Source organism: Ursus arctos, unplaced genomic scaffold (assembly GCF_023065955.2).
Source record: "Ursus arctos isolate Adak ecotype North America unplaced genomic scaffold, UrsArc2.0 scaffold_3, whole genome shotgun sequence".
NCBI lineage: Eukaryota > Metazoa > Chordata > Mammalia > Carnivora > Ursidae > Ursus > Ursus arctos.
In genome coordinates, this window is record NW_026622985.1 from 58403582 (window position 1) to 58547369 (window position 143788).

A 143788-nucleotide genomic window follows, 5' to 3' on the forward strand; every position below is an offset into this window, starting at 1 on the left:
TAGGCTTTGGCTCCACTACTGACTGGCTGCATGACCTTGGCCAGTTCAGTTCCCCTCATTAAGCCTCATTTATCCACCTGTACTAGGAAGAGGCTGAGTAGGACTACAATAACAGTAGCAATAGTAATCTGAAAACCTATTATGGGGTACACGTACCATTCTTGTTTAATGCTGCTGTCAAGTTGTGGGGGTAGGTATTCCCCTGTACAGGTGAAGAAGCTGAGGCTCAGAGAGGTCAGGTCACCAGCCCAAGCTCACAGAGCACAGGCACTCTGACTCCAGAGCAGTATCATTTTTAAGTTGTTGTAAGCCCCCTGCCCCTTCCTATCCATAGAGATGTTCTCCAGGGGGTCACACATGAGTTCACCCAGGCAGGCCAAAGCTAGCTGACCTTCCCAGGCCTGGGCTGTGGGGGAAAGAGTAACTCAAGCAGAGTCTGGGACTTGCCGCTCAAGGAAGGCTTCCCGGAGGAGGAAGCAGAGGATCAGACAGATGGACAGACAGGGGCTCAGAGGACGCAGAAGGGAGAAGGAAGAGGGCTTTCTCGCTCTGTGTACCTTGGGGCGGGTGGAAAGGAGGGCAGTGAGCCCCAGCGAAGACCGGACTCTGAGATGCGGAAGCCCAGCCACAGAGGGGGTCGTCGCCTCCGCACCGTCCGCCCAGGGGTCTCCACCGCAGCTTTTTGCTGGTGTCAGCCGAGAGGCCTGGCGAACGCGGCGGGCGGGGTCCCACTCCCCCGCACAACCCCGGCCTAACCCCTCCCCCGGGCGCCCATTGGTCTACACCCGCCCCCAACCCTGCGAAGTGCGCGGCGGAGGCGGTGGTCGGTCGCCTCCCTCCGTCCCCCGGCCTGGCTTCGCGGCGGAGGCGGCGCCTCTCCCGCAGGGCAGAGCCGGCTGGGCGGTGCGCGGCGCGGGGCGGGCGAGGGCAGGCGGGGGGCGCCACACTCGGGCCCCAGGCGGTGACTGGCGGCGGCGGCGGCGGCGGTGGCGGCTCTAGACGAGCGCGGTCCCCGCGTGCGCACACGCACACGCCGCCGCGCAGAGACCGCGGACACCGGCCGCCGGCGGACACACGGACGCGGAGACCAGGGCTTGGCGCGCGCTCCTCGGCGCACACGCTCCCCATCCCCGGGCGGCTCGGGGCGCGGACTCCCGCTGTGCGCCCTCCCCGCGGAGTCTGCCCCGGGCCGACCCGCAGCCCGCAGCCCCGCGGCGAGGCCCGGCTGTGAGCAGGTAAGGGCCGCCCAGCCGCCCCTGACCCTCCACGGCCAACCCGCACCCCCCCTCCCGATCCAGAACCCTCGCCCCCCGCCCCCTCCCCGGGGGACCGCGGACCTCTTCCTCCAGCTCGGTGATCCCGGCGAGCCGCGTCCTCCACCGGGACCAGCGCGGGCCAACCTGCGGAGATCGAAATGAAGCCCCCTCCCGCTGCTGCTCCCTTCCTGCGCGACATCTGACAACGCCCCCCTTCCCCCACCCCTCAATATCTGGCATAGTACTTGGGGCAGCCGATCCTTGCAGCCCCCGGGGGGCTACCTCTCGCCACTCCGTGTGCTAGAGGGAGGACCAGGGGCAGGAAAGGCACTGCGGCCAGAGGGACCCAGAGGGACCTGTCTCCCTACTCCCAAGGCAGACGGACGCGCCTACGCGGATCGGGAAGGCGACGCTGGAGGGTCTCTGGGTGCTGGCTACCGCGGTCCTCACGGGGTCTGAGAGGTGGGCAAGCGATGTCCTGAGTGGGTGGGGGTAGGGGCCAGCCTAGAATGTCCGCCTATAGCGACACATTCGGGATTGTTCAAAAGAGCGTCGTCTCTCGGTTTCCCGCGGCGCAGAGGGGATGGGGTCTTGATGCCTGGGCTTAGGTGGTCTCGCAGAAAACGCCCTGAGGGGGCCTGTGGGAGAAAAGCTCCGGCCCAGGGAGGCCGAAGTGGGCCAGCCCGAGACCCCTGCCGGCCGCCTTAAAGGCACAGGCTCCTGCTGCAGCTGCGGGAGGCGGGGGCCACATCCTGGGCGGGACTTTGGAGCTTTGAGCGGGTCGGAAGGGGCCAGGGCTCCAGTGGATGAAGCTAGCTTCTCTGGAGGGAGCCCGGCCAGAAGCTGATTGCATTTTACCCAGAGCTGGGGAATGGAACCTCACCACTGGAAGGAGTTCAGGCCCCCTTAGGAAGCTGCTGGGGGAGGGGTGGTGGACCCCTGCGACTTCTCCAGACCATTAATACGCTTTTAGTGCAGTCCGTTTCCCCGACTTTACCCCGGCCTTACAGTGCCCCACAAAGCATTCCCTCTCCCCCTTAAAAAAAGAATAGACACAGCATTCAGCTTTTCTGGTGAACAGCCCTGTGTAGGGGGTGGTTGGGGGATGGGATGGGGCTACACAAGGTCTCTGAGGGCCACTTGCCTTGGGATTGCTGTTGGGCAGAGAGAGACAAGCATCAGGTCAGGCTAGGTCCAGGCTTTTGAGTGGATGTGAACTAATGAAGGGGATGAAAAACTATGAGCTTGGGAAGGGGGTGGGCAGCAGCAGTACCCAGATTTTCTCAGGAGGCTCCAATCTCATTCTGGTGCTGGCTGCAGGTGGGGTTGGCAGATCCCCCAGTGCCCAGCTGAATCTGGGGCTCCTGCTCCCCACTGACCTTGGGGAGGGCAAGCAGAGGTGCCAGACTGGATACAAACCAAAATTGGAACACATGGATTAGAGGCAGAACACATTGAGGTAGGCCCGTGGCCAAATATTCCAACCAATCCATCAACAGGTGTGTGGGGTGACCAGGGATGTGGACCTGGTTCCTTCCTCTATGGATGATTCATTGGTGGGTCTGTATCTGGGCCAGGCTCCCTCTGGTCTGTTTGCCCCTGTGTGCAATGAGGACAGGTGTCTGTGGGGAGTCTCTGGAGGGACCCTTCTCTGCATTCTGAGGACTAATCAGGCTAGAGCGTCCATTAAAGTCCCTTTTTGTGTAAAGTTCAGGCTGACAGGGAGTTGATTGGAGAAACACTTTGGGACCCCCCCCCTTTTTTTTTCATGTGGCCACCCCTCCCTGCCATGCTCCTACTTGGGGACACTCCCTCAATTTGTGTTGAATAAACAAACACATAAAGTGGGTGTTTACAGATCAGTATGTGCAACTAAGAGGCTAGGAAGAACAAGAGCTCAGGCCACAAGGTGGCTTTCTTCCTGGGGATGTGGCCTTAGATTGAGTGTCCCGGGTCTCTGGCCTCCCAGCGACGAAGTCTTCACTGACCGAGGGCTGGCACCGAGTAAGTGGAGGACACTTTGTGCTGTCTGCCAGAGGGCAGAACCAAGGTGTGCCAAGCACAGAGCCGGGGCTTTGCTCAGTGCCAGGAAGGCCTCCTTCCCTGAGAGCCACCCAGCGTGGAGCCCACACCGGGGGTGACAGTGGGTTTCCTGTCTCGGGAGGTATGCGAGCAGAAGTCTGATACCCCAGACAGGGATACCCGGGGGCTTTCTACACTGGTAGGGCCAAAGGCCCTGGAAACCTTGGCTGCCCCTGAACGGAGGAATCTGAGTCCAGAGACTGAACGTGCTGGGCCTAGTGGTCCAGCTGCCTGGCAACATACAGGCTTGGAAACTCCTCAGCGGCGACATTTGTACTGAGCCCTGGATGCCGTCAGAGGCACATGGTGACAGCCACCCCCACGGTGACACACAAAGAGGGAGTGACACACCGCCAAGAAGACATGTAGGTTTCCAATGACACCTGCCAGAGAGCTGGGGCAGGAGACACACCAGCAGAAAGACATACGGACGTTGGGACACACTGTTTCACCCAGATCTGGGCACACCTGGGCACTCAGACTTGCCCGAGGAAGATCACTAAAGTCTTCCGCAATGAAAGTCCAGATGCATGCAGAATTGAATAGAGAAAGTGCATATGTGGCATGAGATTCGACAGAGGGTTGACACACTTTTCCTGTAAAGGGCTAGATAGTAAATACTTTGGCTCTGCTGGCCGTGCACCCTGTGGCAGCCACTCTGTTCTGCGGTTGTAGCGGGAAAGCCACCATAGATGATACGTAAACAAATGAGCCTGGATGGGGTCTGATAAACTCTGCTTAGGGATGCTGACGTTTGAATTTCATACAATTTTTATGTGTCATGAAATATGAGTCTTTTAATTTTTTTCTGACCATTTAAAAAATGTAAAAAACCATTCTTAGCTGACTGGCTGGGTCTGACCTGCTAGAAGTGTTTGCCAACCTCTGGGCCGGAAGGTTAGAGCAGAAAAGTGGTTTAAAAGATTAGAGGAGGGAGGGCTTGGTCTTGGGAGCCTGAGCTGCCCTAGGGGCCTTGGATGCTTCCTTTCACTCTGCCTGGAGCTCAGAGTGCCCATCTGCTTAATGGGTCGGTGCCGGGAGAGGCTCCCTGCCTGGCCTCAGCATTCCAGCCCAGACAGGCCTTCGCTGTGTCTGTGTGATAAATCTACTCTAAGGACACCCTGAGACAGCATTCATGAACGTGAAATGACATCGTGTCACTTCAACTCACCAAATAGGTCCGGAGTCCCCTTTCCCATTCAGCCTCTGGTGTCCAGGTCCATGCCCACCTCCACCAGGAGGGAGATGCAGAGACACCTGGACATGCCCCATGTTTCCAGAAAGATTTGAAACTCACAGTGAGCAGGGTAGGACCCGAAACGGCCCAGGCAGGAGAGAGGATCTTCTTATCTAGGGCTGGTGGTTCAGACAAGGGTGAGATCAGTGGAGGCAGGTGCAGCCAGGGTGGGCTTCCTAGAGATGTGGTGGGAGGTGGCTTTGACCTTGAGGACTACCTGGATGCTCTCCTCCCAGTGTCATGCCCATGCATTGCCTTCACTGTCCTCAAACTTACCCCCTGACAAATGGGCACCGCAGAGGCTTGGCCGAGAAAAAAAAAAAATTCATAGCTCCCTTGTAGGCCCCTCCACATTTCCCAGGTTCTGATTTAAGGCTGCGTGTTGAACCAGGTCTTGCCTTCGGTTTCTTCCCCTTTCCTGTTCCCTTTTGACATTTCCTTCCTGCCATCTTCCCTGAAGTGGGCCAGGGAGACTTTCCTTTCCCATTTTCCCTGTGTCTCTAGATTCTGTTCCCTTCTTTCCATTCCAGCTGCCCTTCCCTGCCCAAGCCACAATCACCTCTATCCTGAATCCAGAAAATGGCCTCAGTGTGGGATTTTCCCCTTCTGCTAGCTTGCCAGCATTTTGAGGAGTATTGCTTCAGTGGGAAGCTTATCACTTCACTCCCCAGCTTAGGGCTCTTCAGTGCTCCCGTCCTACTCCAGGGACCAAGGCTGCAGTGTCCCTGGCACCTGCAGACTGGCAGCTACCTCCCACCCTCTCGTCCACCCCCACCTCCTGACATTTTGCTGAGCCCCCTCAGCACCCCCAAGTCACCTTCCCAAGCCCATCCACCAGGCACTCGGCAGAGATCTCTGGGCCCCCACTGGATGCTGGGGGCCCATGCGAATCCGAGCTAGCCCTCCCTTCCAGGGGCTCATACCCACTGGTTAACAAGCGTCAGCAGATAGAGAGGCTGCCTTTGAGGTGCTCACTAGACTGTCGACAGACAAGGGTCTGCTCCTGACTTCCCGTCCCCTTCCTCCCACCCTCTCACTCCACGCCTCCCACTGCCTTCCACCAGGTCCCTCCCCGCTATACAGAATCCCCGCTTCTGTTATCTTCTGCTTCCTCCTCCCCACCTTCTCCCCCTCTTGCCCTTGCTCGGTGGGGGGTGGCGGGTCTCTCCCTGGCAGAGAACTCCCAGCACCCCTTCCAGGACAGCAGAGGTGCCTGGACTAGTCAGTGTGAAAGGGCTTTGCAGCATGACCTTGGGAAATTATCCTGGTTTCTCGGGGCCTCAGACCCTCACAAGTGAGATGGGGTAACAGTGCTAACGTTCACATGTGCGTTCCAGCCCAGCCCTTCCCTACCCTGAGCCCTGGTTTCCCACATGTCCCAGTGGAGGGTGTGGGTGGAATCGTAAGGGATCCTTCCAGGGACCTGGGTTCTGTCACCTGCTGTGCACAGGACCCCAGTGGCCAGGCTCTGAAAGGGGAAGGTTTGAACACCCACAGGAGCATCAGCATGAATGATTAATCCTGCGATTGACCGGAGGCCCTTTACCCAGCGTTGGGCTCTGTCCTTCATCAGCTCTGACCCTACCGAGGAGGAAAGGGGTTCTAGAGGTTCCCTGTTCCTTCCCAGAAGCAAGTGTGGTTCCATCCCTTTGAGGGGTGAACTTGGGGGGAGGTAACGTTTTATCTTTCGGTCTTCCCTCCCTGGTTTCCTGCCCTGGGAGGGAGCGGAGGAAGTGGGGGGGCAGGCCCTGCTCCGGTGCATTAAAAAAGAGTATGTGGTGAACAAGGGAGGCCAGTGATCCACTTCTCTTGGGTCATGTGTGGCATGTCAGGCTTGGCACTGCCCAGTGACAGGGAGGGATGCTGAGCAGCCAGAGGAGTTCAAAGGGGGTAGCCTGGATGGCCCCAGCCCCATGAGGACAGAAGAAGCACCTAGATCTATGTGGCCCAATGGAGGGGGAGGGGGAGGTGCTGCCCTCCCACTGTGGGGGTGTCCAGAAGACAAAGGCTGGCCTGGAAGGACATGGTGGAAAGATATCAGAGCTTTCCCCTGAGGACCCTGGAGCAGCCGCTGGAGGGGGGTGAGCACCCCATCCCAGGAGCTGAGCCATCCTTAGCTGGGGTACAGCAGAAAGGGTCCTGCAGGTTGTGGGGCAGAGGGGAGTGGCTGGAGGGTCTCAGAGTCCCCTCCCACTCCATGGGGAAAGTTGGGAGCCCAGTGAGTCACAGCTGGCTCCGGTGTGCTGACTGATGATGCTGTCTTCCTGTGTGCTTGGCGCAGTGGCTCATCGGAGGACACGGCTGCTCTTGTCTGTTCCCGCTGCCATCAGTCACCGGGCTGGTGGGGCCTGAAGAGGGCCTCCGGAGTGTGGACGGGGGAGCCGACTCCCCTCTAGACCACGTATCTGTCACACATCCATTCCTGCCAGGCAGGGCTCCAGTACTCTCTGCTGTGTGACCTTGAAAAGTATCTCCCCTTCTCTGGGCTCAGTTTCCCCACAGGGAACTCAGTAGTAATAATGGAAGGTGGTCTTTAAGACGGAAGGTGTCCATCTCAGGTGTGAAATGGTGTGTCTATAATGAACTCTTCCAAAGGAAGTTATTTCAGCTGTAGAAATATGGGCAGGGGGTAGCAGAAGGTCTGACCAATCCCCAAAGGTGTAAGAAGGATCACTAATAACATACAGTGAGTTCTGAGCTGATCTTCCTCGTGCTGGAGACAGAGAATGGCAGGAGTGTAAGGATAGAGTGTACAAGTTTTGGAGCCAGGCTGCTTGGGTTCCCTTCCCAGCTCTACCACGTATTTGCTGTGTGACCTTGGAGAAGTTACTTAGTCTCTCTGTGCCTTAGTCACCTTAGCTATAGAATGAGGATAATGCTAGTAACTGCTTCAAGTTTGGGGGCAGGTGAAAGGAGTTAATGCAAACTGCTTGGAAGAGTGCTTGGCACATACTGTTTGATAAATATTAGTCATTAGCAAATAAAGGTGCAGAGGTCCTGCTGCTCCCGTTCTGAAAGTGATGCGAGGCTATGGGGTGGTGTCACAAAGGTGACAGCAAGAGGTGCAAAGACCTGAACACAGCTGAAAGAAATTAATAACATTTAATGCCTGTATGCCCTCCTGGGAACCAGGCTATGCTATCTACTCTGTAGTTTACTTACATGAATTTGTTGGTGTCTCACAGTAGTATCTATGAGATACGCATTACTATTATTTCCATTTTACAGACAGTCAAATTAAGGCACAGGAAAAACTGGCTTGCCTGAAGTCCTAAGGCTTAAAACTCTAGCAGAATGGTCCCCATGTCCCCCACCATAAATGCCAGGGAGCCAGATTTAATTGTTCTCAGATTAGTTGCAAACGCCAATTGCCCCAGCAGAGCCTGGACCTAAGAGAGCGAGCCTAGGAATATTGGTGACCAGGTGGTCCTGAGCCAGCTACATGGCTGGGCCGAAAGAACCCATGTTCATCATCAGGGAGGGGAGAGTCCAACCCCAAACTGCAGTGGCCAGGCCCAGCCTTGTCCTGTGTGAGGGTCACTGGCAGGCTGAGGGAGGGTAGAGGAGGGAGGCAGCCAGGACAAGGGGGAGGAGGAGCAGCTGACGGCGCTGCAGGTGGCCGGCCCAGGGGACACACCCAGGGGCACCATGCCCGTGGCCCACAAGAGGAGCAGGTTTGGAGCAGGTGGTCTCCAGCTGTAAACTCTGAGCACGGTCCATCAAGGATGGGGCATGGAGGTGTCAGAGCGTGGATGGCGGGGCGGGCAGAAGCGCCAGAAGGGGCTGAGGAGACTGTCATCTTGGAGAAGCTAGAGAAGGTGATCCCTGAGGTCCCCAGCTAGGGTGGGGGCGTGGGAAGATCCGGCCGGGGAGCTCCCACACTCTCTCTTGTGGGTGAGTCTAGTGGGCAGGGGAGTGGTGGGGAGAGTGAACAAGAGACACTCGTGGGCTAAGGGAGTGGATCTTAAAAGTTCTCATCAGGAGAAAAATGTTGTAACCTGTGGTGACGATGTTAACTCGACTTCCTGTGGTGCCAATATAGACAAATATCCAATCGTTACGTTGTGTTCCTGGAACTAATAGAATGTTATATGTCAGTTACATCTCAATTAAAAAAAAAAGAGGGCAACCGTGGGAATGGGGAACCCGGGTCTAGTTCCAAACGAGGCCGTGCGTGCAGCTTACCCCAGCCCCTCCACCCTGCGTCCCTGGGCTGCTTCCCATCATTGCCTCAGCAGCCTAGCGACAAAGCAGAGCCGGGGCACGGCTGGGCTGGGGCCCCTGCTCCAGCTTGTTTTCAATCAGGGCAGCTGCAGCTGAGCAGCGGGCCTGCCGGGAGCGGGCAGGAGCAGCCCGCGAGGCTGGCGTCCCCGTGTGAGTGCGTGAGCGCGTGCGTGCTCGCGTGGGGCCGTGCGTCTGTCTGTGTGCGCGCCTGTGCCTGAATCCAGATACGTCTAATTGCCTCTGTGTGTCTGAGTGCCTTTGCAGAATCGGTGTGTGGGACCACCTAGATCGAGAGTCTGGTAGACACACGTGAGTCCCTGCGCTGCTCTCCGATGGCCTCTGTGCGTGCGTTCTCCGGTGGTCTGCATGCGCTTCTGCATTTCTGTGGAGGGGAGCGTGTGGGAGTGCGTGTGGAGTTGTCTGTCAGCCCCTGAAGGAATCTCCACCTTTGCGAATTCCATGCGTGGCGGTATGCCAATGCCTCAGGTGGGTGCCGTGGGGATAAACGTCTCTCTTTGTCTCTGTGGGGTTGACATGTGTTTATGCTCTTCTCTGTGGACCTGTTTCTGTGTATTTGTGTGTGTGTGTGTGTGTGTGTGTGTCGGGGGGGGGAGGGAGAGAGAGGGAGGAGATAATCAGAAATCAGCCAGCTCTCAAACACAGATTCATTCTCCGCTTGCTTGCTGCCCCCCACTTGCCCCGAGAGCAGCCAGAGTCGTGGAAATTGCTCGCTTTTCCGGGCCAGCTCTCTGTGTTCTCATGAAGGTCAAAACAGGGACTTTAAAATCCTACTCTCCCTGAGAGTTACCTGGAGAGCCGAAACCAGCACTGATGTCTGCCCCCCCCCCCCCCCGAGAGACTGACTCAGTGGGGCAGGGGTATTTTTAAATGCTCCTCAGTGGTTCTGATGGGTGGTCTGGGCTGCATGTGCACTAAGAGGTCAGAATGCATCTTCAGACCGGGACTGGGGCTCGGGGAGGGGGTGGCAAGTCTCTCTTTGTGGGATCCCTGTCCTGAAGGAGGCAGGGAGTGCTGTTGCCATCTTGGGGTGTCACTGAGAAAGGGAGCCCTGATTTCATGTCTGAGTGCTCTTGCCTCACTCAGAAGGACTCAGTGCCCTTTTCCAGGAACCTTGCTCTGTGCCCCAGGGCAGAGGTCTCCCCCAAGGGACAGAAACAACCGCTGGCCCCTGTTTCTGGTGGCACCTTGCTGGGAGTACAAGGGAGGTGGCCCCTGAGGAAGGAGCGCTGTGTCTGCTTAGTGACACAGGCTGTGCACCCATTTCCCTTCTCTGGCTCTGGTCTGGGCCCTGCTGGCCAGGGGGGAGCTGAGATGAGGAGTCACCTTCCTCCTGGCTAAGACAGCTGAGACCCACAGAAGCTGAGGGTCTAGATTGTGGCTGGGTGCGGAGGCCAGAGCCCAGGCACAGGCTGCAGGCTGAGGCTGCTGGCACCCCTGCTGGAGGGGCTGATGGAGGTGCCAGGGCCACCTGGCGTGGTCCTGGGTGGGGGCCCACCTGACTTCACATCTCGCCAGCCTTTGGCCTGACATTGTCCTGGGTGCAGAAGAGTCAGCTGTGGCTCTCAGACATTTTCTGCCTTGCGATGGCTTCTCTAAGCCCTCCGCTGGCCTGGCCGAGAGAGAGAGAGAGACAGCCTGCAGTTTCTGGTGCGGGGCAGGGGCCAGGCATTCTTCTGCTGCAGCCACGCAGGTCAGAGTGTCAGCTCCTGCCTCAGCAGACAGGGCTTTAGGCTCCCCAGGGAGAGTGGAGGTGACCGAGCCCACTGGGGACCAGCAGTGCCATGTCATGCCAGAAGCAGCCTGTGACCAGTAGAGGTGTGGAGGGCCTGGGAGTGGGTACAGAAACCCAGGCCTGAGAGTCCAGCACAGCCCAGGGATGCTGGCACCGGTGCTTCCCCAGCCTGCCCACCCCTTCCTGACCCACAAGGGACAGCCTGCACCAGCATCCTCAGGGCCCCCTGGGCTTCTGAGAGCATTTCTTGGGGACACCTGAGGCCTCCCTCCCATCTCTGAGTGGGCCCTGAGTGCATAGAGCAACAGGTGGGTAAGACAGGGCTCTCTTCTGTGGAGCTATCCTGTGGCTCGTTTTCTTTCTCCTTTTTGGGTACTTGCTGGTCACCAGAGGGAGCTTGGAGAAGCTTGGAGAGAGGGGAGGACACATGGGTCGGCAGAAAGCCAGGGGGACCGAAGGAGCCAGGGGCACCAAAGAACCAGGGGCATGGCAGCTCTGCCTAGTGGGGCCTGTTGACACCCTGTCGGGTGCTGTGTGGCTTCATTTTCTGCTGTGGATGCTATTTTCGGTGATGCTGCAGTGACTATTATTGCACATGCTTTTATTTGGACAAGTGCAAATATTTCTCGATAAATACCCAGATGCGAAATTGCTGGGTTGAAGGGGATGTGCGCTAACGATCGATTTTAGAAGCAGATGGGGCTCTCCCCTCTGGGAATGTGCCAGGGCTGCCACATCCTCCCCACTGGACTCCTGGTGCCCTGTCCGTTCCCCACCGGCAGCCCCCATCCTCAGCGACCCTCCCCCCTCGGAGCACGCTCTTCAGCAGTCACTGTCTGGCATGTCACGGGGGTAAGGCTTTCTCCTGGAGGCCGAGTGGGCCGAGGCAGGGTGAAAGGAGGTTACATCTATTAGCGTGCCGGCTTGGCAGCTGGAACGAAGGGACTCTCTGTGGTGAGTGCGTGAGTCGAAGTGCAGTTCTTTCTCACCTAGCAGTCTGGAGCTAGGGAGGCCTTCCAGGCTGGTGGGGTGCTCGTGTCTGTGGCTCCCCACGCCCCAGGGGTTAGCTCCAGCGTTTGGGCAGGGCTAAAGAGCAGAAGTGGAGAGCAGGTGCTCTGTTGTGGACAAAAGGTCACTCCCACCCATATTCCGTAGGTGGGACCCTCGTCACAGGCCCACACCTGTGATCGGAAAGGACCAAGGAATGTCCTCTCTAGGTGGGCACGCATGTGCCAGCTAAAACTCTGTCGCAGCGGAGGGAGATATGGGGAGACAGTTGTCTGCCACAGAGGGGAAAGCCATGCAGACCCTTCTGGTGGCCCGATGGGGGCCGCGGCCGTGTGTTCTGCACTGCGTCCCCAGTGCCTAGCACTGCGTAGGTGCTCAGCAGATGTTTGTTTGATAGAAGAATGAAGAACGCATAGGCAAGGTCAGGGAGGGGCTTACCCCTGTAGACTGAGAGCCTTGCTGCAGGTAAGGGGGTGTCAGGAGGAAGGGCTGTCCCCGCCCCTCCTCTGCCACTGGACGCACAGGACTCATGCCTTCCTTTCTCTCTAGCCCATAGACACCGTGGGGCTGACCAGCGGCTGCTCTGTGTGGGAGGCGAGCCGTGCTGGCCTGAGTCTCCTTCGGGATTGAGAAACGTCATGGCCAGCATCTTGCAGGCCTCCCTGGCTGCTTTCCTCCTGCTGCCTATGGTAAGGGCCCAGGACCCTCCCCTCCATGACTAGCTGGAGCCCCAGGCCCCCCAGAGCCCACACCCCAGAGAACCTGTGTCTTGTGTGTGTCCTCAGCCAAGCTCAGTTCAGCTGGCTGGTATTTCTGCCTGAACCCCCACCGGGCCAGTCAGTGCCTTTGGGTGAATTACAAAGGGTTCCCCTTCCTCAAGATCCTGTACTGATTTGACTAGAAATTGGGACACAATTTACAAATTTATTATGATGGTGCATGTGTGGCAACCTTTAGAGTTGTGCAGTGTACAACCTGTTCAACTGTATTCAGGGGCCCTAGTCACAGCTGCAGAAAGCCTTTTGATCCCAGGCCCTAGCCCATAAGTCTCTGCCAGGTTAGAGCTCAGAAGCCTGCTCTTTACTTATGCCTCTTCCCTAACAAGGGAAGGGCGGGGGAGGAGGGTTCCTCCGCATTGGCCTCTGTCCCTCAACCTGGGAATTTAGACCAGCGGTCGATGCGGCTGTCTTCAGAGGCCTGGGTGACAGTCCTGTCTCTGTTCTGCCTTACTGTGTGACCACAGAGAAGCTCGCCCCTCTCCCTGGAAGCCTGCATGGCTGTGGATAGTGAAAACTAGAGGGGATCCCTCAGCACTGACCTTGGCGTCTCAGATGCCTGAGCCTGCCTCCATGCTTGCAGACATCCTCTTGAGAAACCATCCCTGCCCCAGGGTTTTACATTAAAGTGACAGCATGAGGACACAGCTGTCATGGACTTTGAAGTTACCTGGTCCTATGCTTAAATCCAGTGCCTGCCACTAACTAGCTGTGTGACCTTGGGCAGGAACATTGCGATTTTCTGAGTCTTGGTATCCGCTTCCTTAAAATGGGGGCAACAGTGAATGAGAGCGGCCAGTAGGTCCCTCTGAATGCAACCAGCGCTCCTTTGCCCGCAGCACCTCCTCCTGAGCCCCGAGGGGAGAGAGAGGATGCGCTCCCTTAGCCCCTTCTCTCTCCCACCCCCTGCTTGCTCCCCTGAAGTACAGCAATAGCCTCGTGGTCTCTACAGCCAGAGACCTAGGTTCGGGTCCTTGCTGTACAGTGCACTGTGACTCAAAGCTATGTGACTTTGAGAAAGTTACTGAATGTCTCTGTGCTTAGGTTCACGTCTGTGGAATGGGGAAGGATGAAAATAGTACCTACGTTGTAGTGCTCTTGAGCGATGCGTGTACAAGATGGAATAATGCACGCACATAGTACAGTGCTGTATACGCGTTTGCTAATGCTGTTTAACACATGGAAACTCAGCCCCAAGGAGGGCTGGAATGCACTGAAGGCCACATGTTGAATTGGAGAGGGAGAAGAGCCCTCATGGTATCTGTGGCCCCTGCTGGCCCTGAAATCTCTCTGGCATTCTCCTCTCCCTGCTTCTGCCCCCGTCTCCCCCACACACTGCCCCGGGGCTTAGGTATTAGGGCTTGTAGGTGAGCCTCCTGCTCGTTCCCCCCATCTATCCCGTGTGTCCCTCGCAGGCCACCGCCATGCACTCTGACTGCATCTTCAAGAAGGAGCAAGCTATGTGCCTGGAGAAGATCCAGAGGGCCAATGACCTGATGGGCTTGAACGACTCCTCCCCAGGTGAGTGGGATGGTGAGGAGGTCACGGCGTCCCCAGCATATCCAGGCCAGCCTTTAGAAACTGGCGTCTCAGCCTTTGGCCATTTTGTAGAGAGTGGTGGAGGATACAGTACCTGGCTCCTTCTGAAAACCCTCTTGGGCGATGGAGTCCTGGATCTGCTCTGGGCAGTGACCCTGGGGTTGCCCTCCTCGGGGACAGCCTGCCCTACATGCCTCCCGTTCTGGAGGAGGCTGTTCTGGCTGGCTGGATGTAGCTGCCTCTGATCCCATGGGGGCTGGGATCGGGCTGGTGTCTGGGCTGGGGAGCGGACGTTAGAGAGCTTATTAGCAAGCAGACTGGGCCTGGTGGCAGCAGGGACACAGCTGTTGCCAGCGGCCGAACTGGAGAACACCTGGTCAACCCAGGGTAGGCAGTGCGGGGTCATTTCCCTCTTTCTGTGCTCACTCCACCAGAAGCCAGAGAACAAGCCTGCGGCAGGACCGCACTCCTAAGCCTGCTGGGTACAATGCTTCTCCTGGGGCTGCGGTTAGCATTCGAGGTGGGGGGTACTGCTTCCTGGTGCTGGATGAGGCCATGCTCTGCAGGACACGAAGCAATCATAGCTCTCCCCATTAGATGCCCAGAACACCCCCAATCCCAGTGATAACCCCAAATTCCTCGCACCTTTTCCAAGTGTCCTGAAGATGTGGCATGGCCCCTGGCTGAGAACCAGAGATCTGTGTAGGGCCTCTCCTGCTGACTGACTCCTTACTGTGCAGATGGGATGCTGAGGCCCACGGGGCAGAAGAGGGTGTGTGTGGGAGCTTGGGGTTTTGGGGCTGGGGGCATCCCTGGCAGCCTTGCCAACCTCGCCTGTGCCTAAGTTGCTGGAGGGTGGGGCTCCCTTCCCCGACTAGAGGGCTCTACTTTTCCCTCTGGATCCTCCCCATTTCTGAGGAGCTCTTCTGAGCACCATCTGTTTAAATACTTGATTAATCGGCAGCCCAGTTAAATGTAATGGTCCCTGTGGGCTGAGCTCCCTGTACAGTCAGTGAACATTAACTGGTAATGAAGCCGCTCCTGGCCATGCTGGTCTTTCCCTCCGGGCCGAGGTCTGGCTCAGCCCTAACCGAGGCCGAAAGTGGATTCTAGGCCCCACCACCCAGGGAAGCCAAAGCAGGAGGCACACAGTTGCAGGACATCAAAAGAATATCTGGTCCAAGCCTCTAGTCGAGGGGATGGGAAGAGGGGAGCCTGGGGGGCAGTGACTCGTTAAACCACACAGGGGTGGGAGTGGGCGGCAGGCTGAGGTGTCCTGCCTCCCAGCCTAGGGACGTTGCTCCTGCACTGCAGGTCTCAGACACACTTGGAGTTGAGCAATGAGAAACATCCAGAAGGGAAAGTAGAGGTGGGGTGGGGACCAGGCCTGGTGAGTGTGTGCAGGTTAATTGCACAGTATTTGGGGAGCCCTGGGTTGGGAGAAGACGTGAGGGCGTGGCCACAGGGGTGTCCACGCAGAAGCATGAGCAAGATGGATGGACACCCTCCCAGGAGGGGGCAGGCCAGTGCTGGGTAGGGGTGCTGCTCAGGAGAGGAAGAAAGGCGTTCTTTGTGGGGAAAGTGGGCAAGGATTCACGGAAAAGGTGGTATTTAATCTAGATCCTTGGTTCTCAAACCTGGCTGCACATCAGAATCACCAGGAGCTTTTAGAAAAATGTACCCAAGTCACAATCCAAACCAATTAAATCAGAACCGCAGTCCGTTGTAGTCAGGATGTTTAAAGGCTCCCCAGGCTATTCTAACGAGAAGCTAGGCTGAAGCCCCTGAGCGAGGCTTAGGGACAAGCAGGCACTTACTTGATGGCAGGTGAGAGCTGAGGGATGGATGAGTGGGGAGAACATTCTAGGCAGAGGGAACCCCAGCAGTAAGAGGTGGGGGAGGGGAATGGGTACCTCCCTGTATCTGGAACCCTGAATTGGGGGGGGTGGAGGTGGGCTATAGGGAGGGTCTGGCTGAGGATCCCAGGGGCCCTGTGAGTCAGGGCTGACCACAGGTCACCCTCAAACCTGGACTTGGATGAGGGACCCCAGGCCTATGGAACAAATTCACTCATCCACTGACCCACTCACTCATTCATTCATTCACTCATTCATTCACACTCATTCATTCACTCACCCATTCATTCATTTACTCATTCATTCATTCACCCATTCACGCATCTACTTATTCACTCATTCATTCACTCATTCACTCACTCCTTCACTCACTCACCCACTCATTCACTCACTCACCCATTCATTCACTTTCAGTCACTTTATTCATTCTCTCACCCTTCATTCACTCATTCACTCATATGACAAGTTGGAATCTTAGTGTCTGGCCTGGGGGAATGGGGCAAGGCCACAGGTAGGGGACTATAGAGACAGAGGTTTGCGCCCTGATAGCCCTGGCTGCAGTTCAGAGAGGTCATGCCAGTGGGGAGAGGTGGAGCTGATGCTGTGGGAATTCAGTGGGAGAAGGAAGTACTTTGTGGTGGGCAGGGTGAATGGAGATAGTGGGGTCAGGGAGGACTTCAAGGAGGAAGGAGCATTCAGGCTGGGCATGCAAAAGGCAGGGTGTGGAGAGGTCTCCTGGAAGCAAGTTTTCCTCTAACTCTGAGTGCCCATAGGAGAGAGGAGTCTATACCCTTCCATGGTCTGCCTAAAGAGAGGTTCTCCCACCTCTCATTTCCCTATCCTGTTTCGAGTCACAGGGTGAGGCTCTATAGGACAATGCTGAGATGTTATTAAGCAGAGTCAAAAGGCAGCCATCAGGTGGAAAAGAAGAGGAGACTGAGGGCCTAGCTGGATCACTACCTCCATGGCCCTTTTTTTCTCTGTGCCTCAGAACCTTCTCTATTAAAATGAGCAGGTGGGATGGATCATGTTAATGGTCAATACTTATAGACTTACCATGTGCCAGGCACTGTGCTAGTGCTTTTTTTCTCCCACTGCAGCAACTTAGGGGGTAGGGTCTGTTATCATCCCTGTTTTATAGATAAGGAAATTGAGGCCCAAAGAGGTTATGTACTTTGCTTAGAGACAGTTCAATAAGATGCAGAGGTGAAGCTTGTATTCAGGCACTCTGTGCCCTCAACCACTGGGATACACCACCTTGGAAGAAGGATACAATACACTGAGGCCCTAGCCCTCCTCACCAGCCATGTGACCTTGCGAAGGGCACTTAAAACCTTCATTTTTCTGTTTGCAAAATAGAGGAAAAAATAATATCTATCACATAGGATCATTGAATTAAATGCCAATCGTGGGAAATGCTAAGGGTGATAGTGGCATTTGCTAAGTACTCAAAAAAGACGTTATAGTTACTTAGAGTTGTCATCTTAGGGCGTGGAGTGCCTCCAGGATCTCCATCTTCTCCTAGATCGGAGTTCTGGGGAAGTGTGGAGATCTCTGCAGGAAACGGGTCAGTGCAGTTTGGGACAATCTGGAAGGACCTTCTGGAAGACCAGAGGAGGGGCTGGGAACTGGATCCAGGCTGCAGAGGGCCAATGGAGAAGCATGGGAAGGGGAGAGAGAGCTCCAGGTGGGAGAAGACCTGATAGAGGGAGGAAGGGAGCGGTGAGTATGGTGGGCGGGACGGTAAGAGCTTGCACTTCAACACCTGGGACAGCTTCTGAATCTTCCCCTACACAGAGTTGCCCAGAGTAGCTCACGTAACCTCACCGACTTATGGGCTGGGCAGAGTTCCCCCTCCCATTTTACAGCTGCGGCTGCGCAGCCTTACAGAAGTTAGGTTGCGAGCCTGTTACCTGGTAAGTCACACAGCCAGGGAGGGAGGAGCCAGGATGTGCGTTTGGTGGATCCCCAGCCCTTGCTGCTGACCACTGCAGTGCGTTGTAGCTCAGAGGGGGAGCACAGAGAGCCCACCCGCCGCACCCTCCCCCCTTGTGCAGTGAAATGTCACTTGGCAGAGGAAGTTGTGATGAGGCTGGAGAGAGAAGTGGAATGGGGGGGGCCTTCAATGTGCCCCCCGAAGCCTGCACTTCACTTGGCTACGAAAAGGCTAAAGGGCATCTGTGTTTCTAAGGGCCAGGAGAGCAGGAGGTCCCGGCTCCAGGGCTGTGGAAGGAGACGGGGCCGGGCAAGGGGGAGGTCTGGGTGTCCAGCCTGGCTCACTTCAGGCCTGTGGTCAGCAGGGGCTTTTCTGTACAAGCCAAGGTTGGAAGAACCCCTCGGGGGCTTCAGAGTAGGTGGCCTCTAGGCATCGTTCCAGTGCTGAAGTTCTGGGGGAGCATTGATCTCGCGGTCAGCAGAACAGGGGAGAGTTTGCTGGGGCCTTAATTTTCCCCACACGCTCCGTACGAGCCTCAGGTCCTCGGGGGCTCCTTGTCATTGCAGTTGAGCCAGGCTTCTTGGCTTCGTATTAAACCGGCTTGTGAAATCCAGGCAGCAGGTGATCTCCTTGCTCTGTGCAGTGCATAGAATCCCCAGGAGCACTTTTAAAGATGCTGATAGCCAGGCCCTTCCCAGACCAACGCAATCAGCATTTGGTGGTGGGGGAGCAATAGTTGAAGGCATCTGTTAAAAGCCTTCAGATGATTCTAAAGCATATCCAAGTTTGAGAGCCATTCTTGTGGCCAGAGGATAGCCTCTGCTGGCTGCTTATGGCATCGTGGACCAGAGAGCAGCCCCCAGGGCCCAGGTAAGCCAGGCTGGGAGCTCATTCCTAGCCAAGAATCAAATGGGAACAACAGGGAGAATTGGCAGGTGGCGTGGTGTTGCCAGTCTGTACTGGGGTGACCTGAGAGGCCAGCCCTCCCCCTGCACCCTGTCTTTGCACCTCCCCTGCCCCTTCTGTCCCTAAGCACATACACCATGCACAGAACTCTGGCCAGAGGTTGGCTGATGCCCCGGGCATGCACTTGAAATTGAAAAAAGAAAATCTATCCGCTTACTCTAGTAACCGTGAGTTGTGAACTCACAGTCATGCTTTGCTATATTTGAAAAATGTATTTCTATGTATTTCGCATATTTCCCCATAATATTTTAAATCCAAGGAAGTGAGTGCATTGGAACGAGGACACTCATCTGCTGGGCGTGTATCTATGCTACAGTGTGTGCGGCCGGGGGGTGGGGTGGGGGGGACGCTCCCAGGAAGGCACCTGCTTCCTCTCAAACTCTTGTCTGTCACTGGGACACCCCAAACAGAACATGGGATGCTCAGAGTGGCCTTCGGAGTGGAAGCCAAGGGACAGAGAGATGCGGGGGTGCGGGTGGAGGGTGGGACCGGAGCTTCGCAGGCAGCTGAAGAGGGTGGAAAAGCCAGGTGAGGCTGGCAGGGTGAAAACGAGCTTGCTGACTGCGTGGCTTTGTTCACAACATCCTTGGTGTGTTTTAAAGATGTTTGTTGGGGCCGTTATGGAGGCAATCTGTTTAGTGGTTTGGTACCTCATCCCAAACCCCTGAAAGCTAAGTGGGACTTGAGACAACACCGAGTCCAGCTCTGTCATGTGACCCAGAGAGAGGGTGAGGCAAGAGATGGCAGTCACTGGCTCCGTCACACAGAGGGTCGGAGCCAGCTCTGGGACAGGACCCAGGTCTTCCATACTAGCGGTGGGGGAGGGGGGGTGCCCTTTGTGTGACGATGCTCTTGTGCCCAGAGAGAAGGAGAAAGGAGTCCTGTGCGTGGGAACGGGGTCTCCCCTCTGAAGAGTTGCCAGGCCCACACAGGTCACAGGCACGGCCTGCTTTGTTCTCTCTGCTCAGCCCAAGTGGCCTGCCTGTGTGGGGTGGGTCCGGCCAGCGCCTCCTCTTTGTACGGCTGCGGGCTTCCGTCAGCCTGGAGGCCTTCCCTGCATTTAAGTGGGGCTGCTTGGGTGTGGTCCTCCTTGGGGTCGCCCTACTCTGGAGAAGATGAAAGAGGCCTGCAGCGGCTTTGGCTGGGGCAGGAGGGAGAAGATGAGGAAGCCTGCTCATTGCTATTCTGCCGCAGCCTCTGAGGCCTGTCCGGGGTGCAGAGTGCTTCGGCCCAGCCCCCACCTCCACTCTCACCACATGAGGAGAGGCCTGGAGGAGGGGGCCACCTCAGGGCTGGGCCCAGGCTCCCCAGCCCTGGAGCAAGATCGGCTGCTTCTTTTTTTTTTTTTTTTAGGGCTAGCCACTGTTTTTTTTTTCTTCCCTTTTTAATATTTTATTTATTTGACAGAGAGACATCCAGCGAGAGAGGGAACACAAGTAGGGGGAGTGGGAGAGGAAGAAGCAGGCTCATAGTGGAAGAGCCTGATGTGGGGCTCGATCCCATAACGCCAGGATCACGCCCTGAGCCAAAGGCAGATGCTTAACCGCTGTGCCACCCAGGCACTCCGCAAGATCGGCTTCTTGACTGCACCTCCCAGCCACTCTGAGACGGAACAGGCACTCAGCCTGGGCCAGCAGGGACCCTCACTTCTGACAAAGGGTTCCATTTGTGTTCCAACTGGTTTTCCTTTAGTCCCGTAGTTCTCAGACTCAAGCCTGCATCAGAACCTCCTGGAAGGCTGTTAAAACACAGAATTCCTGGACCCAGCCCCAGAGTTTCTGACTCAGTGGGTCTGGGTGGGGCCCGAACATCTGCAGTTCTGGCAAGTTCCCTGTGGTGTTCCTGGTCTAGGGTCCCCATTTTGAGGAACACTGACTTCCAGAGGGGAGGACTGCATCTTTATTCCTTCCCCACTGACCCCCTCCCAATCCGAGCACTGAACTCACAGCTGGTCCCCATTTTATGGATCAAAAATATTGGCTGGAAAGTAAATTTCAGTAAATGGAATCATTTTTTTTTTTTTTTTTTTTTTTACCCTTGAATTGTGGTGCTGAAATGAGGGGCTTGTTCTGACAATACCCGCGCATCTTCAAAGGGAGGACTACATCTTTGTCTGAGTCCCTTTGGTGCCCCTGGTCTCATGGGTTTTGAACACTGTGTGGAACTGGACAAAATCATCACCATGACAACCTGCGATTAGCTCCTTATTTTGTTCCAGTCGAGGCTAATGGTCCTTGTGTTCTCTCTGTTCAGCATGTCCAAGTGGTCTTTTCCCCTCCTGCTGTCGCAAGGCACTGCGTCTCGTCTCCTTGGCTGCTTTGTGTCTAGTGTCTTAGTGCGAGCAACCCCTCCTCCACCCCCCAGATTGTGCACAACGCTCTCCCCTGAGCTGGATCCCTTCTGCGCCTGGATTCTTCGGACCAGGTTCCATAGAGGCTTGCAGGCTTTCGGGGGGGGGGGGTGGGGAACAGACTGAGCCAGGAGGGCAGAGACAGGCTTTGTGTAGAATTGGGGAACCAGGGGAGAGGTGAATAGGGAGACTTGGGGGTGTCAAAGCAGAGAGCTCTCCAGGGGAGAGGAGCCATTCTGATTTTCAACCTGTTTTGCAGTTAGAGGAGAGGAAGGGAACAGGGACTGATGCACTTGACCATGTCCTCCTTGAAGCATGCTTTCCTGGCTGCTCTGTTGCTAAACTCTCCTGGTTTTGCCCAGGATTCTGGCCACCACTCCTCAGTCTTCTTTGCCAGTCCCTCTTCTGAATGCTGCTTTCCTTCTGCTGGGACGAGGCCTTATCCTCTTCTCTTCTCTAGTGCACACCCTCTCTCTAGACTCATCGTCCAGGTCTGCGGCCCTACCTAGCATCCCTGTGCTGACCACTCCTTGTTCTCTCCCCCAGTCCCGACTCCACATCCACATTCTGGACTTTTATCTAACCGCCAGTTGGAAATCCACCTCCACTTGGCTCTTGGCACCATCTCCAACTGAACGCACTCCAAACGAAACTCTTGGGCTCCAGCCTGCCTCGTGCCCTCCACCATTTGCTTCTCATCCGATTTCTCTCCACTGTGGGGAATGGCTCACCCCTCCAGCCATAGAGACGCTCAAGCTAGCAACCCCGGTGCCGTATTTGGTACCTGTCTCCCTTTCACGGCATTAGTCAGGGTAGCCTAGATTTCGCTGCAGTAACCAGAAAAAAAGACCTTGACATTTTAGAGACATAGCATGGCAGCCTTTGTTGCTTGCACACACAGGTCACAGGCCGACGTGGTTGGCAGAGGTGGGAGGCGGAGCTTGACGTGGCACCATCATTCAGAGCCCCAGGCTCTTCCATCTTAGAACACTGCCACCCTCAACCTGTGGCCTCCAAGGATGCTGCGGAGAGGGGAGAGGGAGCAGAAGGGTGTGGAGCCTGTGGGGGACGCCTCTGAGAGCAGCCCATCACCTCCACTTATGTACCATTGGTGCGAACTCAGTCGCGTGATATGGGGGAGCCCCAACAGTCACTGGGAGGCTTGCCAGCTATGGCTGGTCGGTCACTAGGCCCTTCAGTTCTGCCTCCAGACTCCCCTACACAGCACACCTTTCCGTCTGGGCTGCCCTGGCTCCAAATCAAGCCCCTCCACCCTTCCTAACAGATATGGCTCCAGGTTTGATCTGCTGCTCTTGAAATGTATTCCCTTCCCACACAGCTGAATCAGATCATGGGACTCCTTGTCTTAAAACGCATCTGTGGGAGGCAAAACAGTGGTGTTCACATCCTAAATCCCCAAAGCCCATGAAGGTGTTAACTTACATGGCAAAAAGGTACTTGGCAGGTGTAATTAGGTTAAGGATCTTAAGATGGGGAGAGTACCCTGGATTATTCAGGTGGACCCAATATAACCACAAGGGTCCTTATAAGGGAGGGAAGGAGGCAGGAGGGTCGGAGAAGGAGAGTTGAGGATGCTATGCTGTTGGCTTTGAAGATGGGGGAGGGGGCCACTGGGCAAGGGATGTCTTGAATCTGGAAGAGATAAGGAAATGGATTTGCGCTAGAGCCTCCGGAAGAAACGCAGCCCTGTAACAATTTTAGCCCAGGGAGGTCAATTTTGGACTTTCTGACCTCTAGAACTGCAAGATAAGAAATTGTGGCATTTAAGCCACTGAATTGGCTTTGTTTCAGTAACAATTTTCTCATCTAAAGGCTTCTCTTAGCATTTAGCCTAAAATGCAAGACCTTTCACTTGACCACAGACTGTAAGCTCTGTGCAGGCAGAGACTGGGGCTGTTTTATTCACTCCGGTATTTCTCTGCAGCCTCTGACCCAGAATTGACACAGAATATGAGGGAGGGGAAGGGAGAGTGAGAAGAAAAGTAGAGTCAAAGGAGGAAGGGGAGGAGAAGGAGAAAAGGCATCTTGAAATCCTTCAGTCCCAACAAAACTAAGCTTTGTTGGGACTGGAGTCTGGAACAGATGGGGTTAGGGAAGCTGGATGTATTCTGTGGGGGTGGAAGGAAAATGAGTTGCTGTCTTCAGTCAGAGAAACCCAAGGCTCTTTCCTGTCCTTCTCATCTCTCCAGAAGGGGTTTCCAGGGGGACTCAGAGCAGGCCCCATTGAGAGGGGCGAGGAGATAGAGCCCATACCACCTTCATCAGGGATGGGCTGAGAGGTGAGGACTGTGGATGTGTATGTGGGGCATTCTGGGAAGCCCCAAGGTGGCCATCTGGGTCTTCTGTGACCCCAGTGATGCAGCCTAGAGGGGTGGGTGGAGGGCTGTAAGCTCCCGATGGGGTAAGGGACACTGTCCCCTAAAGGAAAACTACTTTTCTACCTACAGCCTTTCTGACATTGAATGTGTGGGTTTTCCACACCAAGAAATTCTCCAGTTTTCTGTGGACAATGACTGGTGTCCCTACAATTTAATTCACTTCGGACGCTAACTACCTGGAGTTAGCAGAGACCCTGCTGGCCAAGAGCTTGGTCTGAAGATTGTCCCCTTCCCGACTTCAGACGCCAATTGCAAATCATGGGTCCCCATGTTATCCACACTTCTGTCTGACTTGATGACAAATTGGGGGTTCCCATGACCTACTTCCTTCTCAGTTTCAATAATTTGCAGTAATGGCTCACAGAACTCAGGGAAACACACTTACCGGTTTACTATAAAGGATATACAAGAACAGCCAGATGAAGGGGTTCATAGAGTGAGGTCCAGAAGGATCCCAAGTGCAGGAGCTTCTGTCCCTGTGCAGTTTGGGGTGCACCAAACTGCTAGTATGTGGATGTGTTCACCAACCCAGAAGCTCTTTGAACCCCATTGTTTAGGGTGTGTATGGAAGTTCTGTTAGGTAGGTATGATTGACTAAATCGTTAGCAGTTGGCGATTAGCCCAATTTCTAGCTCCTCCCCCCTCCCCTGAGGTGGGTGGGTGGGGCTAAAAGCTCCCACCCTCTTATCACAGGGTTGGTTCCCCCTGGCAACCAGCCACCATCACTCCAGAGTCACCTCATTAGCATAAATTCAGGTGTGGTTGAAAGAGGCTTATGAATAACTAAAGACACTCCCCTCACCCTTATCAGGAAATTTTACAGGTTTAGGAGATTTGCCTGGAAGCTGGGACTAAGACCAAATACATAATTCTTACTATATCATGATATTGCAGTCCCCTAAACCCAGACACTGGGATTGGGCCCTCGAGTTATAGATTTCAGTTCTAGTCTTTCCACCTGCCCTGGTGCTGTAGGAATTGCCCCTAGGAACCTTAGTCAGTGGAGGGGAACCAGGCTGGGAACCTAAGGAGAGCACCAGGAAGCTTTCCATAGTGTGGCAGGCCAGGGGGTAGGGTGGGGCACCTTCTCAGGTACCCCTTGGGAGATGTTGGTCCTGGCAGCAGGGCAGGAAGGGCAGCCCCAGTCTCCCCAGCCGCCCTTCTGGGCACCAGCAGGTCCTGAGTGAATCTCTGCTCCAAATTTGAGCTCTGTCACCCAGAGTTGGGCATACGCTCAGAGACAGTCCACCTTTGCAGTGCACACAGGGAAATTGAGTCAGGGTGGAGTGGGTAGAGACTTGCTGGAGTCACGAAGTGAGCCCTTGGTAGAAGGCAACCAAATTCAAGTCTTAAGGCTACCTTGCAGGTGTTGAAGGGATATGCAGGGGCCTTTCTGCTTCCTCTGTCCTCACATGCAAACTTCTCAACTTTGTTTTCTACAGCACTGTGGCCCTGGGCCGGAGGGGTGTGGGAGGTGGCGCAGGTGTCCAGTAAGTAGTTGTTGAGAGAACCAACTCCCCACCATGCCTCTACATCTCTGGCCTCCAACCTGGGAGCCCATGTCTCCCCTCACGGCATCTCTGCCTGGGGCCTGCCTCTTTCCCTGCGCCTCAGCCCTCAGGCCCATGCTCCCTCTATCTAAAGTGCCCTGAGACATCAGGAACATCAGTGGGCCGTAGCAGCTGGCTGTGCCAGGACCTAAGGTTCCACATTAAGGGAACATCTGTTGGCTGGGCCTTCGAGGGCATGGTCATTCCAGGAGCCAGGAGACCATAGGCCAATGTGACTGGGTGTGAATTCCAAAACAGCCAGGTCTGAATTCTGAAAGACCAGGTTTTCTGCATTTGGAAGCTTTGGGTGCCTTCTTGTCCAAATGCTACCCGTAAGTCAGTCATAGACCCCAACAGAGAGGCTGGGAGCCCCTGAGTCCTGCCCTAGGCCCCCTTGCCCTGCCTAGCGCCTGTCCAGGCATCCTCTGTGAGCGGTTGGTGGCACTCCACTGGAATTTTTCCTCACCTTGCAGGGCTCTGCTTCATCTCCTTGCCTGGGCCTCTCTCAGGGGAATGCTTCTCAGGGACACCTAATTGAAATAATGAAATTAATGCCAGTAACAGCAGTGAACATGCATTGAGTGAGCCTGGAGTTCCAAGAGCTTTACATGTATGAATTCATTCATCCTCACGACAGCTCTCTCGGTCCACTCTTTCACGTCCACTCTCGGTCACTTGCTGACTGTCCTTTATCTGGTAAAGAAGCCCTCTCCAAAGCCCATATTTTTAGACCCCTCAGCAGGATGTGGGTCCCTTCCTGAAACTACTCTTCTGTCAAACCCTCCATGTGGCCGCCTCCCTCCTCTTCGTTTGCCCTCCCCGTAGGAATTACATCACCGCATGCACCCTGACAAGTGTGGGGTTCCCTGGGGCTCCCTTCTCCATGCCCTTCTCACTTCATGCACTTTTCCTGGGTGAATTGCTCTCCCAGGGCCTCATCCCCTCCCCATGTGCTGAAGGGGGAAGCAGGGCTGGGCCTTGGGGGGCCACGTTAAGGACTTGAGGTCGTAGGTCCTCTGAAAGGTGTGCACTGCTGGGGGTGGGCTGTATGTCCTGACCAGATCTTCCTTTTGAAAAGATCACTGTCACATCCTTGTGGGGTCGAGCGAGGAGACCATGGTGCTAGTGAAAGGTAGCTTACCCCTTAACTCGGTGGGGGTGTGGGGGGATGGGGAATAGGGCATGGATCTCACAAACATCTGGAGGTCAGACCACCAGAACATGGTGACCAAGTGATTATGGGACGAGAAGGAGACATAGCAAGGGTGGTCTGTTACCGAAACCCAACTTTGGCTGCCGTTTGTTCGAAAAACCAATACTCAGGAGATGAGTTTTGATTGGAAAGGAATATGAGCTTTATTCAGGACACCGGCCACTTGGGGAGAAGGCAGGCTTGTCCAAAGGCCAACTCCGAGGTTTCTGCCTGGCCCCGAGATTTTTAAAAGGGGTTTAGGGCAGTTGATCAGTTAAGGGAGTGCAGTGGTCTGTAACATTCTCGATTATGTGCTCACGGCAGACGCCAGCTACAGATGTTATGGGGGCGCTCAGAGGTCGTACAGGAGGGTCTGGTGACTGGTGCAGAAGGCCTGTGTTCTTTTTTAGGAAAGAAGGTGTCATCTATGGATATACAAAGAAAGGCTCAGTTAATCACATGGGTTAAGGGTGCTTGCTAAAGCCCGAAGACTACTGGGTTGGCCGGGGGGCCGAAGTGGCTTCAAGTCTGTCTAGCTGGCACTGAGACAGAAGATGGGGTTGTAGTGGGAGATGCTGAGTTGAGTCTTGGACAGGCTGGGTTTGGATTACCTCCAGCCCCGGGAGGCTGTTTTCAGGGAGTGCAGGTCTCAGGATCGGGGATTGTCTGTGTGTAGCTCTGTCCCTAAGTCCATGAGCCGATGATCTTGTCCAAGGTGAGAGGGGTGAAGCACCAAGGGCAGGGCAGCCACCAGTACCTGCTTTCAGTCAGGGTGGGCAAGGCGGGCCCCATCAGGGAGGGTGAAGATGTGGGCAGCTGGTGGCCAGAGGCATTTCAGCGGAGAGGAGGGATAGAGAAGGAGGAAGGGGTGGAGCATGAAGGGAGGTGAAGAAGTGACCCTGGGGAGTGCAGAGAACTCCCAGGAGAGGCTGGCAGGGGCTGGAAGGAGAGAGAGAGAGAGAGCACGAGCACGGTAGGCAGAGGGGCAGAAGGGTTAATTAATTAATTAATTAATACTGGCTCATCAAGCTTGTCATCTGTCTCTTGCTCCCAGCAGTGCATGTCCAGCAAGGTACCAAGTCTTGATGATTCCTAAACACCCCTTAGTCTGTCCTTGCTCCCCCTCCAGCCCTCAGCGTCACCTGAGCTGGGCCTGTGCCACCACTGCACTGGCCTCTTCTGTCTCTGGGCTCTGCGTCCCTTCACAGTCCCCAGCCTTGGCCACACAGGCCTCTGCCCAGACAGCTTTCCCCTCTTCCCCCCCCCCCCCCCCCCCGGGCCGGTTGCTGCTTCCCTCCAAGTCTCAGAGCTTCGCCATCTGGAAGGCCGGCGTGGGCCTGGGGCAGCACCCTTAGGCCACCAGTTCCTGGCCCTCCTCTAGGGGTAGGGAGGGCCCACCGAGGAGGCCGAGCTGAAGCTGGACCCCATAGTGATGGCAGAGGCTGGGAGGACTAGGGGGAACCGGTGTGAGATGATAGTGGGGTGCTCCAAAGACCCCCAGCATCTCATGCTTAGGGATCCTGCCCTGGCCTGGTATGGGCCTGCTTCTCCCTTCCCCACAGTCCTCCCAACACCTTGGGGCTGTGAGAGATATAAAATCAGGTGAGCACTCCCTCTCCACCCCAGGAGCTCCTGAAATGTCCCAGCTCCTGTTTGAGGGGGTCTTCCCAGGATGAGGCTGAGCCCTGCCTCCCACTGTGAGCCTCACCTTCTCTCCCTGAAACTGTTCCCTCCCCCTGCAAGGGCCTGGCTCACCAGGGTGTGTGTGTGTGCCTGCCTGCATGTGGGTGGTGTGTGTAGTGTCTGTGCATGTGTGGGTCTGGGCCCCCTCTCACCGTGGTTCTCTCCTGCACAGGCTGCCCTGGGATGTGGGACAACCTCACGTGTTGGAAGCCTGCCCGCGTGGGTGAGATGGTGCTGGTCAGCTGCCCTGAACTCTTCCGAATCTTCAATCCGGACCAAGGTGAGTTTCCCCCTGGGCCTTCCCTAGGTCATGATTGGTCTAGCCTGCTCCCCACACTTCAGCTCCAGGCCTTCTAAGTACCAGGGACTTGGGGCCCCCTGCAGGCCAATATTCCCTGTTCCAGAGCTCCCATGCTAGTGGGAGCCTGAAACTACGACCCTGCTCTGCAGGCAGATGGAAGCACCCGCAGACATGGCTCCCAGGGTGACGTGGAGATGCGCCCTTGTGCGTGAGGCCAGGCTCTGCTCTTGGGTGTGGGTTCCATCACTTACCCATTTCGGACCTTGAGCGAGGCAATTCACCCCTCTGTCCCCCGCCCGCCTTTCCCTGGTCTGTCAAATGGCAATGTGGCATAGTGACTGGGGAATCCATTCTCTTTTACTTCTGGAACTCTAGCAACGGTGACTCTGCCTGGAGGGCAGGTGCTTGTGGGAGGTGGCAGAGGGGATAGTGGCAGTATGTTGGGGTGCAGCACCCCATCTGAAGTCTAGGGAAGACAGAGTTTAGCGATGATGCCTCCCCTCCCCTCCCCCTACTTCCCCTTCTGGGGCGTTTAGCCACACCTCCCACCTCCAGACCTGCCAGCCCAGAAGGAGGGTGGCTTTAGGCTCTCTCATCCTGACATCTGGGGGACTGGGCGTGCCCCAGAGCCAGACAGGAAGTGAATTTGGAATCAGAGACAAACTCAGGCAGTGCTGGAGTGCGGGGTGCAGTGGGCCAGGTGGGGGGGCATCCATGCGGTGGCAGCCGGTGACTCAGCCACAGGGCTGCTGCGTTCCTATGGAACCCGCCTCCCTCGCTTCCTCTATTCATGTCCTCCTCTCATTCATCCTTTACCTGAGGTTTCTTGAACGTGTACTTTGGGTCAGGTACTGTGGCAAGACTGCTTCTTTTCAACAACAGAAAAGGCAAAATGAATCAGCAGTAAACTAAGATTTTAAGAAAAACTCTCCTTCACACTGTCCCTCCCTCTGGCAATTGCACGGTGAATGTGTTATTTACACGTGAGCCTTAATGGCTCATTAAGGCAGGGCCCTTTAGCGTCTCTGTTCACAAAGCTGGATTAGTGAGACTTGCTTTACATGCTTAGAAAGGGGAGAATGGCATTTCTCATTCTATTTCATGGCGCCCGGGGCTGAATCTGTTCGCTGTAGTAGTTGTTACTTTGAAGGCTACTGACGATGCGGGGGGCACCGATCTCCCTCCTCCTCTCAAATGCCTCGGCTCATCTCTCCTTCACTGGGTCCCATTCTGGAGGGAGAGGTAGAAGTCTCCCGTGTCTGGCCCACCCCCAGCCTATAGTCCTCATGCCCCTGGGTCCCCAGCAGAGTTTGGGCGTGGGAAGTGGGGGAGGGAGGAAATCAGCAGGACCCAGTGAGAGCAGACCCAACTTCAGCTCCCTCGTTCACCTCTGGGTTCTCTCTCTTTCTTTCTTTCAGTGTGGAAGCTAGAAACCATTGGTAAGAGGAACCTTGGAGAGGACAGGCTGCTGATCATCTGTCCATCTGTCCATCCAGCGGGAGCCCAGTTCTGACTGCTGGGAACGGGTGGGGGTGGAATGAAAGGCTCCTCAGGGACCAGATTCTCCCTCCACCCCCTGCCCTTAGCCATCCGGGGAGGTGGGGGACACAGGCAGATGGAAGACACAGCCCTTGGCCTCAGGGTGCTTATGGGCTGATTCGGGAGGATAAGACACACTCGTGGAAGGGATAGAAAATGGGCATTATACAGGCCTGAATGTGTGTGTGAGCCCATGTAGATACTGACATCCTCAGTGGCCTTGACGTTGGAATGGAGGGCAAGCTTGAGAGCAGGGTAGACCTAACTATGCGGCATGCAGGCAGGATAATGAAAAGGTCAGGAAAGGCTTCCTGGAGGGGGTGGCATGTCAGCTGTGTTGGAAATAGGATTTTGAGAAGTGGAAAGGAAATGAGGGTTCACTGCTAGCAGGGGGTTCATGATAAGAAAAGGATGGAGGTGGAATAAAGAGTCAGGAGAGAGAGAGAAAAAATGTCCATGGATGAAGTCCCAGGCTCCCTTGGATGGGACAGGTTTGGGGCTGAGATGGAGGCTTGTGGACCCAAGAAAAAACCGAAGTCCAGGACCTGTGTTGCTGTTCCTGCCTTTTTCTGGAAAAGGCCCAGTCATCCTTTTCCATTCCTCTCCCAGTCCAGAGGCCCTCCCACCTTCCTGACAGTATCCCATTTCCACTTCCTGTGGCCCGGTGGGGAGAACTGAGTCATGGGCCATCATTAGCATCACAGAAGTACTAAGCAAATGGAATTGATGCCGGAAGGCACGGCGTGTGTGTGTCAGAAAGGTGTGTGGCTGCCATGTGTGCTGCAACCTTTTGACTGAGACCCCACCCCTGTCCTTCACACCAGGGCCAGCCTTGGCCTTGGTAGAGAGTTCACCACGCACAGCTCTGGCACGCTGATGGCCGTGCGCGCTGACTCATGCCCATTTCTGTGCTTTGCAGGAGAGTTTGATTTCCCTGACAGTAACTCCTTGGATCTCTCAGGTGAGGGGATAAACGGGCCCACCATGGGCTGGTTGGAGGGAGGCCATGTGCTGACACGGGAACTTGGGGGCCCGGTTCTGGGGCAGGCAGGGCCTTTCTGTGGCTGTGTGATCTTTGGTGGGGAGCACAGATCTTTCTGGGAGCATAGATCTCTAGAAGCCATACTGTGGACTCCAACTACAGATCCCCTAGATTCGATGACCCCTGATAGTTTGGAACTCCCACAGGTGCAACGGTTGTTCTCCAACTTTCACCGTGACCACAGTCACCTAGGGGGCTCCTTAAGACTCGGATTCCTCCCCGCCCCTCAGAGTCTCTGTTTTAGCGGGCTTGGGGTGGGGCCTGAGAATGTGCATTTCCAGCCAGTCTTCCCAGTGATGCTGATGGGCCCGTCTGGGAAGGGTGCCCAATTTGGGAACCAGTGCCCTAAAATCCTGTGCTCCTACGAAATTGCTGGGGCAAAATAGTCTAGTGAAGTGGGCGCAGTCACAGCAAGGTTTTGACAATCTAGAGAGTACTCCATCTTCTGGAGATTTCCATCAGAACAATAGAACGGCAAATTCGTGGAATAGTTCTGAACAAAAAGATTTATACGTTTCTGTGCCCACACTGTCTTATAAAAAGAAACGGAGAAAGGAGGAAAATAAAAGAAAGGAAATGGCTTCTACCTCTGGGACACTTTTAAATAATTGCTTTTCAAAGCTAACTTCCCTTTCCTCTTCCCACCACCCTGCTGTGGGCAAAGCAGAGAGGAGAGGAGGCCCAGCAATGGGAAGGGACTTGGCCAAGGCCATGACTTCTCCGGGACATGCAGACCTTCAGAGGACTTGGAAGGAGGTTGCCAGTAATAGCCTGACATGGATTTGCTGGAAGAAGGAGGAATTTGGCATCAAAATGGGTGGTGGAAGCCATTCCTCTTCTCCCTGGGCCTGCCAGGCATCCTCCTTGTCCTACGTCACAGGACTCTGAATTCGAGAAACGATGGAGACCAGTAGTCTCCCTACTCTGGGCAGAGCTGTCTTCTGTGGCAGGGTCACCCACCCTCTGCTTCTTCCCAGAGTCCAGGAAGCATGTTTCTGGCTCTCTTGGCAAAAAAGGATTACCGTCAGCTCTTCCAACTCAACTGGCAAGGACGTGGGATTGGAAAAGTAGAGGGGTTTCCTGTCTTGGGTCTGCCCTTGCCTCCTTCCTGACCTCCCCAGAGGTGGCCTTGGCCACAGCAGGGGAAACTTCCCAGCAACATGGGTGCTGGAGCCCCTTCTCTGTGGAAGTGTCTTGTTGTACACAAGTTCCTGGCCCCTGAATCCTGTGAAAGAGAGAATCATTGCCATGGGTCCTAACATACCAGGTAAACTCCCAGGAAGCCAGTCTGGGAACAGGGTTCCATCTGGGGCCACAGTCCAGGGCTGGAGGCAGAGGGGGCTGCTTGCCTTCTCCCCTCCATGGGACATCTGTGGTTCACCCCTACAGACCATCAGGAGAGGGGAAGATGAAATGAACAATCATGAAAGGCTAAAAGGCCTCAGGCGGGGCAAAAACGAACCCAGATTCCACCCTGCAGACAGTAAATGACTCCTTCCCCTTTGGTGTCCTACAAAATGGCCTTTAAAGTCAATCAAAAGGAAATTAAAGTCCATTAGTGACAGGAAACAGACCTCTAAACCTGGGAAGACAAAAGTTTTTTTTTGTCTTTTTTTTTTAAACCTAAATACATATCTTAATAAGATCTGGCGCTAGGTTAATGGAGGTCTGGTCCTGGTTAATCAAACCAGCCATGTATCCCCTTAGTGCGGGTTCTTGCAGCTGCTGCGAGGCTCAGAGCTCCTGATGTATGAGGGGCACTCCTGCTCCACAGTCACCTGACTGGATTCCTGGACCAGAATCCGGGGATCAGAGTGCTGGTGGCTGGAGTCTGCAATGGTGATCTCACATCATTCTTTTCTGTTCACTGACGTTTGACAAGTGCTGACCCAGGGCCTAGGGAAGGGACTCAGGCCTTTCCTCGGCAAGCATTTGCCAGTTCCAGAAGAGAGGGAGACTTGGTCCTCTCAGCCCTTGTTAAGAGATCAGCTGTGCCTTGTCCTCCCCAGTGTCCTTCATGTAAAGGCTAAGCTTGAGGTCACCAGCAATCACTGTGTTCCCTCCAACAGTGGAAAATTTCACGAACCTTCAATCACCATGGTTCCCCGATGCGCATATGGGTTTCTAGAAGTTCCCACTTAAGAAGTAATTTTCAAGTAAGAATTGCAGGGTCTTCTTAAATTGTTCCCGTGCCTCACTGAGTTTTTGTTCTATTGCAGACATGAAGGTGGTGAGCCGGAACTGCACTGAGGATGGGTGGTCAGAGCCGTTCCCTCATTACGTAGACGCTTGTGGGTTTGATGACTATGATGAGTACGAGCCCGGGGACCAGGTGAGTGGCTGTCCCCACGAGCAGGTGGTGGGGGTGGGGCTGAGGAGGCTGGTGACAGGGTGCCCCGCCGAAGGCCTTGGCTCCTGTTGGGCCTATAGGTCCCTAGGCAGCGCGTGAGCCCCTGCTGTGTACCCAAGCCAGACACACGAAGGCCACGGCCTTCATTCGCTCATTCTGGGCCAAGAAGCATCTGCTCTGCTTCCTGAGTTCCTCTAGCCCCCACCACATGTCCCCTACCTTCCTGGCTACCCTTCCAGGACACTCGTCCTTCCTGTGGCCCAGCAACTGAAGGGTTGAGGCTGGGCCCAGCAGGGGGCCTCCTGGACACTTCTCCGGGCTCAGGCTGATGCCTGTTCTGATTGGTCAGTGCCCCCGCATTCACCAAGCATTTACTGGGCATCGGCAGAGTACAGACACTGTGGAAGGGAGTAAGAAGCTCATGGGGGATGGGGTGGGGGGGGAGGGTAGTAGAGGCACTGAGACGGGACAGGAGGCGGTGAGATCAGCAAGAGGAGAAGAAAGGAAGGAGAAGCTGGGTGGTGGGCCCCCGGGGTGGGCAGGCCCTGGCCCGAGGGAGCTGGGGGCTGGAGCGAGCCCCACACAGAGCCCTGGACATTTTGTGCTTTGTTCCAGGATTATTACTACCTGTCAGTCAAGGCCCTGTACACAGTGGGCTACAGCACATCCCTCGTCACCCTTACCACTGCCATGGTCATCCTGTGTCGTTTCCGGTAAGGCCCCCCCGCCCCCTAACACCAGCAGCTTTTGAGCTAGTGCAGCCCCTCTGCCCCCCAGCTCAGAGCCCTTGCTCTTCCCACCCACCCCACCCTTTTCCCTGGATGTCAGCCCTGGAGGTCCCTTAAAAGGCATTTCCCCCACCCCTACGATAACAGATGGGAAATTTCTGAGAGATCAGAGAGGACAATTGCCATGTCCAGGGCCATGCAGCAGGATGGACCCTGGGGGCAGGAGACCTCCGTGCCTCACTTTTATCTTCCTGGTCTGGATGGACAGAGGTCACAGGAGGGGAAAGTCTGCTCTCTTGGAGTCGTGGAGTCAGGCAACAAAGGCCTGGCAGTGAAGGAAGATTTAGGGAGGTGGGAAGGAGATGGGGAGGTGGGGACCCCCTGAGACAGAGCTGTGGAGTTGGCCCAGAGCAGACCTCGAAGTGGAGGAGGGGATGCTGTGGGGTTCCTGGCTTCAAGGCCTCTTCTCCCCCCGGCCTGCTGGATAGGAAGCTACATTGCACCCGCAATTTCATCCACATGAACCTGTTCGCGTCCTTCATGCTGAGGGCCGTCTCCGTCTTCATCAAAGACTGGATCCTCTACGCGGAGCAGGACAGCAACCACTGCTTCGTCTCCACTGTGAGTGCTCTGGGACCCTGGCGGCAAGGCCCTTCCAGGGCGCCCGTCCCTGTGACCCCCGCCATCCAGGTGTTTTCCTGCAGGTGAAGCCATTGTCCCCAGGGAATGCAGACATCCAGGAATGACTCTGAGTTGCTGGTAACCAGTGAGACCCCTGCTCAATGTCATTTCCTGTCCCTCAGCCTGTGTGTGTACTTGGCAGAGCAGACGTGGAGGGTCGGGGGGAAACGCCAAGTGTCGCTTGCCCAAGAAGGAAACTAGGCTTAGAGAGAGGGTTTGTCTGGCCCCTGGTCATTTAACCAACCAGTGACAGAGCCGAGGGGCTGCTTGGCTTGGGTCTCTCCACACCGTCTCCCCAGTTCTCATACCTTTGGAGGTAAGCAGAAAGGATAGGTTTTGATGGAATAAGATGGAAAGAACAGCCCAGAGCACAGGGTCTTGACCCAAGAGGCACATTTGGGTCAGGAGGGCAGGGAGGGGTCTCTCTGAGATTTCTGGGGACCAGGACTCTCCCCCTTGATTTCTAAAACCTTCATCTGGCTAAGAAACCTCATGCGGGATCCTCTGTACTCCCCTTATCTGGAGGGGCTGGAGAAGGAGGAGGAAAGTTGGGGGAGAATGAGCCTGGGGAGGGGAGTGGGCCCCCCGTTCGCCCTTCCCCCATCCTTCTCTGACATGTGTAAGTTGACTCCATGAGCAGCTTTGGCTCAAAATCACAAGATGCTGTCATGTTTAACTCTTTGAATCCGGGAATGTTGAGTCTTACAGATCCTTGGGGTGTTTGAGCCCAAGCAGGCCGAGCTGAAGGGCCCTCAGAGTTCTTCCTGCTCCTGCTGGGCTGGATTTTCAGGGCTGAGTGGGGGCCAGCGGAGGGGGCTTCATGCCTCCCTCACCCTCCCCGCCCTCTTTGCAGGTGGAATGCAAGGCCATCATGGTTTTCTTCCACTACTGTGTCGTGTCGAACTACTTCTGGCTGTTCATCGAGGGTCTGTACCTCTTCACCCTGTTAGTGGAGACATTCTTTCCGGAGAGGAGATACTTCTACTGGTACACCATTATAGGCTGGGGTAGGTCACTGGCTGTGGCCTGGACAGGCCCAGGCCTCCCGGCCAGGTATGTCCTTGGTCCCACTGTCAGGTCAGAGGAGGGAGGCACGGTCCTGTCCCGCAGCTGATGGCACACTCCTGGGACCCTTTCTTGCTCTTTCTGCCCATAGAAAGCCCACTGTCTGAAGACGTGATATGCTCAGGAGTCCTTCTGAGAAGTGAGATAGCCAAGGGTCTGGGGGATATATGGACCCCCAGGAGGCCTGGGTGTGAGGGCCATGAAGGGTCCTCAAGACTCCAGGTCTGAAAGGGAGACCTGCCCCATGGGTCAGAACCCCCTGTTTGATTGGGGGACAGTGGCCCCTGGGGAGCCCCAAATCTGAGGGGACCCCAGGGCCTGTTGGTTTTCCTGTTATCACCAGGCTCCTTTTCTTGTTCTCCCAGGGACCCCAACTGTGTGCGTGTCTGTGTGGGCTATGCTGAGGCTGTACTTCGATGACACAGGGTGAGTACGTACTCGAGACCAGACTGCACCCCCAGCCCCAGCCCCTGACCGCACCCTGCTCGCACCGTGGCTGGACGCACCCAGCCAGCCACATCTCAGCCGGAACCTCGTGAGAATGTGCAAGGTTTCAGAGTCCCTCTCCACTTCTGCGCCCAGCTCTGAGTGTCTGTTTTCCTTTTAGGGAGGGGAGGAAGGGTGTTGAGGGTGAGGTGACACCCTCACAGTCCTGAAGGGGGAACATGGCCCTTGCCCAGGAGCCCATTGGTGATTCTAACTATTGGGCTCTACTCCCTGCTTTGACAGGGAGCAGAGAAGGAAGGACCAAGGCACTAGAAGAACCAGAATGAGGCTTGGGTCTGCAGCATGCCTGAAAACTCTCCAGCCAGCTCCTCCTCAGAGAGCTGCAGCCGAAAAGCGCCACAGTGGGGCCGGGGCAATTGACTTGCTGGCATCCCAGCCCTGAGCTTAATCTCTCTTCTGTCTGTCTGTCTTTCAGCTGCTGGGATATGAATGACAACACAGCTCTGTGGTGGGTGATCAAAGGCCCTGTGGTTGGCTCCATAATGGTGAGTATCTTTGGGACAAGGACGGGGAAGAGACAGGGGCTTGGGCAGAAAACAGGGGAAGGGGGCAAAAACAGAGATCACTGCACAAGCCAGCCTTCTCCTTTTTCCTGGCTACATTATATTTGGCAAGATGCATGCACGAGTTACTTAGCTAGTCCACTAGTATTGGACATTTATATTTTCTCATTTTTCCTCATAATGAAAAATGCTACTCGGAGCAATTATGTACGTCATTTTGAGCATGAGTATTTCTTTAGACTAAATCTCTAGAAATGAAATTGCTGGGTCGGAAAGAGTACCTCTTATCATTGTCTGTGTTTATAATATCAATCATTTAAAGTTTTGTGCAGGCTCCTGAGGGATAATGGTAGCTCATTGTTTTAATGTGAATTTCTCCATATTGCTGGTGCAGCGAGGTACTTTTTCCCAAACCTTTATTGACAATTTGTTTTTATTCTGGTCATTACCTGTTTATTTCTCTTACTCATTTCTCTTTTGCTTGCTTTGCTCAGTTGTCTTTCTAATTGTTTGAAAGATAGTAATGCTTTATCTGTTAAGCATGTTGTAAGTATATTTCCAAGTCTGCATAATTTTATACAAACTGTCAGGCTTTGTCTTCGTAAATTCTGAAACTTATTTCTTATTATGGAAGCCTTTTCCCATCCTAAGACAGAAAAGTATTCTTAGTTGTTTTATAACATTTTTATGGGTTGGATTTTTGTATGTATGTCCTGAATCTAGCTAAATTTTTATTTCTTTGTCTGATCTGACATGATATCTAATCTCCTTTAGTTGTATTTTTTTTCTCCCAGTGGATAGACATTCTACCCTCTCAATTCTTTTTATTAAATAGACCATTATTTCTCAATTATGTCAAAATGTCACTTTATCAGGAACATTCGGTATACTCTACCTGTATCCTATGCTATGTTACTAAACTATTTGCTGTTTCCCCGGTGAATGCCCCCTGTGCTAGTTGTTATAACCTGGTAGCAGGTTTTGATATCTGGTATGTTAATACCCCCTTCTTTATTCTTTTTTCCTTCAAAATTTTCTTGTATATTCACTCTTTCAAGTGAACTGTCAAATATCCTTGTCAATTTGCAAAAAAGAGTGTGGTTGAGATTTTAAGAGAAATTGCATTAAATTTATAAATTAATTTGGGGAAGTGATTTTCTTAAAACATGGAGTCTTCCTCTCCAAGACGTGTCCTGATTCTCCATTTATTCCGTCTTTCCCATAGAGTCATTTTGTACAGCTTTTCCATTGTCTTGTTCAGTTTACCTTTAAAGTGTTTTCCAGTTTGATTTTGGATTGTGTCTGGGACGCATTCTGTCATCGTATGTTCTAGTGGGTTACAGCTGGTGCATAGGGAAGCTGTTCATCTTTGTCTATTTTTTCTTTTCTTGTGTACTTTTCTAAACTCTTAGTCATTCTTGTCCCTTTTCAGTTGGTTCTGATGGGTTTTCTAGGTAGAAAATGACACAATCTGTATATGAAAATAGCTTTACTCTTTCTAGTATTTATACCACTTATTCCTGTTTTATTTTATTTTTTTTTTTTATAAAGATTTTTTTATTTATTTGTCAGAGAGAGAGAGAGAGAGCTCACACAAGTAAGGGGGAGCAGCAGGCAGAGGGAGAAGCAGGCTCTCCACTGAGCAAGGAGCCCGGTGCAGGGCTCCATCCCAGGACCCTGGGATCATGACCTGAGCCGAAGGCAGATGCTTAACCGACTGAGCCACCCAGGCGCCCCTATTCCTTGGTTTTGATGAGGATGGTGCTTGCTATATAGTTTTGAGCAGTTATTCTTCATTGAATTAAGAAAGTTTCTATTCCTTGCTCTTTTTAGTGCATATTTTTTAAAAATCAGGAAATCAAATGTGTTTTGGAAACATTTACTGGAGTTATCCCTTCCCTTGGTGATGGCCTTTGACAATATTCTGATTTTTCTTCTTATGAACAATGCTACGATGGATATATCCATGCATATCTTTGAGTATGTGTGAACGTGTCTTTAGAATAAATCTCTAGGAGTGGAATTTCCAGGACAAAGGGTATGTACATTGAACATTTTCATAGATATCGAATGAGCAGAATACAAGAGTGTTCATTTCTCACGTCTTTGTTGATGTTTTGGTTATTTAACTATTCACCGATCTACAGGGGTAAGGGTAGCTTATTGTTTTAATCTGTTCATGTAAGAAATATTAGTAGATTTGGGTTTTTTGGTTTTGTTTTTTCGAGTTTTTTTGCATTTCTGGTATAAAACCTTTATGGCCATGATCTGTTTGTTCTTTTAACGCACTGCTAAATTCTATTTGTTAATATTTTGTTTATAGTTTTTGCATCGCCCTTTGTAAGTTTTCTGGTTTTGTGTGTGTGTGTGTGTGTGTGTGTGTGTGTGTGTGTGTCTATTTGTATGCTTTCTTTGTTGTCTGGAATTTGTAGTGGAGTTTTGTTAGCCTAATGAGCAATTTGTGAGGTTGTCTTTTTATTTGCTTTTTTATTTGCATCAAACAAGGAAGTAGTCTGTAAATGACATCTTTCCTAAAGGTGTTATGAAACTGATCTATAAAGGTATCTGGGCCTGATGCCTTTTAATGCATGTCTTTGATTACTTTTTAAATTTCTCCTAAGGTCATTTCTCTACTCAGATTTCCTACATCTTCTGGATTTGATTTTGTTAGTTTCTATCTTCCCATTTTGTTTAATTTTTTTTTTTATGATTTAAAATACTCTCTACATCTGTTGTCTTGTCCTCCTTCTCATCCCTAAATTTGTTTAATTCTACTTTCTCCTTTTGGATCGACTAACCTACGCAGGGAACAGCAGGTATGGTGTGGAATTCCCGGGACTGTTCGGGCACTGGGCTTGTAGTGGGAAAGAAGACTGAGAGAACTGCCTTTGTGGAGACTGCGGAAACAAACCAACAAAGCCAGACCCCAAAATAAAGTTTTTATTGATCAAGTCTACTTTTTCCCCCTATTTTTTATAATGAATTTTTATCTTTATTAATTTCCTTCTTGTGAAAGTAAAATGTGTGGCCCTTTCCCCCTAGCTTTCGATTTGAATGCTTAATTATTGTATCTTCAGTATTTATTATTTTTTCATAAGTTAGTGTCAAACTCTACATTTTTTTTCTCCAGCTGTAGCTGCTTTGGCTACATTCGGAGACTGTTGCTGTGTGGTCCTCTCCTTGTGCCTTGTTTCTATTTATTTGCACCCCCGTCCTTCCCCCTTTCTCGCTGTTTGGAGAGATTTTTGACCCTGATCTTTCTCTGAAGGTAAATGCTGTTATCGCCATTCCCAGGCAGTCCTTTAATTAGTAATGTTTACGGTTGTCCATTCTGGTTCCCCATGTTCCATTACTCTGAACTTGGAGTTTCTCCAGAGGACAGTTCCCACCTCTGCAGGAACCTCTTCTCTCTCTGTTTGGCGTTGTTTTCCATCACCCCTGATCCTGTTTGCTCTTTCTCTTCCAGAAATTGCCTCCTTTTCCAGCTCACTCATGATAATCTCTCCTATTCTTCAGTACTCCTATGAAATTCTTTTTCTTCGATCTTTTCTGTCATTTTAGCAACAGTTAAGTGGTGAGGTAAATGAGTGTTCTCAGGCCGCCATCTTGGATTTTAAGTCTAGATGGGATTTTGACTGGATTGGGGAGGGTCCTGTCGGGACAATAACAGTCCGTGCAGAGGCAGCGGTGTGGACAGTCTTTGCCCGGAACCGTCTCTATCTACATAACAGTCCATGCAGAGGCAGCGGTGTGGAAAGTCTGCCCGGAACCGTCTCTATCTACTTTGTCTTTGCTCTTCAGGTTAACTTTGTGCTCTTCATCGGCATCATCGTTATCCTTGTGCAGAAACTTCAGTCTCCAGACATGGGAGGCAATGAGTCCAGCATCTACTTGTAAGTATCATTATGTGAATGCCATTGTCACTTCCAACAGCTCTGTGGGCCCTGCACTCAGGTCACAGGAAAAGGCCTAGGTTTTGCTGACAGGGTAGACTAGCAGGGGCATTTGCAAGATTCTCTTCTGACGGAAGTGCCTTTAAAATGTAGTTGCCTGCCTACCCCTCAGCCAACCCAGTTGCTAATCTGCATGGTGATTACGTGGAAGGAAAGAGAGAGGGGATGAAATGGTCAGATCCTGTGTCACACTAGGAAAATCAAGATGGAAAACACCAGATTCCTGAGGGTAATTAGGGTCTTAGTTGGTTAGCAGTTGGATTTCCTTTGGGGCTCTTGGTTCTGTGGGGAGTTCATGAATGCTGCTGGATGCACTGTTGCCTGCTGTCCCCACCACCGGCCAGGTGTGTGCAAGTTGGTCAGCCCCCACTGGCGAGCCGGGTGGACATTCTTGCTGGTCTGGGTATTGGAAGTGGGGAGTCCTTTCTCTTCTCCACCTTCTTTCTTCAACTTTATCTCTGGGTCTGGTCTTCCTGCAACTCCCTCCTTCCTGAGCAGAGGGACAGCTGATACGTTTGAGATCGATGGGGTTTGCGGGCAAACTTTACCATTGAGCTTAGGGTTGTCTCCACTTCCATGGCCATTTGGCTTGTTTCCTACAAATATTTTTGCAGTCACATCCCTAACAGCTTGTCCCATTTGCTGTGTCAGCCCTCCACTTGTTCTGAATCACACTAAGCACCTTCTACTTCACCCATCTTGCCTCATGATCAGAAGAATGACCAGCTGGGTGTGTGGGGAGTGGGGATACTTCTCATGCCAGGGAGGAAGATCGATCCCCTGTGGTTGGCTGGAAGCATCAGATGGGTGCAGAACATCGGAGGGCAGTTTGGGGGTCTGTCCGTGGGCAAGGTAGAAGCCAGATGTGTTGCCTCCTCAGTTTTTTAAGAAGAGGGCAAGTTAGAAGGAGCCCAGGTCTTATGGCATTGGTGGGGAGCTGGTCCTGCCTTCATCAGAGGCCCCAGCCTGGGGCTCAGAACCCTGATGGCTGCCAGTGGACAAGTGGAACAGCAGAAAGTCCCCAGCAGAGGGTTCTCCCCAGCTGACCGCTGTCCTGGATAGAAGGGAGGCAGGAACTACCCAGAGACCAGTCCCAGATCCTTCCTCTCCTTGGGGCTTCCCCAGCAAGGCGGAGCTTGCCCTTGGTCTGCAGGTTCAACCTGGGCATCTCCCCTTGTGGGAGTCCTTCCTGTGGGGGTGGAGGATTGGTCAGCCTTGTTTTCCCTGCATTTAGGGTGATTACATTACATTGGAAAAAAGCCTCCACCTTTTTTTTGCTATCCATTTACTGTCTTTTTTTTTTTCATGTGTTTGCAAGTTTTTACCAACTCTCGCTTATATGTATGTGTTATGTCGCCGAAAATTGTTGATGCATATAAGTCATAAAGTCTCTGAGACCTTGCACTGGGGGGCCCATGGGGCTGGCTCCCTGCAACTAACTGCCCCTGAGGGATCATCCCTGCCTTAGTCTCCAGGACCCACAAAACAGGGCCCCCCTGCTCCCTTCACCTCCCCATCTGGCATCAGTCCTCATGCCCTTGTGTCTGCTCAAGGGCCGATGGCTCCCACACGGCTATTTCAGACATCTGAAGCTAGCAGTAGCAAAGGTGACCTCTTCTGTCCTTTGAGCCCTAGCCTTGGGTCCCCCACCCTCTGCTTCCTGGTAGGAAGGGTTTCTTCTTCTGCAATTCCTGGGATCTCTTCTCTGGGAGGCTCTCCCCGCTTCCCCTCACCCTGCCTGTGCAGGGACGCACACAGGGGCCCAGCTGCAGCCTAAATAAGGACACGCCACCGCTCCCAACACACACTTCAGCTCAGACACCTTGTCCCAGGCAGCAAGAAGCCCCAGGCTCTGGTGGAGAGAAGGGCGGGGCCAGGGCCTTTCAAGTTACCACAGGCTGGGAGCTGTAGAGTCTTCTGGCCTTCCTGATGCGTAGACGACCATTTGTCAAAGTGGTTTATACATTGAAGTGCCAATGTTTAAAGAACTAGCTAGTTGGTTTGCTTCCATTGTATAAAAAAAAAATCCCCTTGTGGTCTGCAAGCCAGAGGGGAGGGCTGACGCGGGATGAGGGACCAACTTGATGCTATGAAACTTAGCCACATATTTGAGCGTTTGCAGGGTCAGGGAGACCCAGTGAGGGGTAATCAATGTGACGGTGCCGCTGGAGACTGCAGAGCTCCTAGCAACAGTGGCCGCTCAGTCCATGCACGTTTCGGGCTCACAAACACCCAGTGAATCTGGTGGGCCGAGTCACCGACTGGTGAGGATAATCCCCATTTTACAGCTGAGGGAACTAGTTGTCGGTGAAGTGAGATGAATCCAGTAGGAGCGAGGGAAGCCGTAGCTCTGGTATAGCAGGGCGCTTGGCACTCAGCTCCACGGCACCGTCTTTCCTGTCCTCCAGGAAGTTACAGACAAGAGGTGGTGCTAACTAAGTGTACGAACAGGGCTTCCTGGAAGAAGAGGCCCTGATGGGATCCAGCCTTATAGACAACTGCCCCACCTGGAGTGCTTTGGGCCCGGGAGGTGTCTGCTGAGGGGGAGGGGAGACTATGGGGGAATGGGAAGGGGCAGGACCTGGTGGGAGAGGAGATTTCACGGCTGTGCCCAAGTCCCCTTGGGCCACCAGAGGTATGTGTGGGACTGAGAAGCCCCTTCAGATCTGCCCACAACAGCTTTCCGATTTTTTCCTCTGTTTCCAGAACAAATTTAAGCCTGGGAGTCCCCAAGAAAGCCCGAGAGGACCCCCTGCCTGTGCCCTCAGACCAGCATTCACTCCCTTTCCTGTAGGTTGGTTCCAGCTGCTCAGATGATGAGGGTTTGAGACATCGCTTCTACTGGGGGCTTGGACCCCTGCAGGGGGTGGTGGCACTGAGCCACCCACACTCTCACCTGATGCTCCTGACAGAATGAGGGGCTGGCCTCTGGACTTGGGCAGTGGCCAGGCGTGGAGTGTGGGCCTGGGTCAGGGCTTGGCATGTGCCCTGGCTCCCTTTGGTCTGGGGTGGGGGTTAGGGCTCAGCCTGAGGCTGGGGTCAGGGTTAGTCTGCCCTCTCCTGCCCTTAGCTCTGTGAGAAGCCAGCTGGCTCAGAAAGCGGAGGGTGAAGTTCCCGCGTGGGCGCTGATTGTTCTGGCTTTCCTCCCAGCGGTCTCCCCATTGCAGGATGGGCGTTGGAAGCTGCCTCTTGGGTCTGAGGTGGGGGAGGGAAACTCCACACGTATTTCCCTTGGGGACCTCATAGAGCAGGTCTGCCTGGCCCCTTGGGGTAAAGGAAGGAGAAGAGAAGAGACACTGTGATGTCGATAGTTGGCAGGGTTGTTTCAGACCCGGTGTCTGAAGGGTAGCACTGACTCTAAAGACAGGCTCTGTTGTGGCAGAAATGCAGCCAGGAAGCTGTCAGTCCAGGAACTCAGCCCACTGCTTAAGGCTTCCAGGTCACATGGGGCTCCATTTTCCACTGCCAAAGCACCCCTCCCCTGTCTCGGAGCACCCCATCCTCACAACTCCTGTTAAGGGTCAACAGCAGGGAATGGTTACTCCTATTTTGCAGATGGAGAAACTGAGGCCCAGAGAAGGAAAGTGGTACCACCTGAGACCACCCAGCAAGTCAGTGTCTAGACAAAGCCTTGAACTCAGGAGCCTTGACTAGCTCCCACCTCCCAGGTTGGGGATTGGGCACAGAGCCTGAGCTTGTCCTCAGTGGTGGGGGAGGAGGTAGGAGTGGGCAGGGAAGATCCAAGATCTGCGGAGGTGAGCTTCTGGCTGGAGTTCCAGTGTGGTGTGCAGTGCTATCCCTGGGATACAGCATCTTAGCACCATGAGGGACCCTATGGAGAGTGTTCAGTTCAGACTGAGACCTTCTGCAGTCCTGCCGAGTGACCCAATGCTACACTGATCACTAGGAGTGGGGCGGAACAGACGGGTGCTGCCCTCCAAGGGCTCCCCTACGAGGGTCTCTGTCTAGCATTCCGTTGGTGTTCCCTGGGGCTACATACAGCCCAGGCAGCTCTGCACATGAAAGGTACCAAAGCATCCATGCAGGTTAGCCTGTGACCAAAGCAGGAGTCGAAGAAACCATGTGCTGCCTCCCTGGGTTACAGACCAGGGCTCCCTGGTTTCCAGATGGAGGCATGGGCCCTGAACCTTCTGTGGGGATCTCCAGCCTTCTGCTCCTTTCCCACCCAGCACCCTTGCCCGTTTCTTATCTTCCCTTTCATCCAAATCAGAACTGAGCTCACCAGCCAGTCTGGGGTTATGTCTTCCTCTTGATTAAATTCCTTTCCCCCTTTTCCCTAATTGTAGTAACTTTAGAGGTTGCGACATCTCTTCCTTTCTCATGCTTGTCTCTGGCTTTTCTACCACACTTTTGTATTCTTTTCAGTGGGTCCTTCTGCACAGAGCCGTTGAAGTTCTGGGAGAAGTGGAGGGTTTAGGAAGAAGGGCACTTACCTTTGTTCCAAGATCCTTCTCCCGAGAGCCCTCCCAGGCAACGCCCCCCCCCCCCCGCCCACCACTTTGTTCTGCCCCTCCCATCAGAGACCCACATCTTTACCAGGGGTCTGATCTCCCAGCTAACTTGCCACTAAATGGCTTTAGCGTACTCAGAGGAGTCTGTATTTTCTGTGCAGGGCCCAGGAGGGGCAGGGATGACCCTTAGGGAGCTCCAGGAGGAGCGGTCCCAGAGGAGAGCAGCTGAAGCTTTAGAATTAAGGGTGAGGGCCTAAACCTGGAACGTAGGGGGCCGCATCTGAGGTTTGGGCTCTCAGGCTCCTGGGTGCCAACCAGGCCACTGGCTGTAGGAGCAAGTAGCCAACCTTTCAGTCTGGGCCAAGCAGAGATAAATCTGGAGACGAGAATGGCTCCCATTCCTGAATATCCAATTAAGCTCTTTTAAGTTGTGAGAAAAACATACTTCTATGTGTCCATCCGTCTCTTCATATGTCTATGAAACAGACCTTTGACATTCACTGAGGACACCTGAAGAAACTTCTCAAATACATGACTTCCTCTCGACTGTGCTTCTCAAGCTTTGAGCTGTCTGTGGATCACCTCGGGATCTTGTTAAAAGGCGGATCTGAGTCAGCAGGGCTGGGGTGGCACCTAAGATTCTGCGTCTCTAAGAAGCCCTCGGGCGGTGCTGATGCCGCTGGTCCGGGCAGCAGAGCATCCTGCCATCCCTCACATCCCACGTCTGTCCAGGGGGCCAGTAGTGCCCACCCCACTGTGCAGTGTGAGGGGAGAGGTGCTGGTTATTAAATGAGAACCACGCACCTGACAGAGGCAAGGGTCCTAGTGGTGGGGGGCAGGGACCTCAGCTTGCCTCATCTTTGAAGTGTGTGACTCCGATTCTTGCCTCTGCAAAATGACGTGTGTCCACATGTCAAGGACCTTCAGACTTACTCTCAAAGAGCTGGAATCACAAATGACAAATCGGTGAACGCCCAAGGTCTGGTCTCTTCATGTGTCTCTGTTCTCATGTGCATCAGATCCCCTCAGCTCAGGTCACCGGCAGGTACTAGGGGCTCGGTGCCACCTGGTGCCTGAGGAGGGTTTGTGGAGGACACTGCTCTTTGGCCCTCTGGCAACGTGATGCAGCTCTCGATCCAGGTCTTACATCTTTATCAGAGAAGGAAAAGAAGTGTCTGTGGCTTGTTCCCACCCAAGCGTAAGCAGGGCCATGAAGAGCTCGAACAGATGGAAATGCTGCCTGACCTCTCTGAGGAGGTGGAAGCCCTGTGCCTCACCCAGTGGAACATAGAGCAAGCCTGGCAGCCGGGGCTCCTCTTTAAGATAGGGAGGGGACGCCACCTTTAAGATGACTTGTTTCTGCAGGCAGTGGGCCAGCGCCCGAAAGGTACCCTTCTCAGCCTTCAGCCCCCGCCTGCTGAACTTTGACCAGGAAATCGAGCCCAGAGCTGTGCCTCAGAACTCTCGGCAGGGATGGACAGGCTCTAGACCGTGCTGTCCAATATGGGAGCCAGTAGCTACGTGTGGCCATTGAGCCCTTGTGATGTGGCTAGGGTAACTGAGGAAAGTGGAGTTCTAATTTGATTTGGTTTTAACTCACATAGCTGCAGGTGGGTCATGGCTGTCCTACTGGATTTAGATTAATGAGCCATCTCTTCCACCCATCCCACCTCTGTGGCCCCTGTATGCCCCCGCTGAGCTGCCTGGGAGCTCAGAGAGGAGGAGGTTCAGGCACAAGAGTGAGAGGTGTAGTGGGCCCCCAAGCCCAGGACGGGCCTGATTCAGGCTGGTCGGCCAGGCTAGGCGGCACGAGGTCCATGGCATGCGTTTCCAGCTGCCCATCTTGCTGCGCGACCTCCGGCGAGCCACGCCCTGAGCCTGGCGCTGACTCAGCAGACAGCTTCCAGGCCCCTGCTTGAGACCCAGGCCCGCTCCCACCTTCAGAGCCCGCGTGCCCTCCAGCTCCCCTTACCTGCTGTGGAGCCAGTGTGAGTGCTCGCTGTGTGCGTACGTATCCATGCACACACCTGTACACGTCTGGGCATGCGTTTCTCTGTCCAGAGCTGACCATGTCTTGGCCCCTGGCTTCCTCCTTCTCTTCTGTGTCACCGCCCCCGCCCTGTCTCCACACCTGGGCTCCTCTGCCCTCCCCCGAGCCACGCGTCGCTCTAGGTCCTCCTCAGTTCCTCCATTGCCCGATGCCCCCAGCTGACAGAAGTGCTGATCTTGTCACACCCAGCAGCTGCGTGCAGAAATGCTACTGCAAGCCACAGCGGGCTCAGCAGCACTCCTGCAAGATGTCAGAACTGTCCACCATAACTCTGTAAGTGTGCGTGGCGTGGCTGTGGCCGGGAGTCCTGGAGGGGAGGGGGCCGCATGCCGCCCCGAGCTTGCACCTGCCGGCTGGATGAGGGCCGAGAGCGAGCCCGTGCCTCTGGCCCAGCGCTTTCTGCGCTGTTGCATGTTGATGTCTGTGTGTCTTGTGCGTTCTCTGCAACCTCAAGCCATCGGGGCGGGATGGGGGGCGTGGGTTGGGCAGATGGAGCTGTGGGCCCTGTGGGAACAGCGGGAGCTTGCCTGGAGCTGAGACGTGGAAGGCTTCTTGCTGCTGCCATGATGTGTGGTTTCCCCTGAATGCCCCACTTCTCTGGGCTTCAGTCTTTGCAACTGCTGAATTATTAATAAGAGCCTTAGAGCTTGAGTTCCTATAGACTGTTCCCCTGCGTGGGACAGGACCCTCACCCCAAGGAACCTCACTCACACTTCATGTGCCAAGTGGCTTAATCCCCACAATGACCCTTTGAAGTGGGTCCTTGTAATAACCTCATTTTACAGATGAGAAAACTGAACACAGAGAGGGCAAGTACTCGCTCAAGGTCACATCACCTGGCAGGGTGAGGATTTGAACCCAGGGAGTCCTAAGCACTAAGGCCCCAGGGCATCTCTAACTGAAGACCAGTCTTCGTTTGGAAATCCCTTGAAGTGGGGGAGCCCACCGTAATTTGGGCAGCTCTGAACGCTGGAAGCTCTTCCTTGTGTTTTTTAGGGCTCTTCTGCCCATTGATGCCTCCTTGGGGTGGAAGGACAGAGGCCGATGCCCGTGTCACCATCTCTGTGGCTTAATCAGATCGTAGGGTGATTCTGTGACTGTATTCAAAGGGGTCCCAGGGCTCACACCATGTGGCTCCATTCCAAGGCCTCTGGTCAGCTCTGAAGTATAGAGGCCCCAGAACTTCGGGCTCCTGTGGCCTCCTTGTCTGCCCCCCTCCCCCGCCCTATCTACCAGAGGGGTGTCCGGGATGCCCTGGGTCCCTGGCACAAGTCCCCAACCATTCCAGGGCTGCTGCAGGGCCACCAGGGAAGGAAAGTTTTGCCCTTGCTTCCATTTGCCACCTGGCCAGGGACAGGGAAGGGCCTGAGCTCATGTCTCGAAGGTCCCTGCTTCTCACACACTGAACCCATCCATCCACTGCCCCATGAAAGCTAGAGAAGTTTGGCCTTTTGGTTTCTAAGAATTTCAAACTGCAGGGACGAATCCCTGTAAACAGGCCCATGGAGGGAGAGAGGGAGGAGGGCAAGGACCACAGGTGTGTCCCAGGGTCATCTTTCCTCTCCAGCCCCTTCACTTAAACTTTGCTTGTTAGGTACCCTGCTTTGGGCAGGGTCATAGAGGGGCCCCCAGGTACCCACGCGCCTGTATTTCCAGGCCACTGGCCCACTTCTGTTTGGGCTTTCGTTCTTCAGCCATCACCCCCTGCTGCCTCTGGTGCCGGCCACGGGGGACACAGAGATGAGAAGGACCTGAGGCTTTCCCATGGCCTGCGTGTTCGTTTATCCCTTCCTGGGCAGGCCCCTTCTGAGTGTGAGCCCCCAGCCTGGCACAAGCTGGCTGGGGAAGGTAACTGGTAAGGGAAGCACTGTGCCCACTTTCAAGGAGCCACAGTCTGAGAGGACAGACCACTCGAGGACCACACCTGGGCTCAGAGTGGGATGTACTTCCATCCTGTTGGTGCCAGCTCTGGTCCAGGGCACCCGGGTCCTGCAGAACTAGCTGCCGGTGGGCAGGGGCAGAAGGGGTGGGCGCCGGCACGCATGGGGCTTCTTGCTTCCAGGGCCGAGCCTTGGTCCACCTGAAGGTTTTCTCAGGCTACTCCTCCCCCTTCCTCTGTGTCTCCTTCTCTGCTTTTCTTACTTCCCTTCCCCCTCTCTCCTTCCTTCCCTCTCAGTCGAAACTGGGAAGTGAAGGGCCTCACATGGACCCCATGGATTCACCTTCTCTGAAATCTGGAGGCCCCACATGCAACAGAACATTGACTCCTAGAAAGGCTGGGATGGGAAAAGAGCAGGGCACACGTGTCACTGCCCCAAATCAAAGGGCCATTCCCCCCACCCCCCACTGTCCACCCCCATGGACAGAACTGAGAGGGAGGGGAGTGGAACCTCCCACTTACCACCCCCACTCCGATGGCCCAGGGGGCAGACCTCCCCTGCAGGGGCAGGCTAGCTCTTCCAGGAGATCCAGAGGGAGCCGGTACCCTGCAGTGGGCAAAGATGGGGTCCTACTCTTGGAGACCCTCTGGGAACACCCTTTCTGACAGAAACAAATCCATGCCATGTGGACCCTTTGGACGTCATACCACGGGTTCTGTGCCCCCTCCGCTCAGAGTGGAGCCCCACCTCACTGGGCCTAGTAGCCAGAGGCAAGCAGAGGAATCCCAGAAGGGCAGCCAGCATGCATGGTGGCCCCTTTGGCTCGATCTCTCCCTTCCTCCTCAAGCTCCAAGCAGACAGCCGCCTCTCCCTTGACTATTTCCCAGGCGGTAGTTTCCTCTGGCTTAGTTGGTGTTTGTTTATTCCCAGGGTCAGTAAATCCTTCCTTGGATCCCTCCAGAACCTCTCCTTCTGTAGCCAACCCCTGTGCCCCCCACCCCCTCCCTCATCAGCACTTCCCCATTACTCTCCATGAGTGTGGCAACCCCAGACTCAGAAAAGCCCACTGCCTCTGCGGCCCCCCAGGGGCTGCTCTTTTTGGCACGTGGAACTTCCATCCAGAGCAGGAGACGGTTTGCTTTGTTTGAGGGTCCATGATGTCTCTTAAACCTTCCCAATTCCATCCCTCTATGGGTCCTGATTTCACTTTTCCCAAGGGTTTTGTACCTCCCACGGGAGTGTCTGTAAACCACATACTCACATGTGCATTTTTAGTGGTTCTACAGGATACTGACATGGCCTAGAGAGATGGGATGTCTGCCCAAACCTGTGAGGGGGTTCTGGAAGCCGTGCTGTGTTGGCCACGATCTCCCCCAGGCCCCATGCACTGGGAGAGAATCCTGAGACAGTCTGTGGACAGGAGCCCTGGCTCTGGGGGATAACGGGGGGCTGGGACTAGTGTCTCTGCCTTCCCTGGCTCCCGTATCAAGACCTGGCAGCCCCAACAGCGGTTACCTTGCTCTCTCCTGACAGACGGCTAGCCCGGTCCACCCTGCTGCTCATTCCGCTTTTTGGAATCCACTACACGGTTTTCGCCTTCTCCCCGGAGAATGTCAGCAAGAGGGAGAGACTTGTGTTTGAGCTGGGGCTGGGCTCCTTCCAGGTAGGTGTAGTGGGTGTGACAGGTGGGAGGGGGGGCTTGTGGGGAACCAGGGCCCTGACCCCTAACCTGCCAGTGGCTCTAACTTCTTTCACCTAGATTCAGCCTTGTGTTCTGTCCCTGAAATAGGAGCCCTAGAAGAGAAGGGAGCTGGGAGAGCCCCTTCTGCTGTCAACCCTGTGGGCTCCTATGAGAACACACACTGATCTCTTCCTGTGGCTGCTTCTGGGTGTTGTGAGCAAGGCCTCCCTTGGGCCCCCCACCCCTCACCTTCAGCCTGGGGTGTGAGCAGGGTGCTGTCCTGAGACCTCCGTGTCCACATCCTGACTCCAGCCTGTAGACCAGGCCTCTTATGAGTGCTGGAGCTCTGTCTTACCCACGTTGGGGTCCCCAGCACAGTACCTGGCCACAGAGGGCCAAACAGGTGGATGAGCAAAGAGAGGTATAAATGACCCAGGGAAGAGCGAGTGGGGGGACGATGAGTCCATGCCTGAAAGCGTAAGTAGATGGGGTTGTCAACGTGTGCGTGAAGGAGTGAGCGAGTTGGTGTGAGGATGCGTAGTGAGTAAATAAACAGATGTCTGCACAAGTGGGTCAGTGAAGGTAGCAGCGGCAACCCTGAGTGTCCCCAGGTAGAGCACCTCTCCCTAAGCCGGCTCTCTGACCCAGCTTCTTGATGGTCAGAAGCTTACTCTGTGTATCTGACGTTATCTCTCCGTCCCTCAGTTTTAATTCAAGGCCATTTTACCTGTTAAGTTTCTTAGTCTGGCGTGGCTGGGAGTTGTGTGGACGCAGCCCCGGCCTGGGAGTCAGAGCCCGGGGTTCCTGTCTTAGCACAGGAATTCTAAATGCAAAGACTAAAGACCGTATGCAGAGCAGCTAGCTGCTTACTCTGTGTCAAGCAGTTACTCATGGTGCTCTGTGTGCTGTGGTTAAGAGTATCTGGCCGAGAAAGAGTGGGATGGGGAGGGAATGGGGATAAATTCACAGGTATGTCCTGTCCTGGAGTGGTACCACCCTCAGGGTCCTGCAATCTGGTTAGGGAGCCCAGAGAACATCCTGGGGATAGAGCTGGGCCTTGGGGATGGGAAGGATCTGACGTAGGGAATGTGGGACCCAAAGCCGGGGTGTAGCCACTTGGGTTCCTGGGCGTGGCCATCTTGGTGCAGCAGAACTTTTCCCATCTCCCAGATTCCTGGGCACGGGGCCCCCCATCCAGGTCATTGGATGTTTCTGCTTCCTGGTGTCATTCCCCATTTCCACTGCCTCCTATGCTCCCTGTGCACAAGGTCCCTTGCTAGCATTCTCAGGTTATTTTTTCTGTCTCTCCCTAGGGCTTTGTGGTGGCTGTTCTCTACTGTTTTCTGAATGGGGAGGTAAGATTCTGGCCCTCTGGCTCCTTAGCAGTGGAGGTGGGAATTGCTGGGGAGCAGACAGGGGCATAGCCTGCTGCCCACCAGAGCTGATTCTCCCGACCAGGGCACTGCCAGGCTCCCAGCACCTGGAGGTGGGGAGGGCAGCGGTGCTAGGGTCTCCTGGCAGCCTCCGCCCTGTGCCAGAATCTCTCCCACCTTGCCTGCTGTGCAAGGCATCAGCTGGACTTGTAAGGCGTTACCTGTCTGGCAGGGCTCACACTGTAAGATACACCTTAGAAAAAAGAAATGGAAAGAGAAGAAGAACGAGGCACAGAAAATGGTACCTGTAGTTCATGAGGCTGTGCCGGGCAGGGGTGCCAAGTGGGGAGCTGCCCAAAGTTCAGCACTGCCCCCCGCAGGCCCACCTGCCTGCCCAAACCCATCCTCTGTAGAGTGGGGATTCTGGGGACTTGGGAGAGACCCCGGGAAAGGCCTGGAACTTCTCGCAGGGTTCCATTTCCAGAGCTATGGTCTTAGGGCCTCCTGCTCCAGTCTGTTACGGTGATGTTTTTGAATAGAGTCCAGAACAGAGTTGGTAGGACAGGAGTGGGGTCTGAATGGGCGGGACGGGTGTGGAGAGTCACCAGGAGTCATTGCACCTGTGTCTGGGTCATGGCTACGTGACTTCAGCAGGCTCTTCCCCTTTTTGCATCTGAGAAACAAGAAGATTGGGTTCAGAGATGGCCAAGACAACCTACAGAAAGGCCAGATAAGGAGAGGCGGCAGAGCCCCTCAGGGAGTGGCTGGGTGGGGGGCAGGGAGTGGGAGCATGTGGAGCTTGCCAGGAGACCCGTGGGGGAGGTGGGAGCTGGAACTGGAGGGCCGGGTGCTGGAACCACTCACTTGCAGTCATGCAGTCCATGCTCCACACAGAGGTGCTGGACTGGGGGAACGGGCGTATGGAGGCGGAAGCTGGCCATGCCCTGTCCATACCATGCTAAGAACAACATGGGGGTGTGTTCACCTAGACAGCACCCTAGTTAGTGGTCCTCAAGCCTGACTGCATATTGGGACCCTCGGGGAAGCTTTACAACAGACGGATGCCCTACCCCAGAGACTGTGATGTCATTGTTCTGGGATGTGGTCAGGGCATCTGGATTTGCAAAGCTCTCCGGGTAATTCTGATGTGCAGCCCACTGTTAATGGTCTGAGAGAGGGGGGCTCCTTCCCTGATCTGTCTACCCCAAGCGCCTGCTTTTTAAGATTCCTCGAAAGGCCCTGTGAGCTAGTCACTGCCTGTGGAGCGCCAAGGCCTAGGACCAGAGGCCCGCAGAGAACAAGAAGCCATTCGAGGGCCTTGCTCAGACAGTGACTTGGGAAAAGGGCCTGAGGTCAGCTTCTCAGAGGCATTCCTTTCCCATTGGTGGCCTTGAGGGCTGCGAGCTGCCACTTGGGTCGGTGGGTATTGCAGGAGGTGGCAGTGGCAACCTGGGAGGGGCCCCGGCAGAGCAGTCAGGTAGAAGAGGCTGGAGATGCTGTGTGTCCGGAAGTGACCGCTGTCTGTCCAGAAGTGACCGTCCAAGTTGCTCCCTGCAGGTGCAGGCGGAGATCAAGCGTAAATGGCGGAGCTGGAAGGTGAACCGCTACTTCGCCGTGGACTTCAAGCACCGGCACCCGTCCCTGGCCAGCAGCGGGGTGAACGGGGGCACCCAGCTCTCCATCCTGAGCAAGAGCAGCTCCCAGATCCGCATGTCCGGCCTCCCGGCTGACAACCTGGCCACCTGAGCCCACCGTCCTTTCCTCCTCTCCTCCGTACACAGGCTGGGGCTGCAGGCAGGCGCTGGCCCACGCATGTTGTGCTTCTTTTCTCACTTCGGGCAGGCCCTGGGCTGGAGGCCGGGCTCCCCGAGGTGGGAGAAGGATGCAGGGCGCACTCGGGAATCGCCCCTCCCCGTTTGGCGCTGGCCCCACCCACCATGGGCCCCCGGGCCCTGAACACAGACCTGTAAATACTCCACCAATCTTGAAAAATTGTCTCATCCCTACCCCTTGACCCCACTGTCCTTGCTCACCTCAAGCAAGTCCCCAGCTTCACCCTACCCTGTTTCCACCAGCCTTAGTGATTTCCTTGACCCTGTGAATGAGGCCTTGTGAGCTGAGGCTGACGACCTTGCTTTGGGGGGTTGGGGTGGGGCCTGCCCGACAGCCCCCACAGTGTCTGACTTCCAGTGTGGACTCCTTGAGTCTGCTTGCCACCTGAGGCCCTTCTCAGGCCTGGCCCCGTCCCTGAGGCCTGCCAGAGGTCGGGCTTAGATGCCCAGAGCATCCTTTAGTGGAGGCGAGACCTGAGCCGAGACTCCCTCGTCTTCCGCACCCAGCATCTCGGTGTCCAGGTGCCCAGCTCTTGGGTATCAGGGCAGTGGACAGCTGCAGGGTTCTTCCAATCAGAGACTTCATTTTGGGTGTGGGGCTAAGGGTCCCGGAACGTTCTGGTGCTCTTCATTTGGTAGAAGTTGCCAAGATCCAGAAATGTGGATGTGATTGGAAAGGAGATGGAAAGAGTTTGGGGGCCCATGGAAGAAGACCTTCACTGGCTCCATTATTTTACTCCCGACTCAAGGTGGGCGGGGGTTCTCTGGTAGCCTCCCTTCTACCCTCCCATCCCCAGGCATCAGCTGCGGGAGATGAGAGACACATGCCTCAGAGAGACTGCTCCCCACCCATACCTACCACAAGGAACCCCTAAGCCCTCCCCCTCCTCATTCCTTCTTAAGTCAAAGCCATGAATAGGACAAACCAGCCGCCTTCCTGTGATGTCAGTGAATCCCGAAGCACCTTACCTCCTTGTGCCCGAGTCAGGGCCCTCAGAACTCCCCTTCCCCCCACCCTCATGGACAATGAGGAGCCCCAGCCACCAGCTCCTTGGGCTTGGGCTCAGCTACGGAACTATCTGTGAGACCTTTGCGAAGACTTCCCTCTGTGTATTCTTGACATTGACTCGCCACAGACGCTCGAGTGGCCTAGGGCACTGGGAGGGGAACCACACCCACCATGCCTGTTAGAAGAAGCCGCAGATGGAAGGCATGGCAGCTCCCCAGCTCCCGTTGTGGTTCTCCAGTTGCAAGTTGATTGGCCACAGCCTAAAAATTCAAAATGGGGCAGAACCAGGTGGGGGGAAGGTGGAAGAAAGTGCTAGAGTGCCGTGGCCCATGTGGGGGGCCCATTTCATTCCATGTCAACTTTTGGTGTTGTTCCTGTCCAAGTGCGTTTGTTGACTTGTTTCGTGATCATGTTCTGGAATGCTTGGGGAACTTGGGTGGAGAGGGAATGCTGCTTAGCTTGGTTTTATAAAGAGGACAGGGCCTGGGGAATTTGGGGGTCCGTGTTTGGAGAGAGCCTCGAGATGACTGGAGAAGGACTTAGTGGCATGGTTTAGAGAAGAGCCCTCTGTCTTTGGCCAGTGAAGCACTGTGGACCCCTGGGTCTTTAGCAAACCTAGAATCTGCCCCAGTTGGGCTCATACTGCTGAGACTGTGGACGCAGGGCTCCCTGTTTGGGGCCTCAGTTGCTCCATTTGTGAGATGCAGTGACTTCGAAAACTTCTCCAACTTCTGCACTTCAGTAATTCTCCCGTTCAAAACTAAGTAGGTAAAAGGACATGCATCATTGCTATGCATATCATCTGAGGTTTGGAAGTGTACGTGTTTGTGTATACGGGGAGGGAGGGAAGAATGCCCTTCATTTTCCCTTTCTTAGAAAGGAAACATCTATCTCTTCCATTGGGACACCACAGTGGAAGCTGGTGGGCTGGAGGGAGGGATCACGCCAGGGACAATTGGACAGGGGCCTTGGGCGTGATGTGCAGATCCAGCCGTGTCCCTTGCCTGGGCAGGTTGCCACGGCTGCTTGGACAGTAGCCACCTCCAGATCCTAGGAGCAGTGCCCTGAGTGGACCTCATTTCTTCGTCCCTGTCCCCACCAGCAGCACTGCTTCACTGTGGAAAAAGAGACTTTGATTTTATACATATATCATCCCAAAACAGCAAAACCATCAGCAGCCCTGAATCCCATGTGCCGTGCTGCCGCCTGAGCCCTGGGTTGCATCCTTGTAGAGGTTCCAGGTTCCTGTTGGTTTATTGGTTTGTTTTTCTGTCTGAACGAATTATTGCCCGTCTTGTGAACAGATGTACCCAATGTATTTTGAATGTTCCAGAAGGTTAGGCAGCTGGCCTGCAGGGTCATAGGCAGTGGGGGGATAGCATAAGGTCTGGACAAAACCCTGCCCTCTCTGAGTCTTTGTTTTCAAATCTGTAAAATGGGCAGTAGGACTAGCTGTTTTGTATAGCCCGTTGCATTCCCGGAATTCTCTGTCTAAATACCAGCCATCTACTTACTGGGAATGGGCCCAGGCAAAGATTGTATTTGCCTGCCTGGGAAAGGGTAAGAAGTGGCGGTGAGCGGGGAGGGGTTTGAGGGCTTTGGGAATGGTTAGGCTGGAGAGGAGCAGAGTTATCCGACTCCATAACTCTAGAAGGTCATTACCAGGAGGGTTTTTTTTCTGGTTTTATGCAATCCTAAAGGGCAACAGTCACCCAGGGGAGGCTGAGTTCTTCTTGGAATGAAGAGATTTTTCAACAACTTTTATGAATATTCTGCCATGGGACAGGCCATGTTTGGAGAGAGTCTCCAACCCTGGGGGAAATGGGATTCCAAGTTAGGGATGCTGAGACTGTCAAGGAACATGTGAGAGGACAGAGTGTGTGATTCGGGGGTTGGGGGGGGGTTCAGTAGCTTCTTGGTGGTCCCCAGCACTGGGGGCTTCTTAACCCCCTATGATACCCGAAGCCAAGCCACATTTTCTCTCTCAGTGGGTGGCTCTGTGACCCTCCTTGACCCATCCAGTGGTCTGCAGTGATTCCTTTTCTTACCTTCACCCCTCCCCAAACCATCTTCTTCAGAGAACAGGGCCAGGGAGCTGGAGCTGGGCCCAAGGCTTGAAATACACGTCATCACCCACCAAGTGTGCTGACTCACCTCCTCCATCTGACCCTTTCCCTTCCTGGAAGGAAAGCTAGAAGAGGCTTTCTTTGTGATTCTGTGAGTACCCTCAACCCCCTCAAGGCCACTCCAAAGTGAAAGTAGTGAGCGCTTTGTCATCATAAATTCATCCTTGAGCCCAGTGACCATGGAAGCCTGCCAGAAGAGTTCTGAGCAGGGAGTGGGGAACCTGGGCTTCTCCCAGCTTTGCCAGCGACCTGCTGTTTGGCCTTGACCCCTTCCCCTTGTATCTTTAGGGAGACTCACAAAGCACTAGAGGTGGGAAGAAAAACTGATCTGCAGGTCAAATGTCCCCATTGGACTGATGAGAAATCACTTACCGGCAGGCTTAGCACGGTGCCTGTACTGTGTTGGGATCTAATACGCTTTATGAGCCTGAATGAGGCAATAGGCCCACCAGCGTGGGCCCAGCCCTGCCCATGAGCCAGAATAAAGCATCCATACAGAAAACATTCAGTCTTGCGCAAGCAAGGGGCTCTGGCTACAGAAGTTGTTAGGACTCCAAATTGCAGGAAGAGCAATGGAGTCAGTGTGGCTTGGGGAGAACTGTGTTCTAGCCTTGGGTTCTCCACCTGCTCTGTCCTCCAAGGCTCAGCCTCTCTGAGCCACTGCTTCCTAATCCGAGAAATGGGAGGACATGATTTGCAGTCTGCTCCCCAGTCCAGGGATGAGGTTGAAGTGAGACATCCTTGTGTGTAAAGGGCTTTGGAAACTACACAGGTATGGGCTGGTTACTGGGGCGAAGATCCCTGAAAGGGACCCCATGCTGTTTGTCAACTGCTTTGAGCCATCCTGGGTTAACCTTGGCCCCATTTGTAAAACCACCAGCACTGGGGGCAAGGGGAAGGCCAGTTGGCTGTGATGGACACAGAACTCCAGACTTATTTCTGTCAACTGATTCAATTGCTCTTGGGGTTAGAATGGGGAGAATTTCATGTGGGTGGTGATTTCCTTGTCACCTCCGTGGGAATCCTTCAAGGATCTGGGGCGTTCCTCAAGTGGGCTATGTGCTCCTTTCTTCTTTCCCTTAATGTGAGGTCCTGGGATGTGTCTGTGCTTGGCCATTTGTGTCTTGTCTCATGTCCGTGTTCTGTGGTTTGCCCTTGCGAGGGCTGAAGTGGGGCAGTCCCCAGCATCCCAGACGTGGCTCCAGGCTGGCTTGTGGAACCAGGCGCCCCTGTGTTTCATCTCCCACAATAAAGATAAGCCCCGAGGACCTCACTGCTACCGCTGCCGCCATTAATGCTGTGCTCACAACCTTATCTGGGATTTTAAGGATGTCAACCTGCTGTAGATGACTCAATAAATGTCTTATCATTTTTCCTGGTGGCTGTAACTTGGCAGAAGTGGCGGGCAGGGAGGAGAGGGGGTGGGAGGGGAGGAAATCTGACCACCCAGAGTAATCCAGTCTACACAGTCCTGTGGTCTTCTGGATTCCAAGGGGAGGTGCGAGAACAAGCATGGATGAGCTTAGAACTACGGGCTTGGAAGAGCCAAGTCATGGCCACAAAAGGACCTGCAAGGACCATGCAGACTGAATGGGATCAAGGTCTGCTGGATGTTTTGAGTTCCTAGAAAGGGAAGTAACTCACCCTACGGTTTTTGACACCCTATAGCCTTGTGTTGTTTTGGGAGCATGGCTACCAGATACCTCAAAGCTTGCCTACAGGGAGCACTTCATTTCAGGTAAGCACAGGGCGTCATTGGCTGCCAGTGGATATTCAGAGCCGTCAGCCCGTGCCAGACCAGTTAACTAGTTCCAGGGAGCCTCCATTTCCTCGAGTGGCTACTGATTGTCATAACCTCCAGGGCTCACTTTTATATTATTCAGAATGTACAGTCGCTAGCAACGGAAGATAGTTTTGTCTGACAAATCAGAAAAGGAGTTTAGGGGAAAGATATTTGGCATCTCCTAGAACTCTCTCGAGGCTGCAGAAACCAGCAAGTTGTCTCAAGCCTGAACATGCCACAGATGTGGTGACAGAGCTGTTTGCTGCTGCCCCCAGCCCAGCGAGGTCTCCTCTATGCCAGGGACCCACCCTTACAGTTACCGGCATTGAGAGCAGATAGTTTGGCTGCCGAACTCACGAGCAAATCAGACTCCACATGCAGCCTCTTTCCTCAAGTCTCTCACCTCTGAGTCAGAGCCTCACAGGAGTCCATTAGGTTGGCTGTGTTCTGGCTGGAAATTTGATGTTTCTGGATTCTACCTTGGGGAAGTCAGTCTCCTAAATCCGGAAATTTTCTAAACTTAACAATAGTATTAAAAAGTCTTAAAATAACAAATGCCCATTAGAGCAGGCCTGAGGTCTACGGCTGTTGCAGAGCCAGCTCCCTCCAGTGATCAGGTGGGCCGAGATGAAGAAGTCAAGCCAATGGAAAGAGAAATCCCAACCAGATAACATGCAAGTCCTACAATTAGGCCACTTGCCAAATGCACCAGGTGTCTAGTGGGGCTGTTCCCCAGCTGTTTCTGCTTCCTAAGATTGCCCCTGCTCTTTCCTCTCCAGGTCTGCCTCTTCTTTGAACCCCAAAGGATATTCCCAGGCTATATCATATGACTCACTTAGCAGATATCTTGAGCTGCTTCCAAAATGGAACCCACCCTCAGTGGGTGAAAATCAATCTCTTTGCGTGTGGGACTGCTGACCGCTCAGGCTGAAGACTTCTCTAGTGTCTAGAAAAACATCCTCACTGGCTTGACCATGATAAATTGAGCTTCCATAGGTTTCAGTCTTAGAGGGAGGTCTCATTCAAGAAGCAAAGATAAGGAGCCAAAAGTAAGCTGAAAGCCTTGAATTCTGTATAGACTTGAATTTCTTGGCAACTCTGAAGATCATCAGACTACTCAGTCTACAAACTTATTAAATCCTGTCTTATCCCTTCCACCACATCTGTCAACTATGCCAGCCCTCGTTTCTTCCAAGCCTCTTAAAAGAATGTCTTCAACCCTGGTTATTCCTGATGATGCTGTTTGCTACTGGTAGTGTGAGCAATTCCTCTCGAGTACCCAGTGGTTCTCAAGCATTAGCATGTATCAGAATCACCTGAGGGGTTGTTAAAACACGGATCACTGGACCCAAATTTCTGATCCAGTAGGTCTGAGGTAGGGCCTGCCTGATAATCTGCATTTTTAAAAAGTTCCCAGGTGCTGCCACTGCGGCTGCTTTGGTCTGGAGACAATACTTTAGGAACCATTGTTCTGGACATTCTACCAAGGACACTGGCTGGACATCACAGTCCCTTTTTGTGAACCTTGGACCTGGACAATGATTAACTTCCTAAGAGGAGGAGGACAAGCACAGACATCAGCACCATAATTTTAATCGACTTTTCTTCCCAGGTCCCTGTCTTTTCTTCCCAGGCCACTGTAATAAATGTGCATCAGTGTTGGCTCTCCCAGCCCTGGTCTGGTCCTTTGTTGAGCATTTCTCATGTTTCCCATGGAAATTGGCTGGCTTCTAAGATTCCACTGCCTTCCAGATCACAACTCCCACAGCAGCATCCAAATGCTTAGGGGGCCCAGTCTCAGCAGGTGAAGCTGGATGAAATCCATTCAGGAAGGCTAGACACTGACTTTCTCTCATTGTCCAAATAAGCCCAGCTTGCAAAGAAACTGAGTGCCCATTCCAAAGCAAAAGCAAAGGCAAACTGAAAAAATATTCTGATAGTCAGCTACACATACTCACGGATGCCAGAAGACTGGTACAAAATCATCATTTACTTCTATTCCAACTCATAGGGATTTGAAGTCCCACCAGCTCAATGGAAAGGGTCTTTGTTCTGGCCCTCCGGGCTTTCTCTCAGGTCACCCATTCTCTCTTGTTCCCCTTCCAGACAGTCCCTCCCCCCAGTTTATTCTATTCTCTTTACTTGCTTTCCTCCACCCGGGGTCCCTCCAACTCTGCCCTTAATCTAGATTCAGGCATGGCTTGGTGCTGTTTTCCTTGAACTGATACCTTTTTGGTGTCCCTATCCTTTGGTCCTTTGGGTTTCCCTGACACTAGAGAATCACCTGTGGTTTTCTCCTCAACCCTCTTCTTTTTAGACACTCTCTCCATGGGCAAAAGCACTCATTCGTATTCATTAACCATGACCTCAGCTGATAATCCCAACTCTTCATCTCCAGGCACAGTCTATTGGCATAGGTGTGTGTGTGTGGGGGGGGGGGGGGTGTACAATAAGAACCATGGAGAGAGCTGAGGGACCCTCAAGTCCAGCACCACAGACAGTTCCAAGATACTACACCTACTTGAGAGTCAAATCTTTGTGTGGCCGACTTATCCGACTTGAACAAAGGCAGATCCAGGATTTATAGGATCTCAAACACATATAATTTTGGGGAGGGGGTCCTCTTTAATTAAAAAATCCAAAGACTTGACTTAAAACAGTTATAAAATGACTTTCTTTTTAGAATGAGAAAAGGTGATAACTATAACAAATATTTCAAAATCAAAAAATATATAATATTTGTATTAATTATGACATTTTGGTCTATTTTTGGGCTATTCACTCTTGGATTATATCTTTATTGGATAATAATTTTTCTATCATTCTCTATACAGATAATTGAAATACAGTTCTGTCACATGATTCATCAAAATATGTGTTTTATTATTAATAATTTGGACTCAGTACCAATGAGAACAGAATCCCCCACTTAAAATTTTACATATCTGATGATTGGAAGATTATTTTCACAGACTAGTGCCTGACTCCATATACATCAAACTTTATTTCTCCACAACTAATCACAATGCCAGACACTTTCATATTATGATGTGATCTCTAGTCCTCTGTTTTTGCATGTAATGTTGAATGAAACATAAAAGCATTCCTAGATGACTTAGTAATAATCGAACTATATAATGAAGCAACGGTACACTACTTAATTGTAACCCAAACTGAATGTATCTCTAACTTAACTTTTCTTTAGCTAGATCCCCAAAATGCTCATGGTCAGTTCAACATTACCCAACATGTGAGATGGTGTCTGGTTTTCAGTCTTTTGTAACATATAGTATTTTGACTGTTAGAGGCACCTGATAATAGCTGGAGGAGGGGTTTGGTAAGCACACTTTTCCAAGACAATTGCTCTTGAGCCCAAGTAATGAACAAATGGCTCTGAAGAGAGAAAAAAGATGCCATTAGAAACAGAGAAAGTAGTATTAGCAAATACTTCTTCACTTTCTTCTGAAAAGCTTCCTGTGATCCCAAATCTGGTTAAATATCTCTCTAATGTTTTCTCATAGAATTTTGTACTGAAGTCACACTGAGTTTGAGCACTCGTGCAAGAAATATTAATAGCATGTCTATTAAGTTCTATGTGCTTCAGATGCCTGGGATAAAACCGTGAGTGAAGGATAAGATTTTTTTTTTCTTGTAGGGAATACATTCTAATCAGGAAAGCAGAAAGTATATGGGCAAATAAATAAGATAATTTCAGGTAGTGCTATATATTAAACAAAACAGAGTAATGGGATAGAGAAGATTTTAATAGGGTGCTCCAGACAGATCTCTCAAGAAGGTGACATTTGAGTTGAGACCTAAAAGACAAGGATATGGTTATTCAAAGATCAAAAGGGTAATGATCTGGAAAGAGCAAGGATGTAGGCACAGACTTAGTGGTGTTTCTAGAAACAGAAAAAAGACCAGTGTGGCTAGAATGTCTGGTAAAAAGACTGACAAGCAAACTTCAATTTCAAATACATAGAAATTCTGGATGAATTCAAACACATATGTATATGTTTAGAAATCTAGCAGAACTAATGCAAGAAAGGGAAATCTCCAGGTGATGGAAATCAGGAGAGATTTAAAAGATAGAGCAATGAGTGCAACAAGTCAGGAAGAGGGTCATGAGGTTTGGGAAGCAGGCAGTGACCAGGTCAAGTATCATCTTGTAGGCCATGATAAAAAAATCTGGAATATTCCTCAAGCGCAGTGGGAAGTCTTGGGAGAGTTTTATTCTGGAGAGTTAGGTCGTGCAGTTTATATGTTCAAATGACTCTGGCTGTGTTACAGAGAATGGACTGGAGGCTGCTCTGGAGGCTGCTGCCATTGTCCAGATGAGAAGGACGATTTTTAGATTGGGGTGCAGCTGTAGCTGTGGACATAGTGAGAAACGACTGGATTGGGGGCATTTGGAGCTCAAACCAACAGGAGTTGCTCTTGGGTTGGGCATGATAAGGGAAAGACAATGATCAGGTTCTTGGCTTGAGCAATGGCTGGGGTGGGGGCGCCTTTCATGGAGATGAGGAGGACAGGTGGGCAGACTGGGGAGGAGACTCAAAGAGTTCTGTTACAGAAGGGTCAACTTTTGACGTCACTGAATTTATCAGTCGGGAGTCAGGAAAAGAGAAGCTACTGTGGGAATTTCAAGTATGAGGAGTTTTAACAGGGGCATTAGAGGCTCACAGAACCATTGGAAAGGCTGAAGAAGTGAGACCCAGGCTGCACTGAGTCCCCCAGCAACACCAGGATCCAAGACTGGCCCACAAAGCAGGCAACATGGAAGCGGAGAGAGTGCGGAAAATTGGTGTCCTGGGCTCTGCAAATGGCCTGGTGGTTTGCTCTGCCTCTTCATTCTTCTACATCTCGAGAAATACTTACAACAGGTCATGACTCAACCTGTCATTTAACCCGAATGAGCAGGTGAGGCAGCAGCAAATATAAAAAGCCCAGGCACTGAGAACCAATTCTCCCAGCCAAAATGTCTAGAGGCAAGCGCCCTGATCTTGGTTTCAGTGGGAGGAAAATCAGTGCGTGGGTCTGCACTGCCCCCTGCTGGTCACTCGGTTATCAACACGGCAGAGCAGTGCTGCCTTCTGGAAATTGCAGGAGCCCTTCCCAGCGCGGATTTCTCAGCCAACCGGGCTTGTTTCCACACAATGACTCATAAATGAGATAATGAGGGGCAAGAGCAAGCTAAAATATTTACCATAATTAACATCGGGAGGAAAAACTTATATCTTAAATCGCCTGTGAAGAGAATGTGACCCAGAGAGGATTTGGCAGTGGGTTTTACCCTTTGCGTTTTCGGTTGTGAAACATAAGCTCACTTCCCCCACCCCGATCATACAGAAAGTTTATTTCTGAAGCCCACATAAATATAAGAAACATATGTTTGGTGTCATTTAGGAAGAAAATATGGGCGTGAGGATTTTCACACTCAGTCGTAAACATGAATATACTCATTTACTCGTTCATTTGTTCCTCAGATTTCCACTGAGGGGTTTGCTATGTCCTCCCTCATGGACACGAAGGTGAAAGAGATAAGGACTCTGATCCTGAGGGCCTTGCTGTTTGTGAGGAAGTGAATAAATCGGCTGAAGGAAGGCACACAGGGAGATGTGCCCTGGAAGATGCTATTGCTGCCCACCCAGGTCCAGTTGCTGCAGGTGTGGGCTGCTAATGGTGTCCACCTGCCCCCTTCTCCAGAAAATCGCTGAAGGACGCCCAAGGGGTAACACCATCCTCCCTCCACACTTCCGTTTGGCGTGGCCTGTGGCCAGCGACCAACTGACAGAGGGGTGTGACAGCCCAGCCCCTTGCCTCTGGGTGGGACAAGCTCTGTGGTGCAGTGCACATGCCGAGCTCCCTGCAGGGGCGGGAGGGGGCTCATTCAGCTGAGATGACATCTCTGCCCAGCCCCTTCCTCTGCTGCTCCCTGCTGTCCTCATTCCCCAACAGGTTCTCCGGAGGGCACCCCCTCGATCAGTTACCTGCTCCAGATTCTCCACTTCAGGCTCAGCTTCTATAGAATCCAAGCAATGGTCTATTCTCAGGATGAGGAAAACATGCCTGGAAGTTGTTAGATTTGAGCCCGTTAGAGATGACCGTTCATTCCACAGACACATACTGACTGAGGGCCTCCTCTGAACTGGGCACTCCCCCAGGCCTCGGGGACACAGCAGCAGATATGGCAAAGTCTGTGATCCCTAGCACATGCATTCTAGCAGGAGGGAAAGAGATGAGAAAACAGATGATGGACGATGAGATAAAATCAGGTAGGTTCTGTAGTGAAAATAAAACATGCCAGCTAGTTAATGTCACCAACTTTCTTTCCTACAATTTTCCCAAAACTTGGACCTTCTAATTCTTTACATCCAATGGTTCAGGTCCAGTCAGTGTCAACTCGTGCTCTGGATAGTTATTTGAAACCATGGCATTGACCACCAAGTGTTTTTCAAAGACTTCCCGACAAGTGCTGTGTTTGGGATCTTGGAACATTCTCTAGGCTTTCCTCTTTAAGGCACTGAAGTATTTCATTTACTCTCTGGATTCAGAGCCAAGAGTCCCTCTAGAGGACCAGGGATGGTGGAAACCAGTAGGAGGCAAGTCTCTGCCATCGCTGGTAGTGAATGCCAGTGGTCACCTGACAAATGGCGCAAAGGCAAGTGGGAACCCAGGCTTTACTCGTCCTGCATGACTATCAGTTCATTCTCCATGCCAATGTCCTGGGGCTGCACTGTCCTTTGATCTAGTGAGCCTTCCTAAGACCTGTAGCCTTAGGAGCTAAAATCTCCTACTGACCTGGAATCTCTCCCAGGCAGGGGTGGGTTTTAATCATCTTTCTGTGCCTGATGGGCACAAAACAAATTTTACTGCACAGGAGTTAACCAGTGACATTTGTGGACATAGTGACTTCCTTTTTAATTCCTATTTGCTTGCCTTAGTTATGATCCTCAAAGGCCAGGCTACAGTCCTCTCTCCATTAGACAAGCCCCATGCCCTTTCTAGCACGGTGCCGTTGCTCAGCTTCTTTTCCTGTTCAGTGGCTGCCTGGGGAATTTAAAGAACCCCCCGGGGCTTTCGAGATAGCCAGGCCTGATCCCAAAGTATGTGACTTAGTGCAAGTCGCTTCTACACAGAAATCTCACATCTAGTTTCCCCCTCTTGCCTGCATAGATTAGATGTTCAACATATTTCTTTCTCCAGCTCCCATCTTCCACCAAGTCTGCTTTTGAAATATTCTCCTCTGTTCCCAATAACCAAAAGGGACCCACCTTTCACATCTCACCTCTTCCACAAAGGCTCTCATGATCACTGGGTTGGCAGACCGACTTTAGAGACAATGTTTCTTTCTTCCTCTATAATTTGCATGGGATACGATCTTCCTAAAGCAGCAGTTACCAATCCTATGAAATCCAGCATTCTTTTCTCATCACACTTTGGGTGGCTATTAGGGCTTTCCTAAATATTTTGATCCTTCTCTTTATGGGGGAAGAAATTGGATGGCTTTCCCCCCAGTCCTCAAAGTCAGGCATGGCCACATGGCGTGCACTAGCCAATGAACCATGAACAGAAGTGAGCCAGGCCACTTTGCTACTGAAGCATTCAAGAGTCATGGAGGATTTGCCATGTTCCTGTTCCCTCTGCGGGAGCAAAGACCAATGTAGACATGCCATTTGTGCCAGAAACAAACCTTGGTTGTTTTAAATCACAGAGATTAACACAGCATTGTTGATTTCTGTGGTGTAATTAGTACATTATGATTGATGCACTCATTTTACTTTCCTAAAATGAAATTCATAGTATATATGTTTGTGTATATATATGCATATATATTTACTTAAATTTTTAAGAAGCAATAGAATGGTCTAACTGTATAAAGGAGAAAGAAAGGGGCATTAAAGTGTATGATATATATTCAATAAGTAAATGCCCTCAGCCGACAACACGAGCAGACATTCAGAAGTAGATCCTTGTCCCCGTGCATCTTATCACCACAAATACAGCCTTTGCAAGATTATCTAAGATTAGCAACACATCTTGGTAGTTTTGTTTGTTGGTTGGTTTGTTTTGTTTCTAGAGAGAGAGATTGTGTGCTTGACACGCACAAGTGGGGGGTGGGGCAGAGGGAGAGAAAGAATCCTCAAGCAGTCCCAGCTGAGCACGGAGCCTGACTTGGGGCTCCAACCCAGGATGCTGAGATCATGATCTGAGCTGAAACCAAGAGCCAGACGCTTAACTGACTGAGCCACCCAGGCGCCCCAATCTTGGTAGAGTTTTTGACAAGGGTTTAATCCTCCCTTGATTAACAAAGCAGTTGGTTTCCTGCGATATGCAACATATTTTAAAACTCTGTCCCTTATACTTTTCATCTAAGTATAAACAGGAGTTATGTTCTCGGTCCAGGTTTAAATGTCAACCTCTTCTGGCCCAGGTTTTAAGTAAAAACCTGCATGTTTTGCTTACTCAAGGGCCTGTTAGGATGCTGGAAAGCTGTGCAGGGTGTGGAGCTGTTGTTCAGCGTGCAGACCTGCCCTGTATATCGCAGGATGTCCACTGTTCTCGGCCCCTGCTGGATAGATGCCCGTTGCACTCCAGCTCTCATCGTGATGATCAAAAACGCCTTGAAAGTTCCAAAGCGGACTTCGAGACTGGGTTTTTCTTTCCTTGGAAGCTCTTCAGTCTTTCTGAAGAAGGAGACTGCTCTGCACTTCTTCATTTACCTAATACCGCCCAGCACTGAGATATAGCAAGAGTCGCTTCCTGGCTCTGTTGAGTTGATTTTCTAAAGCTGATTTTGTTAAGCTGAGTTTTTTCTTATTAGCACAGGCTGAAGGATTGCTCCTAGGCCCAGATCCTCCAGGACTCTGTCTCTGATGGCGGCACTAGGCCTGGGACACAGGCAGCACAGTGCGGTCCAGAGGGGTGGATGTCAAATGCCGGGGATGTTTCTGGAACATCTGGAACTTTTCCTCATTTGGTTGTTAGAGTTCATCATACAAGTCCTTTCCCCACCTCCCAGGAGGTTCTTTGGGGGTGTTCACCCCATTCCAGTGCCTTCCCAGTATTCCCAGTGTTGAATGGCCCAGACCTGGTTCAGGAGATAGTGGTACTTGGGCGGGGCTGGCTGTCCACATCCACTGCAGGCAGCACATGTTCTCAGCTCTTCTGGAGAGGATGGTGTTCCCAGATCCTTGTGGTTCTCTGTGCCCTCCTCTCCCGACCCGCCATTCACCATTCCCAGCTGCCCTCGGCTTCACCTGGAGGGATTTCCCTCATGCCTTGCCCTCCAGAGCTACCTTGGAGAGCGAGTTCTGGGAGGAGTCTCCTCCTCCAGGTGCTGCTCTGTGTCAGCAGCTTACTTCCTGTGGGCATCGTTTTGGGAACGCGCAGATGGTCTTGGGGATTAGTAATCCCTGGCCCCCATTGATCAGTTTTTGGGATTCACTAGAAGGCTGATTGACAATCTGATTCTTGAAAACGCTGTGCTCTGCTCTCCGATGTCATAGATCAGGTATGGTGGTCCCAGACTCGGCTCCTGCCCTTACGGTTCCTGTCTCCTAGCACAGGCTCTCGCTCTAGCTTAGGTCTCAGCTAAGTGGCTACTTTCCTGACCTCTGCCTCTGAAGGTTAGGAAATATGTTTGTGTTTTGTGGGAGAGGGTAGAACCCATCTGTTCCAGCCTCCAGACCCCATTTCCAGCTGGTGATCCCGGATGGCAATGGGCATTACCTCAGGCTGACGGCAGGGGGCAGGAGGGGACTGAGGATCGCATGTCCCCCATTTCTTTGATTCTTCTCTGGCCTGAATCTTTCCTTCCTGCCCCATTTTGACTTTCTGCCTCTGTTCAAACACGATTTAGTATGCACGTGGCAGACATTTAGCTTTTGCGGTCCTGCAAGATGTTCGATTCTTGACTTCCTAGACGTTCTTAACAAGACTGAATCCTGTTTCCATACTCATCTCAGGTTGGCCAGCTTAAGCCAAACCATATAGCTTTCAAGAAGAAACTTACCAGGTAAAAAGAAAAAGGAGAGGCTAAACTATAGTATCTATGGATATACACTGGTGTAATAAAACTTCAGAGAAGTCAGGGAAACGATTACTATAAAAGTCAGGATAGTCATTAATTTGGGGGGCAGGTACAAGACTGTGAATGGAATGCCACATGAGGGGGCTTCTGAAGCAGTAAAGAAAGTTCTGAGTGCTAGCAATGAGGGTTTTTACCTTATAATTTATACATTTTTGTATCATTTCTGTATCTGTGTTTATCTTACAATAAAAAAGTTAGAATAAACAATTGCATCAAAAGGCAGAGATTATCAGGTTGGATTAAAAAACATGATTCAGCTCTATTCTGCCTCCAGGAGACACACTTTAGATTCTAGGCAACAGGTAGATGGAAGGTGAAAGGATGAGCAAAGGGACGTCACGTGAACAGCTGCCACAGGAGAGCTGGAGTGGCTATACCGATATCAGACCACACAGACAAAGATCTTATGCTGATACAAGGGTCCATCAGGGAGGAAGATGTGCATCTAACAGTAGAGCACTAAGGTGCATGAAGTAAAACTGACCGAATCGCAGAGAGAAATAGTTCAATAGCAATAGCTGGAGACATCAGTGCCCCTACTTTCAATAATGGACAGATCAACTAGACAGAAAATCAACATGGAAATGGAAGCCTTGCACCACACAATAAATCAAACTAGACCTAACATGTATAGAACCCTCCACCCCACTAGAGAATATACATTCTTTTCAAGTGCACAGGACAGACCATCTGCTAGGCCATAAAATAAACCTGAATGAATGTAAAAGGATAGAAATAATATGAAGTGTGCTCTCCAGCCACGGTGGCATGAAATCAGAATTCAATAGCAGGAAAACAACTGGGAAACTCACAAATTTATGGAAATTAGACAGCATACTCCCAAATAACCTGTGGGTCAAAGAAGAAATCAAAAGAAGTCGGAAACTACTTTGAGATGAATGAAAACGAAGATACAACATACCAAAAACTTATATTACGCAGCTAAAGCAGGGCTTAGAGGAGAATATTTATAGCCATAAATTTCTATATTGAGAAAGAATAAAGATTTAAAAAACCTTATATATGATCGTTTCTAGCAGCATTATTTACAATAGCCAAAAGGTGGAAACCACCCAAATGTCCATCAACCGATGAATAGATAAAATGTGGTATAGCCATACAACGGGATATTGTCTGGCCTTATAAAGGAATGAAGTTCTGACACGTGTTACAATGTGGATAGACCTTAAAATATTATGCTGAGTGAAAGAAGCCAATCACAAAAGGCCCAGGATCACCTGGCTCTATCCGTATGAATTGTCCAGAACAGGGGAATCTGTGGAGTGATAAAGGAGGTTATGCTTACTTAGGGCTGGGGGAGGATTGTGAGCACGGAGGGATGAGAGTGAAAATGCTTGGAGGTATTTGTTTGTTTATTTGAAATGATGAAAATGTTCTAAAATTGTGATGATAGTTGCAAATATCTGTGAGTACACAAAAAAATCATTGAATGGTACACTTTAAATAGGTGAATTGCTTAGTATGTGCGTGGCATCTCAATAAAACTCTTTTTTTAAAAGGCTAAAAAATGAAACATCACTAGAAAAGAGAAACATTGTTGTAACTAGCTTTGAATACATTTGATCATACTTGGGAGGATCTATAAATTCAGGCTTTACTACTACAACTAATAAATGTAAATAGTAGAAGTTCAGCTTTTCTTAACTTTATCCAACTTAAGCTGTATTTGTTTTATGTAAATAAACACTATCATAGATTCTATCTTTTATACTTAACTTGTCCTTAGCATTTTTAAAAATATTTCACTTTAGCTTTTGTGATTAGCTATTTTAAAAGGCTGTGTATAATTTTAAGTTGCAAATATGCTGAAGGGTAGGTCATAACTCTCCCTACCATTTGTAAGAAATCATCAAACTTTTTCCCAAAGGCTCTGTGCCATTTCGCACAGCTGGCAGGAGCACATGAGCGTTCCAGTTGCTCTGAATCCTCACCAGCACCTGATATTGATAATTTTTTAAAAAGCCCTTCTAATAGGCATATAGTGCTATTTCTTGCAGTTTTCATCTGTATTTTCCTAATGAATTATGCTGATGAATATTTTTTTCACGTGTTTACTTGCCACTCATATCATTCCTTTGGTTAAATGTCTGCTCATATAACCCCTTTTAAAAAATAATTGGGTTATTTGTTTCCTTACTATTGAGTTCTGAGAGTTTTTTGAAAAAAACTCTTCATACAAGTTCTTCACCAGTTACGTGTTTTATAAATATGTTCTCCTAGTCTGTGGCTTGTCTTCATTTTCTTCACAGGATCATTAGAAAAACAGACTTTTAAAAATTTTTATGAAGTCCAATTTATCAGTTTTTTCAATTTTTAAAATTTTTCAGAGACCTTTTTATGCAATAGGAAACAAAGATTCTGAAGAATTTTGAGCAGGGGAGCAGCATATAGAAAAAGACATAAAAAAAGACACTTGGTCTTTTGTAGACAACAACATAAATTGGAGTAGAAATAAATTTAGAGGAAGAAAAATCAGCTGTTACAATAAATTAGGTGGGAAATAAATGAGGACTTAGGAAAGTGTGGTAACAACAGGAATCGCAGTTTATTAAAATTTCATCTCTGCTTAACTAGAATGTACTAATGATGGAATAGAGTTAGTTTCAATCGGGATTAGATAGTCCAGAAAGAAATCAAGAGTCCTCTGACTGGCAACACGAGAAGGACCAACGTCCTTAATTCCATCTGGCTTATCCTTCAACTGTACTCCCCCACCCCCCCCTTTTTTTTGGTATCGTGATTTCCTATGCAGTCAGGAAATATACATTTTCTATATGCAATTTAGCCATAATGTTTATATCAGTTATCTATTGCTGTATCACACACCACCCCAAAACTTAGATTTTATTTAGCTCATGATTCTGAAGACCGACAATTTGGGCTGGGATCAGCTGGGTGGTTCTTGTGGTTTCTGCTGGGTCCTCTCATGCATCTGTGGATGACTTTGCTCACCTTGGTTGGCTCTCCCCCCATGTCTCAGTGCCTTGCTACAATGGTGTCTCTGCTCCATATGCTCTTGCATGTTCCACTAGGCTGATTTGGGGTTGTTTGCTTGGGGTTGTGGGCAGCTGGCAGGGTTCTAAGAGACTGAGCTGAAGTATGCAAGGCCTCTTGAGTTCCGGACTCAGAATTGGTAAGTGTTTTCCACTGCATTTTATTAGAACAAACAAGGCAAATCCAGCCCAGATTCAAGGAGTAAATGCAGGGAGGGGAGTAATTGTGGCCATTTTTACAAGCTATTTCAGGGTCTATCTTATGACCTGATCTAAGGTCATTTTGTGAAAATTTTTTGGGAAGAAAAGCATTTTTAGAAACCCTTCTTCCGAGAGTTGATGGTGAAGGGATTATTTCTAAGACGAACTTTCACTGGATTCATTATTGCAAAATCTGGGGCCCTTAAAAATGAGCCAGAATTACAATCTAAAGTGGAAATCCCAATTCTTGTTATTTGCCTCCCATAAGGATAAGAAACAGCCACATTATTAAGTGCTATACTTTGCTACAAATATTAACTAACAACAATTGACCCTCTCTGGGATTTTCCATTTAGTTATTTACTGGAAGCTGTTCCTGTAATTTTCAATAGTGCTGTTATCTATGAGATTGTCTTTCTTTTAACTGTGCTGGGTTTTCAGATGCATTAATACAGCTTAATATCTCTTCCTGTTGCTTCTCTAATTAAAAGCTTGTTGTATTTCCAAATAAATACTACATCCAAGCACTAGAAAAAAGACTGCTAATAATTAGGAAAAAAACATCAGCAAGGGACAACATCAACCACACGTGAGGGATCTTCTGGTCAGGCAAAGAAAAGGGGCCAGGGATCTGGAGAGGATTGTAGGGGAATGATGTGGCTCTGAGAAGCCAGCCTCCCAGAAGAGGGGCTGCTGCAAATGGAGGACCGCCAACAGGCAGCCTGAATGTAGTTCAGGTGCCCTGTTCCGAGCTGGGGTTTATGATTCCTGGGTTCCAGAAGAACAGCTTGTAGGTGCCTTTTCTATCATTACCTCTCTCCTTCCCTTGCTTCCCTAACTCCCTCACTCCTCCGCTCTGGCGGCCTTTGCTGGGCTTGGGTCCTCACAGCCGATCTTAGGGCCATTCGTTATAAGAATCAGCCACTAGATGGCGTCAGCTGCTCAGATTACAGTACTTTCCTTAGCTAGCTCCACAGGCCCTAGTCGAGAAGGCCAAGTCTAAAGGTGGCTTCTCGATCTGCCACTGTCCTTCTCAGTCTCCCACGTCTCTCTCCACCTTCTCACTTTATCCCCATTCCACTTAAAAAATTCTTACTTCCGGCAGCAGCTTTCGCATGCGTGATTTCGAAGCGGAGGAAACAAGTGCGTGTGCGAGGGCGCGTGCGTGCGTGCATGCGTGTTTGGTGTGGAATGGCGCTGCGTGGGGACGGGGAGGGAGTTTGCGGGTCCCAGGTCTCTGAAGGCGCAGCTTTAACTCCGGGCAAGAAAGAAGGTAGGGCAGCTGCTGCTTCTCCTCTCTCGAGCGTCCGCACGGGGCTGCCCCACAGACACCTCAGCCTACCATTGCAAAGTCCGAACCCATTATTTCCTTCTCTCCATCCCGTCGCACCCCAATTTACTCTTCTTTTGTAGTCCCGTCCTCCTTCGTTACAGCCTTGTAACCCAGTCATTTCACCGAAAAGCCGCCCAGTGTCCTTTCACCCTCCCGTCCAACCTGCTACCAGGTAACCTGGCCCCACTTCACGGCTGCCTGTTGAGTCGTTTCTTTCTCGTCCTTGTGCACCGAACACCGCTGCTGTTGTTTGATCACCTGTGTGTTTGAATATAGCAGTGCTGTTGACACGGCGACATTTAACCAGAAATTTTAAAAGAGAGTTGAAGTTAGCCAGGGTAAAAGCATTCTCCATAGAGCGGTGGTTCCTAACCAGGCGCCCCTAGATTTCGCCCCACAGGGGACTTTTGGCAATGTCTGCAGACATTTTTGGTCGTTACAACCAGGAGTAGGTGGAACTGGCATCCAGTGGGTAGAGCCCAGGAACGCTGCTATACATCTGACAACACACAGGACGGCCCCCACAACAAAGAATTATTCAGCTCCCAAATGTCAACAGTGATGGGTTAAGAAACTCCGGGACAGAGGAAGCAGTGCAGGGGTGAGGGAGCATGGCTTTTTTTGAGGAACTAGATGAGTTTTGTTATGGTGGAAAGGCGTGGTGGGGAGATGTGCCTGGAGACCTGAGTGTGCAGGGTTGCACTCAGGAGTGTAGACTCTGTCCTCAGGCCAACAGAGAGTACTTGCAGCTGCTGGAGGCTCTGGACACTTTATTCTAAGAGTCATTGAGAGCCACTGGAGCCTTGGAAATAGTGAATTTTTGAAAAGGCACAGTTTCAGTCACTGGTGTCAACTAGGCATCATTGACCAGACCTCTGTAGAATAAATACCAGTATGCCATGATCCTTCTGAATAAACTGGAAGTAATCATATTTATTTCACTAAACAAACAGATTATCTGAATTCATATATTACAGTGTTGTTATAAGCTGTTCATAAAGATTTTTATCTTTTAGATTCCAACACCCATATACAATAGAGACCCTTTAAATTTTGTTTTTAAATCCTTGCTTTTTTTCAGATGGGGACACAGAAGCCGTGAGAGGATAAGTCACCTCCCAAATGTCACATAGCAGGTTGGTAGTAAGGTCAAGATTTTAACCCAGATGTGTAAGACACAGCCCAGGTTCTTAACCATAAGCTGTATTGTCATTATACGGTTTTGCCATATTTCCAAAGAGCAATGGGAAGTCGGTAATCATCCACCTTTTGAATATTTCTGGTAGCCTTGAAAATAGAACATGGGTTTCATGTCTTTTCTTGGACAACTTTGCATATGTGTATTTATTTTTAAATAGTATAATCCAATAATATTTTTAAATAATTTGAAAAAAAATTCACATACCCCAAACACTTCATGGTCATAAAAAATAAATGATGAAAAAAATGAATTAAGTGTCGTTTCAAAAGTTAGGAAACAACAAAACCCAAGAAAAGCAGAAATTAATAAATTGGAAAGCAAAAATCTTTGGAAATTCTAAATAAACCCATGGGTTTGTTATTTGAAAAATTAGAGACATAGATAAACTTACATAATCTAATTTTTAAAAAAGGAAAATGTAAAATCACATATAGAAAAGATAAGGTAGTAAAACCAGAGGAAATTCAAAGAATCAGAAAAACACTATTTTTGCTCAATAGTATGGAACTACATTTGAACAGTTATATGAAATTGATTGATGTTCTAGGAAAATAGGAAGTAACAAAACCAATCCTAGAAGCAGTTAGAAAGTAGATAGCCCGAGTACAATAGAAGAAATAGAGAAATTTCCCATAGAGGTACTGTCAGTTCCCACAAAAGGCTTCAGACCCAGATGGATTCATGGAAATAGTTTACTATGTTTTTGATGAACTTGCAACTCCAATGTTGTTTAAACTTCTAGAGCATAGAACAGGAAACAAAATCTTCCACATTTATTTTATGATGTAAGAAGTTTTAATATCAAGCTGTCAAAGATAAAAGTGAAAATTATATACCAATCTTTATTTTGAATATTGGGGTACAAAGTAGTAAACAGAATTCAGTAGCAGATTAATGCAAATAATATCCCACAACAAATACATATTATTCCAAAAATGTTAGGATTTTTTATAATTAGGAAGTGTGATGATTAATTTCATGTGTCAGCATGGCGGGACCACAGTGCCCCGACAGCTGGTCATAAGGTCTGTATACGTTAAGCTTTAGGAGTTGCTGTCAAATGCTTTTCCAGAGATGTTTACTGTATAACTTTATACTTCCTGCAGGAGTATATGAAATTTAAAATTGCTTTGTTTCCTCACCAACAGTGGGTACTAGCAATCTTTTGAATTTTGGTTATTCTTGTGGATATGTAGCCGTATATTTCCTTGTGGTTTTAACATTTATTCCTCTGTTAAATAATGGCATTGAGCATCTTACAGGTTTACTAGGACATTTAGATATTCTCTTTTGTCAAGTGCCTGCTCAAATCTCTCGTCTGTTTTTCTACTGAGTTGATGGTCTTTTTTTGTTTTGAGTTGGAAGTGTTTTAAAAATATTTCCTGTATACAAATCTCCTGAGAGTTATATATATTTAATAATAGCTTCTCCCACTACATGGCTTCCAATTTCATTTTCGTGATGTAATCTTTTCACGAATAGAAGTCCTTAATGTTAACGTAGCCCAGTTTGCCAGTCTTTTCTCCTGTGGTTAGTTCTATTGAGGTTCTAGTTAAGAAATCGTAGTCTATCCCAAGTTCATGAATATGTTTCCCTATGTTATCTTTTTGATGTTCTTTTAAAAACCATTTACATTTAAGTTTTTGGTTTGTCTCAGGTTTGTACTTGTGTGTAATGTGAAGCCAAGGGCTACATTCATTTTTTTTTCCATATGGCTATTCAGTTGACCAGGCACCATTCATTGATAACACCATCCTTTCCCCAGTGTTCCATGGTACCACTGTGTTCATCTCCTATGGCTACTATAACAAATTCCCACAAACTTGGTGAGTTCAGGCACCAAGAGAGAAATGTATTCTCTCACAGTTCTGAAGGCCAGAAATTCAAAACCAGTATCACTGGGCTGAGATCACAGTGTTCGCAGGGCGGCGCTCCCTCCAGAGGCTCCAAGGGAGAATGCATTCCTTGCCCCAGCATTCCTGTTTGTGGACACATCACTGCAGTTTGGTCTCCGTCTTCGTGTGTGTGTGTGTGTGTGTGTGTGTATGACCCAGGATCATCTCGTCATTTCGGTGTTCTTAATCACATCAGCAAAAACTTCACCATGTAAAGTAATGTTCACAGGTTCTAGGGACTAAGACTTGATATCTTTGGGGGGTGGGCCTTTTCCGCCCACTACAGTCACCCACTATCATAAATCAGGTGTTCATATATATGTGTCTGGACTTCGTGTTTCGTTCCATTGATCTATTCGTCTCTCTTTGTGCTGTTATCACATTACTGTGATTTTATTTTGTAGTGATTTTATTATATATCTTGATATCTGGTAGTGTCTTTCGATAATTCTTTTTATTTTTCCAGGGTTGTCTCGGCTTCTTTCCACCCTTTTACTTTTCTTTGTAAATTCTAGAATCAGCTTGTCAAAAACTGGGGCTAGGATTTTTTTTGACTGAAATTCCTTTGCCTCTATAAATCCATGTGGGGGGTAACTGATATCTTCAACAATACCAAGTCATCCAGTCAATGAACATGCTAATGTTCATCCACTTGTTTTTTTTTAAAAATATTTTTCAGTAATGTTTTGTAGTTTTCTGTGAAGAGAGAACATCTTTTTAAAAATTATTTCTGGTGATTAACTTTTTGATATTTTTGAAAATGGCATTATATTTAAAAATTTTATTTTCCATCTTTCATTACTTGTCTAAAGAAATAGTTAATTTTCATGTTAAATAACCTTGTTAAATTTATTTAGTAAGCATTATACATTATCTGTATTTTAAAAAATTTTCTGCACAATGATGTTGTTTGTAAATCCTGTCTTATTAAAATGCAACATAAATTAGTACTTTTACCACTCTTCTGTTAATGCAAAAACCCTAGAATTACGTATTTTAATTTTACATACCTACTAATCTCTATAAACAATTATTGTTTTTATACAATCAACATTTATTTAGATTCACTCTCGTATGGACCTTTTTTTTTTCTCTTTATCTTTTTCTGCATTACTGTGATTAATCTGGGATTATTTTCCTTATGTCTTTGGCATTCTGTTTATTGTAGATCTGCTGATGAATTTTCTGTTTTCCATTGTCTGCACTGTCTTATTTTTTTTTTAATGAGTTTTTATTATATTATGTTAGTCACCATACAGTACATCCCCGGTTTCCGATGTAAAGCTCGATGATTCATTAGTTGCGTATAACACCCAGTGCACCATGCAATACGTGCCCTCCTTACTACCCATCACCGGTCTATCCCATTCCCCCACCCCCCTCCCCTCTGAGGCCCTCAGTTTGTTTCTCATAGTCCATAGTCTCTCATGTTTCATTCCCCCTTCTGATTACCCCCCCTTTCTTTATCCCTTTCTTCCCCTACCGATCATCCTAGTTCTTATGTTCCATAGATGAGAGAAATCATATGATAGTTGTCTTTCTCTGCTTGACTTATTTCACTTAGCATTATCTCCTCCAGTGCCGTCCATGTTGCAGCAAATGTTGAGAACTCGTTCTTTCTGATAGCTGAGTAATATTCCATTGTATATATGGACCACAACTTCTCAATCCAGTCATCTGTTGAAGGGCATCTCGGCTCCTTCCACGATTTAGCTATTGTGGACATTGCTGTTATGAACATTGGGGTGCATATGGCCCTTCTCTTCACTACGTCTGTATCTTTGGGGTAAACACCCAGTAGTGCAATGGCTGGATCATAGGGTAGCTCAATTTTTAACTTTTTAAGGGACCTCCACACTGTTTTCCAGAGTGACTGTACCAACTTGCATTCCCACCAACAATGTAGGAGGGATCCCCTTTCTCCACATCCTCTCCAACAATTGTTGTTTCTTGCCTTGTCTATTTTTGCCATTCTAACTGGCGTAAGGTGGTATCTCAGTGTGGGTTTGATTTGAATTTCCCTGATGGCTAATGATTTTGAACATTTTTTCATGTGTCTGTTAGCCATTTGTATGTCTTCATTGGAAAAGTGTCTGTTCATATCTTCTGCCCATTTTATGATTTGTTTATTTGTTTCTCGTGTATTGAGTTTGAGAAGTTCTTTGTAGATCTTGGATACCAGTCCTTTATCTGTAGTGTCATTTGCAAATATATTCTCCCATTCCGTGGGCTGCCTCTTAGTTTTTTTGACTGTTTCCTTGGCTGTGCAGAAGCTTTTTATCTTGATGAAGTCCCATAAGTTCATTTTATCTTTTGTTTCTCTTGCCTTTGGGGATGTGTCATGAAAAAGGTTGCTTTGGCCGATGTCGTAGAGGTTGCTGCCTATGTTCTCCTCTAGAATTTTGATGGATTCCTGTCTCACAGCGAGGTCTTTCATCCATTTGGAGTTTATTTTTGTGTATGGTGTGAGAGAGTGGTCAAGTTTCATTCTTTTGCATGTAGCTGTCCAATTACCCAGCACCATTTATCGAAGAGACTGTCTTTTTTCCACCGGATGTTTTTTCCTGCTTTATCAAATATTAGTTGCCTAAAGAGCCGAGGGTCCATTTCTGGGTTCTCTATTCTGTTCCATTGGTCTGTGTGTCTGTTTTTGTGCCAGTACCATGCTGTCTTTGTGACCACAGCTTTGTAGTACAGCTCGAAATCCGGCATTGTGATGCCCCCAGCTTTGTTTTTCCTTTTCAGCAGTTCCTTGGAGATTCGGGGTCTTTTCTGGTTCCATACAAATTTAAGGACTATTTGTTCCAGTTCTTTGAAAAATGTCCTCGGTATTTTGATCGGGATAGCATTGAAAGTGTAGATTGCTCTGGGTAGCATGGACATTTTAACTATGTTAATTCTTCCGATCCATGAGCATGGAATATTTTTCCATCTTTTTATGTCTTCCTCAATGTCTTTCAAGAGTGATTTATAGTTTCTAGAATATAGGTCCTTTACGTCTCTGGTTAAGTTAATTCCAAGGTAACGTATGGTTTTTGGTGCTGTTGTAAATGGGATGGATTCCCTAATTTCTCTTTCTTCAGTCTCGTTATTCGTGTATAGAAATGCAACTGATTTCTGAGCATTGATTTTGTATCCCGCCACATTACCGAATTGCTCTATAACTTCTAATAGTTTGGGAGTGGATTCTTTTGGGTTTTCCATATAGAGTATCATGTCATCTGCAAAGAGAGACATTTTGACTTCTTCTCTGCTGATTTGGATACCTTTGATCCCTTTTTGTTGTCTGATTGCTGTTGCAAGGACTTCTAGTACTATGTTGAATAATAGTGGCGAGAGTGGGCATCCTTGTCGTGTTCCTGATCTTAAGGGAAAGGCTTCCAGCTTTTCCCCATTGAGCATAATATTTGCTGTAGGCTTTTCATAGATGGCTTTTATGAGATTGAGAAATGTACCCTCTACTCCTACACTCTGAAGGGTTTTAATCAGGAAAGGATGCTGTATTTTGTCAAATGCTTTTTCTGCATCAATTGAGAGGATCATATGGTTCCTGAGTCTTTTCTTGTTGATATGATGTATCACGCTGATCGATTTGCGAATGTTGAACCACACTTGCATCCCAGGTATGAATCCCACTTGGTCATTATGGATAATCCTTTTAATATACTGTTGGATTCTATTAGCCAGGATCTTGTTGAGGATTTTGGCGTCCATATTCATTAGGGAAATCGGTCTGTAATTCTCCTTTTTGATGGGGTCTTTGCCTGGTTTGGGGATCAAGGTAATATTGGCCTCATAGAATGAGTTTGGTAACTTTCCTTCTGTTTCTATTTTTTGAAATAGCTTTAGGAGAATAGGTATTATTTCTTCTTTGAATGTTTGGTAGAATTCCCCAGGAAAACCATCTGGGCCTGGAGTTTTGTTATTTGGAAGGTTGTTTATCACTGACTCAATCTCTTCATAATTAATTGGCCTGTTTAAGAAATCAATTTCTTCCTGTTTCAGTCTTGGTAGTTTATAGGTTTCCAGGAAGGCCTCCATCTCTTCCAGATTGCTTAGTTTTTTGGCATATAGCTGTTGATAATAATTTCTAATAATCCTTCCAATTTCATTGGTGTTGGTCATGACCTCTCCTTTTTCATTCATAATTTTAATAACTTGGGTCCTTTCTCTTTTCTCTTGGATAAGTCTTGCCAGTGGTCTGTCAATTTTATTGATTCTCTCAAGGAACCAGCTTCTAGTCCTGTTGATTTGCTCTACTGTACTTCTGGTTTCTAATTCATTGATTTCTGCTCTCATCTTGGTCATCTGCTTCCTCGTGAGTGGATTAGGCCTGTCCCTCTGAGGTGAGAATATAAAAACTGCATTTTAGATTTTTCTATTCTTTTGAGTGAGGCTTGGATGGCTATGTATTCCCCCCTTAGGACTGCCTTTGCAGTATCCTATAGGTTTTGGACCATTGTGTTTTCATTCTCGTTGGTCTCCATAAATTGTTTAAATTGATTTTTGATTTCCTGGTTTATTGAGTCATTCCTGAGCAGGATGGTTCTTAGTCTCCAAGTGTTTGAGTTTCTTCCAAATTTTTCCTTGTGGTTGAGTTCCAATTTCAGAGCGTTGTGGTCTGAGAATATGCAGGGGATAATTTCAATCTTTTGGTATCGGTTGAGACCTGTTTTGTGTCCCAGAACATGGTCTACTCTTGAGAATGTTCCATGGGCATTAGAATAGAATGAGTATTCTTTGGTTCTGGGGTGTAGTGTTCTATATATATCTATGAGGTCCAACTTGTCGAGTATGGCATTCAAAGCCTTGGATTCTTTGCTTAGTTTTTGCCAGGGTGTTCTGTCTATTTCTGATAGTGGAGTGTTGAGGTCCCCTACTATTAATGTATTTTTATCTATATGTCTCTTTATTCTGATTAAGAGTTGGCTTGTGTATCTTGCTGCTCCCCTGTTGGGGGCATATATATTTATAATTGTCATATCTACTTGTTGAATACTTCCTTTAAGAATAATATAGTGCCCTTCTGCGTCTCTAACTATAGTCTCTAGTTTAAAATCCAATCTATCTGATATGAGAATTACTACCCCAGCTTTCTTTTGAGGTCTATTTGCATGAAAGATGGTACTCCATCCCCTTACTCTCAGTCTGAATGCATCTTTGGGTTCGAAATGAGTCTCTTGTAGACAGCAAATGGATGGGTCATTTCTTTTTATCCAATCTGCAACCCTGTGGTGTTTTATGGGAGCGTTTAAACCATTTACATTGACACTAAGAACTGAGAGATAGAATTTTAATGATGCCATGTTGCCAGTAAAGTCTTTGTATCGGTTGTGACTTTCTGTTCTGTATCACTCTTGGGGCCTTTTTACTTTTATAGAACCCCCCTTAATATCTCTTGTAGGGCTGGTTTCGTGGTTACAAAATTGGTTAATGACTGGTGATTCTGGAATGTCTTTATTTCTCCATCAATTCTGAATGACAGCCTTGCTGGATAAAGGATCCTTGGCTGCATGTTTTTCTCTGAAAGAGCTTTAAAAATGCCCCCCCAAACCTTTCTCTCATTCCAGGTCTGTGTAGACAGGTCTGACGTAATTCTGATGCCTTTGCCTTGGTACGTGAGAAATTTCTTTGCCCTGGCCGCTTTCAGTACTGTATCCTTGCATCTAATATTTGCGAAATGCACTATGACGTGACGTGGCGTAGGTTTGTCGTGGTTGAGCTTGGGAGGGGTCCTCTCTGCCTCTTGGACACGAATGTTTGTTTCCCTCGCTAGATTAGGGAAGTTTTCAGCTACAATTTGTTCAAATATCTCTTCTAGACCTCTGTTTTTCTCCCCCCCCTCGGGGATGCCGATGATTTTGACATTGGATCGTTTCATTGAGTCAGTAATCTCCCCTAACCTACATTCGTGGGCATGTATTTTTTTAAGACCAGCTTCTATTTTCGTTTTTTCCTCTATTAACCCATCCTCCAATTCACTAATACGTTCCTCTGCTTCGGTGACCCTGGTCGTCAGAGCCTCTAGTTTTGCCTGCATTTGGCTCATAGAATTTTTAATTTCCGTCAGATTCGCTCTCATTTCTGTCCTTAGGGATTCTATATTCTCAGTAACCTTTTCGTTAATACTTTTTTCAATTCTACTCATCATTTTGACCATTGTTACTCTGAATTCCATTTCTGATAATTTGGTTACATCCATATCCATTATTTCTGTGGCAGAGGCCACAGAGTCACTGTCTTTTCTTTGCTGGGGGGGGGGGGCTTCTCCTTCTTGTCATTCTGATGAGGAGAGGTTGAGGGGTTGTCCAGAGCCCAAATTATTGACGGGGTCCCAGGCCGTGCCCCTTGTTTTATAGGGATCTTAGGGATGTGGGTTTCTTCTTTAAAGATTTTATTTATTTATTTATGTGGCAGAGAGCCAACCAGCGAGAGAGGGAACACAAGCAGGGGAGTGGGAGAGGAAGAAGCAGGCTCCCAGTGGAGGAGCCCGATGAGGGACTCCTTTCCAGAACGCTGGGATCACGCCCTAAGCCGAAGGCAGGCGCTCAATGACTGCGCCACCCAGGCGCCCGGGTTGTGGGCTTCTTGATTTTTCAGCCTGCCTTCTGTATTCTGGGGGAGGGGCCTGCCGTGCCGATACTCAGGCAACCCTGTTTGGGTAGAGTCTCCGTGTCCCCTGCGAGGGAGGATGGGGATGGGCACGCTGTGAGCCGGTCTTTCCAGGCTTTTGTTCTCTGGCGGCTTTCCCTGGCGGTTTGCTGTGCCTCTTCTGAGAGTCAGAGCAGCAGTGGCCGAATCTCAGCCTCTGTCTCAGAACAGAGGGATTGCGGACTGTTCTCCACTGATGTTCTGGCCACTTTAACTCTGTTACTGTTGGTGCTGCTCAACCCTGCAGCGTCCCGGGATTGCACTGTCTTATTTTTTTAAGGATGTTTTTTCTGGGGAAGAATTCAAGTTTAGCAGTTATTTCCTTTCAGTACTTGAAGATGTCATTCCATTGTCTTCTGTGTTTCATTATGGAAATTAAAAAGTAAGCTGTCAAGAATTCTTATTTTGTTTCTTTGAAGGAAATATCTTCTTTTTCCCCTAGTTACTTTCAACACATTTTTTGGTTTATATTTTTTTTTCAGCAGTTTTACTGTGATAAATCTAGGTGTGTTTTTTCATTGTACTTTCCTTCTTGGGGTTCATAATATTTCTCAAACCTGTGACCTGATGTCTTTCATCCGTTGTAGAGAATTTCTGTCTGGAATTACTTTACGTATTGCTTCAGTCCTATTTGTTCTCTACATTCCCTCCTGGACTACATATTTTTTGCCATGTCTTACATGTTTCTTACTCCATCTTTCCTTCTTTTTCAGGCTTCACTTTTGATATTTCCTTCTTATCTACTGCCAGTTAACTAATTTTCCTTTTCTCCCCCATCTCTAACTCCATCTATTTTAGATATACATCTAGAGTTCTCTCTATATATACATTATATATATGATAATATATATGCATACATTGCTGTTAAACACATCAGTTGAGTTTTTAATTTCAGTTTTGCATTTTAAATTGTTTTTCTTTTGTGCAATTTATATTCTCTAATGAAATCTACCATCTTGTCATCTAATTTCTTGAATAACAGTAATCATTTACTTTAAAGACCATATCTGATAAAACCAATATTGAATCACCTGTGGCTCTGGGGCTGTTACCTGTTTCTTTGTTTTTTAAAAATTTTTTAAAAGATTTTATTTATTTATTCGACAGAGATAGAGACAGCCAGCGAGAGAGGGAACACAAGCAGGGGGAGTGGGAGAGGAAGAAGCAGGCTCACAGCGGAGGAGCCTGATGTGGGGCTCGATCTCATAACGCCGGGATCACGCCCTGAGCCGAAGGCAGACGCCCAATCGCTGTGCCACCCAGGCGCCCCTGTTTTTTAAATTTTTAAAAAAGATTTTGTTTATTTTTGTGAGAGAGCGAGCAGAAGAGGTGGGGGGAGGCACAGAGGGAGAAACAGACTCCCCACTGAAGAGGGAGCCTGAGGTGGGACTTGATCCCAGGACTCTGGGATCATGACCTGAGCTGAAGGCAGACGCCTAACAACTGAGCCACTCAGGCGCCCTGTTTCTTTCTTTCTTTCTCAATGATTAAAACCATCTGGTTTTACTTCCTGATATAACAATAATTTTTGATCACAATTTAAATTCCTTTATTGAACACAAAACACTTTGGAGATGCTCTGAATGGTGTTATCTAGGCCTAGAGAGGGTTTATTTCCACCTCTGGTAGGAAATTACGGTAGGATACAATCATTTTAATCTAATCACATATTGTTAATTTGAATTTGGGCTTTGGTCTTTGTAAGGGATGTTTTATTTCTGGTTCATCCCCATTCCTGCTGTGTAGGTCACTTAGGTCTCTCAAAGGAAATCCTCGGGTGTTTACTAGGGCTTCTCCTCCAGTTATTTCCCTTAAGACTTGTAAGAATGCAGGAAATCCTTACTCAGCTTCTCTGTCTCTTGATAACCACTTGTGAATCATCAAACTCTTTTATCAGAAAAGTAGTTTGAAATTAATGCCTAGCTCACCTCTTTGTAAATTCTCTCTAGGATCTTGTTTCTTCAAGTCCTCACTGCCTTTGTAGTTCTCCATAGTCTTCAAATACATATTTAAAAAACATATGCTCGAGCATTTCTAGGTGATTTTAGTGGGACAGTTGGTCTGAAACCAGCTACTCTGTCATTACCAGAAGCATTCATCTCTGATTACTTGTCTTTAAAGTTGTACAATTTTCCCAGAGGAGATTTTATAAAAGGTAGAAGAATAGTAAGGGTTCTGTGTGAAGCTAGGTGAAATTTTTCTTATGATGCAGAGTTTGGTATATAAGTTTATTTAACTTTTATTTCTTTTCTGTGAACTGGGTAAACGTATGGGATTTTTCTTTTTCCTCACTACAAAGAAAATGTTTATGGTTTCTGCGTTTGTTTCTCATTCTTCTTTTTACTTTACAAAGACTTCCAGGGAAATGAAGGAAAAATTCTACCTTTATAATACTGTGTTCAAATTGGAAGTCTGACCTCATTTTCATTTTAAATGTATCACTCTGGCTATTGTCTGGAAGATTATTTCAAATAGTAAAAGATTGGCATGAACCTAAATGTACATGAATACAAAATGGTTAAATAAATTATGATAAATTCATATGATGAAATATAACCATTAAAAATAATTAGGTGGCTTTCTATGTAATGATATGGAACTATTCCAAGAGGTATTGAGTGAGAAAAGCAAGATGTGGAACAATGTGTGTGCTATTACCGCTACTATCTGTGTGTAAAAAAATGTTGATGCGTTTTTTAAAAGTGAATAAATTGTCTTTGGAATAGCGTACAAAAACTAGTAAAATTCACTAGTAGAAAAAGTAACTAGAAAAAGTTACTCCCAGGGAATGGAATAAGGTCACTGGGAGAGAGGTCTCAGATGGACATTAACTTTTCAATGCATATCCTTCTGTATCTTTTGAATATTGTACTGTGGGCATGTGTTACCTATTCAATAATGGAAATAAAATATTTTTTAGAAGAAAACATTCACTTTACTATATTCTAATGAAATAATCTTCATTTGTGGGCATTAATATACTACCTATTACCTTCCATTATTTTTCTATTAATATACATATTTTATATAATTATAATCAGAGAACTTTGTTATTTTTAAATATAAATTTTCATATTTTTACGATATTCAAAATTATTTTCAAATACAGCGTGACATTTTGTTTAGTTCATGTACCATAACCTACTGAGCCTTTCCCCAGTGTTGGTCATTTATATATTTACATGTGTCCTTATTATGTGTAACATGGGGATGAGGGTCTTCGTGAATGTGTGTTCATTTGGATTCTATAATTAGCTCTGAAACTTTATGGTTATTTGGTAAGGCTGAATGACAATAAAATAAGTACTTTATGGAGTAGAAAAAAGGTTAGGAATGATTATAGATGATACTTTGAGTTACCCGTGATAAGCATGGCAATTTTCATTTATTCTAACATTTGTCTATATGGATAAAACAAACAAGAGTTGTTGCTTTTTAAATATACATACAGTGAGAATTGAACTCTTAGGAAATAATGCACTTAAAGAATCATTAATTATTACCTAATTACTTGCACCACTGTGGCATGGACAGAAAAGTGCTCTGCAATGATGAAGTTGTCAATTATAGTTGATAATTAAGGGGCCAGGTGCATGTTTAACTTAACAAGATAAATATCTGCCCAGATGTTGTTTGTCTGCTGCTTCATTACCAGGTAGGTTAGATGCTTTTCATAAACTAGAAAAACTATTAAATGCATAACCTTGCTACATCAAGAAATCTTTAACAAATCTGTTACTCTAACCAATATTCACTTAAGAAGACTGTTCATCAGATTTCCTGGAGAGCTGGAGAAAGAAGTATGTGTATATGATACCATATTTGCAGATTCCCAGTGAAATGGCTATTTGAATATAAAATAGGGCGAAAATACAGCAGTACTGGAAATTGGAGAAGATGCCTTTCCATGCCAAAAACACAAAGGAATTTATGCAAGATTTCAATACCAGATTGAAAGGAGACAACAGAGAATCAGTTCATGTGTGGACCCTTCCGAGGAGCCTAAGAGCATAGGATGTAAGAGGTGAAGATTCTGGCAGATATATAGTAAAGCATCTTAAGTTGAAGCAGTGGCTGGGAAGAAAGGCCTGGCTACAGGAAAAATGGAAGTCAGACCCTGTCACTCCTTATATTTGTCTACTCGGACTGCGATAACAGAATACCAGACGGGATGGCTCGAACAACAGGACCTTATTTTCTCAGAGATCTGGAGGGGGCAAGTTCAAGATTAAGGTACTGGCAGGATTGGTTTCTCCAGAGACCTCTCTCACAGGCTTGCAGATGGCTGCCTTGTGCTGTGTCCTCACATGGACTTTTCTCTGTCCATGTGCATCTCTGGTGTCTCTTCCTCTTCTTATAAGGACACAGCCATATTCTCTTAGAGCAACCTGGGTGAACAATATACAGGAATTCTTTTACTATTTTTTTTGCAACTGTTCTATAATGGTAAAATGGTTTCAAAATAAAAAGTTTAAATTTCTATGTCCTGTATATATATATATTTTTTTTCTTTTTTTTTTTTTTTCCAAAGGTAAGCTCTACACAGGGCTTGAACTTACAACCCCGAGATCGAGAGTTGCATGCTCTGTCAACTGAGCTAGCCAGGGGCAGGACTCTGTGTCCTCCGTTCTTGAGGTCCGTTTGGCTGGATATAAAATCTTTGGCTCATATTTTATTTTCTTAAGTATGTAAACTGTTACTCTATTATTTTCTGGCTGTCACATTACTGACAAAAATACGTGATAATCTGATTTTCTTTCCCTTGTCAGGGCCTTTGTCTTTTTATTTGAATATCCAAAAGATGTTTTCTTTTATTTTTGTTAAAAGGTTCCTAGAACTACTAAAGTATGTCTTGGTTTGGCCATTCCGGGCAAATTTTTCCAACATTTGGTATGTCCTCTCAATATGGAATTTTACATTTTTCAATTTAATTAATTTTAATTTAATGTATCAGTAAAGTTTTCCCCAACTTTTTATTTAGAAAAAATTTAGTGTCCAGAAAAATTGAAAGAATATCAATATACATCCATATACACTTCATCTATATTTACCAATTGTCAAGATATTACATTTGCTTTATATCTGTCTGTAAGAGTATGTGCATTATTTATTTATGTTTGCCAAATTTTCAGGAGTATGAAATGCGTAAAACCTATTTGGAAGCTATTACTTACTTAATAATTTGCCCTTGTGAAAAAAGAAATATGAATAAGATCTGTATAAAGAGGTCTAAACAAGTTAGGCCAGCAGTTCTTAATAGTCAGTGGTTATTATTCTGGGGCCATGAAATAACCACATTTAATATTTTTTTCATAATACCATTCTCCTCTTATTCAGTCCACATAAACTTCAGTAAAGATTCGGCAGATTTTCAATTTATTTGACTTATCAAATAATAATAATCCTGAAAGCCAGTTAGTAATAGCCACCATTTATTAAGCATTTACTATTTAAGTGACATTAGATTAGGAGATTTCACAGATGAAAGATCATTTATTTATTACAAGATGTTTGCAAGGCAAGTAGCATTCTCCCTGTTTTTACAGTGGAACACATAGAAGCAGGTAGTTAAGGAAACTACAGTTGACCACGTCTTAATAAGTGATGGAAAGAGGATAGTAAGTCAGATATGTCTGAACCCAAGCCCTAATCTTTCCACTACAGAACACAGAATATTGGGAAAACTCAAATGCATGGCCTGGACAGAATGTCTAAAGATCTGAATTACTGACATGGGCCGATCTCTACTGATTGAGACGAAAGGCTGTTTTCTGAAGCCCATTCCTCTTTATGAGGCACAGGCATCCCCAGTGCCCAGTTCTATGGGTATCAGAAAAGAGAACATTTCGGGGCGCCTGGGTGGCACAGTGGTTAAGCGTCTGCCTTCGGCTCAGGGCGTGATCCCGGCGTTAAGGGATCGAGCCCCACATCAGGCTCCTCCTCTGGGAGCCTGCTTCTTCCTCTCCCACTCCCCCTGCTTGTGTTCCCTCTCTCGCTGGCTGTCTCTATCTCTGTCGAATGAATAAATAAATAAAATTAAAAAAAAAAAAAAAGAAAAGAGAACTTTTCCTCTCCAAGGTGGTTCCTTTGTGAAAGGCCTCCCAGAGAACTCATGCTTTGCCCCTTCGGAAGTAGTCCTGGAATTTCCCTTCTTGGTATCTGACATTGGCAGGCTCTCTGTGTGGCAGCACCCAGGCCTGGGTTCCAGCACCCACTCTGCTCCACTTCAAGTAATGGTCCTGATTGGATGGGAGCTTGAATCCATAGTGTGACCTCCAGGAGAAAGAATATGGCTTTGGATAATTGTAATTCTGTCCTTGTTTTTGGGATCAGCAGTTCATCTACATAGTTCCTTATTTTTTTTAATCAACTTTATTGAAGATTAATTTACCTACATGTATTTTGGCATTTTCCCTTTCCCCCCTTCTTTTCTGACTTATCATAATACATATTTATTACAAAATTCAAATAATACAGAAATATCTGATAGAACTGGAAAGTTTCTTTCATTTAAAATCACCATTTGTTGGGTAATTAGGATGTCCCATACACTTTTTATATATGTGTGTGTATATATATATACACACACACCACACACACACACACATATGTACATATATATGTATAGACACACACACACATACACACATACCCTCATTTCTCTTCTTTTTTTTTCTTTATTAACATATAATGTGTTATTGGTTTCAGAGGTACAGGTCTGTGAATCATTAGTCTTATATAATACCCAGTGCTCATTATAACACATATCCTCCCCAATGTCCATCACCCAGTTACCCCATTCTTCCACTCCACTCCCCTCCAGCAATCCTCAGTTTGTTTCCTATGATTAAGAGTCTCTTATGGTTTGTCTCCCTCTCTGGTTTCCTTTTGATTTATTTTCCCTCCCTTCCCCTATGATCCTCTGCCTTGTTTTGTAAATTCCACTTATCAGTGCGATCATATGATAATTGTCTTTCTCTGATTGACTTATTTCGCTTAGCATAATGCCCTCTAGTTCTATCCGCATCGTTGCAAATGGCAAGATTTCAATTTTTTGATGGCTGCGTAATATTCCATTGTATGTATATACCACATCTTTATTCATCTGTTGATGGACATCTGGTCTCTTTCCATAGTTTGGCTATTGTGGACATTGCTGCTAAAAACATTGGGGTACAGTTGCCCCTTCAGATCATTACATTTGTGTCTTTGTGGTAAATACCCAGTATTGCAATTGCTCGGTCGTAGGGTAGCTCTATTTTCAACTTCTTGAGGAACCTCCATATTGTTTTCCAAAGTGACTGCACCAGCTTGCATTTCCAACAACAGTGTAGGAGCGTTCTCCTTTCTCTGTATCCTTGCCAACATCTGTCATTTCCTGACTTGTTAATTTTAGCCATTCTGATTGGTGTGAGGTGGTATCTCATTATGGTTTTGATTTGTATTTCCCTGATGCTGAGTGATGTTGAACATTTTTTCATGTGTCTATTGGCCATTTGGATGTCATTTTTAGAGAAATGTCTATTCATGTCTTTTGCCCATTTCTTGATTGGATTATTTTTTGGGTGTTGAGTTTGATAAGTTTTTATAGATGTTGGATACTAGCCCTTTATCTGATACGTCATTTGCAAATATCTTCTCTCATTCTGTCGGTTGTCTTTTGGTTTTGTCAGCTGTTTCCTTTGCTATGTAAAAGCTTTTTATCTTGATGAAGTCCTAATAGTTTATTTTTGCCTTTGCTTCCCTTACCTTTGAAGACATGCCTAGCAAGAAGTTGCTGTGGCCAAGGTCAAAGAGGTTGCTGCCTGTGTTCTCCTCTAGGATTTTGATGGATTCCTGTCTCACATTTAGGTCTTTCATCCATTTTGAGTCTACTTTTGTGTATAGTGTAAGGAAGTGGTCCAGTTTCATTCTTCTGCACATGGCTGTCTAATTTTCTCAACACCATTTGTTGAAGAGACTATCCTTTTTCCATCCATATTCTTTCCTGCTTTGCCGAAGATTAGTTGACCATAGAATTGAGGATCCATTTCTGGGATCTCTATTCTGTTCCATTGATCTGTGTCTGTTTTTGTGCCATTACTGTACTGTCTTGATGATTACAGCTTTGTAATGGAGCTTGAAGTCCAGAAGTGTGATGCCACCAGTTTTGGTTTTCTTTTTCAGCATTCCTTTGCTCTTTTGGGTATTTTCTGGTTCCATACAATTTTTGGATTATTTGTTCCAGCTCTGTAAAAAAAAGTTGATGGTATTTCAATAGGGATTGCATTGAATGTGTAGATTGCTCTAGGTAGCATAGACACTTTAACAATATTTGTTCTTCCAATCCACGACCATGGAATATTTTTCCATTTTTTGTGTGTGTCCTCCTCAATTTCTTTCACGAGAATTCTATAGTTTTCTGAGTACAGATTATTTGCCTCTTTGGTTAGATTTATTCCTAGGTATTTTATGGTTTTGGGTGCAATTGTAAATGGGATCGACTCCTTAATTTCTTTTTCTTCTATCTCATTAGTGTATAGAAATGCAACTGATTTCTGTGCATTGATTTTATATCCTGCCGCTTTGCTAAATTCCTGTATGAGTTCTAGCAATTTTGGGGTGGAGTCTTTGGGTTTTCCACATAGAGTATCATGTCATCTGCAAACAGTGAGAGTTTGACTTCTTTGCTGGTTTGGATGCCTTTTATTTCTTTTTGTTGTCTGATTGCTGAGGCTAGGACTTCTAGTATTATGTTGAACAACAGTGGGGATATCCCTGCTGTGTTCCTGACCTTAGGGGAAAAGCTCTCAGTTTTTCCCCATTGAGAATGATATTTGCTGTGGGCTTTTCATAGATGGCTTTTACGACATTGAGGTATGTTCCCTTTATCCCTACGCTGTGAAGAGTTTTAATCAGGAAAGGATGCTGTACTTTGTCAATGTTTTTCTGCATCTGTTGAGAGGATCATATGGTTCTTGTCCTTTCTTTTATTTATGTAGTGTGTCACATTGTTTGATTTGCAGATGTTGAACCACCCTTGGGGCCCAGGATTAAATCCCACTTGATTGTGGTGAATAATCCTTTTAATGTACTGTTGGATCCTATTGGCTAGTATTTTGGTGAGAAATTTTACATCCGTGTTCATCAGGGTTATTGGTCTGTAATTCTCCTTTTTGGTGGGGTCTTTGTCTGATTTTGGGATCAAGGTAATGCTGGCCTCATAAAAAGAGTTTGGAAGTTTTCCTTCCATTTCAATTTTTTAAAATAGCTTCATAAGAATAGGTATTAATTCTTGTTTAAATGTTTGGAAGAATTCCCTTGGGAAGCCATCCAGCCCTGGTCTCTTGTTTGTTGGGAGATTTTTGATTACTGCTTCAATTTCCTTGCTGGTTATGGGTCTGTTCAGGTTTTCCGTTTCCTCCTATTTCAGTTTTGGTAGCTTATACATTTCTAGGAATGCATCCATTTCTTTCAGATTGCCTAATTTGTTGGCATATAGTTGCTCATAATATGTTCTTATAATTGTTAGTATTTCTTTGGTGTTGGTTGTGATCGCTCCTCTTTCATTCATGACTGTATTTATTTGGATCCTTTCTCTTTTCTCTTTTCTTTCTTTCAAAGAACCGGTTCCTAGTTTCGTTGATCTGTTCTGTTCTTTTGGTTTCTCTTTCATTGATTTCTGCTCTAATCTTTATTATTTCTCTTCTCCTGCTGGGTTTAGGCTTTATTTCCTGTTCTTTCTCCAGCTCCTTTAGGTGTAAGGTTAGGTTGTGTATTTGAGAACTTTCTTGTTTCTTGAGAAATATCGACACTCATTTCTTGCAACAACTCTAGGAACAGGCATTAGTATTCCTATTTTGCAGAGAATGAAAGTGAGACACACAGATTAAATCATCTTTTCAGAAGGCCTACCAGGTAACAAAAACCATCCTCTTAATCATTGCACTGGACTGCATTAATTCTTGCTTGGCTGACTTGCATGCTTTCTCACTTTGGCTCTGTTATGGTCTTTCTGCCACATGATCCTTATCAGAATATTTTCTCCTCTGTCTTTGACTTCAATTGTATCTTTTTCTGGTGGCTTGTACTATGGGGGAATTCACTAGCTAATAAGCTTTTTAAAAGCAAGAAGTAGTTATGTTTACTTACATAGCTGCAGTGCCTATAGCACATGGAGTCACTAAGCAGTCAATCTTCACAGAAACAATAAGTGAATGAACAGAGTTTTAACCAATAGGCCCTTTTATGCATTATCTCTCTTGGTCCGATGAAAGTAAAATAAACTCCATTTTAAGGAGACAATGTATACTGTTTACTGCTCAAGTCATGAATTTCATACTATCAATGGTTTATGCAAAGATTTTATAAGAATAACAACATGAAGAGTTTAAGACTTTTTGTGTGCTGTCTAGAGAAGCCAAATGTTCTTTCTTATATACTAATGTTGATTTGTCTTCTATCGTCCTCTGTTTTTACTATTTCATGTGGGCATTTTTCTCTTGTGCCCAGGTTAAAACTCTCTTGCCCCAGACTCTAGTTTGCATTCGATGCCCTCTGCCTCATGCCAGTAGTCATCGTGCCATTGGTAAATGTACCTGAAAAATCCAGTCCAGTTGGCCACTTCCCCCAGCCTCCTTTCTCTTCTAGAGGCAGAACTTTCTAGGGAAGAAGAGATGCAATACCACCTGAATTCTCTTCTCTGCTACATAGGTAGCCTGGCTGCACACCCCATGTCTCTCCCAGCTTTGTGTTTGTTTTCTGTGAAATCACGTAAGTGGGAACAGGCCATGGGTTTGAAGAACTTTGGTAGCTTTTCCGTCAGAGGTGGCTATGCACATGCTGTCAGAGGACATTTTTGTCTCTTTAGGGTCTTCACAGGGGTGCCTTCTTCTGCCTCCTGTAGATCTTCACCCATCCCTAGGAGGGTCACAGTCGCCATGCCCCATGCTCCTTTCTGACTCAGCTATGATCACCGAGGAGGCCTGACTTCAGACCTGCCACTGGTTTGCAGTTTGACCTTTTAGAAGTTGGTAGACCTTCCTCAACCTCCTGGGAATCAGAACTTACTTCAGAAAGAGAATAGTGAATTGAGAGTTGCAGAATACAGGTCTTAAAAAAAAAAAAAAAACTCAGCAGCTAAAAAAGTTAATTATTCCAGTGTTTCTCCACCCATTTTGTTGATGAAAGAGCCTCCAAAATCATTACCTGTCAATCTTATCCTTCAGATGAAAGACTCTTCCTTTGAAAACAGTCATCACATGAAAATCTGAGAGCCAGTATCAATATTTATTAGGGGACACACACCCCTCCTGTCCTGTCGTATCATGGATTTATAGTACAACCAGTTATCCTGGGCTCCCTGAGCTCTTTCAAGGGTTGTGCTAAAATTAAACCTGTCGGCTGTTCCTTGGGAAAATCACAATGTTTCAGACATTTGTGTAGCTGACTTGCCTGCAGAAGTATGAAAGTAGTTTTTTTGAATCTCTACTTGGCAAAACATTTCTTCTTTTGTTTCCACTGCCCTTGTGGTTGCTGGTGCTTGGTACCTGAAGGCCAAGTTCCTCTGGGAGCGGCTGACATGTTCTTCTGCAACTACATAGGTCAAAAGGGAGACAGGGATGTATGTTGGCCCCTGAGTGGAAAGAAGAAACAGAAAGATTAACAGTCACTGGAAGCTGTGCCAGAAGGAATAAGAAACTTACAATTGAGAGGAAGAGCAAAAAAAGTTTCAAGAATTAGTTTTGGAGAAAGATTAGGTCAATCAGGAATGTTAAAAGAAGCTCAGTATGCAAAATAAGGAACAGCATATGGTCCACATGAGCTGAAATTAGTGCCACAACAGATTTAGGAAGGACCCGCATGGCTCTTCCCGGGAGGGAAATATAACCCTCTTTCAATGGTCAAGCGTTTTGAGCTGTGTATTAGATACAATTCCCCTCTTTAATCTCCAAGAATTTTCTAGGAACAAGAGTCAAAGGCATTGTTTGTTGAATGAGTTAATGAAGGAATGAATGAATGAAGGGAATGGAACAAAGATGAGGGTATTCCCTCTCTGACCTGGTCAGACTGCACCTGGAATATTGTGCTTAAACGGAAGGACCATCGAGTTGGTGACGCTGTGAGAACCATGTAAAATGAGGAATTTCAAAGAAACTGGGGAAAGTTAGCTTTCAAGATGGGACATTTAAGGCTGTGAATGTACCATGTAGCTGCTTCCAAATATTTAAAGTCTCAGTGAATTAAATGAAAAACTGAGTGGCAGCTGGGGGCCAGGCACTGGGCCTGGAACCGGGATGTGGAGAAGATGAATATGAATATGTCCTGCCTTCTGGACACTTCTCGTGTGAGAAGGAAAAGGAGACTGATTCTGGCAGCTTTAAGACAAGATTTCAGTTCCATAAAAGGAAAGGATCTTTATAAACATACCTGTCCCAAGTGAGAAGGGGCTGCATACGAGACAGCAAGACTTCCTGTGCTGGTGGTTCGCAGTAGTGTAGATGACAAGGACTTGTAGATGTCCTCTGCATTCCTGTAGGGACAGGATGACCACCTACGACAGGGCTATTCTGCGACGGGATTCTCCATTCCCTTCCACCCCTCGTGAATTCTGTGTGTTTTTGAATCATAACATTGGGGAGAGGAAAGAGGCTAGAGTAGCCAAGTCATAAAGGGAGCATAGTTTGAGTTCATTAAAGCATACAGCATAAGCATTAAGGCATAACTTCTATCGAGAGCTTGCCAAGTCCTTGGCAGTGGTGGGCTGTACCTCTCCAATGAGGTAGTACTATTTTATCTTCTTTTCCCAGCTGGGAAAACAGCTGAAGTAACCTGCCCAAAGAGCCACAGCAGGTCACCCAGCATGGGGATGGAGGGGCACACTCCGACCTGCAGGCTGTGCTGCCTTGCTTACTCACACCTTGCGTCATTTCTTGACTCAAGCCCGCACTTGTGTGCCTGCCAAGAATGATACCTTCAGGGATTCTGGGGAGTGCATTTAATTTTGCTACAACTTGCAGAAACTCATGTGAAGGCACACCAAATGTATGAGACTGTGGGCATTTTCCGCAAGCTGCGGAAAATTACTTCGAGCAGGGGTTCTTACCTGACATTGTGTGTGTGTGTGTGCATGTGCGCACATACGTCACACTCTGAAGAAATCTGTAGCTTTAATTACATTCTTAAAGGGATGACCCATAACCTCACAAAAGTTTAAGAAATACTGATTTAAGGCCTGCCACAGCTTCCATGGAAAAAAGAGAGAGCCTGTCCAGGCAGGTATGGACTTTTATTCACAAAAGGAATTGGTGAGCTTAAAAAAGAAAAACAAAACAAAACAAACCCCCAGCAATTGCAGTTATTAAACCAATTCATTCTGATTGTAGGAATCATCTAGATTTAACCTTTTGGGATTCGCTTTACTAGGTCTTTCAGACTCTGTGAGGAGGCATTGAATGGATGCTGCTTTTTCCCTAAAGGAAGTTGGGCGTGCAGGAAGAACACAGGAGCTAACCGGGCTGGGGAAATGAGGATTGCTCACTGGCTTTACTTCACCACCCCTCCCCTAGGGTTTTGCAATATTCAACAGTAGAGTCTCTGAATGATCATTTTGTTTCCACGAAACTTCATTTCTCCCACCTTCGATCCTTGCCTGACACCACCAAGCGTCGCACAGCAGTGAAAACAAAGGCAACAAAATGGAAACCAGATCGATCAAAGGCAGTCAGATTTCCAAGTAGAAAATTCATCTCTGTTGCTGAGCATCCAAAGATGCTCTCAACATCCTCGCCGAATGCTTTTGATGCCAGAATAAAACTCTCCTTGCATAATAACTGCATGCTCGTTCGTGCTATCTGTGAAGATTGTTCTTTGACAGAAAACTTCTGCAAAAGCTATTGGGAGAAGAGAGGGTTTGATTTTATTAACTAGGCTATATTAAGCATTTAATGATTCTATTCCCATATTTCTATTGTCACTACATAAAATATCAATATCACTTGTCTTTGTGTTAACATTCTATTCTCTTGCAGGAAATGACCCAAGAAAAAGAAATAAAATCAAATACTTTTCAACAAATGAAAAAGATCACTTCTGTTTTGACTTAGTTTCTTTTCTTTTCTTGCTTAATTCTCACATCTGCTTTGGAAGGATGGCGCCTTTGCCTAAGTGTCCATCCCCACTCTACATGAACTCGCTGACATCTCACTATGTACCCTGCTTTGGGCTTCCCAGTATAATTTTTGTAGATTAAGGTTTCTGAGTTGTTATCAGCGATGGTTCTGGATTTGTTAGCTGTGAGGCTGCAGATCAGTATATATTGGTTCCATGGATTGCGTCAAGGTGCTAGTAAGGTGGAATAATATAATTGAAATATGAACAGTTGTCACAGTTTATAAACTGCTTTCATACGCAGATCTCTTCTAATTTTAATGAAAAGCGTTTTCTTGGGAAAAAAATCTTATTTTCCCAGCAAAATATTACATTAGGTGATTATCTCTGGAGAGCCCTCTCTGATACTTTATGTCTGTGTCCATGTCTGTATCTATCTCTATCATCTCTCTGTCTCTGTTTCTGAGAGTGTATCTCCTTTGCTACCAGAGCAGTAAAGTAGCTGGGACTTCTTTTCCACTGAGAAGAGAGTCAGCCCACACAGTCGCTGGAGATGGGGAGAATTCCAAGTCTTGATTCTGCACTCCTTTCTGTGAGCCAGAGGGTCAGCTTGTCTTCTTGACTCTTTTTTTGTCGGTTGTGTCAGTTTTACAGATGAGTGGCCATATTCTTTAAATGTGGGCTTAACTAGTTTGGTGGGGAGTTGTGGGGGGGAGGGTGGGCATAGCCTAGGGTTTGCTCTGTGGGCCAACAACGCTAATAATAACGGAAAGTACATAGCCACTGCTCTTAACAGTATCAGCCATTACTTTTCTTTACAAATCTGACTTATTTTTAATAGACTTTATTTTTTAGAACAGTTTTAAATTTATGAAGAAGTTGCCAATACAGTACAGGGTTCCCACACACCCCACACCTAGTTTCCCCTATTACTAACATCTTACATCAGTGTATTTGTTATAATTCATGAACCAATAACGGTATGTTATTATTAACTAAATTCCCTAGTTTATTCAGATTTCCTTCACTTTTACCTAATGTCCTTTTTCCATTCCAGGACCCCACCCAGGGTACCATATTATATTTAGTTACCACGTCTCCTTAGGGTCCTTTTTTCTGTGACAATTTCTCAGATTTTCCTTGTTTTGATGACTTGGCAGTTTTGAAGAGTATTGTCAGGTATTTTGCAGATGCCCACTATTGGAATTTATCTGATGTTTTTCTCATGATTAGATGGGAGTTATGGGAATTTGAGAGGAAAGTCATGGAGGTAAAGTGCCATCTTCATTACATCATTTCAAAGGTACATGCTATCAACACGACTTCTGACTGCTGATATCGACCCTGATCACCTGGATGATGTGGTATCTGTCAGATTTTACCCTGGAAAGTTACTTTTCCCCAAACTCATTATGTGCAGCCCACACCTAAGAAATAGGGAGCTATTTCCCCCCTCCTTCAGGGCAGAGTCTCTACATAAACTATTTGAATTCTTCTGTATGGGAAATTTGTCTCTTTCCCCTCAGAAATCACTTTTCAAAAGTTATTAAACACAATGGTATCAAAGTTTTGAAAGGAAGTTATACTATCATTTCTCTACAGAATTACTAATCTGTCCATCCGAGGTATGTATTTTGAATCACTCCACAAACCCAGAATTCCATTATGGCTACAGAGGTGCCAGGCATTGTGCAGAAAGCTCAAGGAAGCAGTATGTACAGTTCTCAGTCCGTGGAGAAATGTTAGAGGAATAGCTGGGAAAATTCCTAAGTGAGCGCTGAGATCCCCAGGGCAGCTCCAAACCAGGCAGGTAGAGGATTCCACAGACAGTCACCCATGCTGTGATAGACTGATAATGCAAGTGTGGCACGGAGTGTGCCCTGGGGGCCTAGCGTGAGTAGGAATGCCTTCCCTGCAGACAGCTCGGGAGGTGCTAAGTGGTCAGCGGTGGAACGACACATCAGGAATGGGTGGTTGACCAGAGGTGCTGTTTTTTTTTTTTAAAGATTTATTTTATTTTATTTATTCATTCGACAGAGATAGAGACAGCCAGCGAGAGAGGGAACACAAGCAGGGGGAGTGGGAGAGGAAGAAGCAGGCTCATAGCGGAAGAGCCTGATGTGGGGCTCGATCCCAGAACACCGGGATCACGCCCTGAGCCGAAGGCCGACGCTTAACCGCTGTGCCACCCAGGCGCCCCCCCCTTTTTTTTTTTTAAAGATTTTTTAAATTTTATTCAGAGGTGCTTTTAGAAAGCTTGTGTTGGTGCTGAAGAGGAGGAGTATGGGAGGGAGCTGATGGGGTGGGGCTGGTGAGGCCTGGAGGGAAAGAGTTGGCGACAATTGCCCACCCTTCTGCTCTGCCCTTTGTCTCAGCTTTGTTATCTCTGCTGCAGGGATGTGAAGTAGGGACCTCAGGGGAACAGAATTGACTTAATCACTGTCCTCAGTTCGTGTCCATGAATGTCATTGGTCCAAGCGAGCTGTCTCTTTTGCTTGGCTTTATTTGTTTTTTCCACCCATTCATCGCTCTCCCCAGTCCCATTCTCCTTGCCCTGCATGCACCCACTCCGCTATGTTCAAGCTGAGTCCTTTCCATCTACTTTCCCAATACTCCTAGTTTTTTAGTGCTTACTGCAGTGTTGTTTTGAGTTTGTCATTGTGTTTTATTTTTTTATTTACAATTTTTTTTTAATATAGCTGACACACAATGTTACATGAGTTCCGGGGTACAACATAGTGATCCAGCTTCTTTGTATGTTATGCTATGCTCCCCACAAGTGTAGCTACCCCGTCACCGTACAACGCTGTTACAATATCAGTGACTCTGTTCCCTATGCTGTGCCTTTTATTCTGGTGACTTACTCATTCCATAACTGGATGCCTGGACCTCCCACTCCCCTGTGCCCATTTGACCCATCCATTTAAAAATGTCTATGATAGTAGTATCATGCTATACATATTACAATTTTTTTATTTTTTAAAACTTTTTAAATGTTATTTTCACTCAGTATTAATTTTTAAATCTATCCACAAATTCTCCCTTACCCTGCCTTTTGTTCTATTCAGGCCTCCAGTGGATTGGACGAGGCCCGCCCACACTGGGAAGGGCGATCTACTTCATTCAGTCTACCAACTCAGATTTTAAACTCACCCCGAAATACCCTCACAGACATACCCAGAATATTTTTTTTTAACCAACTATCTGGGCCCCGCATGTCCCAGTCAAGTTGACACATAAAATTAACAATCATAGAGAATGGTGGTAGGGGGTGGGTAATGCATTCAGTTCTTTTCTAGAAGGGCTGTTGAATGTCCAGTAGTTAGGACGTTGGGCCTATAGGAAATATAATTAAACATTGTATGCAGGGCAGTTGTAAATAATATTTAAATTTAAATAAAATTTATTGATTTTCAACTTTTAGAACCAATTTATGGACAAAGAATGGATGATGTTTGCAGTTGCAGAAATTGATGTAACTGGTAATGAAAGTAACAAGGGTCAAGTGCAAGTTATAGGGTAGAAGGGGGAAGGGAAAATGTTAGAAGGAATGGGAAGCATGCCAGCATCCTTTTCGTATTTAGAAGAGAATTAAAGTAATGGACTCATTGGTAGGCCAAAAAATAGAGTCAAGGTGTTGTATGGAAGCTTAGTCATTCTCTCTGGCTTTCTTTAGGACTCAGTGAAATGGTAATACAGGAATAATCCCATAATAGTGAAGAGAAAATAGAGAGATTAGCAGCAAACAGTGGTCTTAGTAAATTTGTGAATAATGAAGATGTGGAAGCCCGTTGATGGTTAAACTGAGCAGGAAGCTATAGCTCAGGATATCCAGAAGGGGGCCTGCAAAACCAGAGCACGTCAGTCTGCAGGCCAGAGACCTGGAGACTCTCCAGCATCAGTTGGTGAGGCACAAGTACAAGAGTTGATGTGAGTGCGAAGGAAACCTGAGAATGGTGCTGGGGAGAGGGCGCATTTAACGGAAAGTCTGTCTAATACTTCTCCATGGAGGCATTATTGGCATTTTGTGCTGATCAGATTTTATTAAATGGGATGGTCCTGCGTATTGTGGGTCATTTGGCGTCCCTGGCCCCTCCCATTAAATGCTAGTACTAATGATCCCCCAGTTAGTATGACAACTAAAAATGCCCCCAGTTGTTTCAAAATAAAAGGGGGGTACTGCCTCCATTTAAGAAGCACTGGAAGGAATGTCTATACTGGTTCCATGCTCCCTTTATCCTTCTGTCCAGCGGACAAGTAGTTTTTCCCTCCCTCCATCACTACACATCAGATGTCTCTCTCAAGAAATTGGGTAGGGGCGCCTGGGTGGCTCAGTCGTTAAGCTTCTGACTTCGGCTCAGGGCATGATCCTGGTGTTCCAGGATCGAGCCCCACGTCAGGCTCTTCGCTGGGAACCTGCTTCTTCCTCTCCCACTCCCCCTGCTTGTGTTCCCTCTCTCACTGGCTGTCTCTCTCTCTGTCGAATGAATAAATTAAAAAAAAAACTTAAAAAAAAAGAAATTGGGTAAAAATTTCTGAGAATTAAGGTCACAGTGTGGATGCCAGTGCCAACTTGTTACCTTCTTGTGGTAATAGAATTCTGCCAGCAACGCCCCACCCCTATGTATAACACTAGTCAGATTTTTCTATTCTTGGAAAAGATCGAGTGGTGGGGGAATGGATAGGGAGATGTACATATATGGCACCAAAAAAAAAAAAAATGCATCACCCAGCTGTACCGACAGCTATCACTAGATATAAAGAAAACCAGTAAGCATGAAAATAAATACCATGGTAGATCAAATAGGATAATTCTCCTAGAAGACAATGGTTAAAGCAGAGAACATAAGAAATTAAAAGAAATCCTCTACTTAATATCCTTGGAGAGGTTCAAGAAGGTTCTATAGCCATAAAATAAGTACAGTATGCTATGAGAAAAGGAACAATCATTGAATAACAAGGAGCTCTTGGAAATTAAGCATTTATTTCCCAAAACTAACATTTCAAAAGAAGAATTGAAAGATAAAGTTGGAGAAAATTCCCCCAACATGAAAATAAAAAACGAAAAGAGAGAAAACTTTAGATACATGAAGCCACTCATCCTGAGAAGTACAATATTTGACAAATACAACTTCCATAGAATGCTTCTGTAAGTAGATGTTTTATACATATTGATAGAAACAAATGAAGATAAATCCATTCGTGTGGAAATTCTTCATGTGGTGGTTTTGTAGTCTTCTTTCATTGCCTAGAATTTTGGGATTAGGATCTCAGATTCAGACCCTTCCATTTGGTGTTTTGAGTGCTCCTGAAGCCACTGTCACCCTAAACACTTCTAGGGTATAGACAGGGAGTTCTCCCAGTAGGGAGACCACCAGACACACCACACCTGCTTGTGGTGCCTGGATGGGTTGCTAGTGGGAACTGGAGCCCACCGTTGACCTCCCGCTCCAGTGTGAGCCACTGAGACACTTCCTTCCCAGAAAATGGTCCAGCAACTTCCCTTGGATATTCAGGTGGGTTCTTCTTCCTCTTAGGCAGATCTCTGCCCAAGTATCGTCTCCTAAAAGAAGGCTTCCCTGATCATCTGAGCAAGAGCAGTCCTCTCTGGCACCGTCATTCTCTGCCAACATAGCCAGCTTTACATTTCTGCATCTAACTGCCTGGCTTGATGGTTTATGTGTTGGGTCTTCCCCACAGGAATGCATGTTCCAGGAGGCCCAGACTTTGTCTCTTTGTCATGGTGTTCCTAGCACTTGGCACACTGTATATGGTTAATAGATGCTATTATTTGGCATTCTTTATTCAGGGACATCACAAGGGAACTTCTATTGTATTTTTATATTACAGGGAGCCCCTCTTTCTGTTTTCCACTTCTGTGGTTAGCTCCTTTCCTGCTGGAGTCACTGTGGGAAACAGAATGGCAGGTGAGGGCAGCAAAAGTGCTGACAGAAGGGCAGGGATGCCCCAGTTGTGACTGTGGGATGAGTTTAGCCCCAGATGCTATCCTGATGGCAAGTTCGACCCTCAGCCCTCCAACACGTTCAAACCACGTGGCTGTATAAAGTGCCAGAGTTCAAGCTCTTGGGAGTGGAAGTCTTTGAAGCTAAGAGAAAAATTTATAGAATTAGGATCATACGCTACTGTTCAACTTCAGTTAAAAATGAGTTAGCAAAACAAAGTTTAAAGTTCCCAACTGAACATTTAAAATAAAAATAGAATTTTGCTGGGAGCATAACACCTTTCATTTCAAGAAGAGATAAGCAAGCAATGAGTCTTTTCTGGAAAATGACATGACAGAATGATCCAAGGTCGTTGTCCAAGGTGACCGGAAATTGGTAGGGGAAACTCAAAAATCCTAGCTATCAATAACCTCCTTGCTCTTGCTCTACTAAGAGAGATGGTCAGCAAAGCCTGTGCTTGGCTACAAATACTCCCTAAGTTCTAATGTGTCTAGGGGCTGTGTGGAAGGGGCTTTTTAAATAGTGGCTGTTTTAGCTCCTTATCTTGCAAGTTGATTTCCTTGTACTTTTGTAGGTTCAAGAGAGAACTGATTTTTCTACCATCTTGCTCATTCCATCACTGACCCATAAATGAGCAATTATAAGAGTCAGCACTAACAAAACAAATCTTGTGAGTGACCTAAATCATATATGCGGGAGGGACAATAATCAGAGCTATTAATCACCTGATATGGAAGGTTCCGAAGCCATAGCAGGAGACTGAAGACTCTTCCTTCTCTTATCAAACTTGCTGCACCTTTGCACATGCTGTTCCTACTCCTGGGAATGACATTGCTCCCAACCTGATGACCCGATCTCATGTGGAGTCTACTCAGATGTCACTTCCGTTGTGCAGCCTTCCTGACCATTGCTTTCCCCACAGATAGAATTAGTTGCTTTCTCCTCTAAGTTCCCATAGTACTTTCTTTCATGCCACTATTGTAGACATGCCACATATTGTAAATAAGCGTTTTATCTGTTTGTATCCTTCAATGGATCATCAAGTCCTCAGGTGTTAGGGAGCCAAGTCCCCTTGATTTCTTGTCTCTAGTGTTTTTAGCAAGTGGCTGGCCCAGAAAGTGGACACAGGAGGGGGGTCAGTCATCTATAATGCATATTGATCAACCACCACTCCAATTTTATGACCAAATTCTCCCATGACACAATGTGCTAACCTTGGTCTGATGTTGTCCCTGTGCACATGGACGGGGTCATGGCCGCAGGAGTCCTTCTCTTAAGATCTCTGGGATAAGATTGCACGGAGCAGCCAAGGTGTCAGAGGCTACACTGGCTCCTATTGGTCCGATTGATCATTACCACTAGGTACACTGCTGTGTGCTTCCTTCCCATTTTGGCAACTTCCCAGCGGACCCCAAAGGCTTACTCTTCAGTCTGCTCCAGATGCAGAATCATGGTTTGACAGGAAGCTTGGATCCATTTCTTGGTGCACTCTGCCTGTCTTTGATGACACACGCATTCTGCTGAGATCCACCATCAGCAGCATGGAGCTGCTCATCCTGCTCCTTTAAATTAATTTTCCCTGCTGTTTTGAGTCTCTGCCTTCTCAAAAGAGTGACCAGATGTCTTCGAGTGCCTCTGGCAGGCTTGGCACAAGAAGAGACTGCCATTTCTCCCAGTGTACCTCCATCAGGATGCCAGGCCAAGATGCTGGAGCAGCTCTCCTGCCTGCCTGAGTACAGGGACTTTTCCAACACTGTCTGAGTTCTTAGATGTCTGCCTAGGGCCTAGTAAATCTGCACTCGTTAATTTATCAACAAGGCTTTAAAGTAAATGAACAAAACCTGGCTGAGATCATCTTGTCATGGAGTGGAGATATAATGAGGTCAGGTTCATTCTTTAAGAACCCCATAGCATGTGCTCACCAAATCAGTGTAGGATATATCCATGTGTGGCTGGTGTTTGGCCAGGATCAAAGGCTAAGGCACCCTCCTTAGAGAAATGCCAGTTAATCATGTTCATTTCTGGTAAAATTGTGAAGTCTGATCGTTTACCAACAAAGTCAGCAGACTAACTGGTAACCTTGACTCTTAAGCTGGCTTTTGATTTTTGGTTTCTTAATCTGAAAAATGTAAGAAATTAGTAGTTCACTGAAGAAATTATGATGAACATTTTTATTGCCCCAGAGGTGCTGTGTTTTAGAAACCTGACCTCTAGGCCTGCCTCTGCCAACATCTAGCTGTGTGACTTCGGACCAGTCACCTCTCTCTTCTGGCCTTCACACTCATTTCATAGGAGCTTCCATCTCTAATAAATCAAGCATGGAGAGATTACTGGAGCTTCAGAGATTGAATTTTCTGTAGGCACAGGAAGGTTCTCCCTATCCCTCGGGGACTTTTTAGTCTCTTCCTCAACAATCAATCTCCAGGTGGTCTGGCTGTTTTGTCCAGATCTGTCCAGAAGGCCCTGTGCTCCAGAAAGCTCCATTTTCACAGCTAGAATCCAAGGATGCCTCTGCCATTGTGAGACACAAAAGTCCAACAAAGTCTGCTTTTTTCTTTTTCTTGAAAAGATGTGTCTATTTCCAGTTTTGTAGCTGAAATTAAATAGATAAGTGTATATAAATCATGAGGCAAAGCACTGTTTTATAAAATGTCATCTGAATATACTTCACAGCAAAAAAAAATGTTCACCTAAGCATAGCTCCATCGAATATAACAGCGTATCTGCCCTTCTCTCTGCCTGCACCAGCGGATTAAAAGAATTCTCTCTAGATACCCTCCCAATTCAGTGCTTTCTTTCTGGTCATTTAAATCCAATCTGCTGTTGGATCCTTCTGTGTTTGTCCTCTCTGATATCAGTCTATTTTCCCTCTCATTCCTTTGTGCAAGCCTCTCCAGCTCTCATTTAGACAACGACAGTATCTTTTGGTTTCCCCACCTGCACTCTGCCTTCCAAGCCATCCCCTGTGCTCCTGCCAGATGCTGCGGTGAAGACTGGGTGGGGGCTGTGTAGTCAGGCTCTGGTTTGGATCTGGGCTCCTCAGCTTGCTAAGTGCACACTTGAATAGGTGACCTATCTTCTGTAAGCATCACTTTCTTCTGGAAAATGAAACTAATTACTGATCTAACACTAAAGAGTGAGGAGAAACTATATGTTTGGCACATTATATAAAAAAAATGTTAGCTGCTCTTTTTATTCTTGGTATTTGTGGCTCTTTATAATCAAAGCTTACCATTTCTGCCCAAACTTATGTGTTTCTACCTTGCTTTGCATAACCTGTGTGAATCTACCCTGCTCCCTGTTTCTTGCAGAACACCTGGAAGTTCCCACCTCCACCTGAACACGTGTAGGTTCTTTCACCCTGGTTCCTTATTTATCCATGGTGAGATCAGTCGCTCATAACAAATCTGGAAAATTTCATCTGTATCACTAAAAGAGAGAGAATAATGAAATGAACCCTCCTGTGCCCATCACCCAGCTTCAGCAATGAGCAAACACCTGGCCAGTCTGGTTTCAACTTTACCCCTGAACGGGTTATTTTAAAGCAGATGCCAGACATCATACCGTTTCATCCATAAGTACTTGTGTGAGTATCTCTAAAAGATAAGGACTCTTCTGAAGCACAATACCATGATCAGTCTAAGAAACGAATAGCTTTTCTTTAATACCAAGTATCTAGTCAATGTTTAAATTTCTCCTATTGTCTCATAAATGTTTGTTAATTTGTTTTATAGTTGGTTATTCAGATCAGGATTCAAAGTCCACCCATTGAATTTTGTTGATATATCTTTTAAAAGTCTTTTAATCCATATAGTCCCTTTTCTTTTCATGTAATTTGTTAAAGAAATTGGATTATTTGTCCTGTAGAATTTACCACAGTCTGCTTTTTGCCAATTGCATTCCTATAGTATGGTTCAACACATTCCTCTGTCTCCTGTATTACCATTGGTAGTTGGGTCTACAGGCTTGATCAGACTCAGGTTTTAAATTTTGGGCAAGAATATTTCACAGACGGTGTCAGGAACCGTTTCTTAGCTACTGAGCCCTGGGTGCGGTTCTGGGTGTACAGGGGGTGAGGCATGTTTTCCACATCAGGTTGCATACTCCTCCTCCAGGGTCCACCTCATGATAATTTTCTTGTACATACATTTTTGCCTGGTATTTGGGTTTTTAGGTCTGAATCTTCCTTTTCCCTTCTCTCTAGTGGTCTTTCCAAGGGAACCCTCCATGTGGAAATCAACTTCACGAACATCTATTTCTCCACCACCCTGACCTGAGCGTGCAGTCAAGTTTCCTGAGTGTTTACTCTGTACCGGGCACTGTGCTATGCCCTTAACATGAATCATCTCACACGATTTCACAAGAACCTCGTGACAAAGGTATTTTAGTATTTGCATTCTTGAGATGAGGAGATCGAGGGCAAGAGTTTCAGAATCCCCTGCAAAGGAACTTCTAAGTGATGCCCCAAATAACTGAGATGGTCTCCAGCTTTGAGTCTTGGCCTTTGGCAGTGATTCAGCCCTGTAGATCACGTGCTTCTCCTCCTCCTTTGAGAGAAACCCTGGGCTCTTCCTAGTGAGTGTTAGCAGAATTTTGCTAATTATTTTTTTATAATGATTTTTTATTATATTATGTTAGTCACCATACAGTACATCCCCGGTTTTCGATGTAAGGCTCGATGATTCATTAGTTGTGTATAACACCCAGTGCACCATGCAATATGTGCCCTCCTTACTACCCATCACTGGCCTATCCCATTCCCCTACCCCCCTCCCCTCTGTAGCCCTCAGTTTGTTTCTCATAGTCCATAGTCTCTCATGTTTCATTCCCCCTTCTGATTACCCCCCCATTTCTTTATCCCTTTCTTCCCCTACTGATCATTCTAGTTCTTATGTTCCATAGATGAGAGAAATCATATGATAGTTGTCTTTCTCTGCTTGACTTATTTCACTTAGCATTATCTCCTCCAGTGCCGTCCATGTTGTAGCAAATGTTGAGAACTCGTTCTTTCTGATTGCTGAGTAATATTCCATTGTATATATGGACCACAACTTCTTAATCCAGTCATCTGTTGCAGGGCATCTCGGCTCCTTCCACGATTTAGCTATTGTGGACATTGCTGCTATGAACATTGGGGTGCATATGGCCCTTCTCTTCACTACGTCTGTATCTTTGGGGTAAACACCCAGTAGTGCAATGGCTGGATCATAGGGTAGCTCAATTTTTAACTTTTTAAGGGACCTCCACACTGTTTTCCAGAGTGGCTGTACCAACTTGCATTCCCACCAACAATGTAGGAGGGATCCCCTTTCTCCACATCCTCTCCAACAATTGTTGTTTCTTGCCTTGTCTATTTTTGCCATTCTAACTGGCGTAAGGTGGTATCTCAGTGTGGTTTTGATTTGAATTTCCTTGATGGCTAATGATTTTGAACATTTTTTCATGTGTCTGTTAGCCATTTGTATGTCTTCATTGGAAAAGTGTCTGTTCATATCTTCTGCCCATTTTTTGATTTGTTTATTTGTTTCTTGTGTATTGAGTTTGAGAAGTTCTTTGTAGATCTTGGATACCAGTCCTTTATCTGTAGTGTCATTTGCAAATATATTCTCCCATTCCGTGGGCTGCCTCTTAGTTTTTCTGACTGTTTCCTTGGCTGTGCAGAAACTTTTAATCTTGATGAAGTCCCAAATGTCCATGCTACCCAGAGCAATCTACACTTTCAATGCTATCCCGATCAAAATACCGAGAACGTTTTTCAAAGAACTGGAACAAATAGTCGTTAAATTTGTATGGAACCAGAAAAGACCCCGAATCTCCAAGGAACTGTTGAAAAGGAAAAACAAAGCTGGGGGCATCACAATGCCGGATTTCGAGCTGTACTACAAAGCTGTGGTCACAAAGACAGCATGGTACTGGCACAAAAACAGACACATAGACCAATGGAACAGAATAGAGAGCCCAGAAATGGACCCTCAGCTCTTTAGGCAACTAATATTTGATAAAGCAGGAAAAAACATCCGGTGGGAAAAAGACAGTCTCTTCAATAAATGGTGCTGGGAAAATTGGACAGCTACATGCAAAAGAATGAAACTTGACCACTATCTCACACCATACACAAAAATAAACTCCGAATGGATGAAAGACCTCGATGTGAGACAGGAATCCATCAAAGTTCTAGAGGAGAACATAGGCAACAACCTCTACGACATCGGCCAAAGCAACCTTTTTCATGATACATCCCCAAAGGCAAGAGAAACAAAAGATAAAAAGAATTTTGCTAATTATAGAGGAAGTCTTTGGGAGTGTAAACTCAGGTGTGAAATGCCTTGAGAGCTGTAGCTTAGAAGGGGTTGCAGTATAGTAGTTAGAAGAGGCTGAGGATTAGAATCCTAACTCTGCAACCTGTGTGTCGTTGGCCAAGTCACTAAACCTCTCTGTGCCTTTGTTGCCTCAAAGTGTGCGTGCCAAATGCAAGTACTTAGAAATATGCCTGGCATATAGCAAGCGCTCAGTGAATGTGACCTGCCACTGTCGCTATTGTAGCCCGTATCCAACGTGTTTGAGTGACTACCAGAAAGAAACAAAAAGCTTAAAAACCTCATTTTGCATCCTGTGTTGTGAAAAGGCCATCCCCCCTTTCCTTTAACTAGTTATGTCTTCTTTCCCACAGAAGCATGAGATTTACGGAGGTCTCCCCTCCCTCTTTCCCCCCACCGCACACATTTTAATTAAGGTATCTTTTGAGAAGGAATACTTTAATCCAAAGTGATCACTTTGATACTCGAAGAGACACATTTGGAGACTACTTGGCGAGGGGGAATTAAAGACGGAGAAGCTGAATAAATAGCAAGCAAAATGTTAATGTTTTGGCTTTGTGGTGTCTGCATCTGAGAGCACTCGTCGCAGATTTTTTTGGCCAGCTCCAGCTGGAAGCTGCGGCGGCTCCTTTTGTGTGCGCGCGGGAGGCCTGGCTGCGGAGCGCCGCGCTGCCCCTAGGGGTCAGTGTGGTGCAGGGATTGTCGGGATCCGCGCCGCTCTGGATGTGCGGGCGAGCTGGCGCGGGGACCAGCGGCTTCCAGAAGCCTGAGGGCGGCAGGCAGGTCCCCGGGGCGGGGGAGGGGGGGTGAGCAGAGCCCTGGCCCCCCGCCACCGCCTCGCTCGCCCGCCGCCCTGCCGGCACCTGATTCTCCCACCCCCGTTCTCCTCCCTCCGAACAGGATTGTTTAGCCAGGGTCAGAAGAGGTCGAATTGTTCTTGAACTTCATTGACTGGGATTAGCCTCAGTTCTTTATGGTAAAAAGAAAATAAAAGAAAGAAAAAAGAGATGGATATAGATGGCTTAGTCATTTTCTGATAAACTCGTTATTTTTCCTGGTGCTACATTCAATTGATTGCGTCCAGAGCAATAAAATGTTAGAGATGTGAGAGGGCCAGTACCCTTCTTGATAACTGTTCATCTTACAAAAAAACAGGTCCAGAGGAGAAAAACAAACAAGCAAGCACCCGGATATCACATTGGAAGTCTGAGCTGAGGGTTATTTATATTAGCTATAACTTTATTAGTTATTAAAAAAAACAATGAATGATGATTAGCTTTAAAGGTCACGAACTGATATAAAAATTAGTTGTAAGGTGGTTAGCTGGCAAAATAGCACCGAGGTTAAGAGAGTGAGCTTCAGAGAGAGATTCTCTGCGTAGAAATGATGGGTGGTTACAGGGAAACAACGGTTGCCACCCTCTGTGAGTTCCTAGGGCCTTAACCTCTTTTCGCCTCAGTTCTACTCTGTAAAATGAGCATAAATTGAGAAGTCTCATTAAAAAGAAATCCTACAGAATAATTTGGTAAACACTCAGTGGATGTCGACTGGCATCGATTATTATAATTAGAAGCATAACAAAAACAATTTTTAAAGTTGGAGGAGGGTGGGTACCCCGTATTTCATCTTGGGGAAGCCAATTTTACTCCTTCAGTTTGTCCTTTGCATGGTTCCCAGAGTGAAATTTAAACACGCTTTGTGAGTCCTTTCCCTTATCCCAATACAAAGAGCAGAAAATGAATGTCCCTTGGGAATCTGGTGAATGAGTCAGGGGTAGTGTGCCAGGTCTTAGCAAGAATCTTTTCCAGGAGACATTTACAAGGATGGATTCCCAGCCTTTAGTACCTTCCTCAAGTTCAAATTGCAAAAGAACAGCACCTTCTGGGGACTTTGGATATTTTATTTCTTGCTCTGTGGTTCAGTTGGCTGTGTTGTTCAAGCTCAGGTCATCCAACTGCAACGTCCTAGAGGATAGAGACTCCACCCCACCATGTGGAGGGGATGCTTACCCCCCTGGACTATCTCCGGTACCGTTCTTTCTCTGCAGACACCCCCTACAAGATAAGTGGTAAGAAGGGCAATCCAACAACAGACCACTGCCTTTAGGCTTCTCTGTCTTCTTTCCATTGATTTTGCTGCATTGGTGGTGTTTGAAGATCTCGCCACGAACACTCTCCTCCCATTAGTACTTAGTCTGCTCTCTGAGAAGAGCTGGCATCCAGTTCTCCTTTCACCTGGCAAGTCTGGAGATATTTGGATTTCAGAAGCTTTGTTGGCCATGTTAAAATCAAGACAAATTATACCCGTGGCATTCCTAATAATCAAATGTAATAACTGAGCTCAGGAAATAAGGTCAGTGTATCACCACTTGAGTTTCAGGGATTTGTTGCCTTCTTAGGCAAATTGTTACCCTCTCAGTGGTACTGCTTCTTTTTAAGAAATATGAATAAAATAGTACTATATTATTAGGTTGTTGTATGGAGAGCACAATACTCCATACATAACATTTAGCATAATTTCTGGCACATAGTGTATGCTTTAAAATGCTAACTACTCTTTCTTGTTATTACTTTTATTTGGCCAGCTATGAACCCACTCAATTGGATTAGTATCCAATAAATTGTGCATTCATTCAATCAAGTCTGCTTTGATTTTTGAAATTAGTTTAACCAGTTTGGTGTTCTATAGCCAGAAACCATGGTTGGCTCAAATTTTATCATATCAACCTTTTTTGTTTACTTGTTTGTTTTATTTCTTTGCCTGGAAGAGACAAAGACCTGAATGTGTTCCTTATGAGCAGATGCATGTGTTTGTTTAAGCTGGTGGCACAGCGCTGGGAAGGGAATGAGGTAGTATGGCCAAGAGAGAACCTTGTAAATACAGGTCAGGCCAATGCAAAGAAAGTTTGTTGGCTGAACATCATTTGTGTCTCAGTGATTTGTGAAAATGAAATGCACGGAGTTTTCTCCATCTCTCAGCAGGGTAGTTTAAGCATATGAGAAACGGTCTAGCATGTTTCATGCAGTTGTATAAATTAGTAAAATCTAAAATCCAATACTGAATGAGGCATGGTCACTTGCCTCTGTGTGGTTTGATCTGTGGAGTTTTAGCATGTGAGGGTTTTTTGCTGCTGCAGTTGAATGTATGTCTTGATATCCTTGTCACAGGTGATAGTTCCAGGTAATTGTTAATATCTAGTGGTTGTGGGGCACTTGGTGGCTCAGTTGGTTAAGGGTCTGCCTTCAGCTGAGGTTATGATCCCAGGTTATGATCAAGCCCTGCATCAAGCCCTGCATCGGGCTTCCTGGTCGGGCTCCCTGCTCAGTGCGGAACCTGCTTCTCCTTCTTCCTCTGCTGTTCCCCTTGACTGTGCTCTCTCTCTCTCTCTTTCTGTCAAATAAATAAATAAAATCTTTAAAAAAAAAGTCTACGGTTGTGATTATGCCATTGTCTAAGATTTTTCTAAATTGCCTCTCTAGTCTTGATATTATTTAATCCTCAAAACATTCTTAAGAGTTAGATATAATTATCTCAGCTTCCTAAACAGGGTAAATAATTTGTTCAAGGTCATGCAGCTAGTAAGGGACACAGCAAGTTCTGTTCAGCTCCAGCAGTTATTAACCTTTAACCATTGTGCTTTATCAGCCCCTCCATAACATGTTACTATCTTTTAGGAGATCTCAGTGGCTTCTCCAGCTTCCTTGGTGAGCTCTGAGAATGCTTTATGGAAGCAGGAGTAGCATATATATTATTTTTAAAAAATGGAAGGGCCACATAACTTCTTGTCTTAATCTCTGGGAGAAGTAGAACCAAAGAAGTTGGTTATAAATTATTCATAAACAGCCATTAATTACCTTCTTTGACTTTTGAAGTTTGATTCTCACTCAATTCAGAATTTATTAATTAATAATTTAATTAATTCAACAAATATTAATGAAGTGTGTATCATTTGCCTGGCACTGTCCAAAGTGCTGAAGAACTATGCTGCTCCAAAGGCTATCTATATAGTTGGATAGTGGCCTAAACTCAATACTCACTTTTCAGAAAACTTAGATTCTGAGCATCATTCCAACTTAAGTCTCTGGTGATTGCATTATTCTTTATCCTTCTAGTATAATTTATATGTAGCTATACTTACCCGAGAGCCCTGGCCTCTCCTCACCTCTTATAACCACTTAGCCAAACCCTACACATCCTTCAAGGGGTCAGGGTCCACCTTCCCCTTAAAAACTTCCCTGACCACAAGGCTGTAGGTTACAGCTTCTTCCTCCTCTAACTCACATGCATTTAGTGTCTGCCACACCCTTTTGTCCCTTAAGACCATGACTGTTGGATTCTTATATTTCAAGGGTTCTTAACCTGAGGTGAGCCCACAATCACCCAGGGAATTTTATCAAAGTTCATGTGCCTGGCCTTCATCTCACTAAATATTTTCTGATTCAATATTTCTGGTGCTGGAGCTTGATTATGTATCATCTGAAATAGCTACTTGAGTGATTCTGAAAGCTGGAGCAGGTTAAGAAACCATATTGTTATATTGTCGTCAGGCATTATTCCTGACTCCCTACATTTTATATTCAATTGTGCATGCCAAGTATTATCCCCTCAGCTAGATTTAAGCACCTGGAAACATTGTGATTATAATTCTTTGTATTTTCCTATTTCCTAGCATGATGCTGAACAAATACTCAATAGTTAATCACTGAATGAATCATCAATTAATGAGATTGATTCCATTTCCTCTTTCCTCAGACGTACTCAGAAAATTTCAGGAACGAATTATGCAGTCTGATACCTAAGTGTGATACCTGAGGGGCAAACTCCCTGGCCTCAGCCTGTGGGGTAAATGTGACGATGGTTCACTTAACGGGCTGGTGTGCTTCCTTCCAGATATGGTACCCTGAAGTTCTTTGTGTGGCCACGTGACTCTGTTGCAAGACTTGTGAGTGGAAGGGATGGTGTGTATATGGGTACGGTTCCTCCTGGGTTCTTTTCTTCTGCCTGGGCAGTCAGCAATGCTGCAGATATGGAGGCTGTAGCACGTTGGGTCCCATTGGGTCTCCCGTGAGGAGCCATGAAGCAGACCCTCCAGCTGCCCCATGTGGGCTATGAAGCATGAATAAGAAATAACGCTTTGTGGTGATTAAACCACACAAATTTGGGGGATTTTTGTTACTGTATTTTAATCTTTCCTGACTGACTCATCGTGGGACAAATCTATATTAAATTATTTGTCATATGCATTATATAAGACTTTCCAATTAAAATAAAAAGGGTGAAGAGTTGAACTATTTCTGGGAAGGACAGTGGAAATGTACCCAGTCATGGGTACATTCTTTTTCTCACAGTTTTGTTAGGCGAAAAACTGTACCTTGCCTTACTTTGAGTTTCTTTGGTGGATAGTGAGGTCGTCCTACATTACAGGTGATGTCGAATCTTTATTTCTTCTTTTGTGAATTGCCTCTTTGGATCTTTACTAGGGGAAATCTTTAGGGAGGTGATGTCTTTCCCCATGTAAAAACACAAGTCCCCTCGGCCACTCTGGTCACCTCAGGGCCTCAGTACTGTCCCCAGGTGCCGCTGCCGGCATCTCAGCACACAGGGTGGCAGGAGGGCAGGGGATGCCAGTGGTGCAGCACCTTCCGGAATCACTGCCTCCCAGCCTTGATCCCTGACTGTCCCACTTAGTGTACTCCCAAAGCTCCAGGGTCTGATCCGTTTTCTGGAATGGCCAGGAAGGTTAGGTTAGAGAGGGTGTGAGAATAGGGCAGCTCAGAACACTGGGAAAACCCAGAGGCTTTCACTTTCAAAAATGGACCTCTTTTCCCCCTTCTTTTCCTTTTCCAACCTCTCCCTTCCCCTCCTTTTTCTACCCTAGGGCAGTAGCAGGGCTGCAGCAGCAGTGGAGGCTGACCCCTTGCTTCCCTGGGAGCTTGTAGCAGCTTGTTCCATACCACACGCCCCTCTTGGGGGAGGGGGAGTCACTCACAAGCCCTCCTGACCTTGTGGAAGGCCACATTTCAAGGAAGCTGTGGAACCTTCTCCTCCCGACCTCTCCACCCACCTCCACTCAGGCTACCTCCATCCTGGTCTTCTGCCACACTGACGTCTGTGTGATTTTTCGTTGTACTCATCTACCCTTCTTCACAGTGAGGGCCCATCACCTACAAAGCAGATGAGATCCCCTGACTCAATCACCTAACCCACCAGCTGACCAGGACTATTGGCCATACCTGGAAGGATAGACTGAAGCCAGATTCTGATGGACTTTGAATTCCAGGCCAAGGAGCTCAGATGGAATCCTTTAGACAATAAGAAAACAGTGCAAGTGGGTGCCTTATGATCAGAGGTGTGCTTTATGGGGAGGCCAGGTGACCCACTGCCCCCTCTTTTGTTTATAACACCTGATGAGAAGCATGTGGTCACCTTCCTGCATTAGGGTCAAACTCTCTGCTGAAAGAGGCACATAGATCAGATTGGTCTTTCTATCTTCCCTGTGTATCCGTGAGGGTTCTAGTGAGAAAGAACATCCAAATTGGATAATTTGAATATATGACCATGGACAAAGATGGAGCAGGGTAAAGGAAAATTCAAGAGGTATTGCATCACTCAGGGATAGTTAGGACTCTATCACCCCTAGACCACAGGGGTAAGAGGAGGGAGCAGTTACCAGAAACAGGAGCCAGAGAAGTCCTGTGGAACAGGATCCTTTACAGGAGTGAGGACTTTGAGTTGAGGGACAGAGCCCAAGGTGACCCCATAGTGATGAGGAATTTGGGGGCATATAAGTACCACGACTTCATTCTTCTTTCTCTTAGCTCTTTCTGATGCTCTACTTTGGCCAAACCCAGCTGGAAACCAGACGACAAGGGAGGCTGTTCAGTAGTCCGTACAGCAAATCTCCCAAGGCAGAGCAAAGGGCAGAAGGGTAGAGGCAAGTTCTGAAGGGACAAGTGGAAGAGATCCAGCATATGTTGACCCTGCTATAGAGGAAGAAAAACTTTTCCTCTATCCTGTTAGCTTCAGAACGTGGGGATTTGTGAATTAAACTGACAAAGGACAGATTAGCAAGAGAAAAGACAGATTTAATCACATACTTAAGGTAGTTCACAGAAACCTGTGGCAGTTAGAATTTGGGGCTTATATACCATTTTAATAGGGGAAGAGGAAGGGAGAAGGGCACTTATGGGAAAACAGATGACTTTTGGAAGGTAAATGGGCCCTTGGGAGAAAAGACGGAAGACATGACAGTTTTAGGACAATGGCCCCTCTCCAATGATAAGAGTCAATCTTCTCTGGTTGTGAATAGAGGATTTATGACGTTTGAGTTCTTTTGACTTCTTTTGAGGGACTCTGTTTTTTGGCAGATGAGGGATTTTAGGAACTCAAACGCCTTCTGCTCGAAATAGTTTTTATGATGCAGTGGCATATTCTGGACCCCTCTACCACCAAAAGTAGCAAGGTCTGTGAAGGACTGTAAAGAGACCAAAATTTCCTATTTTCCTTCACACAGAGAAATGACCAGGTGACCCTGTTTCAAGGGTGTGCTGTCCTGACCAGTCTTAAGCTCTTGTGCATTATGGCTGAGGGGCATTACACACCATTTCTACGTTGTCCATGGAGTACGGCACATGGCCTTCTACTTGCTAGGAAGTCAGTGTCATATTTGTCTAGGAATTTCAGGAAATTTTATAGCCTCTAGGCCAGGTTCTGGCTGGAGTAGAGAATTCCAGACCTCATTTTCTTCAGGGTTTGGGGAAAAGGCAGAGCCCTTCTGCACACTCAGGAGAAAATTCTAGGTACTCTCATAAAAGTTTTTGGAATTCAAGAAGAAAGTGAACTTCCCAGGTGCGTGTGCGTGCGTGTGTGTGTGTGTGTGTGTGTGTGTTCTCCAGATGGGAGGAAGAGTAAAACAGTTAAGGTGATAGAATTTCCATTGTTAGATGCCTCTTGTTTGTCTATGAAATACACATGAAGGAGCTATACTAAGCCATGAATAGTGAAAACACTTGAGTGTTTTTCCACGTGTGAAAACGTTACCCTTTGAAAAATCCAAGGCCCCTCCCTGGGCCACACATGTCGAATCCGGAGCTCAGCTGTTAGGAGCTCCTCACCTGTGCCAACAGCAAAAGCAAAAGTGGTCCGGCACAGACATTGTTTAAAATGGGTGCGTTAAAAATACCATCTTGACTTCACAGATTTCTGGAACTGTGAGGAGGCATCCTCATTTATGTACTCTGATGAAGGTAAGTCTGGGAGAAATGCACAAGCCAGTTAAAAGTGGTTCTCTAATTGGGTTATGCAACAGCAGCTTTAGAATCTCAATGCTTAAAATTTCAGAGAACCAGCGACTTCTTTGAGCCCAAAAGTGCAACCAGGAGCAAGGCTTCAGGACATCAAAAGAGGAAGGGGCTGGCAGCTTTGTCAAGGTGTGATTTTGGCGGTGGCTTCCTCTGTAAGATGCAGTAACAGGGCCGGTGTGGGGAAGCAGAGACATTGTTTATGGGTAAGGCTTTCCTAAGTGCTGAGGAAAAAAGAAGCTACCAGCATGTTGAAGGGAAGGATGCAAAGACTCCGGAAGAAGACTTGACTCTGGGGCTCTGTTCCCAGTTAAAGTCTTGGTTCAGGTTTATTTTAGAAACCAGGTGGGCTCTGCTCTAAAGTGAATATGGCTTTTGCATAGCCAACTCCTAAGAGCTTAGTCTGCCTTTTCAGAACCCATTCATTTTGTGCCCCAGGCAAACATTTTACCAAAGACCCTTTTACCTCCTGTTAACTGCAATCTTAGTAGCCCACCAGCCCACCAGCCGTCCGTCCTCCCACTTGTTTGGCACAAAGTTGGCCTGGCCAGATTCCATTCCAATGGCACAAGGCTAATAAGCTTGTCTAGGACTCACAGACCTTCTGAAATGGAAGACCATGGCTGTAAACACAGTGGTACATCTGGCTCCAAACCAAACTCTCTGTCGTCTCCATTGTTTATTTCTCTTAGTACTCACTACTTTAGTCTCCCAACTGGCCTTCAAGGACTAGTCAGAGCTGTCAGTGTTTCTGAAGTTCCTGCCTCCATAAGTGGTGGAGATTGGCGCTGAGGCAAGAGGGAAGAGGAAAGATATAAGAAAGATGACCAATGTGGTGACCCCATAGGAAGATAACCTCTCGTATTTACTTCTGAAAAGTGGAACAGTTGGCAAACCACCCAGAACTCAGGGGAAAGGATTGTAAAAACAGAAGAAAGAGGAAAAATACTCAACATGTGTTGATTATGAATTTTAATTACTGAGTTATCTGTTCAGTCAAACAGACTGGGCAAGAAATGTGGGCAGGAAGAGCTCTATGAATGTTACAGATGATACAATTCTGTTTTTAGGAAATGCACAATTAGACTGTGTCTATACAACCCAAAGTAAAAGCAGATGTATCCGTCATCAGACTATTTTGATTAATGGGGAAATTTGGAGCTTAAATTATCTGGTTCCGCCAGCTATGTTGATCAAATGAACTGGATCATTGCCAGATCTCCATTTCCCTCAGTGGGGTGTAGACACAACTTTTTGGGTGAGGCAGTTTCAGAGACAGGACTCATCGTGTGAAGCAGCAGAATCTATGTGGGGAGGAAAAAGTGCCGTGAAGCAAGTGATAATAATAGTCTTCATTTGAATAACAGATACGAGAGGTCATAGACTGAGTTTACTTCCAAATCACACAATCCACTCAGCAGGCCTCATAATCTCTGGTGTGGAACCATGTTCTTCATAATCTTCCTGAGAGATGGTTCTCCAATTAGGAATAAGGTCCTCACGTTATTGGTCTGTGATCAGAGGACTGAGTGGCTGGACAGAAGTAAAGGAGGAGATGAAAGACCCTTCGATACCCAGGGTAGAACTTTCTCATGATAGCTCACTCCGGATAGGAGACTAGGGCCGTAAAGATGGACCACTTCTGTGATCCTCCTGGACGAAAGTTCTCTCTTGATATGACAGACCACATCATCTGCTTTCCGAGGTTCCCATGGAGCCATTCTGGGTTTTTTTCCCCTTCTCTAGTACATAGTTGTTTGTTTGTTTATATAGGCTGGTCACTGCAGATTATGAAGTCTGTGTATTCTCTTGCACACCAGGGCTCTTTTTAGGGCACACATCTTAAATGGCACCACTCTCTGAGAAAAGAGGATTATTTGAGTTCTGGGGGATGCTGTTGAACCAAAAAATATCTTTTGAAATAAGGCCCTATTGGAACGTGGGTGCTCTAACACTAACTGAAGCATTGAGTAGACTGAGATGTCTATTATTGCGAAACAAGAGAGGCAAATTAAAAAGGGATAACCAGAGTGGAAATCATTAATGATCATGAGTGATAAGAAGTGGCTGTGACAACCCAAAAGTCCATTATGTATGAAAGGATGAACAAGTTAGAGTCAAGGCATACTATGGAATATCACTTTGCCATAAAAAAGAATGAAGTGCTGATACTGGCTACAACAGATATGAACCTCAAAAACATACTGACTGAAAGAAGCCAGACCCAAAAGGTTACAAAGTGTATGATTCCATTTATATGAAATATCCACAATAGATAAGTCCATAGAGACTGGACACATATTGGTGGTGCCAGGGAGTAGGGGGAGGGGAAATGTGGATTGACTACTTAATGAGTATGAGATATGTTCTGGAACTAGATAGAGGTGGCGGTTGCACAGCATTATGAATGTACTAAATGCTACTGAACCGTACACTTTAAAATGGCTAATTTTATGTTATGTAAATTTCACCTAAAAAAGCGGCCAGAAAGCAAACATGTTTGAATCATGCTATTCCCACTCCTTCCCTTTTCCTGATGAAGAGATACAGAGAGCTTAGGACCATTTGGGGGATGGTTCTTACAGCTGAACTAGGTCAGTGCTTTCAAGAACCTGAGAGACCATCTCCTCCCACCCTTCATTTTGTGGATGAGAAGTGATGTGATAGTTTCACTGGAAGTTAGGAAGAGGGCCAGGTTGGTATCCAAGCTGCTCGATTCTTATGTCTGTGTCTAATCTAGGAACTCACACTGTGTGCTAAGAGTAGGTGATATAATAGTCTGAGATACCCACTCAAAGTGGTGCAGAAAGTTTTAATAGATTTTTTTCTGCTATGATTTGAACCAGTGTATTAATAGGATAATGATAGCAATAATAATAATAAGCCAATAATAACATAAGGTTTGAGCTCTTATTAGATTCCAGATACTGGGTGAAAGAAACACTTTATATGCAATATCTCATTTAATTTGCCCCCAAGCCCTATGAAGTCAATGAAGAAACTGAGCTCCAGGAAGGGTAAATAAATTTCCTCCAGATATTAGTGGTGGAGTTGGGGTTGGAACTATCTCTAGGGCCTACAGTGCTCATAACCAATACACTAGTGGTTTCTAAACTTTGTTTTTCACAAACGAATAAAATTCCCAGAAACCAACAGAAGGTAGTCATATTTTATTTTGCTAAGTATAAACATTGAGCAACAAACAAATAATAAAGGAAGCAAATCCTAGTATTTCCTATCATCATTAAGTAATCAAATAAAAAATGTTTTCATCTTAAAAAGTAGAAGGACCTAATCACAGAATAGAGACTGTTTTATAAAGTGGATCTGTTTAGTTTTATGGTAAGTTCTTAAGCGCAGTATGAGGAGCAAGTACTGTGGGAGTCTGAGCCAGCTGTCTGTGCTCTTCAGCTGTTCTTTTCAGACTTGCTTGCGCCTAGTCTTATGCAAACCATTTCCACCTGACAGTGGGATGCTACGGTGTATATACATTTTTTTCTGACTTGGTCAATCAAATAATACCCAGTGCATCACAGGTAACCACTTGATGTCCCCATGGTCAGGTGTTTGATCTCTACTAGGCTCAGCAACAAGTCTGAATCTGCCTTTCTAACAGAGAATCGTTATTGGCAGAATTGGCATGGCTGTACTCTAGACCCCAAGGGGGTGTTCTGCACTCTTTGTAGTGGGTCTTTCCAGAGACTTCACTGAGCATCCCTGTCTGCCACAGACACTTCCAGTCGAGTTGGATATGATTGGTCATAAAGTCCAAGAGGCTAAGTAGTTTGAATGGCAGCCTGGCTTTAATCAAAATTGACAGCCTCACAGGGGATGCAGAACTTGGGTCATAGCAGCACACCTATGTTGTTTTTAGAACCCAAAGAGACCCAGCAAATCTTATGCCTCTTTGTGGACAGTGGGTCCATTAAAACATCTGTCTCATACTTTAGAAGATATACCCTGCCATGCTCCCAGACTGTTATGTCCTTGGAATCTTAACAATGTGGTACACCCCTGAAACACGGTGGAGATTTTCTCCCGTACTCTGGCGTGCATATGTCTTTCTAAGACATCTGGGATTCTAGCTATTGCCTGTTCTTGAGATCCAGTTAGCATAATGTCATTGGTGAACTGGACCAGTGTGATATTCTGCAGAATATCAAGGATTTCAAGATCCCTCTTGACTGTTTTATGACAGACGGCAAGAGAATGGGAAGAACCCTTATAATGTATAGAGTTGTCCCTTCCACTTGAAGGCAACCTGTTCCTACTTATCTTTTCTGAACTTTCCCCTGGCTTATTGGGGGTAATTACATATGATGATTAAGCACTGCCGTATGGTTTCTACCACCCTGAGATTCCATGATTTCCATTGAAATCAGGAAGTTTAATGCCAACTTCTACTTCTACCTCCTCATAATATCACCTCAGGGACTTTCAAAGATGTGGGTGCTTCTGTTGCCAATGCATTTCTAAATGCCTTGAGAAAGCATGGTCCAGGTCTTCTTATGCAAATGGTTAGGGGATGATGATAATTTGAGTGTTCATGATGGCAGCACATGCCATAAACTACTCTGTATTAGTCAAGATCCTGGCAAGAAACAGATGGCACACTTAAATGGGATAAAATTGAAGAGTTTAATAAAAGGAAGCAATCCTCACCTTTAGGCCTGAATGGGCAAGAGGAGGAACTGTAACTAGAAACTGGAAAGTGCTACATCTATGGGAAAAGGAGGCCTGGCAAGAACTGTGGCCTTAAGCAGAGAAATGCGGCCATTGCCAAAACCATATTCTGGCAGGGAAGGATAGGTGGCTCTCTCTTCCCCCACATTTCAATTAAGGTCCTCACCAGCACCTTTTGGGATTTCCCTTTGGTTAAACCCAACTGGAAGCCAGAGAACAAGAGCTCCTGGTGTTCCTCTGTGGAGGTGAGCCTGCTGGGCAGAGCAGAGTGGAGAGTGGATCTAGAGGGGCAGATATAGAAGACCCAAAACTTAGGCTAAGGGTTCTGCATTCTAGAGTCACTGAGAATTCATGGCAACTTTTTTTCTTCCAAGTTTTTATTTAAATTCTCTTTAGTTAACATACAGTGTAATATTTTAGTGTCATGTTTCAGGTGTAGGATTTAATGATTCAGCGCTTACATACAACAATCAAACACCCAGTGCTCATCACAAGTGCCCTCCTTCATCCCCATCACCTATTTCACCCATCCCCCTGCCCAACTCCCCTCTGGTAACCATTAGTTGGTTCTCTATCATTACAAGTCAATTTCCTGGTGTTCCTCTCTTTTCACCCCCTATGTTCCTTTGTTTTGTTTCTTAAATTCCACATATGAGTGAAATCATATGGTATTTGTCTTTCTTCTCTGACTTATTTCAGTTAGCATAGTACACTCTAGGTCTATCCAAGACACTGCAAATGGCAAAATTTCATTTGTTTTGATGGCTGAGTAATATTTTATTGTATATATATACCACATCTTTATCCGTTGATCAGTCGATGGACATTTGGGCTCTTTCCATAGTTTGGCTATTGTTGATAATGTTGCTTTGAACACTGGGGTGCATGCATCCCTTTGAATCAGTATTTTTCCATACTTTGGGTAAATACCTAGTAGTGCAATTGCTGGATCGTAGAGTAATTCTATTTTTTAAGTTTTTGAGAATCCTCCATACTGTTTTCCAGAGTGGCTTCACTAGCCACACAGGGAAATTTGTATTTCTCTGATGATGAGTAACATTGAAAGTCTTTTATGTGTCTGTTGGCCATCTGTATGTCTTTTTGGAAAAATGTCTATTCATGTCTTCTGCCCATTTTTTAACTGGATTATTTATTTTTTTGGGTGTTGAGTTTTATAGGTTCTTTATATATTTTGGATACTAACCCTTTATCGGATATGTTGTTTGCAAATATCTTCTCCTATTCAGAAGCTTGCCTTTTAGTTTTGTTGATTATTTCCTTTGCTGTGCAGAAGCTTTTTATTTTTTATTTTTTAAGATTTTATTTATTATTTATTTATTATTTATTTTAGAGAGAGAGAGTGAGAGCACAAGCAGGGCAAGGGACAGAGGGGGAGGTAAAGGAAGGGGGAAAGAATCTCAAGCAGACTCTATGCTGAGTGCAGAGCCCCAAGCAGAGCTCCATCTCACGACCCTGAGATCATGACCTGAGCCAACACCAAGAGTTGGATGTTCAACTGACTGAGCCACCCAGGTGCCCTGAGGCTTTTTATTTCGATGAAGTCCCAATAGCTTGTTTTTGCTTTTGTTTCCCTTGCTTCAGGAGACATGTAAGAAGTTGCTATGGTCAATGTCAAAGAGGTTACTGCATGGCAATTTTTTTGAGTTGAGACATAATAGTTTTGGACTGTTTCAGGGTAATGGTAGCATGTGAATTGAATTTTGGGTAGTTTTGAGAAGGAAGACCTAGGAGTCCAACAGTTGGAATGTTCCTGACACTCAGATGTTGCAATAAGAATGGAAAGGATGGGGAAGATGCTTGGGAAGAAAATATTTAGTGTACACAAATCTTTTATGCCAGTCAGGTGATACCGAGTTGCTGTGTGAATACTAGAGCTTCCATCCGATGCTATATTAGTGAACCCAGTCAGGAGGCTGTGAGGACTGCATGCTGCAGCAGATTGCCTCGGAGTTCTGCTTTTGAAGTTAGAAAGCCAAATAGATGTGAAGAGCATTTGGTCTATCCTCATTTCTATGCACATAGAGAGCTCATATTAATATCAAAGGAAGTCAGTTGTGTACGTGAAGGAGAAATAATTTACTTTGGGGTCCTTATTTGTTGAACTCCATCAGGATTTTCTTCTTCTTGCTCATGAAAATGACAGAATTCAATTTAAAAAGCTTTGACAGCATGTGATGAAATTTGATGCCAGGAGTGGTAGCAAAAATAATAACAACTAATATTTATTGAGTACTTAAAATGATCTAGGCAATGCACTTTGCCTTATTAATCACTGACAACAAACCTATGAGATGGTATTCTTTATCATCCCCATGTCTCAGATGAGGAAACAGAGACCTTGTTAAGTTAAATCTAAGCTCACACAGTGAGGAAGAGGCAAAGTTAGTTCTCGAAGGCAGAACTGGCCACCTGTAAAGGCTGTACTCTTAATAACTTTTATTCTCTGTCGTATCTTGATGAAATTTACCCTGATGATTATCTATTGCCTTTTAATTATGTATGCTTGTGCAGGTGTGCACTCAGTACATTTAAAACTTTGGCTATCCAATCCTGCCATTAAACTCGGGTTTTAAAAAATTAATAATTAATATAATTAATTTTCTATGGGATGAGAAATTGACCAGGCTCTGTTTGAGTTATTTGTCATAGTGAACAAAATGATTATTGTTGATATTAACAAAGCATTTACTTTTGACCAGGCACTGTTTTAAGTGCTTTACATATATTATCTCATATTGTCCTCACAACAAATTCTAGAAGAGAGATAGTAATAGGTCTTCTGAGATTTAGCAATAATTAACAAGGTGGGAAAATTGCCTTCAGATGGAAAGACTGTATTAACACTTATTTTAATATCTTCACATAAAAAGACTCTTTGAAAGCAGAATTTTGTCAGGACCAGTCACTTACCCGTTCATACTTTCAGGATCATTCATTTGTTCATTCATTCAAAAAATACTGCAGCAAATATTTGTGAAGTTCTGTTCTCCATAATGTTTGTATTCTCAGTAATGGGACACACTCATGGATAAGACAACCTCTGCTTTGGAGATGCCTTCTTCTTAGCAGGGGGAGAAGTGAGGCCCATCTACATGCCATCAACACTCCTGGTAAAAGTGAATGAATGAAACTGGATGAATCCAATCTTGGTTGAGGAAGAAATACAATAACATTTTCTTAACATTTAAGATTGAATGTTAATCGAGGTTTCGTTGATAACACAGTGCTCTGAGTATGCTGCATTGTCCTAACTAAGGATGGGATTTTGCCTCTCCTGACCTCTAGCTCTGATCAAATTCCTGCTTTCCTGCTCCACTCAGAGGTCCAGAAAATGAACCCCATTCAAATGTGATCTTTAAATGGGACTATTTTTACCAGAAAGAAGTTACCTTTCTTTGAAAAGAAAATAATATTATATACCAATGTCTATTCTACCATTTAGTATGAGAACTATACATAATTATTTAAATAATCATTGGGGAGCAGTAAATGCCATTGAGTCGCCCCCATGAGCAAGGACCATTAGGTAACACTATGAAAATACTTCTGTTTTCCTCCTTTATGAAGAAAGAGAGTGAAATGAAAAGAAGTGAAAATCTCTTCTATACATTGGATTAGTATATTTTGGTACTCAATGTGGACCAGAGCAGTGTAACCCATCATAATGATCATAAAATATCAATCCCCAGGAAGAGTTTAGCTTGGAACACTTGCTAGATCTGTAGGGTACACTGCAAACCATTTGTGCAAACCACTGCTTTGATACAGCATCAAACTTATCCAGGGAGAAGAAATCACATTTCGTCCGAGAACAGGTTTTCCATCTGATTTGTGCCCAGAACATGTAAAAAACATAGCAGATTGCATGGTGCATTGACTAGGGAACATACATATGCATTTAAATCACTTATGTTTTACTTTTTTTATGAGGCATTGGTGAATTGTATTCCTTTTGCATTTGTAATTAGAAGGCAGAACAGATGTGATGGCTTTGTTTAAAGGGATATGTCCATTAAAATAACCTATACTACCAAGTAATTGTTTCCTTTTGCAAGGGAGTCTGTCCATTGTGATACCATTTTGAGCCATTTAAATAGATGATGGAGAAAACATGGCATCTTCAGGAAATGTTGATTGATTATGGAAGTCAGAAATTTTTGTGATGAGGTTCAACTATTTTTATAAATTCGTTATTTTTATGTTCTTCTTTCTATCTGGAGATGCGACATCATCAAAGAAACATTCATTCTTTCCAGCCTCACTTTTTGTCCTCAAACTGAGATGAATTATCAAACCTATCTGTATTTCAAAAGATACTAAGACTTTTTATTTTAACAAGCTGTGGTACAGGAAAACTGAATATTCAACCATCACACACTTGGTGATCAAATATAGTTGATATTAGCCTTGGCTCTTTGTTTGAACCTAAATAAAATGTGGATTTTAATTTTTATCAATAACAGCTTTCTGGAGATCTGCCGTTATGCTTGATTTAGACAGACTGTGACAGTCCACGCAGTAGCCGGCAGACAATTCTTTAATATATGAACTTGACTGACCCAATTACCCACCTCCCACCCCCAATGCAAAGAGCATCTCTAGCAAAGCTTTTTGCCATTTTATTCTTGTAAAATCAATGCACTTATAATAAAAATTTAACTTAGTCTTTGTAGAACAGACGCATATTAATTTCTCTTACCGCTATAATTAAACACCTCTGTCTTGAAGTCACCAATGCTGGTGGACACATCCTCAAGTTCAAAGTTGCTATTTTTTTTTAAAAGGGAAATTAAAATCAGAAACACAGTATGGTCTGTACACAGCTGGAAGAAATAGTATGGTCTCACACAAATTCCATTTAGGATATATTATTGCCAAAAATAATTGTTCTCTGTTGATATAGAACATTCAGAAAGGCTTTATAAGGAAGAAATGTTGGTATTGATCACGTTTGCACTTTTATCTAGAAGAAGGCTTCTATGAGCCCCAGGCGCACTAGTGTTATGCCCTATGAGGCAGGTGGAGAGAAAATCCTTTCCAACTCCTGTAACCTGATCCTGGAGATGGTCAGCATGGTTATATAATTGAACACTAGCAAATGCGTTTTGAGTTTTGCTTCTCTTGGCTTGGTGGTTTTGTAGGGGGGGAATTTTTTTCCTCAACCATCTTAGAGTCCCTGGATAGGTCTGAAAATGAAACTGATAAGGGCAGATTAACAGGAGAAAAACACAAATTTATTAAATACAAGTTTCATGTGACACAGGACCCTTCGTAAAGAAATGAAGACCCAAAGAAAGAGTTGGGCGTAAGTTTATGTATGCTAGGTTTGATGAAGAGTAGGCAGCCATGTAGGAATATAGGTTAAGGAGTACAAGGGGAGTATAGTAAACTGGGGGAAACTTAGCAAGGCCCATTTGTTAGGATGGTGTCGCTTTGTTTTCAATGAGAAGGATGCTTCTTTCGTCCAGGTGTAAAGAGGGCTCCTTTCCCATGAAGGTTTTATGACCTATTTCAGGGGAGAAGGGTGGGGGAAGACCAAAGTGACTTTTCTGCATCTGCTGTTTTGTCAGATTCCTTCAGCTTAAATATACCAAGGTACCAGATTTTGGGGTAGTGTATCGTGAATCCCATCAGTTTGGATTTATTGAAAAACAGAACAGTTAGCTTTTTGGTTTTGCTGTTGAGATTTATCTTTGTTCCATGTTTTCCTTGTTTTACTCAGTCATGGTTCTGATTTTTTATTTCTGTAATAAACTTATTGAATTTACACTATTGATTGTTGCTTTCATATCTTATTTGGAAGGAGATACATAGACATACACAGGTCAATGATTGTGAATTGATTTGACCAAACAAACAAAGCCTTTAATTTTTTACTAGCCATTGATTTTCCATTTGTAAAAGAGAAATACTGATAAATTTTCTTCAGCTGCATTATATAATCCGTGTTTCCTATAAATCCGTATTTTATAACCGCTTTAAAGATTTATTCAAAATGCCAATTAAGTAGTTGCTGGCAAATGATTGATAGATACTATTAGCAAAGATATTACAATATTAATAATAAACTGAACTTATTAAAATGATATTCTATTGGTTAGTTAATTATTTCTGGATATCAGATGTACAAACACTCAGGAAGTATGTTAAGGAGCCTCTTTGTGGACTAGCTTTCAGCATGATAGAAATCTGTCTGTTTGCGTTTATTTAGATATAATCCTATCTGAAACTTTGACTTTTAAGGATCATTTCTAAGGCTTTTATTTGATTGTTTACTTAGACCAGTTTCATGCTAAAATTTAACTTTTATTAGAAAGTAAAATAGATGTCATTACTATGATCTTCAAAATAAAAAGTTGAACTCTCCCAGATTTGTAAGTTAATTTTAAACTAATTGATATTAAGTGTAAATTGACTTTATTCTATAGCCAGAAATGCACAGAAGGCTCAGTATGCTATAAAGCTAACAACTGCTCATAAATTCACTCATATAAAATATCATTATCTCTTTTCAAGCCCAGGGGTTTGGGGAATGACAAGGAAGAGTTTAAAGACAGTTCTCTAATCAATGGGAAAACTATCTTTTGGGGGCTCTTCTCAGCACACCTTTTCTATGAGCATCACCCTCACACTGTGAGCCCCTGGCAACTATGTTTGTAGGATGGGGCAGATTCTGTCCCTCTGCCCACAGCAGATAGAATGGACACTGGGCAGTCCTTGCATGTGGTTATAACTGGGGATATCTAAATGTAAGTGCCCTGGGCAGCCTTATTCATTAAGAATCAGAGAGAAGAGACCAGACAATGCACCAGAGAGAGGAGTTTTATAACCTTTGATATTTATATCAATGTTCTGTCATTGACGGAATGAACATATGAAAAGTCAATGTTCAGTGTTGTAAACTCCATGGAGTTCTTTGATTTAAATCCTGCCACTTGGGAGAAACAGGTTAGGTTGGATTGCTTCTATGACAAATATTCTATGAGGCTATATTTGAATATATTTTTCTTCAAATTTAATGAGAACACATTTATTTCCATTAAAGGAAATTGTGAGATAAGCAATAGCTGGTAGTCACAAAATGGTTTGATTTTTGATAATTCTATTCAGATTTACTATAGCGGAGAAGAAATTGAGATTCCTGTTTTCTGATAATGCAAGTAAAAATGGGTCTACTTTATTATCTACAACAGGAGGAATCCTTTCATTTGTTCCATTGAAAATTTTAGTCATTTAAAAATGAGGATCTCGAAGAGGATTTTTTCAAGGTTCTAGAACAACTACCATAGCTAAGTGGAGGTTTTCTGACAGGTAGAAGCCCTCCTTCTATCTCTGCAAAGAATGCATCACTTGTTTCTCTTTCGACTCTTCTCCCCTAATGGCCCTCCATGGCCCCTAGCCCAAATTTCTCTTCTGTTTTTCTGTTATTTCTCTTGGCAATTTAATCCCCTCTCATTGCTTCAATGACGATCCAGAATCTATAGCTGCACCCTTGCTTCTAGGACTATAAAAGTCTCAAGGATATATAGAAGCAAACTTTTCCAAAAAGGAGCGTGTTATATATTTCCACAGAAATACTGTGCATATATAATACGTGTGTGTGTATACATATATACATACATATATATACACATATATATACATACATATATACACACATATATATACACACATATATACATATATATGTATATATGTTGATTTATTGCATATTTCCAAACCCATTTGAAATTGCTGGTCCTCAGTAGCTCTAAAATTGCACTGGTCATCATCCTCCCTAGACCTGTTTTTCTACTCCCTTCCTAGTTCTATACTTAATGCCATCATCCCATCCTTCCAGAACATGAAATCAGAACCTTCCCATCGTCACTCAATTCTTCAGTTCTTCTTCCTCCCCCTGGCTCCCACGGCAAAGCCATCTGCCGGGTCCTGATGATTTCACCTGTTTTGTGTCTGTCTTTTCTGAACCTTCTCTACCCCCTTACTCTACTCTATTGCACTGGGCTGCCAGCCGTTCTGCCCTGACTCAAAATGCCTCCCTCTTCCAACTGACCACCACATCACTTCCAGGTTAACCTGGAAGCACAACTGTGATTTAGTTACAGTGCCACCAAGATACTTCAGTGGCTTTCCTTTGTATTCAGACTAAAATCCAAGCTTGTTATGTTGGCTCTAACCTACACTCAGCCTTTCTTTCCCTCTGCCCAGCCGATGCCTCTGCTTTTCCACAGCCGTGTGCTTGACATGTAAAAAATGCTGTGAAAAATATCGAGCTCCTCCAGCTCCATGTGCCCATCTTCTACTCCAAAGGCCATTACCAAGCCACTTCGATAGAGCTTTCTCCAAGCCTCCCAGCTGGAAGGAGACTTCCAGTGCTCTGATCAAGGCAACATGCTTTTTTCTTTTACTTATTATATTAGTTAACCAGAGGAGCCACAACAAAGTACTAAAGACAAGGCGGCTCAAACAACCGAAATGTATTTTCTCACAGACCCGGAGGCTAGATGTACCAGATCAAGGTGTCCTAATCCCTTCTTCTTAAAAGGACATCAGTCATATTGCATTAAGGCCCACCCTAATGACCTCATTTTAACTTAACTACCTTTCCAGAGAGTTTATATCTAAATACAGTCACATTCTCAGGTACTGGGGGTTGGGGCTTCAACCTATGAATTTTAGGAGGATGAGTTCAGCCTCTAACACCTCTCTTTGCAGCCTGTATCACTTTAAACATTGCATTCTAGCCTTTTTGTGTGTGCACATCATAAATTTCCTAATATATTCTTCATATGAGGGGGCAGGGTCCACATTTTCTCCATTTTATACATATTTTTTTGAATAAAGAAGACAATTCACAGCATTTTTTTCAAATTAATCCATTCCATTATAATTTGCCGTATTTTGCTATCACCATTGATTACTGTCATTACTATTTCTCTTTTGAGGTGACCATGCTTTTAAAAAAGCCTTGGTTGGATTTCCATACTGTTTAACTCTATGATTAAAAATCTTTTTCCTTACCAAAAGGCAACCTCTTCATCACAAGAGAAACAGAAAAGACTGAGATTTAGTTGCAGAAACTGATCTCCCCCAGAAAGAATTCACAGTCCATAATCTTTCAGGGTTGTACTTTTACTTGGGGCTTCTTTTTTGGGAGAGGACACTGTCTCTTATAGATGTTTGCTTAAAACAGAGATTATGCCCTTCTGCATCATAGAAGAGAAATAAGGTGTAGTCCCTAGAGAACAGACAGATGGTCCTCCAGGAAAGAAACCCTAATGGCTCCTAGGTAATAGTCATTCTGCCAAGGTCAGGGGACAGAGTCACTGACCCTCTTGCTCTGATCGGTTAGTAGTAATAAGGCCTAACCAGGTGAATGGGAGAGGTAGTAACTAGCTTCCAGTTAGACTCTCTAGCTCAGGAATGTCTGTGTTTGAGTAAGCTGTAGCTGGAGGGAGATGTTACAGAGTCTGGAGAAAGTGACTAAGAATAGGCAAGTGTGAAAAAGATACTGGTTTCCTCCAGGGGGACCCACAGAAAGGGGACACCACCAGTCCTGTGCTTTTCTTTGAGAAGGGACTACACTGAGCGGATTCTGCAGTTCTCATAGAACAAGTGGAATGATACTGAATAAGAAGAAAGTTAATCCAGAGTTTCCGTCCATGGTTCAGAAAACACAGAACACCTGTGTGCAAGGCAAAGGGACAGGTGCTGAAAAACAATGAAGCTAAGATGTGACCCTGACCGGAAGGAGCCATCTAGCAGTGGCCACCAGACCCCTGCACACCACAGACTGCTGTGTCGTTGGGGCCACATGGAGGGAAGGATGGCTTCTGGCTGGCACCATCAGGGAAGGCATTCCTCCATCCTCTCCTCTTGGTACTCAGTGTGTCCTCTGTGCCTCTGGGTTACTGCTCGGCCTGGCCCATTCCAGGCACTTGCTTATCTTCCTTATCTTTCTTCATGGTGTGAGAAATGGAAGTTTGAGAGGATAAGATCCTGTCTCACAGGTGCCTAATGTGTGTGGAATTGATGTGCTGTGGAAATGTCACTCTGTCTTGGTTTCCAGAAAGGTGGAAAAAATTGGGGGAAAGGAGAACTAAGATGGGGGGGGTATGGTGTCTTAGTCAGAAGGTGGGAGCGAAGTTATACCAACAAGCAGTTTTAGTACGCAGCTTAATCCGGGTGATAGGAAGAGTACCAACACTGCCAAAGACCTCGTGAAGGGAGCTGGAGGCCTTCGGCCACGTAGGTTAGTCTGCAGAATTGGGAAGCTCATATCCTTTCCTATTATCTAGTCAAGCTCAACCAGAGCGTATGAAAGAATAATGAATAACTAGAGGGTCTTAAATTTCTGGAAAGTAGAAAGATCAAGTAAACTCAGCATCCCCCAGCATCCCCCACCCCTGCCCCCAAAACAGTGAAGTTGAATGTCAAAAGTGGAGAGAAAGCTTTTGGATATCTTCTTTAAGTCTGTTTTTGGTGTTTTGGTCTGTAAGCAACCAAGATAAAGAGAGATTCTATCTCAAAGAGGAAAGTTTGAGGAACGAGAAGTAGTTGAGCCCAAGCATTTCTGATGCCTTTAGACTTACACAAAACCATGGCATACAAGGGCTCTCCCACGTGAATCAGCCAGGCAAGCCAGTAGCCACTGTGCAGGTGGCGTGATGAATGTCCACCAAGTCCTGAGTGAAGGGGCCAGGGGCCCTAGGCTCTGATAAGGAATGCTCTGAGGCCAGAAGACAACCCACATGTAATACCCAAAGAATATGCCCCGTTGGAATTGTGTCTTACCGTAACCTGCCGCTGTCTCCATTGTTGCAGCACATCCCCGAGAACGCTCCATGGTGTATTTCTATGTAAACCCCAGAAACACTGATTGTGGCACTTTGCACATAGGAGATATGTGATACCTTTTTTAAGATAATAAAAAAGTTAGAATTTTTTTTGAAGATACATCTGGTATGTAAACCAGGACTACATTCAGACAAATAGATTTGGACAGGTGTCAATTATTTGGATAATTCTTGCAAATACAGCTACTTAGAAATATGAAGAATTTTAGCCAGGATTTTGCACATTGTTAACATTAATTATACTAACTAACTAACTGCTGAGTATTCTGTTAATGGGGCAGGAAGGAGTTCCCTAAAAGAAGCTATTCCAGGGGCACCTAGGTGGCTCAGTTGATTAAGCATCTGACTCTTGATTTTGGCTCACGTCATGATGTTGGGGTTTGAGATCGAGCCCCACATTGGGCTCTGTGCTGGCCATGGAGCCTGCTTGAGAGTCTCTCTCTCTTCCTCTCCCTTTGCCGCTCTCTTGCCTCTAAAAAAGAAAAAAGAAAAAGCTATTCAATTAGTAAATTAAAAACTCAATAATAAGAAGACTTCACTTTTCCTGAGCCCAGCTTATGTGCCAGGCACTGTTTCAAGCACTTTTCAGTTGTTAACTTCTTAAACAATCCCAACAACTCTGTGGAGTAGAAACTATCATTATCCCCATTTTGACCATGACAATACTGAGGAACAAAAGTCTGAAGCAATGTGCCCAAAGTCACAGCAATGCCATTCAGTGGCAGAACCAGGCTTTGACCCTTTGGAAATCTGTAATCTGACTGCGGGTTCTGAGATCCTGTACGGTGTTAATTTAGTCTTCTTATGATAAATTGTTTTAAGTTTTTCTAAATTATTACAAAATATGGTTCAAATATCTCTGACCAAGAAATATTAACTCCTAAGGGTATAGTAGACTTCTAGGTCCTTCTTAAGATTTTGGAAATATGTATGCAACATAAAGAAAAAGTTAAATTCATTAGCATAGACAGGCAAATTAAGCATTTTAGGCCTCGGAGTAGATTCTTTGGTCTCAATTATCTGGCTAGCATTTCACAATGATCATTGCCAAATGTCATACTCAAAGTGTTACCGAACAGGCCCAGACTATAAAAAGACTCAGTTTTGTCTCATGGCCAATCTCTCTAGTATAGAAACTCAACTCTGGCATATAATTACAAATTGATACATTGCTATGGTGGATGAAGGATTCCTCGTGAGTACTGAAATATTTGATAAATACAGATCGGTGACTTAAAGTGACACAGATAATTAAAGATGGGCTAGTGGAAAACCCTTTTAAGATCAACATATATGGATCTTTTGAGATACTGATCCACTTTGCCCTTGTAAAATTTGAATAAAAACACTACAGAATTAAGAAATGTAAATTGGTGCATAATATTTCTTCTGACTTTTGCAGATGTCTATATTAGGACAATTATCCAAGTCAAAATAGTGAGACACACACACACACAGAGAGAGAGAGAGAGAGAGAGGAAGAGAGGGAGAGAGAGAACTTTTAGGCTCCTGTCAGTGAGAAGTCCTAGACAAGTTGACCTGACATCAACTTTCTGACTCTCTCTTCCTCTTTCTCTCTCACTTTCTCCTCTGCTTCCCTCTATGTTGGTTTTTATCAGAAAAACCTCACTCCTCTCAGCAGCAAAGATGACCCCTTATCTCTGCAGACCCTCCCTATTCATCATTTTAGAAGGAGAAAGAACGTCTTTGCTCTGATATATTTAACCCCCTCTCAGGACTCCGGGCAGCCCTTCCCCATGAAAAGGGCAGGGTGGGGAGCTGGAGCCTCCCCAGGACAGCCACATGGCAGGTGGGGAGGAGGTGCAGATCCAAAGAAGGAGAAGCGCAGGTGAAGGAGAAGAGTAACAGATGCCTCCTGCAACTGCTCAACTATTTACAAACAAAATCTATTTAACCTCCTTCTGGGGAATATTCACCATTTTTTTTTTAAAACTCAAAATACATCCAAGTGGAAAAGATAATCCTTTTACAAGATAGGAAGTCCATAATTAATACCACATTAATACCATACAATGAAATCAAGATGGGAGGTCCAGCTAGTACTTTGTGACAAAAGTAAATGCTGTGATCTTATAAGAATATTAAGTGTTGCATATATTCTGGCCTTTCAAAGATGAGTTTTCAAAGAGGAGTAGTGGTAGCCAGGTATATTGGAACACTTGAAAGCTTTGGGGTAAAACAAACAATCTGGATATGTTTTCTGGCTCCAAATCTTGCTCCTGCTGCTCGCTTAGTGGAAATTTTCATTTCTTTCTTTTTTTATGGAGCAAGGGACTTATATTCTTTGGGTTTTGCTTTGTTCACTTGTCAAATGAGAATAATACCTTTCTTGGATGATGGATGCAAAGATTAAGGAGATGATGCCCATGAAACACAATCATGTAGTAGATCCTCAATAAATGTCAGTTTTCCAGCACAATGTACCTCCTCGCACAGCCAGGTTCGAGTCCCTGTTTCCTTTATTAGCCATTTTTTCCTGCTTGACAGTATACAACAGAAATACAAATGGAAACAAAAGTAGTTTGTTCAGGTAGTATGGACTAGGAGCAGAGTTAATAATAAATCACGCTCACTGTATTTCTGGGAATGAAAAAGACAGGCGTATAAAAAAATTAATTACATCTTGTTATATGTCAGAAATCCGTAGAAAGGAAAGATAGAGCTGGACACCCACTGAGTCACAATCATGGTATGGCAAGCATTTTGATAAGAGAGAATATTATACGTCACATTGTCACCACCGTTCTGTCAGTCATTGGTGACTACGGCCATATGAGGCCCGGAATCATGCACAGCTGCTCAGCACGGCATCCAAACCAAAGAACAGAGCAAGATCTTGTGTTTGACCCGTTATTTTAAAAATCCAAAATAATATTTTCCTTTCAGAGTGCAGAAATGGGTTGAATTTTTTACTTTGTAGCTTTGGATTTTGTGTTCAGAATTTAAAGATGACACAACCTGTCATCTCTCATTTATGCTCTTATTTCTCAAAAATAGGTTACTGGTAGGCTGAAATATGTTTTTGGATAGATCTGAAAAATATTCCCTTCTACTTGCAAAATGGCAAGCCTCTCTTACAAGCCTATGGAAGAATAGTTAAGGGAAAGTTCATTAGTGTTAGTTTTATGTGGCTGTCACTCCTTCGGGCCCATAATTGAGATTAAATGACAGGTATGGGATTTTTATCAGAAGAAATCCCTGGAAGTTTGATGAAAAACAGGAAAAAAAAACCCTGAATTAATTTACACAGCCTAACATATGATCATAATTTTGGGGGGATGTGACTTGCTGTTGGTAAAATTTAGAAAAATCCACACATATTATTTTAACTGAAGTATAGTCTCATGAAATGTACGTGGTTGTGTGGTTAAGTGTTTATGGGAACTTCTCAGTTTCTGCTGTTCGGCCTGCTTTCAAAATATTCAAATATATTTGGCTTTTGTAACTTCGCTAATTAAACCTTCTAAAACAGATGGAATTATAGAAATTACAGGGTTTAAAATATCATTTTAATTGGTTTACGATCTATGTGACACATAGTGCCATTCATACTGTATAAAATATATACGGATGGCTCGAAAGAGATAGCATACCAATTAATTTTTCTTTAACTCTCCATTAAATCATGTTGTCTTCCTTATTTAATCCCCTTTCCATTAGCCTGGCTCCAAGCTGGTCTGATCAACCCTAACTGAAGATACAGGTTGTAACCTGCAACAGTATCGGTGAGTTCTTTTAGGATGACTGACGGGGGTGGGGGGCAGAATCTGAATTTACCTTCTTTCAAGAGAAAATAAATGACTTTAAGAGAGACCTTTAAACATGCATATGGCAGTCCCCTGAGTGATCATAGATCAATCTTTCTTCTTTTAATATGACTGTCTAATGTATGCAGGCAACCACAGTCCTCTGATTTTCTGGAAGTCTTGATTTCAAATATTCTGTCCTACTGTCTCACTAAGAACACTTGTATTTATCAGACTACATGTTCAGATTTTTTAGTTGAGATGGGAAGTAATAATCGCTGCACATAGATTTTTCTAAGATTTCTATAGGCTGCTTCGTGCATGTCTATGTGCCTTACGATCAAGAATCTGGTTGAATAAAGCTCGTTCCGACCCACAAGGATTCTAATTTTGAGGCCAACAACGAAGGTCTCAATTAAATAAACCTGCTTTACCCAGCAAAAAAATGTGCAGTTTTGAAAAATACTATGCTGCAATTTTTTGGCTACTGTTGGCTAACAAAATTAAACTCAACCGTTTCTTTCAAATATCTCAATTTGCCATTTAGATGTGATTTTAAACACACTATTCCCCTTTGTTGCCATGGTTACAGGTTTGGGCCCTCATGGGTGACAGAAAAGTATCACAGTACTGGTTCCTGTTTGAACACACATGTTCGCTGGGTCTCGCCTTGCAGCGGGAGGAAAGAGGAGGATGGAATCACCACACTCCCACAGCAAGCAAGGTAAATCCATGTATCAAATGACACTCAGAGCTGGGGAAATCGCCCACAGCAGGGACAGATTACCTCTTACAGTCACTATGGAGAACGATTCAAATTCTGGCTTTAATGATCCCAGATAGAGCCCTTCTCCTCCCCACCAATGTGACACTTTGCAGACATTTTATATATCAAGGAAATATTTAACTGAAATGTGCTTCTGAGAATGCCTACCAAGCTGGCTCTAGGCATCTTCCAACATTGCAGGGGTCAATTAAAAGAACCAATCAACTGTTTTTAAAACTTTAAAATATTAAAAAAAAAAGTGGGGGGAAAAGAAAGTGGACAAAAAGTAATGTTAAATAGCATGGAGCATGACTAATGGCGCTAGCATGTTAAAATCATTGGGAAAATGTCCTTGGAAGACAAATGAATTTTCAGCAGAATAATTAACTTAATTAACAAATTTGCATGCATATTCATCAGGCTATTGAAGTCTTTCCAGCCCAGCTTGATGAGCGTTGGTGTAATAATTGTCTCATTTACATTCTGCAATCTACTACAATTTAGGGCATGCAAAAAAAGCCGACCTCTTCCCTTTGACTTTCTTTAGGCCCCACATACTCCTAATAACACAACCATCACCCACTCAGTGGCCTTAAGTTCCGGCCTTTGGAGAGAACCCCCAGAGAGAGCTGATGGTGGGTTTCCCCATCCCCCAGCCTTCCTCTTCTTTCTTCTTTTATTTTTTTCCTTTTGGCCCAGGTTCTCTGTTTTTGCCTCTGCTTGCTCTCCTGGGTAAATCTTGGCACCAGTTCTGACTTCAAATCTCCTGGGTCGCCAGACTGCATCATGTAAAAATTGCCATTTCCCTCTATCTCTGCAGGGCAATCTTTAAAGGCAGTAAGGTGTGACGCTCCAGACTGGCAGCTTGGCAAGACGGAGCCCATGGATACCAGCACACGGGAATCTGGACCGTTCACTCTGACAGCAGTCAGCACTGGGAACAAAAGGAATGGAGGGAAAAAAGCGCAAATGTATTTTTACATATTGTAGGCATATGGCCACAAGACCAGCAGAAATATATTTAATTACCAATTGTGCGCATTGAGGAGAAAAACACTGGGAAGGAAAAAAAAAAAACTGTGTACACAGCAATATTATTCTACTTTAACTTTTCACCTCCTTTTTTTTTAAATTGAAGATACAAGAGATGTGGATTAGAATCAAAAAGTGTTATCTGCTGGAATCCTATCAAAGGTGATGCGGGTTTTTCATGTGCCTTTCTCAGTAGCGTAACATTATGTAGGAAATAGAAGTTTTCTTTTAATGATTTTAATTATGAAATAATTTTACTAAGTTAGTTTTTGAGGGGAGGCCCCGGAGGGACCTAATTTGAACTGTAAGAATTAGACAGGTTTACTGTTCTATTGAAACTGTACTTCCAACGTTACACATTAGTTTAGGCCTTAACCGTGAACAAACAACCGTTGAAAATTGTAGTTCTGTTCCTTCCTATGAAATGAGAACAGTTCAACCCAAACTTATTGCCTGCTTCCTTTCTGTCAGGCACTGTGCTAGCCAATGGAGGGACAGGGATGCATCAGATATATCCCTGTACTCCAGAAGCTCATCGTCTAAGATGGGAGACAAATACACATACACATAATTATAGTATTAAATTATTAAAATTATGACTAAAATTAGAACTATAATTATAATATACATAATAAAACAGCTGCAATAGAATGAGGTAGGTGTAGCAATCCAGGGGCCACAGAGGACTGCTTTTAGGTCAGCCTGGGAGTCAGTCACCCAGAAAGCCCTGGGTGGTAACTTCCTCTTGGAGGAGTTAATGAAAAGGAGCTTTTGGTCTGAGCAAAGGTGTAGGTAAGAGGTCCCACAGTATCCTCCGATCCTATTGATCCTGTTCCGTTAATCATAAGCCTGGTGAAAAACTGTATCTGGAGTCAATGTATTAGAACATCCTGCTCCCCTAATCTCCACCATCTTGGGAGGGTGGAGTTGGACAGGCACCTACTTGTACCATGCAGACCTGTGGGTCATCTGGTCACTGGTGGGCTGGTGGCTACGGCTGGAGCTCAGAGCCATGTCCAGTGAGAGTCTGTGCCCAGTGGGTCGCAAGTCTGCTCTGAGAAGTGCTAGAGAGTAGCAACTATAGCAGGTAGCAAAAGCAGCAGCCCCAGGATGAGAGTCGTGTTGGGGGACTTGGCTGCATGACCGATTGGTGGCCATGGACTCCAGTCAGGAAGAGGAAGCCCAAGGATCAGGGCAGGTAAACATGTCCCAACAAACTAGTGGCCAGGTGTTGGGTCCCCAAGCCCTTATTGGTGATACCTGGGAGGTGTGCCCATCAGGTTGACATTTCTGAGAATTGTGTGAATCTCTTTTCTTCCTGGTCTCCGGAGAGTTTATCGGAAAAACAGATATAGAGAGAGGGCTCCCACACTTAGGATGGTATAGTTGCAGTAATCGTCAGAAGCTAGTCCCACCTTCACTGGAGCAAGTTTGGTTTATTGTGGGGTTTGGCCTTGGAGAAGCTAACACTTAAGGAAAAGGCCAAGGTCACTGCAGGGCTCAAATGGATCCAATTTCTTGCACATGAGTTGTACTGAGTTAGTTGTGAGCTCAAGAGGCACTAAGTGGCAGAGTCTAGAGTTTTTTAAAAGCTAAAGTCCATGTTCTTAATCACTTTGCTCCACTGTCTATATTGAAATTATTATTTAAGAGGCCAAATACTGGTCACAAACACATAGGGTACCAGAATGCAGATTTGGCTGCTTTATTGGCCATGTGGGGTTTGGGGCTTCAGCTTCTCATCCAGTAGGAAAAAAAACTAATTCAAACAATTAAGTAGTATAGGGAGCTAGCTAGGTCTCCTAGCTGCACAATACAGATTTTGTCTATACCTGGAACAACGTATTCCAAATAAGCTTCCCATTGCCTAAGTAAGTCCATACTACTGTTTCTTAATTTGGTTGAAACATGCAAGTTTGGTTGATTTCATGATCCTTAAAGTGAAGTTATCAGGTTCTGTAGACAATACATGGTAACTTTTAAAACTTTGCAGAGTAAAGTAAGAATGACACTACCACAAGTCTAGAACAATGCCTTGTAAATTAGACCCCCTACTTTTAAGTTCATAAAATTTGTGGCACCAAACACATTTATATTCTGTCTGCTAGAAACATATGGAATGTCTTAAAGGAAAAGTAATTCTTTAAAATTAAGATTTAAAGGGATTTTTTTAAAAAAAGAAGTTAAATTTGAATAGAAAATACATATAAAATTGGTTTCTGGGCTTCCTAGAAGCCAATGCAAAAAGGGAAATATGGAAAATAGCATAATTTTTCATTATCAAAAAGGAGGAAACATATTAGTTCCTCAGGAAGAAAAAGCATTCACTAAGACACAAGCAGTAAAAGTAATTTAACATAGACTTGAACTTTGAAAGAAAGAAAGAACAGTTTAAAGTCTTTGTGATGAGGTAGATTGTAGTACAATTCAAGAACTGTAATGAAATACACTCTTTAAAACTAGAATGAAGGAAGTATTCCTAGCAAGGCATTAAGTCAGATGGCCACTGGGCCCTGATGCACAGATCTCAGTCCACAAGGCCGCGCTATTTGGTTATGTATTCATAAGGCAAACGTTTGTTGATTACCTGATCTGTGCCATTCACGTTTCTAGGGCTAGAAATGAGTTATAAAAAAGAAAAAAAATTCCTGTTCACAGTCCAAATTAAAATGATTCCAGCACATTAATATAAAATTTTATAGTTATAATTGTTACAATGATGTGTGATGAATGAATTATGGGTTAATCAACTTACATGATGCTTTATGGTTTACAGAATGTTTTCATACATCGTTACAACCCAAGTATCCTTATGGAAGCACTGGGACATGCCAGGTATAGGACTGATGTTCCTGACCCTAGAGCCTTGATATATCATGAAAGCGATGTTCATGATTATATTTTTTTTCCATTAGAAAGGATATGCTTGAGAGCCCATTGCAGAACTTAGCAAGAAAATCAGCTAGTTAATGCCACAAGAGACCTTAACATACCTTGATGTGTTTAAGAGTTGAATACTACACTTAGTGACACTTGGTTTAATGAACATCTTAATTTTTTCACATCCCATGAAGTGTTGCAGGACTTTTGGCAAAATGTGAGATCCTTGTGCTAGGCACAGCGAGGATCTATGAATAACTGTTAGATGATAACCACTCGTCCCTATCTCAAGGCAACGATTGCGAGTCATATGGTCCACTCAGGCTCTCAAGCCCTTTATTCTCCTTCCTCAGCATGCCTGTTGTGCACAATGGGTGAAGAATTCTGCTTCTTTTCCAGTTAATTAACCCACATGCTAATGATACTGTTCCGTCCTTGGTTAATTCAGAGCAACCTCCAGCTGTCTGCCTACTGTCTGTTCAGAAGCTTTTGGTGATGAAGGTAGAGCCCATAAGAAGGAAACTGATGCATGCACTCACCAGTGCAGGAAGGTGATATACAGGTAGGGTGACTAACTCATCCCATTTTGCCCAGAACTTACTTGGTTTCAGCACTGCAAGTCCCAACTCCTGGTAACCCCTTAAGTCCTATGCAAATAGGACTAGGATTGGTCACTCCCAGTGCTGGGAACCATCTGTATAATCAATAAGTAACAAATGAACATCTCCATCATTGAGTAAAATACAAGGGCGAAGGTAACATTTGGTGTCTTGGTTTGGATTCTCTTGGAAGCAGGCCCTGAGTCAAAGATTCCAAGTGAAGGTAGTTTATTGGGAGGTGATCCTAGGAAACAGTGGTAGGAGAGTAGAGGAATGAGGCAGGAAAGCAAGCTGCCACCTGGAACCTAATCTTACTAGATTAAACTGGGGAATGGTGTAGAATACAGACCTCAGAGTCATGCTACCCATGCGGAAGAAGGGTTGGGATAAGCAAGTCATTAGTTGAAGTCTGTTCCTACTACTGCGGGATGAAGTTGCTAAATTGGTCTCTTGAACCTGTGGGCAGAGTGGACCTCAGCAGTCAGAGGAAGCCCTCTGACAAAGAGATGCAGGTATCGCAGGAGAAAGGTGTGTCATTGTCCACTAAAATGGTATGGGACAAAGGGATATGGGGAGGCCACTGACAGTGCTGTTACAGTGGGTCTACATTGCTTTCCAGGTCAACGCATTCCACAGCATCGATCCCCTGTGAGGACCCAGGCTCAGAGATGGATGCTTGCTTGGTAAGGTGAGAAAGAAATGTGCTGGATATGGGGAAATTCAGAGTGTGGGTGCACTTGTGAAAGGCAGGGGACTTTGGTGGCTCTGAATAATACTTGATATGTATTCTACTCATTAATAATTATCATATGGCCAAGCTACAGATATGTGGGCTTAGTTGGAATCTTGTAGGTAGGCTTCAATAATGTCACTTCAGACATTCATTGATTCTAAGGGACAAGACTTTTGAACGCCCCTTAGGATCTCATTGCATGGCTTACCAGGTCTCATTATTATAAAGGAGTTGTTTCTTTTTTACATACACCTTTCCCTTAACCAATAAAACTATTTTAGTATTTCTATCTTTGAACTGGACAAAGTTCGTCTCTCTGGTCTCCCTTAAAAACACCTAGAACAGGACCTCTTTCTGAAGTCTGTAAAGTGTTCAGAGTAGAATGCAATGGTAAGCTCTGCATCCAGGAACCCTGGCCAACTGCCCAAGGTTGGTGACCTAGCGCCCCCAGCCATCTAGGCTGATTGTCAGTCACACAGGTGACCTGACGAATACCTCTGCCAAATGGAGATATTTGAATCTGGTTAGAAGCTGAAGATTCATTCAGTCATTGTTCAAGATTAACAGAGACAATGGTGAGCAGAATCCACGAGTCATCAGAAACCTGAGGCAGAGACTACAGGGAGAGTCTGTTGGAAATGGAGTCATCTTAGCAAATACAGAGCAGCTGTGTGGCCATAATGGCGGGTCACTGGAATGAACAGCGATGTTCA

The 143788-nt window shown here is 46.4% G+C and overlaps 1 protein-coding gene across 3 annotated transcripts; it reads left to right on the plus strand.

The window, feature by feature from the left end:
* The first annotated feature begins 992 nt into the window (after positions 1-992).
* ADCYAP1R1 (ADCYAP receptor type I) lies at positions 993-58271 on the plus strand. Of its 3 annotated transcripts, XM_044387404.3 has the most exons (18): positions 993-1235; positions 12110-12249; positions 13752-13857; positions 27980-28087; positions 29527-29547; positions 30567-30608; positions 32909-33021; positions 33655-33752; positions 34256-34388; positions 35302-35455; positions 35879-35939; positions 36436-36505; positions 40325-40416; positions 43183-43266; positions 47188-47271; positions 50412-50541; positions 51873-51914; positions 53490-58271. In XM_044387404.3, exons 2-18 carry the CDS (start codon positions 12199-12201, stop codon positions 53676-53678), a joined length of 1578 nt encoding a protein of 525 aa, XP_044243339.1. In that variant the 5' UTR covers positions 993-1235; positions 12110-12198; the 3' UTR covers positions 53679-58271. The 3 variants fall into 3 exon arrangements, with proteins under 3 accessions (XP_044243339.1, XP_044243335.1, XP_057160401.1); XM_044387400.3 differs by lacking the exon at positions 43183-43266; XM_057304418.1 differs by lacking the exons at positions 43183-43266; positions 47188-47271.
* The last annotated feature ends 85517 nt before the right edge of the window (positions 58272-143788 follow it).

Excerpts from the sequence above, each read along its gene's own strand:
- ADCYAP1R1 (XM_044387404.3), top strand. The coding sequence starts at position 12,199 with ATGGCCAGCATCTTGCAGGCCTCCCTGGCTGCTTTCCTCCTGCTGCCT. Across the intron at positions 29,548-30,566 it reads GTGGAAGCTAGAAACCATTG|GAGAGTTTGATTTCCCTGAC; the intron begins GTAAGAGGAACC and ends TGTGCTTTGCAG. Across the intron at positions 34,389-35,301 it reads ACCACTGCTTCGTCTCCACT|GTGGAATGCAAGGCCATCAT; the intron begins GTGAGTGCTCTG and ends CCCTCTTTGCAG.